This window comes from Epinephelus fuscoguttatus, linkage group LG9 (assembly GCF_011397635.1).
Source record: "Epinephelus fuscoguttatus linkage group LG9, E.fuscoguttatus.final_Chr_v1".
Taxonomy (NCBI): Eukaryota; Metazoa; Chordata; class Actinopteri; order Perciformes; family Serranidae; genus Epinephelus; species Epinephelus fuscoguttatus.
Genome location: NC_064760.1, coordinates 22,840,567 through 22,980,423, shown reverse-complemented (window position 1 = coordinate 22,980,423; position 139,857 = coordinate 22,840,567). Strand labels below are relative to the sequence as shown.

Genomic DNA, 139,857 nt, shown 5'->3' with positions numbered 1-139,857 from the left:
TCAGAAGGTCATCTGTGACACTTTGCCATTCTGTGTGTGTGTGTGTGTGTGTGTGTGTGTGTGTGTGTGTGTGTTTCATGCGCTGCATCAAGTTCTCCGGCTGATTGAATGTCTCGCCACCAGATTGATTGAAACTCTAAGCCTCTAATTCAAATTTAAAGCCTGGCTGTGCTCCAGTTTTCTGTAAATAGCCGTCTCTCTCACGCTCTCACACCATTTTGTTGATTCCACATGGCAAATGGACATAAAGCTGCACATGACTGGCCCTAGACTTTTAGGGGCCGCAGGTAGGTTGTGGATACATCCACATGAGGTGCAAGAAAGCAAAAATTTCTGACAACAACAAACATGCCGATGGTGGAGGAGTTTGTAATAATGTACCTTGTAACAGGCCATGTTGTAGACAGCAGTGGTCTGTGATGTCATTAAAAACATTGCATTCTTTCACTACATTACACATTTGTTCCATTCCGTCATTTTTAAAGTGTCTTCGTCAAATCCTACAGTCATATCTCGCTTGATCTTTGTTACACTGCCACAAAGTATATAAAATTAAAATAAAAATTAAAATTAAATTAAATTTCCAGGGGTGCTGCTCCATTTTGTCCGCATCCCTTAGCTTTCAAAAAATGTGCACAAATATGGACAAAAATGTATGCAGAGTACGCAGAGAGGGCTCCATCTTTGCCTGAATACAAATCTTACATTGAACTTTATTGGGCCATAAGTCTGAATGTATGAAGGATATGACACAATCAAAAAGATATGATGCACAGGGCAACCATATGGTGAAGAACAGACATTTATTACAAATAACTACTAATATTGTACAGTCTGGTACCAAGATCGAATGAGAAAGAAATACAAGGAAACACAGTTTAAATGAAATATTAACATTAAATTGCTCAAGATTTTCTAGTAACAGGTAAAAAAAGTACCATTAAGTAACATTTTTATTAAAACAAAATATCTAATTGCAATTATTTTGACGGATATTACCACTGAGATATGATTTGTGATATTGAGGGAATGATAATTTATAAATCTTTGTTCACATTTTCATTGAAAGACACATCAAAATGATTTGGGTGTTATTTAATTGAGCTGTACCAAAGAAAGATGTTTTCTTTAGTCTGTAGAATAATATTTATAAGGCAGAACATCTCTGCACCATGAGAATATTTAGTCTAAAATGATATTTTGACACATATAATGTGCCTCCTGTGACTTGAAGTTTGCAGTCGGCCATATTGCGATTTTGATCAAATCATAATTGTTTAGCATTAATTTTGATAACAACTAGAACAGTAAATCAACAGTTAGTTTTGCGAACTACAGGCAAGCAGTTATGTCTTATTGTAATCAAATGTTTTTTTGTCTTTAATTGATCATTATTAAAGTATTAAAGTGACCTTTCATGTGGGGTTTAAAGTACATTGCTGCTATTTCTTATAATTTATTTTAACTCGTGTTGGCAAACTGTTGAAGAATAGCTTGTGAAAGTACTTATCCCAGTTTGTGTTGACTTTCCTTCACCTTAAAATGTATGTGTTTTTAATCCACATAATCTTGGGTGTGCTTATCTTGTAGCAGACAGTAAATTACCTACTTAACCGACCTAAACTGTCCATTTCGCCCGTCTCTGAGCTTGTTTGTCACTATCTGCTGCCAAAAATGGCACAAAATGTTAGTTTTTTGTTTATAAAGTTTTTTAAAAGTTCCATTTTTTTTGGTTATTGTCTCATGTTCATTATAAAAAAAGATCTATTCTCGGGGGCCCTAAACAGTTGCTGGTATTACTTAATGCTGGCTCTGAAGCTGTAACACAAACATTAACCATTCAGCCTTCTCGTTTAACCTCAAATCCTTCTGGAAATGGCGGGGGCAGCAAAGCACAAGAGCTAAAGCTAAGGATGGAGATAGCGTGTGTTTGAGAGGATTTAAACTCCTTTCCTTTGGGAAACATTACGAAAGAGTAATCCGTAACAGATACGGCCATAGTCAACCAGAGATCTGATGAACACCCTATCTCGGTATCACATCCCGTCACTCACATGGTAAACAGTGACACAAGACACGGCACGGTAGGCTGCACCATTACAGCATCTGTCACCCCGCAGTCAGACATGTGGGATGGTGGTGTAAGAAAGTAGAGTGTTTGTGCGTGTGTGTGTGTGTGAAAATAAAATCAAAAGAGATTAAGTCAAAGCTCTGTTTGTTTCCTGTTTCTGACCGCAGCTTGTGAGTCACTCTGGTTTATTTTCCCCGATATGAAGAAAAAGTCCACCTGTGATCACGTCAGCAAACTCTGAAGGGGGGGTGATGAAGAGCGTGGATGAGGTTAGAAACAGGAAATGGATATAAGAATGAAAAAATGAGTGATGTCAGTGGTGATGCAAGACAGCCAAAATTAGAGAAACCTGCTGAGTGAGTGGGAGAGAGCAGAGTGTTGGCAAGTCTGAAGAGAAGAGAGGATTTATCTTTCACTGGAGGGTGCCTCGGGGTCCCTGAACCTCACTTTGACAGACAGAGCATCGCGGGATGAAACTTACCAGGCAGCAGGTCACAGACAGAGACACCCTCAGCCCACACACACTGGACTCGAATCAAACAGATGGAGCTTGAAGAGGCTCATCAGCTCCTTAAAGTGATATTTCATAAAAGACACTACACACACACATGCTACATCGTAACCAAACCAGGAGCACTCTGACAGGTCTGTGATTTTGGCTTCACCAAGACAACTGTTTTAAACCTGACTGCTTTAAAAGAAGTACAGTCACTGAGGCTGTTTGATTATTGGCTGGTAAACTTTTGGGTGATGTTGTCGTGAACATACTAGAATTTCAAACTGATAAATAGTACTGGTGTTAAAAAAATGACACTTGATACCTCACGGAAAAAGGAAAAAAGTATTTAATTTGACAATGAACAGATTTGCAGTAATGCTAATCAGAGGTGTGGGCTTGAGTCACATGACTTGGATTTGAGCCACATCTGAGTTATAAATTTGATGACTTTAGACTCGACTTGATATTATCAAAGAAGACTTGCACCTGTACTTGGACTCGAACACCAATGACTTGTGACCTCACTTGGACTTGAGCCTGCCGACCTGAAAATACTTGATGCCTTCCCCCGAGCGCAAAGATTCAAAAGAGAGTCATGAATCAAGTCATTTTCCTTCATGTCCTGAATCAACCAACGTTAACGCTGTTCATTCCCAGCCAGTCCACACTTGACTCTTCAGATCCACCTTGTTTGAACTGGTCTGATAGCATTCGATCAGGTTGCAGGCGAGAACCAATGAATTTTTTTCACATACAATCACTATGTGGTCAACAAAAAACAAATTGCAGTATATTTAAGATCAATATTTTCAATCCAAAATCCTCAACATATAAAACATGATTATTTCTAATGATTAAAATGCTCAATATTATATAAAGAAGTAAAGTGAACCCCACCCTGACCAACTACAACATTAAAATGCTTCTTACATACTCTCGCATCAGAACCAACATCTCTTCACATCTCTCTATTTCTACTTTTACTTGAGTAATAGATCTGAATACTTCTTTCATGCTCCGACTATTCTGTCTCTTCTAGTCTTTCTCTGATCGGCAGCTCTCGTTACTGGACACCAGCTGATGCACATCTGACACCAGATCAGTACATGATACTTGCTCACACACACACACACACACACACACACACATGCACGCACCCAAGTTCATGACAGAGGCAGGAGAGTACCCTGAGTCCCAAAGAAAGGACAGAGTCACATTACCTGAGTACTGCCCGTCACACTGCAACACACACCGACACACACAGTACACTAACACAATGCATGGTTTTAGTGTCACGTGTGTGTGTGATGCCAAAATTAACCTACAACTGCTACTGTGACGGTCATTCAATGCTGATACCTGGAGACAAGCGATTCAAAAGTAATCAAAACAGAAACCCAGTAACGTGAATAACACACACACACACACACACACACACACACACACACACACACACACACACACACGGACCAACAGCATCTCATTTGTGTGACTAACTGGAACCATCAGTAAGGGAGAATCAGCCTGGTAATTAATCGGGCTTAATGGTATTGGTTGTGTATTGGGTTATTCATGCAGCTGCTGGTGTCAGTTTGTTAAGTCATGAAGGAATTCACTGAAGGATGAAGTTAATTTGGTTGATAGCTGCATAGGAAGGTGAAGCTAATGTCATGGCATGTCAAATTTTTGGGACAGGGGTGCCATCTCATGACGTTTTGCCTGGACAAAGGAATCAGGATAAACAATATTGATCTATATGACCTGGCAGCTCGAGGCTGGATTACAGACCTAGACTGGGACTTGTTTTTTAACTGTGTGCTTGAGTTTAAAAGTTACCAAACCCTAGAAGCTCATGAACAGTTTGGAGTGGCTCAGTGCAAAATCTGCTCATTAACAAGCTGGCACTGCAGAAGCACTCCTATTTTTGGCCCAATTAGCTGATTAAACAAACAAAACACAAAAGGTAAGCAGGGAGCAACAGCTACAGCAGGCAGAGCACGTACCTCACAAGATGGTGCCCCCTTCCCACACAGCATGACGTAACTTCATATTCTCATTTGTGTTGTTCAGAGTTAGAATTTCACTAATTGGATTAATACTAATAGAAATGTTGTTGTTTATAGTTGGAGTATTCTGTGATCAGACAGACTGATTAATTGAGTGGAGTATTTTGTTTGTAGTTGGATTAAAAGTTTAACTTAAATGTAAAAGAGTCGCTGAGGTTGTGAAAAAAACCATGCACCAAGCAAATTCTAATTACAGATGTACATGCGGTAATGGTTCCACAAAGATGGCTTGCATCTTTAAAACTTGTCACCAGGTGCAGGTTTTCAAATATGTACTTTTTTTTAGTTTGGCCTCATGCGTTTCTTTAAATTTGAGATGTCAAATTTGAAATTTAGTTGTGCGGACCTGCATTATAGAACAGCATTTCTGTTTCACACAGTAAATGATAACATATGCTCATGCTGGCACAGCTCAAAGGTGAAAATGCGACTTATGTATAGAAAATATTCACATATATGAAATGGATTTTGCTGTGAATTTGCATGCAAGTTTTCAAAGTCACACTTTTCTGGAGGAGTTTAAAGGTTCACAATAGGATTTATTTGATGCTAAAATATGCGATCAGGGTTTGTTCACATTAGCCTTTCAAGTCACCCAAGGACACTTTACAAAACCAGATAAGACAGTCAAAACATAACAGAGGATGACAAAAACACTAATAAAAATACAGATAAAAGATAAACACAAGAAGCACAAGAAAAGGCTAATAAGAAAATATAGAATACGCTACACAGTAAATATAGAAAGGTTGTAGCTAGAAGAAGCAACAGAAGTGCTCTGGCGTCCATGTATTTCTTTTGTTTTCATATGAGACACTATATCCATTAAATCAAAATTTAAAAGACAGTTAAAGGACCTTGTTGATCTGCTTTATTGACAGAAAACCAGCTTAGTGGCTTGTCAGTGTCACTAGCGCCAAAACACACAATCAGACTGGAACCACATGTTATTTTTATCTTTTACTGAAAGATACTGTTATCTTATTTTAGCCCCTAACAGAACTCAGATCTGTCTCTGCGAGCCGAGCAGATCACCCTCAATTAGATTTTTTTTGGGCCAAACGGTCTGTTTCTACTTAAGAACATTTCCTGGTAAAGTTTTCATTTACAGTGGGCATTACTCTTAAGCTGCACAATCTGCCAGGAAGTTCTGCTAAAAACAGAAACAGAGGTTTGTATTATTACTGTCTCAAGTCTCCACTGCAGCAGCTGGCAAATAAGCTGACTGTCCTGAGGCGACCTCTAGTGGTGACTGCTGACTGTTGCAACAGAGTATCGACCAAACACAGAGATGTCTTGCTTCATGTCAGACAGAGTTCAAGACCCAGACAGAGGCATGGACCCAGGCAAAGAGATGTGACCATTATGTTTCATCTTAAAAAGGTTATTTGACATTATAATCCAAAAGGATTGATTAGCACATCACCATATTCTTTTTAAATATCCTGCATGCTCTTGCTACACCTGCCTGATTAGAGCTCTGTGTGGCCAGAGTGGCTGTGCAATCACACTCCTTTTGTTGCACCTGCAAGGAGCTGTAATCAGCCAGAGTGGAAACACCTGTGTGAGTGTGCAGGGCTTTTATTTGCAGCAATAAAAATGTTTCCCCTTTGAATTTACAAAGAAGAATAAATGCATTTTATTGTATTATTGATTGATTTTAAACAGAAATAATACATTTTTAGGGTCATCAAAAACTTAGTGACATTTAATGACACTGATTTTATACAGAGAAACTTTTATTTCGACTGACTGAAATTTTAATGCAGGCTGTGTAGTAAAGTAGCATTTTGTCAATCATTGAAGGCATTTTGGAAGACATTTAATAAATATCAGTGATACTTCCCAGCAAACATACATTTTACTTGTCATACTGCTTCTATATTGTGTACATTGTAATACTATTATAGGTCACGGGGGGCTGGAGCCTATCCCAGCTGACACTGGGGAAGAGGCAGGGTACACCCTGGACAGGTTGTCAGACTATCACAAGGCTGACACATACAGACAGACAACCATTCACACTCACATTCACATCTACGGACAATTCAGAGTCACCAGTTAACCTGCATGTCTTTGGACTGTGGGAAGAAGCCGGAGAACCTGGAGAATATGAACATGCAAACTCCGCACAGAGGGACTAACCCACCCTGGGTTCAAATTGTGCTGTGAGGTGACAATGCTAACCACTGTACCACTGTGCATACAAAGCTAAAATCTAATATCCAGTGGGGTAGAATTGTGTGCCACACACACACAAACACACACAAGCTGTGCTCTCCATACGGGAGCACTGGTAGTAAGCAGCATGCCAAATCTGCTTTTGGAGAGATTTGTTGACAGATGCTTTGTATGAGCTCAGCTGACCACTTAGCATTGCACTCATAACCTCATCTTGTGATATTATATCGCTGCCATCATTTTAGGCAACTTGGCCAAACTAGTTCTGGGACATAAGGAGGTCAGCGAGAGCTCAAAGCCCCCCTGAGCCAATACTTTCTGCCAAGTGTGACAGATACTGTGGGTCTCATCACCCGTCATCTGCTGAAGAGTCACAGCTCATTTGATGATTTGAACTTTTAATTCTTAATGTAGAATACAAAAAAAATCACGGCATCAGGAATCATGAAACTAAGACTTTTTCACTTTGACAAGCATTTGTTTGACTAGTTGATTTTAGGATTGCATTTCTCATTCAGTGGAGCAGGCGAGCTCCTAATTGATCCTAATAATTCACAAAGAAAATCAATCTCCTCTGTTCTAGTTTTTAAAAATATACATATTGTGATTGATTTTTCCTACTTTACTTCCATGGACGGCACGGAAAGTCTTTTGCATTATGGTAACTCTTGATGATTAGCATCTGCCACCATTTTTAAAAGGTTTGTGGTTTAAATGCACATTTTATATAGATTTTTGCTTTATACCATTATATTTTTGCTGTTAAATGTAATGGTATTTTTAAAAGATGAGATTTTTTTGTTTGTTCAATGAAAATTTGTCTTGCAAACAATCATCAGAATAACATAAAACAACACAAAGACATCTGTAAGGTCACTCTCCAGCAATCATCAAAAAGAAAAGAGATTATGTTCACTATTATAGTAGTATTTTAGAAATCTATCTTTGACAATGTGTTCATTTTTCCACTTAAAGGCTAAAACGGCTGAAAGTTATTGTAATCGTTTAAGAAGTATGGAGTTTTGGTTCAGATTTCAACCCAAATATACCCTCTTTTTTGCTTCTTTTCTCTTCACTCCTTCCTGTACTCTTTTCATCAACCCATCTTCCTCTTTAATCTCAAATGGAAGGGATTAATCTCCCTCTCTCTGTTTATGTCCTCTTAATTCTCCCTCTAAAACTCTTCATACTGTAGATGAAGTCATTTGAATGCTGGTGCAACATCTGAACGAGAGAGCGAGGGAGAGGGATAGAGGGAGAGGAGCTGAAAAGGAAAGAGTGAGAGAGAGAGAGAGGGGGGGGATTAAAAGCGTTGATCAGTGTGAAGAGAAAGAGACAGCGATGCTGCCGCCACTGCTGCTGCTGCGAGGAGACACATGAGTGAGCTGCTTCCAGTAGAGAGCTCAGTTTAGTTAGGTTTAGTTGGATTTTTTGTCTGGTGACATCGTCTGACTGTGGATCATATGGAGATGGATGGAGTTCTTCAGGATTGCAGATGCATGGATTAGTTTCTGTGTCAGATGTGACGATTGGTAACCAACATGGGACACCCAGAGAGGTCAGGGCTCGTCTCTGAGCTGGACCTCTGAGACGTCCAAGGAGAGAAGACATAAAAAACAGATAAATAAGATCAGAAATAACTGTCTGAGACAGAGACAGAGAGAGGGAAGGAAACATTTGGGCAGCTGTTGATCAGACGAGGTTGGGTCATGGGCAACTGCACCAAACCGAAAGACAAAATGAAGAAGGTAAGAGCACTTTGTCTCGTGCACTTGCCGGCTGACAGTTTTTATTCTGCAACTGTGTTAATTTATAGCTTATGTGATTGATTCTAAAACATCTCAGTTCCTTCTTGATATTTGAGAAAAAGGAGATGTAACAAAATAATAATAGCTTAAAGGAGCATTCTTTCTAATTGATTTCTAATCCTGGATCATTTAATAACTTTTAATTAATAATTTAATAATTTTTTTTTCCTACATGCAGGAAACAACAAAAAATATTTGCGGCACTGGCTGTTTTAAATCACCAAATATAAAATGTTTCCTCTGATGGTAGCTGCAAGAAACCTCCAATTTAACTTCTTACTGTATCAGTGTTGCATACTGACACAAGATGACTGTCATTGCAGCAGACAGTTAGCAGTATTACCTCAGTAAGTGTCATAGGGATGAATACAGAAGGAGAATATTGAGATCAAATGGGTTTTCACAATAAGGATAATAGCTGGTGTGAGTGGATTGCCTTTAAATAATAAGCAGCTTATGTAATCCAGGCTTACTGTGCGTGACTAGAAAACAGTGGGTCTTAACCTTGTTCCTTGAATGATTATGTTTTAAATGTGAAGAAGTCGGTCATGCAGACAGTGTGTGTGACAGTTGGAGTGCTGGAATAACAGCCTGGTCTGCCTCTAAAGGGGGTAAAGGAGGGTCCCCTCGGGGGTAAGGAAAGGGCAGTGGGCCAGGAGGGAGAGGAGGATGAGGACGCGGAGGATACGCCGTACAACGAGCCCTTCTCTACGCTGGTGAAGAACTGCAACATGCTGCACAACATCGTGGGCCCGGCCTGTATCTTCCTTAAACAGGGCTTTTCACAGACACTCGTATGTAACAGAGAGCACACTGTGGTCCTCACGCAAACCCCTCCCCACGGTGCAGCTTTTTCCGCTCGTGTCGATTCATTTTCATCCCTGTATCGTGGCTGTCTGAACCCTCCTGCTCTCCACCACACCAGCTGTGCTATCCCATCACAGGTCCAGGGTCAGATGATCAAATCCGCTGGAAGCACGTGCTCAGAGGGGTCGATCATTCGGTTCCATGGAAAATCATTGATGGGCTTTGTGGGGCTTACTCTTAAATGTGATGAGGCACATGGTGATGTGACAGTCAAGGCTGAGTTTTATAACCAGACACAGTGGGCGACTGCAGAAAAGGTCCCCTGAAGGCTCTATGTAACAGCACCAAAACAATGTCTTAATAAATGGGACAGCTGGCAGGACAGGATCAGGGGTGATATGAGTGAAGTGTTTTGACGATGTGTTATACGCGTGATCCACCACGGGAGATCTGGCTGTTAGCAGTTAGCACTTTACTGAGAGAAGAGGAATAGCAGTCGAAAATGTTGACAATATGGGAAAACAATAAGGTCTAGGAGCTCCTTACCCTCTGATCGAAGGACGAGATTGGCCATATTACAGATATTCATCCACCCATCCCTTTCATCGGCTTATCTGGGGCTGAGTCACTGGAGCAGCAGGCCAATAATAGTGTAACAGAGATGATAAATGAAATTGTTATTGCCATGTTTATGCTATTGTTATTATTGATAAAGCGCTGCAAACTCATATAAGTCACACTGGAGGGTGATACTATTGTGTTGATTCCACAGTGCTAGCATGTTGTTTGAAATCACACACTGGAGCGGCATGCCCTTGGCCTGCCCTTAATTATGCATAACTTTATAACTTTATAACATTTAAACAGGTTCAGTTGGTTGCAATCTGCAACCTCACCAGTAGATGCCACTAAATCCTACACACTGGACCTTTAATAACAATTTTTTAGTAACACTGTGTGCACCAATTATGAGGACCTTAAAGTTCCCGCGAAATGGAAGCTAGGCCGTATTTGGCTTCTGTACTAAAAAGTAGGTGGGCTTAGAGTTTTATGTGATACGGAGCTACAGAGGAGTGTTGACTCCACACACATCTCTCACGCCATTAGATCAGGAGGACAAGGGAGAGATGAATGAATTAGACCTTCACCATGATGTTTTGGAAATGAAAACAAGTTTTTGCCTTCAAATATCCACACACATCTCTGTCTATCACTCTCCATATTGCTCTGTTAGCGAGTAGCTACTACAACCCACAAGTGGTGAAGTGCGCTTTTACATGACCATTTTGGCTAGCTAGTCACCCAAAATCTCATTTGATTTTACTAACTTTTGCAAACAGCCCAGAGTGCAGGATGAGTCATCAAACATTTGAATCCACTTTACCAGGGCTGCGTTCAGCCCCGATGAAACATAGCAAGAAGTTATATTCAAATGATAATAGTGGTTTGCTAAACACTCTGTGGGTTAAATTAAAGTTCAACTCAAAGGGCTTTATCAGCACTGGACCCTCATGTTACATTGCCAAAAGAAGTTGGAAATATAAACAAATAACAATGTTACGTAAGTGAAGATCTAGTAGACATTTATTTATATACACAACTCTGCTGATAGTTTAACAACTCTGACACACCAAATGAACGAAAGAAAACATACCTCAAAGCCCTGTGCACACCATTTCACAATGTTTCAAGGAAACATGTCATGTAATCTGGAAACCGTAGCAAAACAGTGCACACCATTTTGAGACTGAATGTGCCCCTGGTTTTACAGAGAGAGAAAATACTCTGATACAGATTTTTTAACATATATTTAACCTTCATTTATCTGTGTAGCCACTTTAAGATTAAAATCTCTTTTACATGTGAGACCTAGCCAAGACTGAGTCATATAGCACTATTGAAACAAACAAGACAATACCATATCACAACAGTAACAACAGGTCCGTCAGAATACATACATACAATACATGATAGAGTGCATTAAAAAGGCAGCGTTATTTAATCTAAAATTTAAATACTAAATATAAAATTAACATATTTGGCATATAACAATACAGGGACACAGGGTTAAAACAGTTAAAATGTAATTTTCATTTAATTAAGGTGGCTCTTGCATGTTTTTTTTACCTTAAGACCCTGTGTCAGCATTTAGTTTAAATACTATATATTTACTATTTCTTTTTATATTAATTCTGTCTCATTTGCTGATAGGACTTGTCTGATACACTTGCGCTCCACTGTAAAGTCCCTTGTTGTCTGCTCATATTGTAATTTGGTTGAAATCAGAGGCATTGTGCATTTAGTTTGTTGTGTGATGAAATGAGGCCGAGGGCAACCAGAGTACATAAAATGATGCTGGAGGATTTGACCCATACTGTTCTCTCTCTAAAGCTCTTAGCCTAACATCCTCTACATTGAACCACAGCTTCCATTTTGTACTTTGCGTGCGAGCTTGAGTGCAGGGTACAAGACAGTAGATATATATATGTGTAGTTAAGAGAGTTTGAACAGTGGACATGTGTCCAAGGTAACTAAACCTCCCAAATCTCATAATCTCCAGATGTTTGCTGCCTGACGACAAATGAGCCGGTCACCTCATGTGGTTTGCGGTACATTGTTATATAGACTGTGTATCATAATGCAGTGTACAAGTTAATCCATATAGATTTAGACTCTGTTTTTCATTTGGAGATGCACTGGGTTTGTCTGTTTAATACAGCTTACTGAACAACTGAATCACTTTTACATTTGTAAATTATGTTTAAATATAAAATCCTGACTATAATACATACATGGGCTCAGATTTGACACAATGTGAATGGACATTACATTTCATATCATCCTCACAGTGGGACCGTATCAAGCCAAACTCCATTAATCATTGTTCTCATTTGTGTTTGTGTGTCATCTCTTCCCTGGTCAGTGGCTGTCTGGGTATTTCTGCAGAGATGTCACTTTTTTACATCTTGTTGTTTACATCTTTGTACTATGCCCAACAAGCTCTCTAAATATTCTCAGCATGAGAAGAAATAAGACGCTGATGTGTGTCTCTACTTCCTCCAACAGGACAGAGAGCTGAGACCAGAGGAGATAGACGGTGAGATGATTTGTCTACAGCAAACCTCAGTGTGGTTCTGCTCCACAGGTTATTAATATAACAGCTGACTGATAAATATCAACATGTTTTCTGATTTTTTCTTCTCTTTTAAATGATCAGAGCTCCGTGAGGCATTTGTGGAGTTTGATAGGAACAAAAAAGGCTACATCAGTCACAAAGACCTGGGGGAGTGTATGAGGACGATGGGATACATGCCGACAGAGATGGAGCTCATTGAACTGAGCCAGCAGATCTGTGAGTGCAACAGCAGCATGAAACATCTAGAACAGGGGTCAGCGACCTTTACCGTCGAAAGAGCCATTTTTGACTAAAAAAGGAAAGGAAAGATTAGATAAGAGAGTATGGACTGACGTGGCAGTTTTTATACAACTTGTGTGTTGCAGGTGGGGGTAAAGTGGACTTTGAGGACTTTGTGGAGCTGATGGGACCCAAGATGCTCGCAGAGACAGCGGACATGATCGGAGTCAAAGAACTACGGGATGCATTCAAAGAGGTCAGTATACATGTGCTGTTACTTAAAGCCGATTGTTTGGGTACAGAGCCACCTTCAACTTATCAAACAGACGAACACAGATGTAACCCATAACATCAGTAGTTGCTGCACTGCACAGGTTGCTGAGATGAAGCCACTGTTAGTGTGATCACGTCCACCTGTGCCTTCCCTGCTGTGACAAGCCAAAATGTCTGCTGTGAAAAAAGGTCTACTGACAGCATGTAGGAAATAATGGGTGCCATCTAGGTATTACTTTTCAAAAATTTTACAAACCAAAAGCACCAAAAAACGATAAATCACTCACATTTTGTGAATGTTTAAAGAAACTGGAGTTCTCTGATGCTCACAAATACGTTAAGTCTCTCTAGCAACATTCATTCAGAGAGCAAAACAACATGAGGAGCTGAAGATGCTTTTGATAATGTTAATTCAATAAACTGTAGTGCTGTAGTTTCCACATGTTGTCACTGGTTGATAAACCCCTTATGCATGGTGGTGTGGCCATTACATTTTTTCAGCTTTGAAAGAGAATCATGCCCATTGACTGAATTTAAGAAATTGACATACCCTCCAGGATCCATACTAAAAATGTTCGTAGCCAAAAATGGCCGACAAAAATGGCATGCGGCAAAAAATATTTGGCAATTTCTACAATCAGGCTTCCTCCTCACCATCTGTGTTGCCAGTGTCCCCTTTCCAAAATGTCCATAAGCATGGGTCAAAGTTTCTTCCATCAAGTCTGTTTTATAGATCCCAACTTCTGCACAGGAAGTGGCATATGCCTGTGTCAGGCCTCATTTTGTGTATACGCAGTGTTTATAAATGAGACCCCAGGTCTGAAGAGTGAAGCTGATGAAGTGCCCTAAACCAGCATTCTTTCTAATGGCCTGCAGGGGGCGACTCCACTGGTTGCAAAATGAAGATTATGGTCTCAGTCACTAGTTTGATGCCTTCTTCAGTACAGCATGATGTTCATTTTATGGTCCCATTTAGAGTGAAATAGACAGTAAAGCAGGACATGATCTAGGGTGTGGCTACCTCGTAATTAACAAGTTGCTATCACAGTGATGTCCTAAGGTTCTCAGTCAGACCCATCCGTCTTGTCCACATATGGTCACTTCTGGCTCAAAAAACACCGACACTCCGACAGATGGTGACTACCAAAATGCTGAACTTTAGGCTTCAGAATGATAGTCCACAAACCAGTGTCCACGTCCTTTATACAGTTTATAGTCATGTCAACAAAAAAAAAGTTTGGGAGCCATGGCACAATGTGAAGGATTTAAAAATGTCTTATTTTTTGTGCCAAGAAAGGACAGCAGATGAGATGCTTGCACACCAATGCAACTGGGCTGGACAGCCACAAAAAATGCAAAAAAAAAAGTCAATTTATTCAGAACATTCGTGCACAAAAAGAAAGGTGCTCAAAGTACAAATAATAATGACAATAATAAGTGATTAAAAACAGCAGCAAACATTTCAGTCCTTGACTATCATCAGTGCTACTGACATGAGTGTTTCACAGAACAAATGTAGACACAGACAGATTATTACCAGGTGTGATGAATCAGTCAGTCGGTACCACTAATTAGATGACATCAACTCTGAGGAGCAGAGGCCTGACTCCTAAACAAAATGACCTGTCCAATGAGTATTGTACAAAACACAAAATCCTCAAACACCAATGTATGATAGCAGAACATATACTAACACACACACAAACTATACTATACCGACGCGCCAAAGATAAACTTTTTTGTCCTTTTTGTATGATTACATTTAAATGTGATGGGACGTGACTCTTAGTGTGTTTCTCTCTGTGTGTCCAGTTTGACTCTAACGGTGACGGTCAGATCAGTTTAACTGAGCTGCGTGAAGCCATGAAGAAGCTGATGGGAGAACAAGTGACCAACAGAGAGATCAACGAGATCCTGCGAGATGTCGACCTCAACGGAGACGGCCTGGTGGACTTTGAGGGTGGGAGAAATTCTCTGCGCATGAATGGGATCGTTTAGACAACAATCTTCCTCCCTCTCACTCCTCTCTTGTCTTTTCAGAGTTTGTGCGAATGATGTCCCGCTGACCCAGCCCAGCTGCCCACATGTCAGATGGACAGACAGACATTATGCAACTGCTGGATTAGAGAACACACTACATTGTAGTGAACATGCTTCATCTGCTTGTAACAGCACACATCTAAAATTATATTTTTCTATTGAATGAAGAAAAAAGAATAAAAGGCTTTGAATTGAAAAATCAAGCCGACATTTAACACGACTATCCACATCTTAACTCCACAATGAAGCACTTTAACAGCTGTAAAAACATATCAAAAGCTTCATTGGAAACATTTATGACTTTGTGTTTTTAGATGTATTTTTATATATCAATGTTTGAGCTTTGAGTGTAAAATCTTGTTTGTAAAACTGTAAAAATCTTTTTTTAATTAAAGAAATGTACAAAAATCGGAGGGTTGAATTATTGTGATCCAGGTAAACTTCACCACACCACAGTCCATAAATAGGGAGTTAATAACATGAACTGCTTTTAGCACACTGGTGGTCTGATGGTTTGGTGTATTGTGACCAGACTTAGAGAGAGGCTTCCTGGATTAAAAGGGGATTCAGCAAGAACATGGACTGTTTGTGCCGACGTAAACACGGTGTGTAGGAAAATATGAAGAGGAGCAACTGATCCAAACAAGTCAGAAGGCATGCATAAACATCATATTTTCCTCATTAATATAAACAAAAGGTTTCATCACTTAAGTCAAATGTAAACTTGAAAGTTGTGATAGAAAATAGTTGAAAATGTTTACCTTATTTTTGCAAACAATGATTAATATTCAGCATCAGTATAAGGAGCTGTTTATCAAAATTCAGTTTGGGTGAAAGGAGTTTGCTGGTGATTTATAACTGCACTCTTATAACACTGTCATACGTACAATGGGTACTTAAAATCAAGGATTTAAATTGATAAGAGCAGAACCAGAAATATTACATACATAAACCTGAGTATCAATAATGCAACAGCCTTCCTCAGAGCAGTCTCACTAGAACTAACCAGAAAAGAGGAAGAGAACAATCAAACCTCAGTGACCAGCAACAAATTAAAAGAGCTGTGACACTGTGGCAGGTGCAACAACAAGCATTGTTCAGTTGAAAAACACTTGACAAACAATCTTGCCAGCTGGTATTTTTGTGCTGTTTTGATTGGAAGAAAAGGAGAAGATACAATTCTTAGCAGGTAATAAACTCTACATTTGCCAAACACAAAAACTGGCTGTCTACAAATAAAAAATGCAATGGACACCGAGGCAGGTGCATCATCAAAGCAGACGACGCCTACTTGTATGAACAATATAAACTCCACAGTGGCTGCAGCCACAAACATACATATTGAAGCAAAAAAAAAAAACAACATACACAAACACACACAAAGATAGGATGACATTTGTCCAACACATTCTCACTCCAACCTCGTCACATATCGACATTTGGTCAGGGACCTTCCATGTCTAGATACAATGTGAAAGGTACCCTGGGTGCATTGGTTGTTGACGTTCTGGGATGCCGTGTCAAGTTCTGCCTGTTACATGCATTGTCTTCTTTCAAAATACACTTCCGTTCTTACTGGAAATATACTGTTTACAAACTGTCTCTTTAAAAAAACCCACACCATGTCAGTACAACACCACAAATTGATGTTTGTTTTCCTCCAACAACGAATGCACAAGGTTGGGTTTAGGAAAAAAGAACAGGGTTTGGCTTGATAATCTTGTGGGACACAAACACAGCTCTCCCAGTTGAAAGTCGTGTTTGTTGGGCTCATCCACGACCCTTCCACCCAGCCTACTTGGACTTAAGCTGCCTTAACTTCGTTCTTGTCCTGCCATGTTTCGCCCTGACATTGCCAACCAGCTGCGTGTCACGCCAACGTTAAAGGACAGCTTTTTTTGTCAGGGTCTGATGCCACATTTCACTGCCCAAGCATCTGATTTTGCAGACTTCTGAGTGAGACCGGGTTGTCCACTCAGCCTCTCACTGAGCTCCTCAAGATTTTCAAACAGGTCGAGCAGAATGAGGCTCTGCAGAGATGAAAAGACACCAACAGCAGAAAGGAGTCAAACACACCTCACTGAAGGTAGAAGTCCCTACGCAAATGTAGAAGTCACGCTGGAGGATCCACCATGAGTATTTTTTGGCATGTTAGCCAGTGTGCACCTGTTCAAGCTGTCAGCATACTCTTAGGTGTGTTTGGATTTGAGCCATTTGAGCTAATTATCTATCATGTTACATATTTATATGGTTCACAAGCTGCTGGGCTGCTAAAGATGGGTCTATTTACCTGTATTATGACACCTGCCTATGGAGTGTCTCATTTTTAATGGAAAATACAAACAAGGTTGTGTATCAGCAGAACTGTAGGTGTGTCCTGTTATCTCACAAAGCCGATACACAATCCAGCAGGCTCCACAATGATGTCACATGATCAGCATCACAGGTCTAAAATGGCCCTGTTGGACAACTTTCTGTCTTTTTCCAGAAGCTGCATTTTTCAAAACATTGTATGAATAGGAGGGTTTTCGTAGCTGACTATGCAAAGCTTACCAAACACCATTCAGCATGAGCACAATGGAGTGTTTATTCGCAACCATATCTTCACAATGAAAACTATGAACATGGGCGTCACACAAAGAACACAATATTTTCCTTAAAAAGTTTAAAGTCAAGCACATGATATTTGGTGTGTAGCTAGCATCCAAAATACAGAGCCTTGATTAATGATAAATCAGAATGGATTCATTTCATGTTTGTATTCATCTTATTACTTTATTTGTCTGTTTTGTTCATTGACATTTTCATTTGGGGGATTTTTCAGTAATAAGTAACAACAACAACATCTTTGAAATCAAGATTTTCCTTTTTATTGAAAACTTGGCCAGGATTCTGTACAGCAGAGAGGGTGTGCAATGCACAGGGGCAAGAAGACGGGGGACAGGGGGCTCTAGGGACTCAGTTTCCCATGGTGCATCATACCCTGAGCCGAGAATCGAGTGTGTAAAACAGCAAGAGGCGTCGTGTTCCCTCTTCGGTGTCTCAGAGGACTGTGGAGGGGAATGAAGTGAGGGACTAAAAAAAGGGAGAAAAGGGGGGAAAGCAAAGCTCAGCCCATAGGGGAGAAAGAGAAAAGTAGAAACAGAGAGGAATGGAGGGTGGTCCTGCTGGTCCTTCCATTGAGGTGTCTTCTCTGATCAGGGACAGATCTAGATCCTCACCCTTCCCCTCACTGCTTTAGATCATAGACCGTTTAAGGTACTGAGGTAAGGCCTCAGACATCTCTCCCCCTTTCCCTCTTCCTCCGCCCCTCTCCCTCACTTCCGCTCTTTCTCTTTCTCTCCTTCCCTGAGCCTCACTTGCTGGCCATGGTGTAGCAGCCCTGTTGGTGCCACTGCATGTCACGGATACGCCTCACAGACTGGAACTGAGGATGACGGGCACCATACTCGTTGAAGTGCCTGAAATCGCCCTTCTCCAGCAGGTACTGGCTGCCACGGTATCCAGGGAACTGGTATCCCACCCAGCTGGAGGAAGAAGAGGAGACATGTCAGTACAGGACTGACTTTTGTTAAGTCTTTGAGCTCTGTCACCTGCGATCACTTATACTCACGTTCCACAGCTGACAATGATGCTGCCCACTCTGTCGGTGAAGCCGTAGGAGAACAGGCTGGGAACGTCATCATCCATGATCTCCATCTTACGGCCCTTGAACTCTCCGACCTCGTACAGGCAGATCTTGTGCTTCTCGGGATCCTGGAAGAGAGAAAACAGGGACAGACACAAGTTTAGGGGGCAGTCTAAAGAAAAAGAGAAAGGGAAAGTTTGAGAGTATCTAAACAAGTTTTTATACCATTCTGACGGGCCTGAAGGACAGCAGGTAGTCGTTCTTCTGGCAGTTGCTCCAGGAGTCCCAGCGAGGATACTCTCCCTTCTCCAGGATGTACATCTCACCACAGAAGTTCATCTGCTCAAAGCCCACGAAGCTGCACACGAGACAAAGTCATGAAGTATCCACGCAAAGACAAGCGCTTTAAATGTATATGTATATGTGTCCTTTTTTGAGACTTACGGTCCACACTCAACGCGCAGGGAGCGCACACGGTCCATGCCCATCTCACACACATTCATGCACTCGTTGCTGATCTCGATCATGCGACCCTGGAAGTTCTCCTGGTCGAACACGTACATCTGAAGGGGACAGATGAGTCAGTACAACAACAGTGATATGTAATATGATAGACTGAATATATCACAATGTGAGAGGCACCCACCTTGTAGGACATCATTCCCATCTCAGACTTCTTGCTCTGAGCAGCCTTCCCATCGGTCTGGGAAGAAGTCTTGGACTTATCTCCACTGGACATGATTGCTGCGAGAGCGAGAGGAAAAAAAGACACTAAGTGAGATGATGTGACAAATCTATGCTGTTTTCATTGGTGTAAATGTATCGAGATAGAAAGGAAAGATTATAAATGCTAAATCTGAAAAAGTACACCTCTCCCCCCTGATTTGTCTCTCCAAATACACCTGCAGCTGCACAGCATGTGCGTGTACCTTACCTGTCTGTGTGTGCGATGCCTACGACGAGACTCACTCAGAGTGTGTGCGGCTCGGAGTGCGCCCCTCCCTTTTATACGCTGGCGCCCATAGGAGAGGGATTATGGGCAGAGAAACAAACCTGCTGAGGTCAGAGGCGCGAGACAAAAGAAACCCAACATCATCAGAGAGGGACGGACAGAGGGGATGGGCGGAGGCAGAGGAGGACTGACAGAAGCTGGGGAACAGACTGAGGACCAGTTACTAACAGAAATACTGAAATAAGTTGATGAGCAACTTTAGAAGTAAATAATGTGCCCTGAATCATAATAATTCAGCCTTATATTGTCCTGTCAACACACCAGTCCACTAATTCAAAGTATAAATCAGTATACTCACGTTTTATTGCACACAGTGACATGAATTATTCGATTGTGGCTACATGAATGTGTGATTTCAAACCTCTGGCTTTCATATAAGGCAGCTAAAGCAGAACGTAATGTCACAGAAATATTCCAGGCTTCATATTTCCAGATGATAACAGTGAGTAACATTCATGTGTAATACATCAATCTGAATAAAATGTCTCTTCACTTGAAGTCAGAGTGTTTCCATCTGGAAGACCCCCACATATAGATGTAACACCACAGACCCACATTTCATAGGATCTATTTTGGCTGAGGTTTGACGTCATTTATAATTGGATAAACTGGGATGTGACGGCAGGGAAACTTTCATCAGAAGCTGTTGGATTCAGTGTTGTGGGAGTGCCTGAGGACTTTGGAAACCACTGAGCTACAGCTAAACCGCACATCTGTGTGTACACAGGTGGACCCAAGGGTGTAGGTTTCAACACTGGAGGGGGACATATATGAAATGGGGGTTTGGGGGTCCTTTGGCAGAACATTCGGAGCATTAATAAACACTTGATTTCCTGCATTTACATAATTTTTATGCACCTATTTGTGACATTTCTGCATCAATTTATGGTAAAATATATTTTTCAAAATGTTTATTTTCATCTTTTTATTGTGGGGGACAAATGCACATGTTTTAAATATTAAGGGGGGCATGTCCCCTGCGACCCCCCTTAACTTTACGCCTGTGGTTGTACCTGCACCCTCGAAGGTGCGCGTGCAATGAGATGCCATGTGTGCACAGCACTTAGATCAAACTTGTAGCTGTCTAACTTGTCTGTACACTCATGCAGACCCATCCCGCTATCTCCTTCTGTGTCCCCCCCGCGGTGCCTCTCTGCTCCGCCGTTAATCCCCACATTCTCCACCCCGATCCCGGCCCTTTGTGCCTGGGCACGCGCTGGACTGCTGACCGGGGTCCGAACATACCGGAGCGCCTTTGTTCCGGAGCACCAGCAGCACTATGGGATGTGCTGAGCTGGCCCCTGGAGCCGGACAACAGCCTTCCAGCGGCGGGAGCGCGCCTCGCTGCTGGGCGCTGAACCGCTGCGCCAAATGGACGCTGCGCATGGACCGAGTCAGAGGCGTGGACGCGCTCCGGCAGGCGCGCTCCCCGACCGTCGGTATAAAACTGAAGCGCCAGGTTCTCTCAAAGCTCTACGCGAGGCAGGCGGTAGGCGCGTACCACTTTCGAGCTCTTCCAATAAAGTGCCAAATAGGTAAGGATGCATATCTCTGCTCTCAACACAGCTCAGGGTCAGACAGACAGGTGCCTAACACAGACACTGAAAAGCAAAAGCACTTTCTGAAACACTTGATCAACACCTTAACTGTAATCAGTATTTCATATTTTATATTTTCAATTACTTTAAAAACATTTTAAAAGGTAAATGAACTGTTTCTGGTCTCCAGATGTTGTAGTTCAGATGTGTTGTAGCTGAATGATTCACAGTGGTGTGTCTGTAAATGGATATTGAGCACCATCATGTTTTACACTTAGAAAAAGTGGCCAAATACCCTAGAATATTGAATTACTGATGCTTGAAACCAGTCTTCAAAGGACATTTTTTCCTCCTACATCCATATCTTACCTTGCTTTTCTTTTCTCTGTCCTCATCTGAACCTCAGGAGTAAAGATGTACAGAACTACAAGGTCCCCAATGATGCAGCCGCTGGTCAACTCAGGAATGGGCATGGCTCCTTTCTTCAAGGTAAACACACTCATTTGTTCACACATTCTAAAATTCTTGGTAAAGATGGACAGGCAACCTTATTGCCAAACTCGTTACTTGTTGTTTGATGTTTCTCACTCTCCATGTCTCCCTCAGGTGACTGTGTTCGAGCAGGAGCATTTCCAGGGCAAGTGCCTGGAGTTCACCTCCGAGTGCTGCAACATCCAGGACTGCGGACTGGACAACATCCGCTCCATCAGGGTGGAGAGTGGAGCGTAAGTGTCTGAGTCTTTTCCTCTGGTTAAAAACAAGACACAGGTGAGAAGTTAATGAAATATACAGATGGGGTGAATCAAGAAATGTTATTATCATACACCCACCCTAAACAGCAACAGGAGATAAAGAGGAGTCATGTGGGAAGCTTTAAGCACTGAGACAATTGAGTTGTTGACTCTGCAAAGTGAGCTGTGTGGTTTTGTTTTGTTGCTTGAGCCTGGTAGAGAAAGAGATGTGTTAATTCTCCAAAATCCAGTTTGGAGCATCCGTTTATTGTCCTTATTATCACCTTTTTCTATCATTACAGTCACTATGTTATATTTCTTTTATGATTGTCTTTATGGTTTTTATATCTTAAAATATATATATGTAAAATCTATTTACTCACACTGTGAAATAGTCAGAATTTTCCCAACTAAGTTAGATTTCAGAAACACACATCTTCAGATGGACACACAGTAAAGTGATGTTGACATATCTCTCCTTCTCTCTCTGAAAAGCTGGGTGGGTTTTGAGCACCACGACTTCCAGGGCCAGCAGTTCATCCTGGAGAGAGGAGAGTACCCCCACTGGGACGCTTACAGTGGCTCCATCTCCTACCATGTGGAGCGCCTCATGTCTCTGCGCCCAATCTACTGCGCTGTGAGTACTTCCTATCTCTTAATGTTCAGGTGACAAGCGACGGATAACCTCAAGAGTCCGAAATTCAACTGTTTGTTTCTCTGTCCCGCTGCAGTCCCACCAGAGCAGTCGCATGGTCATCTTTGAGAGGGAGAACTTCATGGGCCGCAGCGTGGAGATCTGTGATGATTACCCCTCTCTGCAGGCCATGGGCTGGATGATGCCTGAAGTTGGCTCCATGCATGTGCAGTGCGGCGCGTAAGTTTCTGTGTGGACAGCAAGAATTAGATGCAATTTATCAGCAAATACTCCACTTTCCACATGATTTACTGGACATTCATTTCAAATCTGGCTTTCTGCTCTATCAAACTCGACAAACACACTGTCACCACAGGCCCTCATTATCTTGTATTATATGTAATAGACACACCAGCTGGAAGCTTCAAGCGTGTACTAAATTTGTTACTAAATTTGTCCCGCTAACCCTTGTTCCCTCTTCATGCAGCTTTGTGTGCTACCAGTACCCTGGCTACAGGGGCCAGCAGTACATCATGGAGTGTGAGAGACACAGTGGAGACTACCAGCACTGGAGGAACTGGGGCTCCCACTGTCAGACCCCTCAGATCCAGTCCATCAGGCGTATCCAGCACTGAGAGGAGGACAGGCTGAGACTGAGACAGCAGCTCCCCTCCACCCCCTCCCTTCATCCCCAAAACCCCCTTCCCCCTCTTTCTTTCTTTCTCTCTTCAATCCTTTCCTTCCTCTTGACTTGAGCCGCAACAGCCGCCCCAACACCACTACTGATTTACAGCCGCTGCCAGAGTGTGATAAGAGACAATATCGCACTGTTAAAGCACAGGGAAACACACGCTCCACCACACACACACATGCTGACATAACTGACACTCACACAGTGTCTTTTTATTTGGTTTAGAGGTCCCTACACACTCACACACAAACACACACCTGCGCTGCACTCCTCACCTGAGCTGGGCGATGAGCAGAGCGACTCCTCAGCAAGCTGGAACCAAACAGAGGGGGGAGATGAAGCTCCAACGTGGCGCTGTGAGCGGGAAACCTCCCCAGCAGTCTCCTCAGTGCAGCCGACTGTGCTGTGGTGCAGCTCAGATGTGTTTTGTTGTTGTGTGTAGGAGGTTGATCCACAGGTTGATAACTAATAAACTCATTTTCACTTCAGGTGGTTTTGTTTCATTAAGTTTGTATGTGATGAATAAAGTGTGCTTCATCTCGCGTTGCAGCATGAAACACACCACCTGCAGGTGTGATAGGTGCCTGTAAACTGTCTAGAACAGTGGTTGTGGCTGCAGTGGGCTTAAATAGAGAAACTAGAATTCAGAAGGTCTATGGACGCTTTTGAAACTTAGAAGTATGTAGCAGGAGTAACTGGTATTTGTACCATGTGTTCAAGCCTGAAAATGGAGCCACATGTTTATGTGTATTCAAAAGCATAATTGCCAAACTAATTAAAAGTGCTAAATTAGACAAACAGCATACTGTAAAGGAAGATGGGGACTAATGGAAAAAGGGGCAGGACAGGGGAGGAAACAGGACAAACATCCAGTATTTTAATGACACTGTTTAGTATGGCTGAGAGAGCTGAACGTAAAAACAAAACAAAACAAAAAAAAAAACATAAAAATAGCCAAAAAACAAAAAAATAAAATATTTAGTAAAATGCTGCAATTAAATAAAACACAAATAAAATATGATTTGCTATTCTGACAATGAGCAGCACAAAGAAATTCGATACACTGTAGAACAACATGGTGGACTCCACTGAGGAGGACCTGCTCCATACGTAGATATAAACAGCTCACTCTAAGGTGACGAAAACATCATTATTTCCCAGTGGGTTAGGCACTGCTGAAAACATAGTTAGGGATATCATAAAGCCTACCATTTCTGTGAATAGATGCCCCTAAAGCTGGCACACTGGACCTTTAAAGTAATAATCTCTCAGATTTTCATTTAAATCTTCTTTATTCACTATCACCAAATGAGGTCATACAATGGTGACTGAGCCTGAGCCTATGGCCCACTAATTAAAGTACGATAATATTCATATATTTGCAGTATACTGAACCGAGTGTCTAGAGCAACATTGACAGAAAAAATGCTGTTTGACGTTACTACTACAAACATAGAAGGTTCTGCACCTACACGTTAAAAGATTTAAACTGGCGAAACACGATCTGACTTTTGTTATGAAGTAGTTACTGGAAATGCAATGTGATTTTCACTAAGCTTAGCACATACTAGGGGTAGGGGAAAAATGGATACAGCGTAGTATCACAATATTTTTGCATGGCAATTGCGTATTGTCACACAGTGCTGAGTATCAGTTTTTTGTATTATATAATATCAATATTACTAATACAAAATAAACGTTACTTTCTTTTATTAAATAGTACAGATGTTGACAAAGTTTTCCTCCGGGGACGTAATTTACAGTATACAGTATACAATACTCAGCATTTCGCAACACGTTTAAAATCGCAATAATATTGTACCGTGACTTAAAGTATCGTGATAATATTGTATAGTGGAGCCTCTAGTGATTGCCAGCCCTAGCACTTATGGCTATCGTTCATCATAAATGCAGTAAGCGATGGAACAGTCAGGAGCCACAGTGTGGAAACTAACTCCTCTCACCGTGCCCTGCTGTCCAAACTCATACCACCTGCACGTTCTGCGCCTGCGTGAGAGGAAATAACTCTCCATACCAGCAGACAGTGATGCTCTGTGTTCATCATTGAAAAATGAAAACTGGAAGACTAGGACTCAAGACGCTAGATAGCAAGTGAGCACATTAACATAACCTGATGTTGGAAGAATAAAGGATATTAATTGTGAGGCAGTGAACAATAACACAATTACGAGCTGTTTCTGCTAAAGAGCTCAATGGCTAAAATTTTTTTAACAAGTTTGTTTTGATATCACAGCGTCTTGACTTTAGCCGTTTGTTTGCTTTCCTCACTCCCATTTTCTCTTCTCATGCACTGAGCTAAACGGCCAATCAGCTGGCATCCGATCACGGTTGATCACAGAATGACAGAAAAAGACCAGTAATTGCCTGACTTCATTAAAATGTTTGTTTCGCTGCCCACAGATCTCTGTGACCTGAACTATTACGCCAGGGCCACACTGCCAACGAAGTGCTGCGAAGCGCAGCGCACCGAAATTCTTGCGCAAGCCCGTTCACATCAGACGGGCATTTCTCCACGCCGGTCGACAATCGCTGCAGTGCCGGCCACGGAGCTGCGCAGCACGGCCGGTGTGGATGACACAATCGGTTAACATGGGCGCCGAAAGGAAACTGGCTTCACTTCGAGGCTATTCACAGAGCTTCCGCGTCTGGTGTGGCCCTGGCATTAAACTGCTGCTACCACCAGTACCTACAGGTCTTGCCAAATCAATTAGGACTGAAACCTTTGAGACTGCCACTTTAACTTCCTTGTACATCTTAAAATGAAATCCAGAGTGACAGAGCAGAGCTGCTGCAGGAACTAGAGAAGAATTTTTATTGTAGAAACCAGAGTCCTCGACACTGTTAAACATAACCTGAGAGTAAAACAAGGAAGACACAAGTTTTCCTGGAACATTTACTAACTGTGGCACAACAGAGGCTGACACGATCAATCATATTTACAACTTATACAGTCATAGTCACATTTACAACTAATAAAACACTCTTAATTGCTTTGACGGTACTTAAACCTGATTTTGTTTTTGCGTTTAATCTTTTTCTAAAGTGTTTGGTTAGTTTCGGTTAGTGTTGTTCTCAACACTTGACAGTTAAAACAAACTATGCTGAACATGTTTTAATCACATATTACTGGACTTAGTAGTAACAAATCTGTAACTCTCTCCATAAAATCAATGGCTAAATATCTTCAACATCCAAAAAAAGATCACAGTCAGCTTTGACGGTGTGACACTGGCTAGGTCTGAATACTGAACTCAAGAGCTGAAACTCAACAGCTGCATATAAACTGCACAGTCCCGTTATTTTGTTTATGCATTATGTTGCACATCTTTTCTTTCATTCCTTTCTATCTAATCAAAATTATGTTGCTCACAACTTTTCTTTTCCTAAACTTTGGTACAGTAGGAAGACAAAAATCCCTCACGTGATTGTCAGTGTGTTTGCACATTGAGGTGAACAAAATGAAAACAGAAGACGTTTACTACTGAACCATGTTTGTCTCGATCTCTGTCACTGTTACTTACAGCTGAATGAAATCAATTCAGAAATGTTTTCTGAGAAATGTCGGAAAAAACAAAAACTGAATACGAGTATAAAAGAAAACTGGAAATGTAGGAGCACCTAAGTCTGATACTTCCTGTCAACAAGCTCACCTTAATCAACAGTAATGAAGACCGACGATGACTCGTAGTCTGTCTCTTCACCAACAACATCAATGTCCTCATCTTCCTCACCTTCTGAAGACTGACTCCAGTTGATGATCACTGGATCAAGGGTGGGGCTGGAACCGCCAATCACATCAATGTCTTCGTCGTCCTCCTCTTCCCAGCTTCCTGTCGACCCCAGACGCACCTCCTTCTCTGAATGTAAAGAGGGTGGAGCAAAATGCTTCACTGTGACACCGCTGCTCTCCATCTCTTCATCCATCAAACTTTGCTCTGTGAGTTTGATTTTAGTCCACACTGGTTCTGCCTCTCCTTTTTCTCTTCGTAGACCATCTCTTGCACTGGAAACCTCCCCCAATTCTCTGGTTGCTACTTCACAGACAATGTCTGCGGAGAAGGAGCTCAGTGTGTGTGTTTCAGGCGTCGGCTGTGCCATTTGCTCAAAGCAAACCCTCTTGGTCACAGTAGAATTATCACTTGTCTCCTCTTCTGACTCTGCTCTCCTCTTCACTCCCCTCGGGCTCTCTGCCTCTTCCTGTGGCTGGACAGTCAATTCTTCTTCATGTCTCTCTTTATTTCTCTCTGGCTGTTGATCCATGCCACAGGGCTCTACAGGCTGTGGCTGAATTGGTGGTGCTGAGCTCACATCATTTGATAAACTGAGGAACTGTCCATTTTTCTTGGGCCGGCCTGTGTGGCTTGGTGGGCCTGCTGAGGACGGTTGTTTGTCTACAAGTGGCTCAAGAAAGGGCATACTGTCCTGTAAAGTAAATTAAACTTATGAAATTATACAGACAAATACAACAGAATAACTGGCAAATTCACAGAAGGACTGAGTGGCTTTTGCAGCTGCTAAACCTACACAAATAAGACAAAAAGAAACTGTGTGATTCTCAAAACATCCACAAAAAGAGAAATAGTAATTCTCCATTATCAGCGCTAAAAGCCACATGCAGGTAACGTGAAATTATTTACATCGTGAGTGAGCTGGCGTTAACTAAAGCAAAACAGGTATCTTTTCTTTTGTCTTCTAGTTCAAATAATGTGAGCTTCTTTTACACTATGAAGGTGTACGTTTTAAAACATTATGAGCACTGACAGACCGGGAAATTAAACTCCAGCTAACGTTTCTGTCTGAAGTTTAAATTCTTTGCGCTACGTTTTGAGAAATGCTTCTGTACCTCGTTGGTCAGGACCTGGAGCTCGTGTCCGCGATTGTTCTCCCTCCTGTGTTTTTGGCGCAAAGGCAACATTCATACTTTGCCACATAGTTAATGGCAATCACATGCAGACAAAAAAGGGCAAATTGCACTCAGCTGCAAAACTTTATGGGTGTGAAGGTGCTGTAATATAATTAGCGCATTATCTTTTGTGGCCCTGAGACGGGGCAGATAGTGGTTGAACGTGATGTGCAGTTTGTGGTGCTATCAGCAGCCGTTAATGCCTGAGTCCAGACCTTTGAATCTGCCCAATCCACAAGCTCAACTTGACTGATTCATTTGGCATTGTGACATGAAATGGTGGCTTCTAGGTTAAAATAAAAATGACCAAAAAGCGCAGAGGGACTGAAGCTGAAAACACACAGGCGCCACTGCATCACATCCTGTGACGTGTGTCAAGTGCCGCCTCTCACACACACTGAATGCGTCACACTGAATCTTGTTAACAGGCAACCGCAACAAAGTTATCACTACTTCTACTGAAAGATCTGTACCTCTACCACCTCTGAGTTAGCTTAAAATCACGTGTGGAGAGCCCCTAATTAAACGTGATTTCTCACCTAAGGAGTCGATCTCCAGAGCTATGACTCGCCAGGCAATATCTTTTTGGCCATGGTCTTTATAAGGACGGGATTGTGGGTCGTTTAGCTCGGGATATTTCTTGACCTCAACAACGAGTCTCTCCTCATCCATTCTTTGTCACACACGAGACAGCAACAGAAACAGAGTTCTCTTTATGCATGCATGGCCTTCAGGAGTGGTTAGTTAGTGGTTAGAGAAAATAGAATCTTCCCCCCTCGATGGAAATCAATTAATGTCAGACTGAAAACAGAGGACAATTCTGTCTGATGTCTGGCAGTGGCTGCAATCCTTTGTGAATTTGCCTCTAAGAGTCTAAAGTCTACAAGAAGGCTAGCATCTCTGCAAAGCTGTACTTCTGCCCAGCAGTGCTTTAAGTTTAAAGCTAATATCATCATGCTAACATGCTCACAATGACAATGCTAACATGCTGATGTTTAGCAGGTATACTGTTTCACATTTCACCATCTTAGTTTATCGTGTTAGCCGGCTACATATGTTCATTAGCACGAAGCTCAAGATACAGCAGTTGAACAGACAATGGCGTCACACGCTTCATTGTCTGGGAGCAATAAATGTCTGTGCAAAGTTTTTAGACAACACTTTGGCTTGCTGGAGGTGTTAGAGGAAAGGGGAATCACCAAAGCTGACAGGATACATTCTCTGGGGACCATGAATGTCTGTACAAAATTTCATGTCAATCCATGCAGCAGCTGTTGACATGTTTGAGCCATTGTTATCTCGAGTACCTCACTGCTAATGTGGCTAAAACCGTAGCATAGACAGACAGATGTAAGGAAGACACAGTCGTGTACACAAGGTCTGTGAACTTGTAAAAAAGGTCCATGCTCACCATGATACATGCTTCTCTAAATCTACTCCTGATTGGGTAAATCTTTGTGCTCCACGAGACTGGCTGATCCTTTTCAGACAAGTTTTCACATGGTGCTGATGATGACGTCGTCTTTAGTTTGGCAGGAATCTGTAAAATATATATGTACAGACAAACGATTTGACACATTTTCTGTCTCATTCTGTGACACAATCATATTTCGCCCTCATATTAATATCAGTTATCAGACTTTGACTCGACCGATGATGACAGCAGACATCATCAGGAGCATTAGTGGAGAGTACTTTGAAAAGTCTGTCACCTTGACTTCCAGACAGCTGCCATCCTGCAGTGCAACTTTGGCTGGCAGCGAGACACTCCTCTCCAGTTTCACCACAGGCATCTGCTGCAGCTGCTTGTCTACTTGGTCATGAACAGTTTTCGCTTTTGCTTTACTCCTTGGCTCTGACTTCCTCACCTTCACGTTAATCCCAAATGCATACTCATTTTTTCTTCTCCTCCGTCGTTTGGCCGGTGCTCTGACTTTCCCCGGTGATCCCTCAGTATGTTTGGATAGAGCGGCACTGGGAGCAGAAGCCTTGCGTGAATGTGAATGTCCCGGCCGTCTTCCGGCTGCATCACTCTTTTGCAGTTCAGTTATCTGAGAGTGTCTGACTGGACCAGGTGTGTGTTTATTCTGTAGATTATGGTTGTGAGGCGTCTTGGTTTTTCTGTCTTTGCTCAGGACGGTATGAGACTGACTAGACTCTGTGCAGCTCCGACTACCCATCTCCACCTCTTCCCTGGCAGCACAGCTGTCAATGTGCTGCTCAAAGGACTGGAGGAAGTCATCAAGTATCTCACTCAGCGCTCCTTCTCCCTGATGCTGCAGAACAGGCATCTCATAGTTTGCAGTGGAGTGGCCTTGTTGTTTGTTTTGGGCCAAAGTACTGCCACAGGAGGCGTAGGCATGACTGCTGCTACTGGATGGAAGAGGCTGAGCGTGTGGAGCACTGTTGTTGTTTGGTAAAATATCGAGGCCCATCATCATTTCCTCCAACAGACGTTCAAAGTGTTCCTCGGGAGAAGCAGGAACTGGAGGAGGGAGGGAGGTGATGTGGAGGAGGGACGAGGCTGGAGGCACGTAAGAGGCTTTAGGTGGCAGCAGGGTGGGTGATGGAAAAGGCTGTGAGGTTGTTGGTTTGGCCTTCGTTGTTGGTTTGGCCCTCGCCCTCTGAGCCCTGCCAACAGGAGGGCCTTCCTGCACCAGAGGAGAAAAGCACGTTAATTATGCTACAATACAGAGTGCAGATGTATAAGTATTTTGTTTGGATTATGTTAAATACAGGGCAGTGTTTTGTCAGCAGTCTCACCTGCTTCAACTGCTGCGTTGTGCTCCTTTTACGCTGCGTGTTACCTCCTCCTGTCCCACTGTACGGCGGCATGTCTCCACTCTGGCTGGACTCCCACACATTACTGCGCCCTCTTCTCCTCTTATTGGTCTTCAGAAGCTCTCTGGTCTTCAGGTACAACTTCCTGCCCGCAGCTCCTCCGCCTTGACCCGTCTTGGAAGCCCTCAGCCCCCACCTATGCAAGAACATCTTCTGCAGCCTGCTCACCCCCACCTCCTGCACATCCACCATCTGCGTTAACCTTCCCCTACCCCTCCCTCCCGTTCTTGGTCTCCCGGCTCTTCTCTCACCCGTCCCAGCTCTCCTTGCACCTCCCGCCCCTGCTCCCTGCCTCGTCCCTGCTCGCCCCCTGGGGGGACCCCCCTCCTCCTCAGGCGGGTTCAGGAAGTAGCTGATGTATCCAGGGATGTTGTCTTGAAACTGCTCGAACTGCTCGTCCTCCCATTCTTCAGCCACTCTGACAGTGCTGGCTGCTTCCTGGGGGCCCGCCCACCAGCTCTGAGGGTCAGCAGCACATGGGGCGACCTGGCTGGGTAAAGGAAGGGGTGGGGAGATGAAGTTGGGCGGTGGTGCCACAGCAGCAACAGATGTGTGTCCAGCTGCTGTGGATACTTGTATAGAGTCTACGAGAGCAGAGGAAGGTTGGTGCATTTGGTTTTCATCTGGCGGGTAGACGAGGGATATGGGGATGTAGGGAATGTTAGGGGGAACGAGCTGGGAGTTTGTTGTCCCTACACTCTGGAGAGCAGACATATCTATGGTTTCCAAGGCTGCTGGTTGAGAGGTGGGAGCTGTGTTTACTTCCAGCTCCTCTGTCTGAGTCCACATGTCTATTTCACCCTCTGACGGCGTCTCTTTCCACAGAAACGTGCTCCCCTCTCTCACTTCTCTCCTCCACCTGCCCCGTCTCCCTTCATTCACCTCAGGCATCAATGGCTCCGTCTGCACTCCTACCTCCGCATGCTGCCCGTCCTCTTTTCTGTCCTTAAGATCACCTTTTGCGACCTCCACCAGCCCGTGGATGCCCAGCTTGGCTGCAGCAGAAATAGCATCTTGCTTCTCCTTCTCCCCCTCCCCTGCCATCTCCCCACAGTATAACAGCCTGACCATGTGGAGCAGGGTGCAGGTGCTGAGAGCATTAAACTCCAAGAGGTGGCTCTGTCCTGCAGGGGGTGGCGGTGTGGAGGACAGAGCAGAGGAGATGTGAGGGCTGATGGCTGACAGAATACAGCTGTGTGCTGGGACTGATATACCTGGAGGAGACAAACAGCGTCAGTAATGATGATGGTTTCCATAACTACATGAAACTAGAGCTCCAAATTGTCTGTATACAAACCTCCTACACAGTGTACTGATAAAATGGACTCACACAGCAAAAGATGATGAATGAATGGCGACAGTGTGGTGTGTGTGTGTGTGTGTGTGTATTTGTAGCTGTTTTTATACCTTCTGTTTTAAGCAGAGTGTCACAGAACTGGCTGCACTGCTGCTGTCTCTGCAGCTCAGCGAGGACGAGGGCTTCAAACCCCGGTTTCTGGTAGCACCACATCTCCCCATCCACTTCAGAGGAGGAGCAGAGAGGAGAGTGAGGGTGGATTAATAAAGGTGATTTGCATTTGGTGCAAATATGTCTTTCTACACGACTGTGACTGCAATAAAACAGAGATGTTTGTGTTAGTGAGACACTTTGCTTCATGTTCATCAGGCTCATGAAAAGGCACAGCACACCAAGAGCTCACATAACAGATTTAAGAAGATTTCATACACACTTATACTGGTACCCACTGGGGAAAAGACTTGACTTCAAACAAACAAAGAGTAATCAATACAAACATAATCAGTGCCTCTTTGTAGGTAAAAAACATTTCACTCAGCACATTTCTGACTCCTCATCTGTGTTGTATTGATCACATCTATTATGACTCAATCAATTTGTTGAGCAGTCAGGCTAATATGAGTGGGATTTTTGTCTGTTTTGCACATGTTTCTCTCTCTGTAAAAGCAGAATTTGGACAAATCAGTGTATTATCACCACCACTTATCAGAGATGATGTATTTTTTGAGCAGGGGAGTTGAAGTACTGTAAAGCAGCGTAACAGTTGTTACAGTGAAGAGAGCTGTTACATTAAACTTACATCACACATTTAGATTGTGTACTTGTGTTACTTATTGAGTTAGTTCTAGCTATATTTTGACAGTCATTAATTATTTGTGTCCTAAATTTCTGTTTCAAAGAGAACAGTTTAACTGATAGTACTACATTTTGCATATTAAATCCAACAATGACTACGTATTAACAGCCTTGAATGTCAGTTTATTTCTAAACCCCATTGTAGAGAGCCTTTTGCTCACCACAAATTGCATTAAAACTCTCTTTAACAGATTTTTTGGTCTTAATAACTGTTAAAATCAGGAATGTGTGCATGAGAAGTTAGTGAGACACCTCATGTGAAAGCATAATTTTTTAATGCACTGGACAATTTAGAGGTTTTGGGCTAATTTACTTCCATAATATGTCTCCTTTCAGACTGGTGGAAAGGAAACGTCCAAAATACAGATTTAGGTGTTTATTTAAGTTCAGATTTCTGTATTGGAAATGTATGCAAAAGGGTACATTTAAAAAGATAATATCTGATTTGTATATCTAAACTTGTAATACACAAAATAATTATCTTAATGTAAGTAACCAGCTAAAGAAGTTCGGTGGTCATATCTGTTACTTAAAATTTCTACCCTTAAAATAAGTTCCTCATACTATAAGCCAAAAAAGCCATTTACATACACCAGACTATCCAGTTTTATTCCCATGTGTATTCTAAAGGGTTTGAACGGAAGATTTTTGTTCATCAGTCATAGTCTGATTTATGTGACAATTTATTCCTAAAACACACATACTCACACTTCCTGCTCATAAATTGATAGTACTGTTGCTGTTTTTTTTTCAATCAAACATATTTTGCAATTAGCAATTTATTACTTGTATTATTTAATGTATTGTTCTTTATATTTCTGTACTTCTGCGTTATTAATAACACCCCCCTGCAGTGTATTTCATTATTTATTTTTCTTGCCTTTTTGTGTTTTAATTGTACTAAATAAATAAATAAACTAAACTTAAAACATGATAAGGCTGTTGACAGTATTGTCTGGTTTGTGGAGTGATAATAAGAGATATCAAAAATCCCCTCAGTGACAGAAATTGACTCTAACATGTGAGCAAAACAGGAACTTTGCACCTGATCTAATCAAATATTCAGATCTTTGTGTGAATGTATGCAAATTAGTGCATACTTAATTAGATACTACATATTAACATCGAGAAAACTTATTATACAAAAAAATAATTGTGTTACTATAAGTCATCACCTGTTTCACTTGAATTTCGTGGTGGTAAGTTATGTATTAGTTACAGATAATGCGGTGTTTACCTGCAGTGTCTCCTCTAATGCTAATCTGCACACCTGCATGTTAGCATCACTGCAGACAGCTAGCAGCAAGCTAACGTTAGCCGCGCTCAACACAACCGGACCTCCCGGGTTAGAGTAAGGAGGAGTAAACTAGTCATAACACACTAACTGTTAGTTAACATGTCATGAACATTACATTACGGACTACAACTAAACTTCTGACGACAACCTGAGCAGTTTGCACAACTTTCTTCCAGCTGGCTGTGGTGGTGTTACACAAAAACGCGGGCGGGGGACAAACATCTGTTTCACTCACCGTCTCAGTGCTCCTGATAAATCCGGTTCCACGTCAAAGAAATATCATGAGTTGGTTTTAAAATATTTATATGCATAAATGAGATTATCACACAGTATATTGTTTGTTTTCTGTTGTTTTTCCCTGCCCGTTATTGGAGGTCATCCTCGGGTCAGCGTGGTCGTCAAAGGCGTAACGGTTGCTCACTGTCATGTATCACTCCGCCACCAGGGGGCAGGAGAGAGCGAGGTACAGTCAAAGAGTACAGACACAACTTGAAATACAAGATAGTTCACTTCTCGTACTTCCTCTTATCGCCTCAAAAAGATGAGTCTCGAAATGTTCCTTTTTGAAACCTGATTTGTACTTTTGTGTTTTATTTCTTTCTGTTTTATATTTGCCTCTATATGCACTATTTGTCTTAGCTCTTCACATTAAAAAAAAGTATTATTGTTGTTGTTTTATTTTCATGCAAGTGCTATAGGAAAAAAAACATTATTCTTCTTACTATTACTTTTGTATTCATATTACTATTATTATGTACTTTTTTGATGGTAACTAAATCCATTTACTCAAGTACTGTACTATGTACAATTCTTAAAAAGCTACTTGCTGTATTCTTAAAGGATTTCCATTTTATGCTAGTTAATACTTCTACTCCACTGCAATTCAGAGGCAAATATTGTAGGGTAACATAGAGAAGATGCCCTACTTTAAGAAAAAAGTAAATTTACTGTATATTAAAAAATATATATTTGGATATGATTTTACCATGTACATGATGATGATGCATAACCAACACACTGTTGGAAGAAATAAAATGATAAGGTTGCCAGTTTTGTTACTGCAAAACTACAATACAGTACTACTTCTATATGTACGTAGCTATGAATTAAATGAAGTCACACATGACTACATGAAGATAACTGAACTAAATGGACGCCCCTGGGGGTTTTCAACCCCTGTCTAAAGGAGTGTCTTGCCCCAAAGGGTCTAACTTTACATTTTATTTTAAGGGAGAAAAACATTTTGTTTTAAATCATTCAAAATTCAAAAAAATAATCTCTCAACACAAATCCCCCATCATCATATATCAAAGCTTTTTATGTACAGTACATGATACAACAAGATGATAATACATACATTATGATATATTGTTATAGGTTAAGCTACCCAGCAGTATATAAAGTCTTAAAGCCCCACATTTACCAGCTGCAACATTTCAGTGTGCACATTAATCGGGTCATTCTGGATAATGAAAATGTTTAGTTTTAGTCATTTCAGTATTAAGTAACACAGTTTATATCGCTGTTAAGTTGTATTGTATTATCCTCCTGAGCCCCGAGCTATTGTTTGGTATGCATTTTTAATTTCTCCAAGTTATTCAGTTATTCAGATCAGTAGGATCTGATAAATATAAAGATTAAGCTTTGTCTTTGAACAGTAAGTAGCTTTTGAAAAAACGATGTCCTTAAATGAGGACAATGGGTTTATTCTTAAAAGTCACAAGTGCCTAATAAAGTATAAAACAGTTTATTTCAATGCCTCAGCACTGTTGTACAAAAACAAAATATGAAACAATGCAACATATGCTCAATATTGTGTAACTCTGAGGGGGTCAGAGTAATAAAACTGTTCATTTTGATGCCTGAATATGGCCGTGCAAAAATAAAACTGCAAATAATGCAACATTTCTCTAACTCTATAAATTTTCGTTGCTCCATACTCCAAGCCAGAAATGTCTTTTTCTTGTGTAGGAACAGTCTGTCACATCTAATCGGCCTGTATGAAATGCCCAAGTCCCAGTGTCTCCAAATACTTCCTAAATAACAGCATCTTGGCTTGGTACTGTTGCTAAAATTGGTCATGTTTGTACATCATATCAACCTACAAACATTATCAAGCATGAATAGACAAGTTTTAACTAAAACAGTCAATCAGGTACCTTGTCTATTTTTGTAACAGTAAACTGAATTGACAGAGGTGGCTGAGATGGATTAGTGTATTGTGCTCTTGCTACCGCTAGATGGCACATACAAGTGTCCATGAATGAGGACAGCAGGTCTAAATTAAGCAGCATGAAGTGTAAGGTGCAGCAATCCCAAAATGTGATGTCCTCATATGAGGATGCAGAGTCGCAGGAGGTTAAACTCTGGAGATATTTCCACAAAATATTAGAAAATACTCAATTAAACAGCACCACTTTAAAGAGATTAAATGCAGTTTGAATAAAACAAGGCATAAACATGCAGGCAGGATTAATTGTAGGGCTTCACTATAGAAGTCTGGTGGACTTAAAGTGAAACATTACACATTTGAGGGAAGAAATAACACATCATTCTCTTGAAAAATGAAAATGTTTAATTCAAAAGCAATAAAACACATGCTTGCTTCACTCTACATACTCAGGCTTTGCTGCTACAACCTTATTTGGTCTGGGATGACTTACAGTGGCTAATGTTAGCAAAGTTTTGGTATATATTTCTGTGTAACAGTTCGGTGGTTTGGTGACTTCTCTCCTTGTGCTACTGTCACACCACCATTTACCAGCAGCTGTTCACCAAAAAGTTAAGAAAAATGTTAAAATTATAAAAATGTTTTTTTCTGTAATGACTTTTTAATTGTATATCCATTTCTATCTATGGTGCAGTGTGGTGAAACCCTATAAATGGCACATTACTGTGGCTGAGAACACTTCATACTCTGTCACACAATAAAACATCCTGTGTTAATTGTTCCCACCCATCTCTGCCACAGTCCAGCTGAGATCTTATTTGGGGAAACAATTTTAATGACCGACCTTGGATACACTGTCCCTGTGTAGCACGAATAAACAAATTAACAAGGTGTTATTTTTATCCAGCTATATGTTGTCCTGTACTCAGCTACCAGTCTGCCTGTCAACCCCTGCCTCACTGTTTGTGCATTAGTGTAAACATATAGGATGATACCGTGCTGCAGGCATCTTAATGAGTTTTATGATTTGTAGTCTGCATGTGTACATGTGAGAGATGACAGGTAGCTTCTGCAGTATAGTGCATCAAACTAAACATGTCTTTATGGTAGCTTATAGGGGACGAAGCCACAGGTTTTGCTTTGTGCAACCTCTGAAGTTCATCTGACGCAAAAATGAGTCTGAATTAGTCAAATTAAGTTGTAATCTTCCAAAGTTATGGTCTTTATTGTACCATATTCCTTCTTGGATTGCTTGCTGAGTGTTGGTTGAGGGATTGTAACACAATGTGGGAAGTTACAACTAAAAAGAAATTTGATTTGTCAAACTCAGACTGCTGAAACCTCATATTATCTTCAAAAAAATAGTGCTTGCTCAGGCGTTAACATCCACTGCTACAGACAGAAATCCAGCCCAAACATATGATGCAACTGGTGCTTTACTGTGTCAGGCAGCAACATATGCTAATAAAACCATAATTAATATGTCTTTTTACAACTTTTATGGCAGTTTAAGCACCCTCAATGTTCACAAAATCCCTGTCCAAAAAAGTTACTACAGAGACAAACTGCAGCTCTGTCGAATTGAAAAGGTTGTTACACAATCATGGCCCAGTGTTACATGTTTCACAAGGAGTATGAAGCAACACTTTGACCGTTTAAAGTTAGTTGTCCTTGATCTGAGAAGCACCTGACATAGCTGCAAATTGCTGGAAGATGATTTCACCCGGTAACCAGTGATGGGGAAGCTACATTAAAACTGAAGTTTACCAAACTAAAAGCTACTTCCCAATGAACTCTAGTTGAACTACATCTAACGACTCTCAAAACATGTTAGCTTGTCAAAGTAAAACTATTTTCAAAAAGTAGTCCAACTACATGATGGAAGATGATCACAATCTGAATTTGGAATCTCATGTTGTCACACAGAGCTACAACTGACGTGATGTAGATGTGTTTGATTTCCGAGGCAGCCTGAGGATGTTTTAAAGAGAGGAGCAATTGTTGGAGAGGAATCAGAAAAATGCTAAACTTCTAAGGAATTTCATAATATTTGATCACAGACATCTTGCTGCAAATCAGAAACAGGCGACTGTCAATAATCGTGGCCAATAAGCTGCAGCACTGTACGATACTGTACGGCAAAAAACATCATAAGAATACTATGAATATGTAGCTTGTTATTAACAACATGACCCAAACTAGTTAAATACTGAAAAAGCTATTGAGATTGAATGTACTTAATGACTCCCCAACATTCTCCATCACATAACTGTATATAAAAGGACTGTTAGCATATCAAATACAACCAATAATAAATTACTCATAAACATAGTCACAGTATCAGTCTGCGTGCTTTTAATAGTACTGAGAGCTGGTGAAATCCTTGGTGAGTCCTTGTTACTCATATCCACAGAGAAAAGAAACATTTCCTCCAGTTTCTGTAATCAAATAGTTTGCATTGTTGGAGCACATTGGGTAGGCGAGTGGTTACACCACATGCCACATTACTGCAACATCCTGGGATCGAATCCAGGCTTGGGGCCTTGGTGTCATACCTCACCCTCTCCCCATGTTCCCACTCTGTGTCTGCTCTGTCAGATAAAGGTGAAAATGCAGTTCACATTGTCTCATTTTCTCCGTGCAGTTCAACAAGGAATTGCTCAAAGGACGAGGACGGAACCGGACTGAAAAACTTGGTAGGTGCTGGAGAGTCCTGTTGGTCTGGAGGGGGCCGGGGCCAACGCTCATTGAACTTGACAAAGAAGTGCGGGTCTTTGAAGGGTCCCCCGAAGATGATGGCCTGCATCAGGTAGACGAGGGCCACGACCATGAAGCTGATGAGGAAGAAGGGGATGAAGGGCCTGAGGTGGTGCCAGGCCACAGTGACCCCGTAGCCCAAGCCGCTGAGCCCGCTCTGCTTACCAGTGTGGGACGTGTGTCGAGAGGAATCCGGGACCGGAGTGCGATCAGGGGACTCGTCATCTGAGTTCGAAGAGGACGGACTGGGGACAGTGTGTGAACCCATGAGTTACAAGTCAAGACCGAGCAGCTCCTTTGCTCTTAAACTGATCTGTTTGTGCTCACTTCCCTCCACAAATTAGCTCCAGGGATCATGAAGAAGGAAGCATTAGGCCTCACATAATCTCCCAGTGGTGTGGTTTCCCAACAGCGTCCCAAAAGTGGACCCTGGCTCGCTGTGATGAATCCAGTGCTAAATTCCTCCCAACAATCATTCTTCTTTGAACATGTGTTATGTTCCCTTGGTCGTATCGTCCCGGCAGATTTCCCCTCAGATCTCGGGTGCTGGAGTTAAATGTTGCTGCTTCTATTTGAGCTTGAGAGAGAAATCGAGAGGAAATGAGGAGCAGCGGGGGAGCCCTAAATAGATATGACACCGAATGACAGGACACAGGGAGGGAGGGAGAATCTGCTGCGTTTGGTGGTCTCAAATTTAAGGAAGGGTGTGTGTGTGTTACAAACATTACACACATTCACTGACTAACACAGACATACGCACACACTTGTCACTCAGATTCATGGGTGTAGCAGCTAGAGGACAAAACCATTTATGTTTCTTTGCAGCTCTAATAATACTCCACTGTGGCAGGTGTAGCTATAGAGTTTTTATTATCCTAGTATATATGGTATACACTATATATATGCCCCCCTACATGAAGGTCCAATTGCTGTTTCAGACCAGTCTGCACACTGCAAGGAAACTTTATAAGGAAACTTTATACTTTATAGAGCTAAGTATCAAACCTTAAAGGGACAGTTCACCCAAAATCAAAAATACATATTTTTCTTTATACCTGCAGTGCTACTTATCAGTCTAGATCAGTGGTTCCCAACTGATCCAGCCACGGGGTCCAGATTTCTCCTCAGTCATTAGTTCAAGGTCCACGTATTTTAATATATTCAGCATCTCTGTTAAGTAGCTGTCCATTATTAACTCGCTCTACAGCAGAAAACGTGCTTAAAAATAAAAGCTCTGTGCCGGCAATTTACTGTACTTCTAAATAAAGTGTGTTTTTTACAAACTTGACACATTTGCGAGTCATTTGCGGTCCATCCAGAATGGACCAGTAACCCACTTTTGGGCTGCGACCCACCAGTTGGGAACCACTGATCTAAATTGTTTTGGTGTGAGTTGCCGAATGTTGGAGAAATCGGCCAAAAACTCAACAGCAATGTCTCCTTCCAGAAATCACGACCAGCTTACCCAAGATAATAAAGGATGCCATTTATGATTACATCTCACGATCACACAAGCCTCTCGTCCATGAGTAGATGCACACTTCCTTCTGTGCAGCGATATAGTTGGTGGGTGTATTTTGGTAAACAGAAGATAGTTCCTTCATGAAACTGCTCACAACAAGGTCTGTGGGTTAGTTTCAGTAACCGGGTCATGATTTCTGTAAAGAGACATTGCTGTTGAGTTTTTCAAATATATTTTTTTCACACTTTGAGCACCACAAGCTGAGTGCCATCTAGCTCCATTATATTATAGAGAAGGCAGACATCTCTGTGGCTGTTACCTCCAACACTTGGCATTTCACACCAAAACAATCTAGACTGATAAAAAGCACTACAGATGAGAGAAAAAATATGTATTTTTGATTTTGGGGGTGAACTGTCACTTTAAAGGATAGGTTCACTTTATTTTTAACTTAAAGCAATACTCACATGCCCACATGTACATTTCAGGAGGTACTCGTCACTATAATTGTTTCTCCGTTTCATACTAGATGTGAAGAAAGTCCTTCTTAACATGATTCCAATATGAGTGAAAGGTTCTTTGATCCATCTGCCAGAGCTCAGCAAGGAAACATTATCTAAAGAAACAAAGACTGTATTTTTGATGAATTTTGTACTTAAAAAGATAAAATTGACACTAAAAAATTAAATACACCATATCATAATATCGTATAAATAACCCAGTGACTATTGAAGCATTTGTTTCTTTCTGTTTCCACTTTGTCTCCCTCCACCAACGCCATCTGGTTGCTTTTTCGGTATCCATTAAGTGTAAATGCTCCTTCTGTACAGTTATGATTAGAGACTGTCTCTACCTCCCTACACTCTAATGGATTTGCCAAAAAAGAGACAAAATGCACAATAAGCAAAGGTCAAGATAAAAAGCATTATTATTATTTTAAATTTTCTCTGTGGATATCATGGAATATTGTTATCATGGCCTTATCGTGACAGCCCGACATCAAATATTTTAAAGTGTCAAGTAATGAAAGCATTGAACACTTGGTTAGATTTTTGAGTTTGTTCACTAATTATTTGATCACATATTTAATTATTCAAGTCAGAAATGCAACAATTCATGACAGATTTGAAAACATAATCAGTAACATCCCTTTACGATGAATGTCCAAATTAAAGAGAAGGTTAAAATAGAGGAAATAAATATACATATATAGATGTGAAACCTCGCTGCAAGGCAAAAGCCATATTTTGTCACAATTTATTGACATTCCATAGACTACAATAATTATTAATTACTCGGGAAAATATCAGCAGAATAATTAGTAGTTTTGAGTTGTGTATCTACTGGATCGGCCCCTACAATACCTTCATGTGAACGTTCATAATGGTGTATAAAAGTATAAAATTAAACCCCCAGGACATAGTCTGAGAGAGACTGTGTATGGGTCATAGTCTGACACACACACACACACACACACACACACACCGTAAACCTGACTAATATCAAACTTTCACACTCTGACATGCACTTAGAGCACTCGTGATCCAGCAGCTGCTTCTCCATCTGTGTGGGATGAATTTCAGGCGTGTTGCATACTGGAAATGCTGAGACACTTTCGCGTCCTCGTACAACCTTCATGTGTTCCTTGGACATGTCAGGAGTCTAACAACACACGCACATACATACACGCAGCAGCTATTCCTTGTCAGCATGTGTAACTGGAGACGACAGCAAAGCTGAGAACGTCAACACTTAACAGTCTTTAAGTATGCTGAGCTGTACATCGTGTTTGAAAGTTAATCGGCTTTACGCAGGCATGGACACAAAACCCGACCACAGTTTGGAGTCTCAGACTGGGAGATGAACGTGTCTGTAGTGAGTTTAAAAAACAGGCCTGGTGACATGCATGACTTCACACATGATGAGCCTTGACAGTTAAGAGCATCCAAAACGGAGCACATTGATGTTAGAGAGTGAATATCTGACATAGTGTTGAGTTTGTGTGCTTGCCATTTGCCTTAACAAGAGTGCAGGGATGAAATTACTGCAGCGGACAGACTGCCTCTCTTTAATTAGACGTGTTTATCTACATGATACAGCAGTCCTTCCTCACCTCACCACACAGCCACATCAATCACACGTCGCCAAATCTTGTCTAAGAAAAGATCTTTATTTATAAAAACAACAGTATTACCAGTTACATACTTTACTGAAAAAAGCAACTTCTCAGAGCCAAGGCAGGTATGAATGGTACATCATAATTTTACATGGATAGGCAACATTACAAATATATTGTGTGTGGAGAGTAAAAAACAAAAAAAGAACAAAACAAAGATGATGGTCTCTTTTGCCTTAAAAACAACTCAGGAGTAAAACTGGGGACTAAAAAGTTGAACAAATTGCATAATGCTCTCACCCACCGCTCCCATACATACAAAACCCGAAATAAAATACAAACAAACCTGACACAAAGTGGAAAAAACACAACAAAAATGGTAGAAATAAATGGAACACAGACCAAAATGTGCTTTATGTCCACCTAGCGAATTAAATAAAGTCAGCGTCTCTCCCAAATCTGTCCGAGTCTCCTCTGAGTGAAGAAGCCTCACATATTAAAGTGTTTCTTTTTAGTAAATCGGCATGTCAAGACTGCCAACATGAGCATTTATATTGCAAAAACACACAGCAAGTAGTGATTTCTTAAAGAATAGAATAGAATAATTATGTCAAAGAGACCCTCTAAAGTGTTCTTTAATGTCTAAATGAAGCATAGACTCTTTCTATAGTGTGAATGTTTTACTGTAGAATGGTTTCAGAAGCAGGAAATGTTTTAGTGGTTTGGTAGTGTACGATGCTCCCAGCTTCTTAAATATAGTTCAGTGCCAAATTTGATTTGCTGCACTGATGTCGTTGGTGAAACCCACATCAAAATGTAAAAAACAGCAGCTCAGTTTCTTATTTTTCACTCAGGAGAAAGAAAAAAAAAAAAGTTAGCGAATAACGGTATGAAACACAAAAGGAGGCGGTTGGTCCATAAAAGCTAACGAAACAAAACAAAGCTTTGTCGCAGGAGTAGGAGCACACTATAAAAACAGCAACATGAACGGATAAAATAATCAACGTGTGGTATTAGGGGTCTGATCCGTGCACACACACACACACACACACACACACACACACACACACACACACACACACACACACACACACACAAAAACACACTCATTCCGAGGTCCACTTTTCCACACACTCACGGCCACAGGCTTTCTGTATGACAAATATACACACACCTGCCCTTTTCTTGTCTACACCTGTGCTCATCCCAACTGAGAGAAAATAACTCTAGACAGGAAAATAACTCCTATATAAACAACATTCTCAATCTACACGGTGGCTGTCGCTCTGTCGGCCCGTCCCGAACCTCCCAACGATCCCTGTAAAGGGACGATTTAAATTAATGAGCCAAAACTAATGCAGTCATCCCCATTTTCTTTTTATATACAGTATATACCCTACATAGAAGTCTACGTACAAATTTGTCATTAGGATGCGGGCATTGGCATGACAAAAATTTACCAAAATGTTGACAATAGCAAGAAGAGAGAGAGAGAGAGAAAAAAAGCAGGACGACAACACCAGAATTAAATGATTGTCAACAAAGGTGATTGCCTTTACAGGAAAGTTATAATTTAAAAACTGAATATATTTCTGCTGCTACAATTGAATGAAGTTGTAAAAAGTAGGTGTGTATGTATCTGTAAGTGTGTGTGTTGCATGAAACGTTTTGCCTGCAACATGGCCACTTTCTTTGGATGCCAACCCTCATCTTGTAATCCCATCTGTGTGGTGATAGAGAGGGAGAGGAGAGGAGGGGAGGGGAGGGGAGACGGGAGGGGGAGAGAGTCTGTGCATCTGGATCTTCTCTCCTCAGTAGCAGTGGTAGGGCAGGGACGGCCCAGTCTGGGTGATGCACACTATCAGTTTTTCTGGAGGAACAGAGCAAAATTACGTTGATTAAAACCGAGTCAAAACGTGAACACGACAACACAAAACGTGGGTAATCTGCGTGGTAAACATGGAGGCAACACAGAGACTCACTATGTGGTATAAGTATGGCACACTGCACAGTAGTGCCGTCACAATAACCAGACGTTTAAGGGGAACACCACCTAAAGTAAGAACTCCAATATATCATTTCCATGGCCTCAATCAATATCTGTAAGCAGGAGTTACTCTGTCAAAGCCAGAAACCACAGAAGTCTCAAACTTGTGATGTCACAGGGTATAAAGTCTAGAGCTGCTCCTCAGACAATGAAAGGGAGAATAATTTGGGGATCCACAGACTATATACTCAAATGAGCTTTATTCTGTTGTAGTGTTCTCAGTCCTGAAACAGAAATGTATCAATACACTCACAACATCCCTCTGGGTGCTCTCAGTGTCATCTATACCATCTTTCACAATTCATTGTCCATGGAGCAGCTCCAGACTTTATACTCTATTACATCACAAATTTGAGTTTTGGCACTCTAGTTTTTGGATTTGGGAGAGCGATGTTCATGTTAACTAATATTTTTGAACCATCTTAGACCATAGGAACAACATGTGTAATAATATCTAAAATTAAACTTAATATAGTTTGAATCGGGTCCCTAAGGGAAGACTGGAAAAAAGGAAGCTGTATCTATTGCATGTCCTACTATTAGTATCCAGGAAGATGATAACTCTATCATGGCTTAAACCACTTCCTCCTACTATACCTCAGTGGCATGAGAGAGTGGAGAAGGTATATGTAATGGAGAAGATAACAGCACACCATCTTAAGATGGACACTTTCAGAACAAGATGGGCTCCCGTAAGTGCATACTTAAATCTGCCAATGTGAAACACTGTTAAACTGTGCTGTCTTAGGAGAAGTGCCCGAGTATATTTGTGATTTGTGCAGAGGAATATTAGAAACAATACAACGACACTGAGTTGTTTGCTGAACTGTTATTGGTTCAACTGTTTAGTTTATACATTTCTTGTATAACTTTGGTTTCTTGTATGTAACAAAGAAGAATCAGATGTAAGCAAAAATATGTGTGTAAATACATACGAATGCCAATGAATTCTTGGTTTAAAAAAAAAAAAGTTCGAAACGGGTATTGAATTTTATTGTAACCTTTAAAATAAATAGTTCAGAAACTGACATAAATTTAATTAGATTTCCCTGTAAGACATTAGTAAATCACACTGGCATTAATGGACAGTAACTAAAATTACAGGCAGGCTACTGTTACAGCCTTGCTTGATAAACTGTGCCACATATTGAATTTAATCACAAGTATCCTTTGACACGCTGAATTAAAATATACACTAATATTAGGGGTGGGGGAAATAAAATCAATACAGCATAGTAGCGCGATATTTTGTCTGGTAATACTGTATCAGCACATGACAACAATTATTGATTTTTAATGTTGCAAATACAAATAAAATCTTTGGTAGTCTATTTGAATAATAAAACAAATTGCTTTTCAGTCCACTAGATACATTTTTGCTGCAATAAAAATCATTGAAATGAAAAACTTAACCCTTAAAACTTTATCTTATTAGATAGAACAGACGTTGACCAATTTTTGGCACATTATTTGCAGTTAAAAAAGGTAATATATCGCAATATACTGTATATATTATCAAAATACTCAGCGTATCGCAAATCCTTTAGAATCGCAATACAATTGTCACACTACATTATCGTTGTAATATTATATTGTGGAGCCTCTTGTGATTCCCTGCTCTAACTGTCCAAAAAAGATCTTGTGTCTTTCAGCATTATAGCGACTGTACTGGAGGTAATGCTGCTTGTGTCTACCATAGAATTAGGATCCCCATTAGCTACAGCACTGCATCAGCTATTCTTACTGGGGTCCACAAAACGGACTTTACATAGTGACAATGTAACCGTCCTAAGTTACATAACCATCATGTCACAGAATAAGCAGAACACACACACACAGGCAAGACAAGCTCCTGACAATTCAGTAACTGAAATATATGAAATAGTCCATTACACTTCAGTTTCCCCAACACACTGGAAATCATAATATGGTCCATAATACTGCAGCATTCAATACAATAATAAAAATACACGAAAACAGTCGGTTTCACTCCAGTACTCCCCTCCACAGCCACAAGAGACATCAAAAATAACCACACTCACAACTGTAATTTGTTTAAAACGTAGTCAACTAATTTCTACAGCTTTTCAACATTTCTTTTCAAAAGATGCAGTTTTTATATGATTTTAAATTTAATTTCACTGTTTTTTTCTTGTGTGAATCCTCGTGAATTAAGTCCATTCATACATACAGTAGCTCAGTATTGTCCTTGCTTTCAGTAATGTAAAATTTCCTTCTACAGCATGTCTGATAGAGCAGTCATGTCAGGGTCATTTTTCATGACAATTAACTTGAGTCTTTTTTGCTAACAAGTAAGACAATTTATGTGGGGGCAAATTTGAGGCAAGTAGATTTCTGATCCACCTTCCTGACCAAGTGACATTTTGTTGTTAATAAAATTAGTGCAAGTACCTATAATAGATTATTATTTCAGAGCTACTTCTCCAAATAAAAACATCTGCATTCACTAATTTCCCCAAAATCTCAATTAATCATTCTGCTGACAAGTTTATTTTATTGCATAACAATAATTCTCAGACTACTGTAAAGTAACTTGCTGGCAGGCAGGCCATAAAAAACAAAATCGAACATATGTGGCTGTAATACCCTGCAGGGCCACAAGAGTGCACTGAAACGCAAACGTTAGACTACTGGCAACAGGTGACAAAGGACAGAGCAGCTGAAACTTGGATCCAGGATGAGTCCAAAAGTTAGTCAAACATTTCACAACATGTCAACAGTATCAAACACTACAACACATTCCTAAAGTGAGTGTAAGTCCACTCTGGCTTTTGCCACTATAAAAAGACATGCACAACTATTTGAGAGGTCAAAGATCACACTAAGTGTCATGTTAAAATCTCTTTGGCAAAAGTTACAAAGCTGATTAAGAAAAGTTTTAAGGACTAGTTTTACAACACTACATCAAATGCATAGTGTAGTGTTACTTACAGACTACACTATGCATTCGATGTTGTGTTGAAGAAATTATGATCATTTTTATACTAAAATTAGCACAGGGATTATAGTCAAAGCTCTGGTATTGTGACGACACTGCTGCACATACAACAGTTATTATTCTGAGGATTTACATCTTGATTATCAGCTTTAGGTTCATCTCTACACTGACAGACTGCATGAACGACAATGTACGAGGAGCACCTTGCAGCATACTATACCAGCATGTACACATAACAGCAGGGTATTGTATAGTTAAATATCAGTACAGCAGAACTCAAGTGTTTTAGTACGCCACCAGGGTCTGAGGTTATATAAGGCAAAGGAACAGCGCTCATTGAGTCCATGCAGGACAAGAGGTGAGTTGGACATACCATGCTGTTACATGCAGAGGGGGGTAGAGGGGAGGGGGGGAGGGCTAACCATCGTAGGAGTCCAACAGGGGCAAGGAGCCCTTTCTGCCCCCATACACCCCTCGCTGAGAGACAACCAGAAAGAGAGAGAGAGAGAGAGAGAGAGAGAGAGAGAGAGAAAGACAGAAGAGGGAGAGGATGTGAGTGTGAGAAAAGAAAAATGTCAGTAATTGTGAAGTTTTAAAGGCTGCCAAAGGAAAAGGTTTAAGTCAGGAAATATTCACAGTGGTGCAGGAGATTAGGGGTTAGTGTCATTAAGTGAGCAGTCCAACATGACATTACAGGTATGAGCGTGAGAAAGATTTAAAATACCGGTAAAGTGTCTGTGGTTTCGTCCAGAGTGTGTCTTCTCTCCCTCTGGTCCAGTGTAGAGTAGGCCTCTGAGGAAATGAGACGACAGCAATGAGGATTAAATCAGACCACATCTCATTATGACTTTGATGAATTAGTATTGATATAAAGCAGTGATGGTAAATGTACTAACCCGGGCCAAGGTCATTTAGTGGAATCATGTCCCTCTTCTCCCCTGAGATGAAGCAAAACACAGTCACAAGTTAAATTAAACAGTCTAAGCTTTTTTTCTAAGTTTTTTAAATATCTCTCAACACTGTCGAAATGTTTTTAAAGCTGGAGTGCTTGACTTTTGTCTGGTTGTGACAGTAATTGCACAAACACTGTCAACAAGTGCTTATGACTTATGCCTGCAGGTGAGCTCGGCACATCTCCCCACCCCAAACAGCGCTCTGTTCAAGTCTAAGTCTAACGTCAAATCTACTTCTCTTTACTGCTCTACTGCTATCATCTCTCCCCTCTTCCTGTTTTACAAAAATATCTTTATGTCAAACTGTCAACATGCACAGTGTCAGAAGAAAACATTAGTATCACAAATATGCTGATGACGTACTGAGAAAACAAAACAAAAAGCAGTGTCAAACAGAAAAAGACAACACAAAAAGAAGCAAATAAATTAGTCTACTCTCCTTCTGCTCTGACTGGTTGATGTAAAATGATTTCTGGTGCGCCTTCACAGTTAAGTCGCCCCAGACACCCAACACCACATCTCTCTGCATGAACTCATTTGGCAAGGCATTTACACATAAAAGTCCCGCACTCCAGCTTTAATTATAAACTGTTTCTTGTTCACTGACCTCTGTCTAGCAGTGGTGTGGTGCTGTCTTCATAGGTGCCGTTGGCTCGGGTGCTCGGACCGTTGGTGGTGTTGAGGTTGACCATGAAGTCCGTCTTCTTCCAGCCATCTTTCTCAAGAGGCTTGCGCAGCTCTTTGTGGGCCCAGATGAGCTGCAGCACCTGGCCGGCCCCCCGAACCTCACGCTCTGAGCGCTTGCTGTAAGATACACACAGATACTGTATGTTCACACATTTACCAGAGGTGTAGTTTTTGCTTTATATTTTGGCACAGTTGTCTTTGAAAGTCAGTTTAGGCCCGTCACAAAGGGTCAGACACTTGACTTCTCAAAAACTTAGAGCTATTTAACATCAAAAATAGGCAATTAACTAATTATTTAAAGCAAATTAATCTTGCTTCTGAGTGAACAGGAGTTAGATAGTTGCAAAAACACATGTTCACATTTTAGCTTTGCTTTTTCACAAAGCCTCAATAATCTTCAATAGAATGTTTTCATAAATATTACATGCATGTATTTATAGATGGCTCCATAACAGAAGGAATATCTTCATTATAAACTGCCAAAGTATCTGTTTTATCTGTCTTACTAGAATAAAAAGCACTGTCGCATATGCAACACTGTTTGCTACAAGCTGCATTCATAGCTTCTAAATTATGAAAGCACACTGAAAGCACTTTCTTTAACTGTGTTCTTAGCTCACTTTACAGAACACACTTACCCGTCCTTGTTGATGAGCACCAGCCTCTCAATGCCCTGCGAGGCTCTGAGGGTCTTTGCTGCCTCCACACTGTTGCCTAGCACCTCAGCCAGCGTGCTCAGTACAGAAACCACTGTCTCCTCTGACAGAGTGCGCCCAGATTGACTCTGGCCTCCAGGCAGGTTGGCCACAAGGTGAGGCACTGCATGCAAACCTGCAGGAGACACACAGTGAGGTAAGAAAAATGATCTTGAGTGATACAAATGCAAACATTAAAAATCCAAGTCCAAATAATTGCACACACTTTCCAAGATGCATCAAATATTGCATTTAGAAGAAATGTAAATATACAGCAAGAGAGAAGGGTATGACAGAGTATTATGTGGCTCATCTCATTGCATAACACAACATCCTTACCGAGCAGTTGGCAGTTACGGTTGTCGATGGAGAGGTTCCTCAAGGCTCCGGACATCGCTCTAACAACACGGTCGTTGCCATGAGCCAGTAGCTCAGCCATCATGGGAAGACCCTTCTCGAGACGCACTGTAGCCCGGATATACCGACCATACTGAACAACAAGCGAAGAGAGAGAGAGCAATGAATATTATTTTACATTGACAACATTTTCATTAGAGTAACTTCACGAGACAGACAGTGTCATGGACTTTATCACAACTAACGAATCAGATTAAATTTACTTCAACAGACCCAAAACTCTCATTTAGACAACACCTGAAAAACTACTAAAAAATTCCCCTTTTTTCAACAGCAATATTCAACTTTGTTAAGAAATGGTACTTACAGTCCATCTGCCAGCACAGAGGTTCTGAATTGCACCAGCGGCAGCCTCCAGCACCGAGGGGTTCTTGCTCTCTTTGAGCAGTGATGTGTAAACACGGACCACCTCTGGTTGGAACAACAGCTCGTAACCTGAAGACGGCAGAGAGAGATGGGTGTTAGTTTAAGTTGTAGACTGTATATAAAGATGGACGAAGCCTCTCCGCTTGTTCCCACTGCATAGAAGTGCCAAAATATCCCAGAAATGGGTGCTGCCATCTTGCGCTGGTGATGTCATTTTGGGCCAGAGTCTGCGCAATAGTGATCAGGAAGTGGAGCTGTGGTATCAAGCTTCCACCCACAGCACTTTTGATTGTGAACACACTGGCTGACACACACAGCTGTCAATCATGACATCACACCCCCTTTTTAAAGCATCAAATAACAAACACATGAACACACAAATGCGTGACAAGAACTAGCTAAAAAGACAGCAACAATCTTTGGGAAAACTGATTTGACGTGTGCTTTGATCATTTAGTTTTGCCCACGTCTCATCTGCTGACGTGGAGGGGGCAGCGTTTATGACCTAAAATGCAGCCAGCCATCAGAGAGCCATCAAGATGTTTTGGCTTCACTTTTTAAAAGCTGTCATGTCGTCCATCTTTAGATTTACAGAGTCTGACAAACTTTAACATTTAAGCTGGACACAGATAAATCAGATACCAAAAGCTACTTCTACTAGCTGACCTCGTATTTTGATAATGTCCAAACTTAACCAGAACCATTTATCCCTGTAATTGGGACACATTTTACACACTGTAGCCTCAACACCTCAAAGCTTTTTAAGCTTAAAATTAATTAAAAAAAAAAACTTCTATTATCCACTAGTTTTGAACTTAGCTGATATTTTAGGCATGAAATTCAGGAAAAATCATTTAAGTAAACATTAACATTTTCAGCTGGCTTCCCAGAAAGCCATTTCCCAGACTAATACAAAAGTTAATGCAGATATCTGGTGACAAAGGTCCTTAGTCCAGAACTCTATTTTTATCTTATCTTGTTTGTGTTTAGCAGTAGCAAATAAAGTTACAAACTGTGCTAAATGGGGCATGAGGTGATTTGTACCTTAGCATTTAAGCTACTTTTGGGACTGATCAATTATTTATCTGATCAATTATAAATGATATGAAGGGAAAAGAGAGACGCATACCTTTAGCAGGTGTTGTCCTCTTTGGAATGTCGATCTGCTCTGCAGACCCGTCCTCTCCATCCTTCTTTCCTGCAGCAAGAGATGAAATAAAAAGGAGAGAGAACATGAAAGATTGAGCTGAACAAGTAACATGGATTATGTGAAGCTGGTTGAGATGAGCAGTCAGACATCCTCAGTCCTCTATTCTGGTACAGCGTTATGTGAAATGCGACCATGCAACCAGTGGAACAGGCACTGTGAACATGCAGTATCGTCTGCGTGACATTGGGTGATCATGCTCATGAGCTGGATGTAAATTCAGCATTATTCTTGTTTCTTTATCCAAGTACTGTTCTGCGTTAGTTAAATGAGAAATGACAGAGTGGTCAATACTTTCAAAAGTTCACCAACACTAATGAGGAGAATCTTACCTTTTGAAAACCACTCATCTAAACACAGCAGAGAGAGAGAGAGGATGAGAAGGAGGGTGGGAAGAAAGATGGAAGGGGAAAGGTAAGAGGAAGGAGAGGAGGAAAAGGAGGGAAACAGTGGTAGAGTGTGAAAAACAGCGACAGGTGCTTCCACCACCAACAAGCTCAAAGCCACCAGCAGATGCTCATCTTTCAACAGCAAATTGCACGGACACAGTGGAACTAAAAGCTGTAATAGCTGTCTGACACTCACCTTTGCCCTTTCGAGAGCCGAAGCAGCCACCTTTGTTGGCAGGGGGTGGTCCCTGGTTGAGGGGCGTGGCCTCTACATAGCGCTCGCAACCGGGGACTTCACGGTGAACGTGATAGGACAGATTCCTCAGGAGGCAGACACAGTTCTCCACCAACTGCAATAGGTGGAGAAAAAGGGTTGAGATGATCAAAGTTGGAGACTACGTAAGAGAGGTGCTTTGGTTTCATGAGGTTAAGTGTGACTTAAGTGAACAGGTACCTTGTTATCCACATCTTTGCGGTTGATCTGTGATTGAACAATGTACATGAGTGAATCCACCAGTCCTGTGCATTCTCTCAGCTTTCGCCTGGCCTCGCTGCGTTCTGAGCTCACATTCCTGTTAGACAGAGGGAGACGTATAAGCACATAATTGCATGTTTCCTTCTCAAAATAGTCTCTCTTTCTCCTTGTCCGACTTTCTCCGCTTTCAGTCCATCAGTCCCTTTGCATACCTAAGGCAGCCAGCAGTGTTGGTCAAGGCGGTCTCCCACTCCAGATGGCGTGGTTTGCAGCTCTCTTCTCCTCCGTTGCTTCCTCGCTCCCAGCCGGAGCGGGGAACGACCACCTCGTCAGCTAGGGCATGCAGGGCGTGGTCCACAATCTCCATCTTCACGGAGTCGTGGGATGAAAGGTTCCACAAGGTGCCTGGGACAATATGATAAATAATGTTACTATCACTGCAATAAAAACGACAGTTTGGCCCTTTAAATAACAAAATACATTCAGTGAGATCTTTTGTCTCATCTATTGAATTTGTGTTGGCTTTCTTCTCTTGTTTTGTCAATACTTGAACATATTAGCATGTGCTGTGACGGTTGTTATGACCAAAACACTTGTGTCTGTATTTGAATGCTTAAGTAATAAGTTAGAACAAAGGGCTGCAGCTTATGGCAACAGTACACTCATACAGACATCACAAAATGAAATTCAAGGACTTTCAAGTACTTTTTCCAAGCACTATTTTGTCATTTTCAATGACTTTACTCAAAGTAAACAATTCATGTCATTATATATATTTATAAAACATAAATACATGATGTGATCAGTGTCTCTCTTTTCATTCTTATCACGCTCTTTTTAGGCATAACTATAAAATCCTCACAAAACCTGAATGGCATGAGAGCTATTGTGCTTTCACTATAATTGACCACTTTCTGGCATTTCAAAAAGTTTCAATCCAGAGGAAGTTTCAGAGCGAGAGCATCCAAATAACCACAGAAAATCACAACAACTGAACTCCAACTGGGCAAGCAGTGTCCTCATGCCTGCCCTACACCTACTTACTGACTGCACACGGTGAGAGGAGAGGGAGAGACCCTGCTGCGCTTGCCTGATATCAGACAGAACTGTCAACTTGTTGCAAAAAGGAGTATACATTATTTTTCACAACTACTACACCGGCCAAAGGCTGAAGAGAAAGGAAAACAAATCGTAGTGAAGAGTCAGTTCATTAAGTTAAGTCATGTTAAGTTTAACCATGCCAACATAGCCCTACTGGTTTTGCTGGGGGTTTAAGAGTAAAGCAAAGTTAAAATGAACTACGACAACAGGCGGGACATCATCAAGGTGAAGAAGACAGAAAAGGCAGCCGGCGATGCATTAGAAGAGTGATGCATGATTCTGTACAACTAATTATAATGACTTGATGAACAAAAGTACAAGACAAAGTTACACAGTTCATTTGAACTTTTAAGGATTTTTTAAGCACTTAGTTAAAAAAAGGGGCTATTTTCGAGGCATTCAATACTTGATTTCCTCCATTAAAATTATATATGTGTATATATACACACAAACACATAAAACCCGCCCACAAATGATCTCTGTGATTATCACATGATGTTGATACCTGTGATAGTGTCAGTAAGGTCCTGGTCGTGGGTTTTTCTCAGTAACCTGATCAGAGCAGGCACTCCATCGCAGTTCTTGATGGCGATCTTGTTGTCTTGATCTCGCCCGTATGAAATGTTCTTTAGTGCTCCGCAGGCCGAGTGGTGCACCTCCTTGCTGGGGTGGTCCAGCATTGACACCAAGGCTGGGATGCCCTTTAGGCGACGCACCTCTGACTTCACCTAGACACAAATAATCAAGCTCACATGAAGGAAGTGCCAAATCGCCACAATACAAAAAGATAAATATCCGTTAAATACTGTAATTCTGCATTTTATTGTGACCAGTGTTTCACCTTATCGTTTTTGAATGTGAGATGCTGGAGGAAGGCGGCGGCGTTGGTCTTGACGGGGTCCAGACGGTAGTTCAACATGGCGATGACCTCTGGCAGCTCAGGCTGTCTCCATGAAGAGGGAGGAGGCTTCCTCAGTGTGCTGTCCAGTGAAGCCATGCTCCCCCTCTCCATCGTCATGGGAACACCCCAGGCATAAGGGTCAACTCCTCCGACATCACCATCCAAAGTGTCCTCACAGCTCCTGCATGTCGCAAAAGGAGATGAATACAGAAACATTTGTTAGGTGTTGTTCAAGAACCAAATTTAAATGTTTCAAATTAGCTCAGCAGGGAACGTTGTGACATATTGCTGATATACATTATCAATGTTGTTTTACCTGAGTCTTCGTCTGTCCATACCAGCAGGGCCAGGCCCTAGGCGTGGCATGGTACCGTAGCCCCCAGGGTGAATGGGTGGAGGCCCCATGCCATAGTCATCATATCCCACACTGCGCTGGTCATCCTCCAGAGCGTAGTGGCCTTGGCCATACCGCATCTCCAAAGCTGAGCCCAACGCCCTCATCCCCCGGCTCACCTGGGGCTGTGCTGCATACGGGTCAAGCTGCTGACGGCTTGGGGCCCGGTAGCCAGAGTCCAGGGTCCTGTAGCCGTCAACTGGCCTGGTGGAAAAGGGAACGAGGGAAGTGAACAGAATTGTTAAAGTGAGATGAGATCCCATTACATTAACTTTTTCCATAAAAAGAAAAAACAAAAGAAGGACATCAAAGTTAAACCACTTTGTCCACAATGTTTTATGGAGGAAATATTCTTGTGACCATGTTTAAAAGAACTGAAACACCAATAAATCTCTTTAGCAAATATACAGTGCTTTGAGTTTAGTGTTATTTTGTTTTGTGTATGAATTGCAATTGTAGTTACAGATCTTGTTTAAACAACAATGATTGGAGGTTTAACTGTAGCGGCTCAAACTCTGGTGTAAATGATCCAAACATGGTTGGAGCGTGTATTCATAAACTCATAAAACAGTTTGTGTGCAACAGATGTACAAATGTGATACATTACGCTTTTATGTCCACTCATGAAAACCCAAAAAACTACAGTGACAGTTTGGCTTATGGGGATTGGTACCAAGTTAAGCTCAAATGCTGAAAATCTGACAGTACTCGCCATTTTCCAGTATGATAGGGATTGTATTCTTCAGAGCCCGACAGGGCAGCATTAACGCCTACAAGTGTTCTAGTCTGCCGTTAAATGCCAAAGGAAGTAAAACAGCAATCCGTAGGAGACTGAGACAAGTGAGACTGCAGTGGAGGCTCTGCCTTTTTTTTGCCTGTCTTTTCAATGGGCACTGCATATTTACACAGTAATACAAACATGAGCAGTTTGACAAGACACTGAGCGTCAGCTCTGCACGTTTCTGTTTTTCTCACATAACCCACATAGACTAGCACTTCGCATTCGAGAAAGGTCATCAGTGATTAATAATAAAATTTAAATTAAATGTTTTCAATAAAGGAGTATCTGTTTAAGTACATGGGATATTGCCTTTTTTCCAATTGTGAAATTTCACTGGTATTGATATCTACTATGAAATTTCTGCTACCGTCATATGCCTAGTGGCATAAAGACAACATATTCAGATAGTTTTAACAACAATCACAGGAAAACATTCACAGCACTCCTTTGTGAAGGGGTCTTGTACCTGTAGCGTTCGTCCATGTGCGAGCCCCTGCTCAGGCTAGTGTATGCCTCCGATGGTGGGCCACCCCGGTAGTCATCATAGCCCACAGGACCATAGTGGTAGTTTCTGGGCACTGTGGCCGTGGGGTAGTCTGCTGGTACAGCCTGCCTGTAAGGACGGTCCAGTGTGGCGCTATAGCCACCCATACCAGGCACCGACAAGCCACCATCAATGGACATCGAGTCAGAAGGCAGGACTGTGCGCGAGATTGGTTTCTTCATCTGAGGCAGAGTGAGATGGGAATGATGTATTAAAATATATTATGGCAAAGAATAATGCAGTGTTTTAAGATCCTTGGATGTGTAGCTAAATGAATCCATCTGTACCACTAAAATTTTAACTGTCAACTTGATTCTTTAGACAAGCCTTAGCGGAAAAGTCTCATGACATCACGTGTCATAATCACTTACGCCATTGTCTGGCCGCCGTGCGGTTCCCTCGTCAGAGAAGACTGAGTGCACTTCCTGGGAGTCGTCCTCTGGTGTGTAGCTCTCATCGAGAGCGCCGTGTGCAGGGTCCACCATTCTGTACTGTAGCACAGACATATCACACATTAATATTCTTAAATCACTAACACTTACCGCTATAAATACAAGAAACAACATTTACTTAATAAACTACAACATACCTGTGTGCCGTTTATATATGAGTCAGTCAGTTTCAGCCGTTCTATGTCTGCATCCCCTAAACGCCCGTTCTGACATAAAAGAGAAAGACCCAACTGTGAAATTTATATTGTAGAAATTTTAAATGTCATACACTTTTGCTTTAACAGCACATAAAAGTGAGGCTGAAGGCATGATTCCCAGTAACCAGTGCTGTCTCCTTTCTTACAACCTCCCAGATGATATTACTGCTGCTGAAGCACATTCACTGCTGACCAAACTGTCCCTGCATGTTTATGGTCTGTGAATCACTGCCAGACATGAGGGAGGACATTTTGGAGTGCAGCCACTCATCCTCACACCCTACTTCCTCCTGCTGTATTCTGTTACATAACCAATGACTGTCACACTGTATAACTTGGACACTTTCTACCTAACCCTGAGTAACACTTGGTTTTAAGCAACATAACCACCTCAGTTATCAGCAATACTCTCAAGCTGAATCACTGTGTAATTGAGATACTGGAACTCTTTCCCAGGAGCTGTTTCAGCACACTGGGTTACTATCAGTTTCAGTATTTCTTTGACACTACTGACTAATACAAGAAAAAACAATGTCATGAACCTTATCAAACACACTCCCACTCAATTTCCAGTAGTATGTCGTACTGCACTTGATATAATGTCCACAAGGAGGCAGGGCTGTTATTAAAAAGCAATGGGGAAGTGCAAGTGTTGCTCTACAACAAGGAGGGCATGCTTCCTCTACAGCTGGCCCTTCCTATAATACCACCTCATTTACCAACAACCCTGTCACGGTCCTGGAAAAATGCTCATACTGTGAGGTTGGCAAAGCACAAGAATCTTCATCGGCATGATTATTTTTAGAAATAAAACATGCACAGTTCGCACAAGGCCAAAAGCATAGATTCTTGCCTTCTTAGCCTTCATCCTCCAGCTGCCACACACATTTTCAAGTAAGTCACCTCCAAGGATTCAAAGAGACAAAACACAATGTCTAATCTATGTCAGGGAGTCCTAATGGAAGAAAAATATTGAGCAATAGATTTCAAATGCGGTCAGTGTACAATGCCAAAGGCTTGAAGACATGCTTAAATGTCAACCTGTGATTACGACACAGAATACGACCTTTTGTCTGAATGATAATGGCTCTGTTGTTAATTACTGCTGCCTTCAGGCACCTAAGCAAAGTTTACCAGTCTCTGATTGTCAAGTCATTTGGTAGAGACAACAAAATGGGACAAGAAGGCAACAGTGGGACCATGTCCAAGAAAATAACTCAGCTGTAAACTAAAAAGCCAAGTGAGCCTCTCACCCTCAATCAAAGCCATGTTGTCCATTTATTTATTCAGATATTTACGAACAGTACTGTGAGCTCACTTCACAGCAAAATAGCAGTTCAGGACAGGTGATTCAGTTGTTGCCTAGCAACAATTAAATAAAAGACACAGCAACCTGCAAAACACGCTCTGTCTGATGGGAACCTGAGAGCATTAAAACCGCCAAGACAGGGAAGCTGACCTTTACCTGCAAAACAGATCTAAATCATAATACAGTAAATTTAATGGAGAATCAATTGAGAAACTGTGGATAAAATAATGAGTTATGAATGCCTGTCCTTAGTTCACTCAGCAAATTAAATACCTTAGACAGTAAAGTGACAGCTGATGTGGTAATAACTGGTGTTAGGATTGAAACCGTTTGTCTGTTGATAATAAGCCTATTGACAGGAAATCAATCTGCTACTTTTATTTTTATTTATTTATTTATTTTTTTTTATGACAATTGATTAATCATTTAAATTATTTTTGAAGCAAAAGTGCCAAAAATGTAACAGCTCTGACAGCTCAAATTTAAACATTTGTGTTTTTCTTATATCCTCTGTGACAAAAAATAAACTTACAAAATAATCAACACATTAATCAATAACTAAAGTGAACTGAATGCAACTTTGAAGGTATGCCAACACATCTGATGGTAGACACAACAACACAGCCTGCAGGTGTATATCATTTTATCGCCCAACCCTAACACAGGCTACAAGGCTGATATAATGTAGCACAGGACGTAACAGATACCAGTGATTTTAATACACATTTTCATCAAATAGCTTGCAATACCATGGATGTTCAACACACAAAAAGATAACTGCATGCAAAAAGGGGCTTGATAAATGATTTAAATAAGGAAAACACAAAGACAAAATTCTTCATGGTGAATAAGAAACCACAATGGATGCAGGAGTACGCGACATGCATGACAGATGACTGCACTCTGCACCATGACATGCTGGAACAGAGAGGGAAATAACTGAGATGCCACAGTGGGGGCTGACAAAAGGTGTATATGTGTGTGTCAGTGTGTATCCTGTAAGTGACAGTAAAGGCATGCAGAAAATGTGTGATGACCATCTCAGGCATGTTAAAAGTTGTGGATCTACATGCAGGCGCAAACTGATGTGTTTGCAGATGAAGGCCGAATGGCAGAAGGACTTCAGAGACACAGAGTCAGTGAAGAAAGACTTTCAATGATGATGCAAAGAAACGTAGAGGGACACAAACTGGCCGAGCGCTGGTGGAGAGGAGGCGGGCGGAGGCAGAGAAGGGATGAATGATGGATGGATGGAGAGAATCATGATCCATGGATTGGACGTCAAGTGAATGTCAACGAGAGACACTGGATGGGGAGTTTTTTGTTGGGGAGCTTTACCTGTGTGTGAGGGAGGGGGCGACCCAGGGCCGAGGGGCTCGTTGCGGGGAGGCCCACTCTCCTCCTCTCCTCCTCCAGCGCCCGGGTCAGCTGTTCAAACTGCACCTCCTGCTCCCTGACCGACTCCAGCAGAGCCGCTGCGCTCTCACACTGCTCCATACACACTACACGGCCCCAAGGGGAGAGAGGGGGGCGTTACACACCTCCATACAGCCTCGTTCACACTACAGCACAGGGGGAGGGTGTCTAACAAAAACACAGACACACCTCTCCATATAAAGTAAGCAAGTTCCGGTGGTCACAGATTTTTGTGGGCTAGGGGTTACCTTATCCTCTCTGAGTCACCTGCTTTGCTTTGGTGACTGACACTGAGATGCCCTCTTGAAACTGACACCGTTGGGATTGCACAACACTTCCTTTCAACTCAATAATGATTATACAGCAGTGGCAACTGTAAGGACATGTTTGTGTCTGAAACTCAGACAAAAAAAATTTCCCCAACTTACACAGGATTCTTGTGGAAAACATCTATTCCTTTGAAAACCTGTCATGGTATAATGACTCATTCATTCAAGTTTTTATTTTTTTCCCCGCAGAGAGACTTTAAAAGTGGCTGACTTGCTCCAATTTCATGCCTCCTTTAGGAATACCCGGAAAATGTCAGCACTGAAGAAACCTGCATCACAAGAAATGTGCTGAATGCATCACTTTTAACTGTAAGTGCAACTGTGAAATCATTCTAGGGTGGCGCTACGTAAAAAGAAAATGCAGCAGAATATATTAAACTACTTCATTAGTGTCATTAAAGGCGTAATTCACATAACACAATACTATAAATTTCAGGTCTGACAGTAGACACAATGTGAGCAAAACACTGCGTGAGGATTAGTAATAATTTACCATCAGGGTTTTTGCAGTGAGCATTAATACTGCAACATATTGATCCCGATGATGTGGAGATTATTGCAACATAACATCGTTCAAGACCACCATCCCCTCCATGCAGATCAATGAAGTTATTACCACTTAAGGCATGCATGGAGTAGCTTTCTGGGCTTTTTCACCCTCTCAGACACCACATCAGAAAAAACATTCTTACATACAGAAGGCAGACAAAGAGATTTTTGAAAATAAATCCTCTGCAGTGTGAAGTCTTTGCAAAGCAAACAGCACTGATGCATTGCCAGAACGCTACAAGCAAACTTCCTTTTAAAAGGAAACACTGCATTTGTTTCTCCACATTTGAGAAGAATATGGGTTGTCTTGCTTGCATAAACATGTTTATTTCATGGATATACAATTAATGTGGTTTACAAAGTCATGGGGGAAATGTTTAGTTGGATTTTCCATACTTATACATCACAAATTGAAACTTAAACCACCAATTTTAAATCCCAAAAGTCTGGTGTCATGACTGTTTCATCCGCACAGGCTGCATCTGCAGCATAATTTAGGGTGAGACAGAGATCTGCAGTGTACAACAAACTGTAAGAACAAAGAGGATGAGATAAGGCTGGGTCTTTTATTTTCGATTTCGATTTTTGCTTTGAAAGATCATGACAAGATAACTGAGATAAAATGATTATTGTGGCACATTCCGTTTCGAAATGATGCTTTTGTTTTGTCTTGTGTTATAAATCCAGCCCACGCTGCCAACCCCTGTCCATCACAGCAATGCATTAGTGTTGCCAACTCGGTGACTTTACCACTAGATTTTGTGACTTTTTAGACAATATAGACACTTTATTTCCAAAAAATAACCAACTGCGAGTTTTTTTTAAGTTCAATTAAAGCACGTTTTCAAAGTAAATGAATAAATAATTGTGAGCTAAATCGAGCAGCCCTAGGATGCGGCCAATCACCTGAAGAGAAGCACCTTTCATACTTTCTGGGGGGATCTTAACATCACAACACACCACATTCAATCCAAGGAGAGCCGCATACTTGTCTTTGTGAATAAAACACAAACACACTCTCAAAGAATCTCAATTTCAGAGAAAATCAGAGATACACACCTTCACCTGTGGGCGTGGTTTGGTAGTAGAGGTGAGAGATCACACCAAGGTCAGAGGTTGAGCTCTAGTTGCTCATGGGTAGAATGTCACCGAACCACCAAGCCCAGAAACAGGGAGGAATGGACTGCAGAAAGAGAAAGACAGAGAGGTGGAGGGAGGAAAATAATAAGCAGAAAGAGGGGGAAATATTTTAGTGAAGAATGAAGGCACCTCGGTTTGAAAAACAGCAACATAGTGAAAATACCATACGAGTGTGTTAACGGGGTTGTGTTTGCTTTGCGAGCAGAAAAAAAAAAACACAGTGAGAGACAGAGACATACAGTAGCTTCAGCCTTTCGACACACCCTGTATTTACACAACATTTGGCCTGCGCACGGCAGCAAGCTGTGGGAAGTTGACCAACCTGCAGCTCTTTGTGGGCCACAGAACACTGACTGTCAGCAAAAAGAGAAAGAGGGCTTTAGAGACAGTAACATCCTTCAAGAACCATATGTTCTCATATCAGCTCATTCTTTTCTTCTCCTTCTTAACCTGGCTTTTTTCAGTTTTTCTTCCAGCCGTTCCTCTCTAATCAGTCTTCATCTACCTCTGGCCTATCTCCGTCAGTCCGCTACTCATGTTCTTTCAACTTAACTGCCTCTTTAGCCCTCCCCCTACATCTCTTTGTTATCTTGGCTGTGCTCTGAGAGAAAGACATTGTTGTGGCAGAGCCAAACAAGTGGAGACTTGGATCCTCTTATCTGTTGATACACCCCTCCGCTACAGCTACCCGGCTCCTCTTCGGCCCTGGTTTGAAAGGTGAATAAACACAGGCATTACCACCCACACACACACACGCAGCACACCTGTGTAACTGGTTGGACAAGGTAGGGGAGGGGCGACCCGATTTCAGTTTCTCAAAGCCTCTCTGTGTCTCACCAACATGCACAGACATACTCCTCTGACAATCCGGAGTGTAAGTCCACAGCAATTTGGGCAACAAACATGGACCTGCATTTATATTTCAAGCAGCAGGTGTTTTTGTGCACGACAGGTAGGGTGTTAACAAGGATAGGATTTCAAGTTGAGAGAGGGTGACGAATGACGCAGAGTTTCACCTGCATCAGATTGTGTAAACAGAAAAAGAAAGACAGACATGGTGATATGACTGTGTGATAGACAGACTATTACAACACCCTTTAACTAGTAAAATGAAGCCTGCAACCGCTGCGTCGATTCCTGTATGTCTGCCAATGACTAACACACATTCACACACACGAATGTGACCTGTGGCTTATTTAAAAAAGCCCCAGTTCGGGGTGTGCCCAGTGTGGGAAAAAAGGGAGGAAAGTGGGATGTCCTGATGAGAAAACAAGGAGTGGCTGAGGCTCATTTCACAAGACAAAGGAATTTGTCATAACCAAAAGCAGGATTTGCATGCGGGATAAGGCTGGCTGACAGGAAGACATGATGTCACATAGACACACTCACACTATCCTTTGCTTAACGGCTGTGGCGCCCCAGAGCTATAACCTCCCACCTGAGCAAATCACACACTGCTGTCCTGTACCACTCATGCCTTTATATGGTCATAGCCAGGACAGGGCTGGTATTACCCACTACAGACAGACGGAGATGAACAGGACTGCAAACAAATAAAACGAGGAGAAAAACAGACAGTGAAAAACTCAGAGACAGAGTAAGGGGGTAAGCCAGAGCGTAAGATTGGGGGGGGGGGGTTGAGATAAGGAAAGAAGTGCTGAATAAAAGATAAAAGCCAATCTTGCATTCCTAGCATTGTCTCTTGCCAATTCAGCACAGCAGCCCACCCACTCATCCACTGTAGAACGACCTTAACAGGACACTGGCTAATAATCTTTTAGAGATGTGTGTTTACTGTACTGTTGCAGTATTTTAAGGCAAGTTCATAACTGCAATAACCCAAACACAAACTGTTTATCTTACCCTCTTTTCATCTGGCATCATTCCATAATTTTAAGCCACATGTAAACACTGCCTCGCTCCTCATGTTATCTCCAACGGAGCAAATTATCATCACTGACATGCTACATACTATCCTGTTTCACTAATGAGTGCAACTGTCATTCATACAAGATAAATTATAAACTGTGATTGATATTTCTTGGCAAGTGTACTTGGGAATGTGATTCTAAGTGTGTTTCTGTGTGTGTGTCTGTGTTTTAACCACAGTCAGAGGAGGGAATTTGCAGCTGTCAGTCCGGGAGGTTGGTGAAACAATAAGAAGTTTGTGAAACCGAGAGCATGAACACAAGTGTGAGAAAAGCTGGAGAGCAAGGAGGACATTATTGGACATATTTGAGTGTGAGTGCATCTGTGTTTGTCTGTGTCTAGAGGGGGCCAAATTAAAACTGCCCTTAACCCACTCGTGACTTCTGTTCTCCATCCGTCTTTCCCTTTCACAGCTGTTAGTTTTGGCCTTGAAAATCAGCGGTGAGTTTCGTTGAACAATGAAAACAATCGGTGCTGTCCAATTGCCTCTCCCCTCCCCTTTCCCCTCTTTCCCACTTCCTGAGAAACAGGATGTTGTGGATTCGACATCAGAGATGAGTTAAAAGGATGAAGCGGCTAGCTGAGCTCAACGAAAACCATTTTCCTCAACAGAACTGCTTGTACACAAAACCGTGAGAGCCTACAGAATGGACACTTTAATAAACCACCTGATGGTTGGAGGAAGTTTTTGTGGTGAAAATCCCCAATGGTCAATATGCTGATCACACGACCACTAACAACTTCCTGTTTTGCTAATATTGTTCTCCATCTGCTGTTTTTTGTTCTGCTTTCATGATGTATCAGAAGCAATAATTGTGAACCTACTTGGCCACATCATCACATTTTTTTAATGATAAATTAAAACATTTTGTTTCGTTCCTGTAGTTTAATCGCCGAATCCTCATTCTCTCTTAGTTTTTAAAGGAGCTAAAACAATGAAGTCGATTGACACGTCAAACCTAGTGGCACAAGTAATTGGTTCCAATTTTTTAAAATGTTAATATATGTTTTTCTTACTCCTATATTGATTATCTTTAGTTTAGACAAAACAAGACATTGCCTAAGGCTCTGGGAAGTTGTTTCACTATTTCCTGACATCTGATCAAGAATATAATCTGCACAATGATCGACAATGACAATAATCTTTAGCTGCTACCCTAGTTTTTTCCCTAAGATGACAAATTATGTCCAGGTAAACCACTTCAAGAAAAGATGAAGAAAAACGCATAATGCAAGCAAAAAATTATTAGAAATCACAAAGAAACTAAGACTGGGCTGAACCATTTTTGTCATACATGCTGATTCTAAGCCCTAATTCACTAAACATGTATATTAAGACATCTAAACACTACTGTAAGCAGCCAACCACAATGTTTTTAAAAAGCTTTAAAAAGGTGAAAGAACAAAAGTGCACAGATGGGGATTTATGTTTGGCTTTCCCAAACACAAGGCCAACAAATGGTCAAGAAGTCAAGCACAGTGCCTTAAAGTCAACAACATACACACACCCCTCAAACATCTGATGGAGCCCTGACACACCACGAGTCACATATCTCCATCTGATTCTGCAGCCATCAGTCAGCATGACTCACCCAACCCCGTCAGAAGACATCTGCAATCATACACACATGAAACCAACAATACAGCCTTTGTCGACTTAATGAAACTCTGGTTAATGCAAGAAGCGCCTACACCTGCCATCTGCGGCAAAAATTCCCACTGAAACAACACACTCACTGTCAAAAAGCACATGTGTTCACGCATCTCGAAGTAAGGGACACTGCAATTAACTGATAAGTTAGTGTGATGCTACCGGCGCTGGTTTAAGATGAGCGTGGCTTGTAATGGGATTGAAGCTTTAGCCTGCTAATCCACTTACTGCCTAACACATACACACATGATGTTAACATGCACGCAAGTACGTAGACAAACACACACAGGTTAGGCCCTTTGTGGATTAACCTGCACACCTTAAGAGGGCAGACACAATTGCAGTCGCCGTTGGAAGCATGCATCAACAATCAAACACTGTCTAGGAGACAAGTGGACAGGAAAGGCTGATACCTGGGTGTTGTTCACAGTCACACACGGTGTTATTAGAGGTGGCACTTGAGGCACATTAAACAAGCCCTGACCCCGTGATACCTACAGCCATACTGTGTAAACTTAAACCAAGGTAGTCTCAAGGCCCACAGGGAGGGCAATTACCTACACAGCAATTAATGTGCCTGTATAAAACCAATGTTTACAAGGGAAAAACTAACTAGTTTATCTGTTCACAGTCAAGCTGACAGTTATCCCCACCCAGGCATTTTCCTAATACAACAAGTTCACACAGGACCCACCCAACAGGTTCACAGGCGGACAAACTTTGACTCCCAGCCCATGTGACAGACTGCAACTGGAGGACCACCACCCTTTGGACGGATTCAAATACACAAAACTGGCTCAACGTATACATGCGTTGTCAAACAAGTTGCGGGGTTTGCATTACCATAACCTAAACTGTCCTCTCCGGGGCTCCTTACAAATGATAACCGTCGCAGTGTGAAAATCTACTTATCTGCTAAGCTGATAAAACTGTCTGCTACCGACTTTTTATACCCAAACATTTCCCTCTGGAGCCGCCACCAGCTAGCATTTCCCTTATCTAACAAAACCCCACAGACTGTCGTGAATTGATTTGCTAACGTCATACAGCAATCTAGGGCAGGAGCGACGAGCAGAGCTGGCAGCGTTAGCTAAAGCACAGAGGCAGTAACAATAAGACGCTGGTTTAAAATGACTCTCACGAACAAAGACTCGCGTATTTCAGCACTGAGTTACTCGGTGCTTGTGCTAACGCCACTGCCCAGATAAATGACAGTGCTGGAGATCAAATCAGCCCAGTTGGCCATAATGCTCGCTCAGTACCCGCATGACCTGGTTTGGCTGTCTTGCTACGTTAGCATCACAATAACCCACATAGCCGACCGAGAGCGGTGCCAACAGCCAGGCTAACGTTAGCATAGCAAACACAGATTAGCTGCAAGTTAGCTCGTGTTTAGCTTAGCGGCATTTTAAGTTAATTTAGACGGCGTTCTCGGTTTTAACCGTTGGTATCAACGGCTCTTTTTCACCTGTTATAACAGTGTGCACGGTAGACAACAGACCCGAGGGTCACAGTATGAACTTTTAACGTTAGCATCGTCAGCTAACGCTAGCCTTGGGGAGTCGTGTTGCTGATCTGTCGATGATGTGACCACTCCTTGCCAACGCTGCAGTGCACCCACTATCTGAGGGAAAAAAACCCCGCGGCCCCCGCTGTATGAGCCATATTGTAACATTTATGAATTAACTCACCTTGCTCGTGGAAAGCCTGTCCCGACCCCTTTCAGACTATTCCGTTTTTTAGTGTTTTCTCCCCTCTTTTCCCCTCCTTCCCTGGGTTCTGGGTCAAGCTCGTTAAAGACGAAGCGACATCACCGAGTTTTCTATCACAGAGAGGGCGGGATCAACAAGCGGCTTTACCGTAAAGACGGCGCACGCAGAATTCCTTCTCTCATACAGGTGTTTGTCAGAAGTTTCTAGACTGGCACAGATACTCAGCAGCCAGCAGCCGGATTAGGAATATAAATAAAACACACAGGGAGTGATGTGAGCGAGCCTATGATTATAAAACGAGTAGGGGATTTAAATTCTGCTGCAGAATAAATAGGCTACCACCCACCGCCTCCTCTCTCCTCCCATTTATTTCCGTCTGTCGCTCCCTCTCCCTCACATATACACACACTGATGTCATTTCATTGATTGCCCAAGAACAATGGCCTGAGAGGAAGCTGCATTTCTTGGGGAAGTACAACAACAGCATTCCTCACCAACACGACAAAACTATTGGCACATCAAACCACTACCAGTGACCATCACATCCTCCGCATGTAAATAGATTGATGGCAAACAGCCTCTGCAATCACTTGATTTATATGAATCATGCCTCACCACTGGACTATTTAAGGATGACTGCATCACTGCAACACAGCAGCACTTCTGAAGTGCCAAACTTTAAGTTCTCTCTTTGATATTACAGTAAATACTATACATTTACTCCTTCTGTATATTAGTATCTCTAACATATGTATGCCTTCACAGATCTTTGGGTGAAACCAAATCCAAACAAGTAGGATCTTGATAAAAAATACTTTAGTGTGGGCAGGGTGGAAAGAGGAACAATGCAAGGAATTTCCCCCAGTTTCCTTAAGAGTCCCCCCACGGTGCTACAGTATGAGTAAACCTGAGTCACAATAATCACTAGGAGCAAAAACAATGCTGCACCCTAGAGGTGTAAAGTGATAAGAGACTTGTCCGACATTGAAAACTGTTAAAAAAAAAACCCTCTGTATTTATTCATATTTGCAAATCCAGATTACAAATCCACAGACAGAATCCACACTACATTGATTATTGCCCAGTCTGAAACTATCAGGAAGTACAAAAGAGAGGAAAAGAGACAACAGAGGTAGTTTGCCTTGTAAATGAAACACGCACAGATGAAAATGTAAGACAGGTAAATGCCAGGTATGCCACTTATTTTTCTCATAATTGTTAATGTTTAGATTTATAAATCCACATTTAAAATTTAGCCAGTGTATCTGAGAATTTCTGTCAACGGTGTGATCTGAAAAACTTTCAAAACAGTTGAAAACACTTAAGATTAGCACTTATACAACATTTAATTGTACCAAGGGTTGGGCACTAAGGCAATACGTACCACCACATGGTTTCCTCCTGCTACAGTTTACAGTTCTTGCTGTCAGACAAGTCAAGATAACAACTGTGAGGATCTGTAATAATGAGCATAATGTATACACTGAATGATTACACTGAGCTACAGGTGATAACAGAGTTCGTCATGTCTGGGTAAAGAAGATTTAAGCATTTGTCAAATTTATCTTAAAGCAGGGGTAGGCAGATTAATTTTGGCATCATTAGGCAAAAACTTCATAATAAACTTTGAGCATATTGTAATTCAAGTGGTCTGTGAGAACACTAAACTTTAGCACAGTCCTGACTGGAGACTTTTGGCCAATCACAGATCATTTCAGAGAAAGAGGGCTTTCCTATTGGCTGTTCTACAAATGCGCATGCACGTCCCTTTGGTGAAGGCCTGACTCAATGGCAGAGAGTCCTATAGAGAAAGTTGCAACTCCAGCATTTGCAAAAACTGCATACACTGCAAAGCAACCCAAAAAAGGAAGACAGACTTTTCAAAAAGAAAATCTCAAAGAGAGATTGACTGTTAACTAAATAAAATGTGTCAATATAAGCAAAGGGTTTCAGAGATGGGGAGAAAATGTTGCTGAAGTTTAGCCTTCTGCTGACTGGAGCAAAATGCTTATGGCTGCAGCTTCAAGTTCATGTTTATGTAGTTACTGTTGTTTAGAGCAGTTGTTCCCAACACTCCAGAAATGGGTCCATTCTGAATGGACCAAAAGTGACTCGTGAATGTATCATGTTTGTACAAAACACACTTTATTTTAAAGTAGAGTGAATTTCTGTTTTTATTTTGAAGTGCTGTTTCCTGCTGTAGAGTGATTAACCGATACTACTTGACAGAGACAGCAAACTAGCTCGACGACATGGCCAAACGCAAGTATGACGCTGAATATATTAAAATGTGTGGACCTTGAACTCATGACTGAGGAGAAATCTGGACCCCATGGCTGGACCAGTTGGGGACCACTGAGCTAGAGCATGAAATCCCAGCGTGTACTTTGCCTCACTCCCCACAGCTACAACCCACCAAGAACCAAGAGGAGAGTGGGCAGCAGCTCTGTAGAAAGACCCCCAGTTAGCAGCCGCAGCAACCTTAATCCAGCCAGTGCTGACTGAATATGAGCCACAACAGCTGCCGACTGAAGGTTCATCTCCCAAGCTGCGGCCCACTCTCCTCCCAAGGAAGCAGTCTACAGTGGCGAGTTGCGTGGTGAAGGGACGCTGGGCTGGCTAATGTTAGCTAGCTAATTCTTGTCTCATTTGTCGTCTGATAAACAGAGAGGGAGTGGGGCAAGGAGGGGGTGTGAGAAAGCGCTGTGTTTAATGTTACAGTAAAATTAATAAATTAAATAAATCAATGTATGGGAAACACTGGGTTACTGAATAAAGTGTGTGCATATGGCCATCGTTGTCTGGTGGGAGGGGCTTAGGACAGAGAGGGGAGAGCTGCAAGCGGAGGGTGTATTTTCAAATTATGCTTCTTTCTTTTTTTGCCATTTCAAGATTTCTGCCTACCCCAGCTTTAAATTAAGGTACTGTATATTCTCCTCGAATGATGAATAAGGCATACGTTCATCTGCTTTTCAAACAGTAAAAAAATCCCATTAGCAAGAAAAAGATAAATAAAAAGGAATTTTAGTTTTGAAGCTTGTTTACCTATTGCTGGTTTTCCTAGAACTAAAAGAATGCAAGTCTTTTTATACTGAACAGAGGTGATGCTCGTTTGTGTCCTTATTTGAACCTCAACAGTCCATTTATTTTACTGAGAAGTTGTCAAAAAATATACATTGGTGTAGTTGTAGTTCATTAAGTACTTTTAACACCTGACAAGTTGCGCTGTGGCTAAACTATATAGACAAAAGGACCAGAAGATGAGATGCTGCCACAGGAAACACATATTCCCCAAATACACACAAGTGTCAGTAAAAGTAACATGCTGAAGAAATGTAAAATTCCATGTTAAGTTTTTAAATCTATGTATCGTTCATGGTCAGAGCACTCCGTTAGAGTTGTGTGTGATCATGTGCCTGCGCAGGTTGCTGGGGTTGTTGAAGCTGGCGGTGCACTGATTGCAGGTGTACGGCTTCTCCCCAGAGTGAGTCCTCAGGTGGATCTTCAGGCTGCCGTTCTGCGTGAAGCGCTTCCCACACTGCGTACAAGCATACGGCTTCTCCCCGGTGTGAATGCGCATGTGGATGCTCAGTGTGGTCTTGTTCACAAACGACTTGCCGCAAAAGGTGCAAAGAGCGGGCGACTCCCCGGTGTGACTTGCCCTGTGCACAATCAGGTCTTCACGGTTGAGGAAGCGCTCGCCGCAGAAGCTGCAGTCCAGAGATTTGTTGATGCCATGAGGGAAGACATTCTGTGGCTGGGTGAACTGGCTGACATGACTCGGGTGCCCCACTTGATTATCACCTCCTACTACTTGTGTTTTTAATGCAGGATTCAATGCTGCGGCTGAAGCCATCTGGGTGGAATGATTTCTTTCCAGCTGGCTGTTTCTGTTATCCTGCATCCCTCTCATCGGGGCTCTGTCACCGGCACCAGTGGTGAAATTCAAGAGACTGTCATGGGTGACGTTGTGGTCGGGAGACAAAGAGCTAAAAGCCTGGAGTTCAGAGGCAGTGAAGAGGGTGTCGCTCTCATCCTGCAGAGGCCCTTCCCCTCGTCCGTGAACACTCACGATTCTCAGGTCCTCATTATCACCTGTCAGGCAGGAGGACTCTAAATTCTGAGTCCGTGTAGAAACTCCACCCTGCGTACTGTGGTTTCCAAAGTCATCCTGACCTAAAAAGATAAATCACACAACGATATTATGAATCAGTGTTTGTGTATGAAACTTTTAGACTGGGACTTATGAGTCACAAAATTATTTGTGGGCATAATTTATATTAAGAAGCTAAAAGACAATCTACATGATGTGATTGTAAAGTGTTGACTCTAAGTTTTATTTCATTTATTAGGCATATCAAGCATCATACACTGCAAAAACAATAGCAAAACATATCACAGATGACAAAGGTACCCTTTACCATCACATAGGCTTGCGTTAAAAACAATACATCCTTCCATATACAACTATAGAGCAACGAAAAAATAACTTAACACAGCATCCCACCTTTTTTCGAATTGAAGTTGTACAGGCTATACTTATACCCAGTGCACACCTCATAAGGCACCCTTGCACCACCAACCAGGCAGCCTGACCCATCTTGGAGTGAGGCCACTTCATAAGCGCTCCCAACAACATGACCTCAGAGCACACACTACCTACAAGTTTAGGATGCATACCCAAAAACTAACACACATAGTTAAGATTAGAATAATGAGCACAGTGACGTCTACCCAAACTGCCTTTCCTCGACTGTGGAATCAGCCAGTGCTGGACTTTAAACAGTTATGTGTCATGGATGAATCATGCCACTCATCTAGTTTCACTGCACACTGTGATGTAATAAATCACCCTGAAAGCCTACTCATTTACCCAACCTGACATATGTTTCAATACACTGAAGTATGCATAAAAAGTTTGTTTAATAAGATATTTAACTATAAAAATAACAACACCAGGGATGTAATTTGGGATGTTAGTCATTTATACAAGTGTTGATGATCTGTCTTGTCAGTGTGCAGTGTTTAGACTTAAACAAATATTAAATTGTTTCTTGTTTTATAGTTGAGAGTGCAGGTTTTGACCTCAAAATGGAAGTGCTTTCCATTAAACTTCTGGTGCAGGATACATCTTCCTCCAGCTGTGACACACACATACAGTCTATTTTCTGCTATTATGTTTCCTCATTCGTTAATTATGTCAGCAAATCTCCCGAAAAGGCTAAACCAACAATTAATCTATGCAAATATCAACTCTAAGACCGATCTGTTTAGCTTCTGCCTGTGAGTCATGCTGTCGCATCTGTTGACTGCTCACCTACAACGGGCCCACATCCTCCGACTTCGTCCTCATCTTTGATCAGGATGACATCTGGGCTCTCTCCATCTGCACACTAACCAATAAAGAGACATATGCATGATGAGCAAACAAAATGTCAAACTATCAGTATCTAAAAGTACTTGTATTTTATTCACCTGCACTTGAGTGGCAGCGGAGGAAGTCTTGTTCTCCGGTTGTAGAGAAATCGAAGCAGCTTCCCCAACTGTCTTTTGAGCCACTTGTGGCTTAATGACAACTGGAGGAAAGAAAAAGACAAAATTTCAGGACCACTGATAGTGATATAAGGGTAGAAGGGGTGAAGAGTTGAAGAGGTGGGAGCTATCACTGTCAACAAAACAAGAATTGAGAATTAAATGCAAATAAACAACAAAATGACAAAGCTACATTTTCCAACAGCTCATTTACAGTCTGAATTTCGAATCTGTTGCAATGACTCAAATTGAAGGCACTGCATTGAAAACTGGGCCTGTAAACTTGTGTTGATCACTTTAGTTTGAAGAATTAGCAGCGGTAATGCTATGAATTGGACATGGTGAAGTCAAAGATGAGCTTTATTTGACTGACAGCTTATCAAGACATCTCCTGAAAGGTATCCAAAACAATTTGTTGTGGATCACTTAGGACTAAAGCATCTGCCAAATGTGACACAATGTGGTTCAGTCTCATCACACACTCTCTCCACAATATTCTGCATATAGTATGACACTATATTCTTTTACCTGTGTAACCTGAATGTCTATTTTCTGAAGAACATATGTGCGATTACTGCAGCTGCTGCACCTGCTTGCATCCGAGGAATTAAACGATTTTTTTTTCTTTTGTACATGTTCATGACATATTAGCCAAAACAGTATGTTCTTAATAACTGGTCAAAGGGTGATGCTATTGATGACATTTGATTGTATGCCCTTGCCTACAGACTGCCATTCAAATTCAATCTAAATATTTGTTTTTCTCTCAATCGCTTAATGAATTAATTAATCGACAGCTACTTCTTATAACGAGTTAAATTACAACCCTACTTCCAATAAACTTGGGATGCTGTGTCAAACATAAATAAAAATAGAATGCAATGATTTGCAAATCCATTTTGACCCATATTCAGTTGAATACAATCCAACAAGATTTTTGATGTTTTAACTAATAAGCTTCATTGGTTTTTGTAATAATACACTTATTCTGAATGTGATGCCTTCAACACGTCCCTAATACGTTGGGACAGGGGCAACAAAACACTGGGAATGCTACAAAAAAAGCACCTGTGTGGATCATTACACTGGTGAACAGGTTAATTATTAACAGAATTAAGTATCATTGCCTGGTATAGAGGGATATCCTCCAAAGGCTCAGTAGTTTACAAGCAAGGATGGCGCAAGGTTCAGCACTCTGCAAAAAACTTTGTGAGCCAACAGTCCATTTCTTAATCTACAATTGCAGGAATTTAGGGGATTTCATCATCTACACTCTATATCATCAAATGATTCAGAGAATCTAAAGAAATCTAAGGGGTAAAGCTGACAGCCAACACATCATGCCTGTGACCTTTGATCCCTCAGTTGCCCCTGCCTTAAAAACCGACATCATTATATAAAGTATATCACTACATGGGTTTGGGAACAGTTCGGCAAACCATTGTCTGTAAAAACAGTTTGTTGCTGCATATGCAAATGCAAGTCAAGACTCTACTGTGCAGAGTGAAAGCCATGTAACAACAACATCCAGAAACGCCACTGACTTCTCTGAGCCCGAGCTCATCTGTGTTACGCTGTGGTCTGACGACTCCACATTTCAAACTGTTTTTAGAAATAAATAATGAACGTCATGCCCTCTCGGATAGAGACGAAAAGGACAATTCAGATTGTTAGCAGTGCAAAGTTCAAAGCCAGCATCTGTGATGGAAGAGGGGTATGTTAGAGCCCATGGCATCATGGGTGACTTGCACATCTTTGAAGGCACCATGGATGTTGAAAGGTACATGTAGGCTCTGGAGCAACATGTTGCTACCCAACCAATGTCTTTATCAGATAGGTCCCTGCTTAGTAAAGCAAGACAATGCCAAGCCTCCATTCTGCACATCTTACAACAAGTGTGGCTTTGTAGTAAAAGAGTGCAGGTGCTAAACTGGCCTGACTCCAGTCCAGACCGGTCTCCCACTGAATATGTGTGGTGCGTTATGAAGCACAAAATACGACAAAGGAGACCGCAAACTGTTGAGCAGCAAGAATGGGAAAGAATTTCAGTTTTTAAAACTTCAGTAATTAGTGTTCTCAGTTCCTGAATGCTTCCTGAGTGTTGTTAAAAGAAATAGTGATGTAACCCAGAGGTAAACTGTCCCAACTTTTTTATAACGTGATGAAGATGAAAACAATTACATTAAATATTTTCTCTTTATACTGTATTTAACTGAATATACGTCAAAAAGCATTTGCAAATCATTCAATCCTGTTTTCATTGATGTTTTATACAGTGTCCCAACTTTTTCATGAATTAGGGTTGCAGTTTTAATTGTAATGGAAACATACACACAACTGTACACACACTTCATACACACTTGTAACTCTGATTATAATTTAAAATGTTTTGACAGTCAGTGTTTGATTAGATGTTGAATTACCCATATACTAACTAAATTTAGTACATTAGTCATAAACATGTCATGTGAAGTGACTCAGATCAAGCTCATGTCATGAACAGACACATCACCTTCAGGGCACGAGGGCAAGCCGTGGTGACGTAGGTGAGACGGGGTGAAGAGCAGCCGAGATTTATTAGCAGTTTATAGACATTTTGTTTTTGCAGGAGAACCATTGAAGAAACTTATACAGCACGTTGTTGTTACAATAAAAGCGACTGGTTGGACTCCGTGGGTCTTTAAAAAGTGGCTCTGCAGGAGGAGGGGGGGGGCGTTACTTGTTACTCGAGTATGAAGTATTTTTTAAAGTGAAAGTACTCCGTTACCTTGTGATCTAGCCCGTGGTTTGGGGATATTCCCTCTGATCGGGGAGAAGCGGCTTGCCGGCCGGTTGCTCCTGGTCTGCAGCCTGAGGGAGAAGAGCTCACTCCTCATCACCTTCATCCTCATCCTCAGGGCTTCGTTTTCCTTCAGGCTCTGGGTTAAATGCAGGCGGAGAGACGACGAGCTCTCCGAGAACAGCTGACTGATTTCTGTCACCGCCGCTTTCACCAGCACATCCATTATGGACAAAAGCTGCGACTCCAGGTTCAAATTGGCCGGCGGCATGTTTGTGGACATGTTTCTCTTTGCTGCCGCCGAGAAATATGCTGGAAAACAGCGCTACACAACCGCGGGGCTAGCTCACAAAAGGGACAACACAATGGCCTTTCCGGTAGCATGACGCTCGTTACCGTAATCCCTATAAATCAGGGGCAGCTTTAGTTCACGTTTTCCTGGTTCACGGCCTCTTATTCTGTAAGGTCAGTGTTCATATACAATAAAATCTGATCAATAACCTTGGCTGTAATATCGACTGGCAATAACAATTATTATTAAAAGCACAACTAATTATATTTGACCTATAGCCTAATGAATAGATATTAATAGTGGTGGAAAGTAATTAGGTACTCAAGTACTGTACCCAGGGGCGTAAATATAGACAGTGCAGACACTGAGTTCTTGGTGGGGGGGCCCACAGAGAGAGACGGCCCTCTGACCATGTATTGGGTGGAGGATGGGCCCTTATGGGTGATTGCCACCTTGAAAATATGCCTGTGTTCAAAGAAGAACTCTCATTAAATTAAAAACAGTGTCATTTGCTATGTGTCCAATCCATCCGTCCATCCATCCATCCATCCATCCATCCATCCATCCACTTTCATCTGCTTATCTGGGGCCAAATTGCAGGGGCAGCAGGCCAAGCAAAGCACCCCAGATGCCCTTCTTCCCAGCAACGCTTTCCAGCCCCTCCTGGGGGACCCCAAGGCATTCTCAGGCCAGATGGGATATATAGTCCCTCCAGTGTGTTCTGGGTCTGCGAAAAAGGCAAACTCATCTCTGTCATATTTATTTTTTCTTTTTTAAATTGTCAGCGGCATCTGTAACAAAACCATATCCTTAATCTATTACTATAAATCAACTGTTGTATAAATAAACTATCCTATAAATATAATAAACTTTAGAATTGTTAAACTAATAATTTCTGAATTTCTTACTTTCTTTGGTATTTTTTGTTGCACAGATATGCAATGATGATTGCTGGGTAATATGTATGTTGATGTCATCCATTGTCAAGTCTCTGATCATGTGAGGAGATGATATGTGCACGATAATGTGCAGTAGGGTCCATTGTCACTATCTTATGCCACTGACTATAGTACAATTGTGAGGTACTTGTACTTTACTTGAGTATTTCCTTTTTTTTGCTACTTTATACTTCTACTCCACTACATACAGGGGGCAAATACTGTACTTTTTACTCCACTACATTTATCTGATAGCTTTACTCAGTAACTTTGCAGATTTATGTTGTTAAACTAATACATTATGATATATGATTACAGGTTAAGGTGACCAGTAGTATATAAAGTAAGTAAAATGAGCTCCACCTTTACAAGGTGCAATGGAAAAGTGATGAATACTTCAATGCATTGATAATTATAATAGTATTATTACCATTATTGTGAAATGGGCCATTCTGCATAGACAGTACTTTGACTTTTGGTACTTTAAGTATATTTGATGGTAATACTAAAGTTTGAATACAGGAATTTTACTCATAAGAGAGTATTTCTACTGGGTGGTATGGCTACTTTTATTTCAGTAAAAGGCCTGAGTACTACTTCCACCTCGAGGTAAAGAGTCAGTAGCCTAACTATACAGAGATAACTACATTAAAAAGGCTTGTTTTACTTGTGTAGACTTTTTTATTTATTTATTTATTTATTTTTATCAGAAACTTTTCAAAATGATTTTCAGTGAGGTATTAATACCGTGTTCTGTCTGTATTTTTATTTATTTATTTTTTTTGTGGGTGTGTTAGTCTTTATTTTAAAAGACCTGTCAGCCAGTCTTTGTTATAGCTGGTTATCCATTACTATTTATTTTGATTGGGGGGCAATCCTGTTCTTAATAGACCTCTGATTCACCCTTGAACAACATAAAACAACAAAAGTTTTATTACTGGTAGGCTATACAACAAAGAGTAGAAACCTTAATTGGCTTAAAGTCTGTTCATAAAAATATTTTCAGGCAAAACGTCTCGTGTACACAGTAAATTATAACCTCATAACTTTGATTTCTTTTACTTTAATTGTAATGCTTTAGACTTCTCTTTAAAGTGTAATATAGGCTAATTTGTGTAGACCTACTACTAATATAAATGTACTTTATAGGGTTTGTGGCCTGATTTCACATTTATCTGTAAGTCACTTCTTAACTTTTATTTTATTGATACTTATATTCTATTTGGCTTTCTTTAACTTGTTTTATGTTTTCATATGTAGCATCTTTTGCGCTTGTCCAACATAGTATAACTTTTTAGTAAAGCGCTATAACTATGATTATTATTATTATCATTATTATTATTACAAAAACTGTCTCTTTGGCAAAAAGACAACCCATTGCCATTGTGAATGCACACCATCAACCATACTGCTGTCATAATAATCCTCAATCATCCTTCAACTTAAAGAGTTTCTTGTTGCACAAATTACTTTCCAATTCACAAGGTCATTGTTTAATTCATTTTTTCTATAAATACACAGCAAATGGTGGAACTGAATATTTCTGCTTTATGTGCTCAAAACAAACATATGCAACAACAAAAACACACAAACAGATAACTAACATCACATTGCCTGTAGTCAATCCAACACCAGACTAAGACTTCAGCTACTCAGTGAACCATCAGCAATACTTTTGGTCTTTTCAGTCTCTTTCCATCAGCATTTTTCTAGGACTCTGCCTTGACTAACATTCCTCCATCTCCCTCTGTCTCACAGCTGTCTGGTGCATTTTCTTCCTCGCCAGCTGCCTCTGCCTCTTCAACATCTTCCTGTTTCTCCTCTTGGCTCTCTGTCGTCTCGATCTCAGCAGACTCTCCCTCATCCTTCTCCGGTGACGCCTCTCCTGCTGCATCTTCTCCCTTCTCTTCTCCCTCATCACTAGCTTTTTTGTCTTTCTCTGCTGTTTCTTTGTCCTTCCTCTCTTTCTCTATTTTGGAGAGGCTTTGGCAGAGGGACTGGACGTATGTGAACACACACATAGGGTCAGGGTTGTTGCCCATCATGAGCATGTCCTTCACTTCCAGCAGAGGGTAGCAGTCGGCCAGGGACCTGAGAGTGGGAGAGAGTGGGAGGTGACGAGGGGACAGAGGAAAGGAGAGAACTGAGGTGAGACAAAGCAGTGACATAGAGGAACTACTTAGATGTTTAGAGAGAGTCCTGACCTTCTTACTGATTTACTGGTACAGTAATTTTAAATATGCAAAACAGGAATAAATGGGGAAACATTGTCAAGGTAGTGAGTAAAATAGTCAATTTAAACTATCCTCTCCAAGGAATTTGACATCCTTCCCTCCAGTCAGATACAGGTTTGAGAAAACTAGGTGCAAGAGGTTTGAGGTGTCACTTATGTGCAATAACCACTGTTAAATCTACATTTCTGGCAACATGGGGGAATTGGAAACAAGTTATGAACACTGAAATATCATCACCCTTTATATTGAAATGGCAAACATGGTAGCAAGCAGTTGCTTGTTTACACATACAACAGTTATGAGCAACATTATCATTCATTTGGAGTCATGTTTCTGGCCATCTAATGAATGTAAGTCCAATATGCACTCTCTTTTCGCTGTCTTTGGTCTCTACCAACTCCTGAAAGAAATATTTGTCTCTTTAGCTCCTAAATTCTCCACTATGTTCACCAGCCAGTTGCTCATTGTGTCTGTCTGCTGTTCGGTGCTGAGCAGTTTTTTTCTGATTTCTATTTGTAGTCCAAGTGGTATTGACCAATCATATGCAGATAACTTTTTATATAGATTAGCTGGAATGAGATGCACACAGAAGATGAAGTCTTGGCACATATATATGCTTGCTTCACTGGATCTCCTGAATATGCTTGATGTCATCAGACTGATAACTGATGGGTTTCGAGATTGCTGAACAATTAATGTACAACCTATACTTTCCCCCTGACTGCTCCGTGACAGCAGTGACAGTGAACTTAAGTAGTAAAGCTTTGGCCTGGACAGCTCCAACCTACAGCAACAATGAGGTGAAACTCAGGATAAAGCCCTGTAAAGCTTTGTACGTATCCCATGTAATCGTGAGCCATTAATTTGTGCATAACAAAGGAGGAGGCAGGTTGGGGTGGCGGATAGGTCACAAAACACAGGACTTTCCCCCTGGAGACCTAACCTCCATAACTATGTCAATTATGTAAATTTACATTAAGGACATAACGTCATTCATGGGGCACTAATTCATAGGACATCATAAGAACTGTTGTATAAGGATATGTTGTGTTATGTTTAAAAAAAACCCACTTGTTATAGCTGCTTTAATTCTAATACACTAAAAACTGCTGTTGGTTCTCTGCAGAGCATAGTGCTTCCCTCATTCTTAATGTTGTTATTGTATTATATATTTTGTGTATAGTACCAGAACTTTAATCGTCTGAATGTGTTGCTATAGTGTTAATGTTTTATGCTGTTATGCTGCAAGACAAACTTCTTCTTGCGGGACAATAATGATCAGAACTGAACTGAGAAAAGAAACATAGAGGAGAAAATGAAATACTCCATACTCTGCAGTTTGGAAGGCCAGAGTGAAGTTTTTCTCCCTCTCCTTCGAATTCAGGGAGCTGAAGTCAAAAGCATCAGGAAAGTAACGATGGATCAGAGCACAGAACGCCATCCCGTCACTCCAGGATGATGAGAAGTTTTCTATCTCGACACCCTAAAAGGTCAAAGGTCACATACGTACATGACAGTGAAAAGATGGACAGAGCAAAGCACATCTACACCGAGGCTCAGTTATATTGTTTTGTAAGTTCTCCTTTCCCAAATCCAGACAACAAATTTGGTGATGAAGACTGTTGTGTTGGACTCACCTCATAACGGCGAGTCTTGTTTTGACACCAGTGAAGAATCTTCTGTTTGATAGTAGCTCCTGTAGCTCCAGCTGATGCTGACTTCTGAATTTTGAAGTTGCGGGCTATTGGTGTCCTAAAACATCACAACATTGTACAATTTTTAATGAAACCTTTATCAGACTATATTTACTTTAACTTATTTGCGGTACTGGGTGACATACAATGACTTACTCTGGTGCACCTTTTTGGAATTTGGCAATGATGTCATTTCTAGCGGCTGCCCTTATAGAGCGTGCAGATTGTCTCGGTCGTGAGAGAGCAGAGGAGGGAGGACCACACTTTCTTTTGGGCTTTGCTTGCTTTTCCACCTCTGCCGGCTTCCCTTTGTCTTTTGTTTCTACATTCACTTCCTCGACTTGTTTTTTCTTCTCTGTCCCTTTTGCTGCTTTTTCACTCACATCTTTTTCTGCTTCTTCTGCCTTTTCCTCTGTTTTACTCTTCTTTTTCTCTTTGTTTTTGTCCGTCACATCCTCTCCTTCTCCCCCAGACTCGCAGCTCTTGACCTCTTCCACCTGCTCACCTTTCTTGTCTTCATTTTTCTCTCCCTCTCCATCTTTTTCTTTGCTTGTTGGTTCAGTATCTTTCACGTTGACATCAGTAGAGGCTTTGTCTTTATCTTGTTCAGCTTCTGTGGCGTCACCTTCAACATGCTTTGATGGAGTTGTCTGGGCCTTGTCTGTGCCTCCAGCGCTGGCCTCCTCTTCTCCTCCCTGCTCTGGTACTGAATCCTCCTTCACCTTCTCCTCCTTCTCCCCCTCCTTTGTTGCTCCCTGACCTTCCGGTGTCTCCTCTGCTGGAGGCTCTCTCCCTGGGTCTTTACTCTCTTCCAGCTCTGGCTCTTCTGTCTGGAGGACACACAGTGTAAAACAGAGTTTAGTGATGTGACAAACCCATTTGCAAATGCTGTCTGATAAACAGGTTGATGCATGTTTGTGCATTCACAGCCCTGTCACCATGATAAAATGTTGGCATCATCCATTTCTGCAAACAGAGACACCACATTTGTACATTTCACACGTATCATATTAACATTTCTAGAGTGACTTAGTTCATATTACATGTGTATGAGCCTAGTTTCTCATTAAGGAGGATGATGGTATGGTGGATGGTGTGATGCCTAAGTCAGACAGCTAAGCGTATCTAAGGGTATTTTTAATGACTCATAAAGACATTTGCAGCCATGTTTGTGGTGTCAAAACTGGGTATTTTAAGCCTAAACATGAGGTATCCTAACCTTGACCAATGGTTTTTGTGCCTAAACCTGACCACTCAGTAGCCACAGCACTGTCACAAAATGAAATTGAAACATCAGCTACATATAAACTGTAAAATTTAACACATCTGTGGTTGTTAAAAATCAGTTTGGCCTCTTTGACTCTCACTTCTTAACACATGCCCAATTATTTTCTATTCTAAATAAGAAATGTGAAGAGAGAACAGTTCCTGTTTCATGTCAAGAGCAGGATCAGCTTCTAAAGAAGGCAACCCTGGCAAGAGGTGTGGTCATAGATATCTATAACTTAATGTCTGTAGCTGCCCCTAATGCATATTCTGTCCAGCTGGCTATGAGGCATGACCTAAATACATTTCTGACTGCTTCCCAGTGGAACATAATTTGGGGTTCGGCTTTGAGATCTTCTAAAATGTGAGATTTAGGATTATTCCATATAAAATTCTGTGCAGAGCATATATTACCAAGATTATCCAGATTATCCAAGATGGATGGCAAACATCAAAATTTATGCAGGCATTACTGTGGCAACTGAGGTTCTTTATTCCACTTGCTCTGCGACTGTCCATCTGTTAAAACACTCTGATTAGAAGTGATACATCTTATGTTAGAGTTTTTCGATGGACAATAATGTTGGAGACTAATTCTTCTAAACTGTAAAGAGTGTGAAGCAGCCTACTTCACAAGGGACTCCTGGCTGAGGGAATACCTGGACTTACTAAACATGGAACGGACAGCCTGCCTGTTGAAAGACTTCGATAAGGGGCTAGAGGACCACTGGGACACTGTCAATGTACGTTACATATGCTACATGAATGTCACCCTTGCATCCTCACCAGTGTTGTGCGTAACGCGTTACAGTAACGTAACTACTTTTATTGGGTAAAAAGTAGTGTAACGCGTTACTACTGAAAATATGGTAACGGAACGTAGTTACTTTGTCAGTTGGGCACAACGTTACTTTTCCCGGGGACAGATTTGACGGTGACACTGCCTGTCTGCCTCAGCTGCGCACTAGGCAGGAACTGTGACAGTTGCCATGTCAACAGTACAGACAGGAGCGCCAAAATCAAGAATCGTATGAGGAATATGGAAGATACACACGCCTCCTCGGATTATTTTAACGGTTTGTCAACCGAAGACAGGTTAGCTTATTGTAATAAGCTAACAATTAGCAACGGAGTGAGGTTTCCGACCCAACGAAATGGCATAAGCTACAGTGGCCGGACATTTTTTTATATCTTGTGGAGAAACCCAGCGTTTATACGCATGAAAAACTCAAGGCATATAAATCCCTTGATGTGTATAATTTTGTACTTTGCGGTCATGTCCAAGATATTGAATACCGGGATTTATCTGATGGTTTTTGTGCTCTACGGACCGAAGTACTGCCGAGCCAGCGACACGGACACAAAACAGTAACGTTAACTAATGTACAAGACCTGGGCAACTCTGAACAAGTCGACCAACTATATACTGACAGCAACTGCACTTGTATGGCTGGGTAAGTGTTGTTTAATGTAACGTTAACCTCGCTAGTCAGACCTCAGACATGGGCAACATACGACCCCGGAACCTCAAAGGAAATCAAAACGACCCCAAAACATCAATAAAATGCAGCAATGTATTAACAGAAAACAGAACAATCATAACCTGCCTACCTTCCTGGCGCTGTGTGAACGGCAGCCTGTTGCAGCAGCTCCTATTTTGTGTATTTTAAATTGCTGCTGTGACATTGAAATTTCCCCCCGAGGGGTTAATAAAGTATCTACCATACCATACCAGAAGAGAAAATGAATTAATTTATTCGTGCAGGTCTGTAGCTTACTGCAAAGTATGAGTCTGTTACACAAACACAGTCTTACAGTTACACACGTAATAACAGAACAGAAAATGATTTATTCATGAATATGACACTATTTGTTCAAAGATAGTGTCTGTGAATATTAATATTTTCCTCATTCAGTGATGCAGCAGGTCTGGCAAATAGGCTATTAGTAGTAGTAATCTGTCATGTAACAAATTCATGTAGCCTAGTTAACACAAATTAACTCTCACTCTTTAATCTTTATTTTATCACAAAGTGGTAAATACCAGTGGAATACCAATTTTTTCACATTTAGGAAATGAGATGGGGTTCTACCCAAAGTCAAGCACCATAAAAGTAACGTAAAAGTAACGAGTAACGTAAAACGTTACTTTTCACAGAGGGTAACTAAGTAAAGTGAGGGATTACTTTTTTTAAGACGTAATGAGTAACGAGCAAACACTACTTTTTAAAAGTAACTTCCCCAACGCTGATCCTCACCCATCCCTTTTTTTATTACTGTAAAATTTCCTTAAATTTAGCTTGTACCACATGACTGAAATTCCACATTCATCATAACGCATCACAACAAATCAAACCATATCTGTGATAAATGAGCAGCATCATCTGTTGAGGAAAGACATGATATGTGGTTTAAAGGTTTAAAGTTGTTTTTTCCAAGCTACTTGTGAATTCTCATGGATTATCTCCAGTACCTATGTATTAATGGGATTGGGCCAAAATATCTAGAAAATATATCAAGATTTTTACTTGGAAGGTGTGTGGATATAATTGAAGGACATACACAACTAGAAGCCTGACCCTGCTTCTGTTTCACTATGGTTATAAATAAAACATTGAAAACAAACAAACAAACAAACAAACAAACACAGACTAGTTTTAATCAATCTGGTGACAGTCTTGTTCGAACTACTAAGAGCATGATTTATGATTGTGAGTTAACATTATGTAAGATGTACTAAAATTAGTGTCCACACTTCACTCTAGGGATAACGTGGTCCTCGAACCAAAGAGCATAATGTAATGTGAGACCTGAAGCTCTACGCTGGGATTTGATGAGCATCTCAGTTATCTGAATACAACTAAGAGGTTGAACTTTCAGATAGTAAATATGCCTTTTATAGTTTTTAAATTGAACCTGACAGATCAGCTTTATCCCAAAAGGAAAGTTTTTAGCCAGAACTAATCAATGAGCAAACCTCCTCTGGCTCTCGACATTTAGATAGTTTCTTGAGTGTGATCTTAAGTGTCTTCATGAGTGTCATTGATAAATTTTAGAATGAAAAGGTGTCATCACTTCATCAGTCGGTGAAAGTTTTGGTTTTAAAGATGAATGTAATCATGTTTGACATACTGTATATCTGGTAAAATGTCACTGCAGCAAAAGTCACACCAGGTCAGGCCTCGCACCAGTGACTCATCAGAGGGAATAGGAAACTCCACAGTGTGTGTGCATGCGCATTACTTTGCATAACTTGTGTGTCTCTGTGTGTGCTCTACAGGAGTATGAACAGGTGTAGCACAGAGAATTCAACCCAAACCACTTCAACTGTCCTGCTGTCTGAACACAACACCTGCCACAGCCACAAATACACTCACTGTTCCTGGAACACATAGTCACACCGGTCATTGAGGATTTTACAAATGTAAAACGTGTTTATGCTGCAATTTAATGTATCAAGCAAAAAAAAAACAAAAAACACAGACCTGATTGTTGTTGTTGTTGGTGTCAGTCTGAGCGGTCGTCTCTGCGGACCCAGATGCCTCTTTATTGGATGATTCTCCATCCATGATGTCCAGAAATGTCTGTTTATCCACTGGATCAAAGGTCAAATCAGACTTTCCTTAAAAACTAACACCCTGGGACTCTCAAATGATCACTTCTACCTTCCCTAGAAAGTTTTCATTCAGTCAGAGGTGAATCCTCCTCACAGGCAGCCTGCTCAGTGTCTCACTCTCTGCTTCTCACCACTCTACTTTGCTTCCCTGTCTCCCATGTCTCCCCCTCTCTGTCAGCACTGCCCCCCCTCGTTTGTGATGTGTGTGTTGGTTTGTGGATATCCGCCTTCACCCTTCTTCACCCGACACCTCCACCCTCTGCTTTGTGAGGATGCCTATGCTTCTTTATCTGACCTTTGGAACAACACAGGGTCCCGAAATAGAGTCACAGTGACATAGGCACAGCCCAACAGGCCAGACAGCTGCGTCTGCTGTGGAAACCGCGGCTGTACACACACGCATCTTAAACACGTGGGTGCATGCATACAGTGCTTTAAACATGCTCACAGACCCACTTCCTTTTTGTTCTTAATATAAAATGTTCTTTTAGATATATTTGCACCTCTTCGTTTTATTGCCAAGAGTTAGAAAAGAAGCTCGATACCACTCTCATGTTGTTGGTAAATATGAGGCTACAACCAGGAAATGGTTAGCTTAGCTTAGCATGAACAAAATCTGCCTATCAGCACCTTTAAAGCTCGCTAACTGATCAGTTATATCTAGCTTGTTGAATCTGTGCCAGGATAGTTCTTGCTCAGCACATAACTCCCCAAAGTCACCAAAGAAAATGAACTTTTTCATTAAAGGTAAGTAAGAGTAGTAGCCTACATGATATCCAATGAATACCTTTCCCCTCTGTCCGCCTTATTTTCAGTGCAGCATCAACTGAGACCTTCACCTTCTTCTCCCATTTGACTACCCCTGTCTACCATTATCTAGCTTCTCCACAAATGGTTTTCTCCTCTCTCTTTTTTTGTCCTCCCTCTTTACAGTCCTGTAGCTCATATCATGAAACATTCAAGTGGCACATACATATAAAGTTGATAGGTGACATGGTTAACTAAGACTAGTCCAGTTTCTCAACTAGGCATCCTGGCCAAACAGTGTATCTCCTCATTCAACACAAAACAGATGGATTTAAAAATAAATGTCTATCTTTATTCCCACTCTGTCTGTCATTATCTTCTCTTACCCCCCACATCCTTCTCCTCCACCTCCCTTAAGTCCTGGGGGGCTATAAATATGTCAACGCCTTCTTGTGTATCTGTCCCACTCCCTCCTGCTCAAGCACGACCATGCATCTGTTGCTCTTTGTATGTTTGATACTGTTAAAGGGAACAGGGAAAACAAAGGAGATATTGAGAGAGTTACGTGTAGGTGCTTATGAGGACAATTGTAATGGATGGCAATACAGTGTGTGTGTGTGTGTGTGTCCATGAGTGGAGTAAAATGATGGTGTGATTGCCCTTGTCGTTATTTTTCGCCATCTTTCAGGTATCATCTCAAATTATTGTCTTTACTTTAAGTGAAGTGCCTCATACCAGTCACTCTATGCACTTATCTCAGTGTGTGTGTGTGTGTGTGTGTATGTGTGTGTGTCCACGTGTCCACATCAGAGGCTGCCTTGCATGCCTTGGTTTATAATGTGCTGTGGTGAACCACTCTTCCTGTTGTGCTCTACTTCTTGGACTAGATGCATCAAAGTGGCAGCTTCCTGGTATGAGGTCATTGTTTTTCACTGTCTCATATTGCAGAACACACAGTTTAAAACTTTTAGACAGTTCAATCAAAGGTGAAAGACATCGGCTTAATTTGTTGTCAGTGTACTTTATGAAGTATTAATGATTATGACCTCATCATGTGTGCTGAAACGCAAACAACTGTTTGACCTTGACGTGATTTGAATCACTTTAAGGTGGTGATTGTATTTTAGAGGGATGATTCATGATCCAAACTCTGTCTGCCACAGAACATAGAAAGGATGGTTTTTCATTTAATTTGTCACATAAATCAATCCATCATTCATTCATCACATGGAATTATTCAAGGTACAACTCCAGTAAAATGTGAACCCATCAGCTCGTTTAACTTGTGTACTGTAGTTTAGTCTGTCTTTGCGTCTTCTTACATTGATGGCTGCTGCTTTGTAATTGTCCATGTCTGCGGATGGTTCTGGTAATGGTTTTTGGTTGTGTAATGATTTAACTGTACACACATCCTGACCTCAACAAGACAGCTAGATGGTTGCTTCTCCCGAGCATTCCCACTGTCACACCAGTCCTTAATCATTATTGAAAAGCACCAGCCTGTACAATGGCCTGTACAATGGTGAGCAGGATGCTCGTTCAGCTGGTGCCCATCTTCTCCATCTTTTTCTCGATGCTCACTGATGTTTACATTTGAAAACATCGACCAGGCTAGCTAGCAGGAGAGTTAATGTCCATATCCTGATGAGTGACTCATAGTCACACACCACCACCGTCCAACGCCAAAAACCACCACCAACACACATAGACATAAGAGCCTACCTGTGAACACAAAGGGGGGATTCAGAGCTTAACAGCTGTTTGACCTTGATGTAATTTGAACACGCAGCCTTCTGATCTGGAGTCAGATGCGCTACCATTGCGCCACAAGGGCTGTTTTAAGAAGCAGAAGTGGTGCTTTATAAAGGTCAACTGGGCAGCAAAATCAGCCTGAAAGAATAATTTCTACTGATTATTAATCTTAATAAGAAGTGTCTTAACTATCTGTTAATTGAAAAAGGTAGCCACAAAGGTGAGCAACCCTGACGTGATTTGAACACACAGCCTTCTGATCTGGAGTCAGACACACTACCATTGCACCACAGGGTCTCAGACTACAAGCTGTGGAAGCACTTCAGATGGATGGCATACAGGTCTGAAGGCTATCACTGCAGCAGGATTCAAGACTGACCCACGATATTTTTTACACAGAAGATATTTCCGAATATGGTATTTTGGTGATGGTGGTGGAGAGTGCTATTTAATATTTTGGGTGTGCTGGTATGCCTAAACTTACAAAGACACGCTACATTAACAAGGATTTAAGATGGTTAAAAAAAAAAAGACATTAGACATAAGGCTATATCACACACCTAAGTCAGCAGTGATTTCTTTGATTATTTGGAAACCTCAGCTAGGATCAAGTAAAGATGCTATAATCAATGACAGAAGGAGAAATATTTATATTTTCATTCAGGAATTTTGTATTTATTTACATATTTATTTGATCATGTATTTATTATTTTTTTTTTTATTTCTAATGTATTTAAGTATTTATTGATATGTTTTTTTATTTATTGATACATAACATTCTGATCTGTAATCAGATTTTTTTTTATCAAACAGAACCTGTTGTAAATCTAATTCAAAGGTTGGTTGGAGCACTTCCTTGTTTTGACCTTGATGTGATTTGAACACACAACCTTCTGATCTGGAGTCAGACACGCTACCGTTGCGCCACAAGGTCTATTTCCTGAAGCAGAAGCAGCATTTTATAGAGGTCAACTGGGTCTGCTAAGCACTTTTATATACACCACAGAGTATGGAGAGGATGTTTTTTTTAAATATATTTGTCACATAAATACACAGCAAGGCACGCAGAGAACCTGAAAACTTATTAAGACTTGAAGTTATGCATATATCAGGGTGGGGTCGCTTGGGTGACAGGCTGTCTGTGAGGCATAGCCACGGTCTATGTGTCATATCCACCCATCGCTCCCCCACACTTCCAGCGTCTTGTCAAGATATGGTCACTACTGACTCAAAAGAGTTTTGTAGGTGTTTAACCCTGATGTCATTTGAACACAACACTGATATGGAGTCAGATGCTCTTCAACTGTGCGACAAGGTCAGTTTTATAAGCTGTAATGGCACTGTATAGGGATGGCATTTTAATTGGAAAGCCAAGTCTGCCAAGCAATTTTTAGAGCATGAAGGATATTAAAAGGATATTAATCTATGATCAATGCTGTGCTGTCCAAAAATACCCCTTTTCTACCAAATTAGCTCTGGTTTTTGAACTGGTTCTGCTCAGGGCCCTTGGAACCCTAGTGCTATCTAGCAAAACAGCCCGTGTTTCCCACAGTTTTGAGCAGTAATCAAGGACGTGTTATCAATGGAGGGTGCGTTGCACAATTCACAACAAAAGTAAACAGTCATAGAAAGACAGTGGATCACACTGATTACTTGCAAACTTTTGTTCTGTCATTACAGATATTAGTTTTTATCCAGCAGCAAGCCTTGACCAGCTGTTAATGAGACCACTTCAGGCTTTTTTTCCCCTGATGAATTCTTACTGTACATCTCTATTGTTGCATCTCCATCCTGTCTTTCCAGCCTGTAGAATGTTAAACACCCTCTGATGAATTCACAGTTTACACTTAAGGTTGAGTAAAACCTTCTGTTTTGTGGTTTGAGCTTGGTTCAAACTTTTCTGGACCAGAAGCAATTTATTTTTGGTCGAAATGTTCAGAGTGGTTCAAAATTAGGTGCAGAAACTGGATGGGAACATGAGGGGAATAGTTTATTGGCAGAGCACTTGCCCTTCGGAATAATATTTACCATATACTTTGGCATTTGTAGTCTTCAGATTTCAACTTAATTTTGGGGCGACAGTGTTAAACAACACTCTTCACCACCAAAATCAAAGTAACAAAGCAGGAAATATCTTGTCTGCAAAAAACACATTGGCTCGGTCTTGGATCCTGCTGCGGTGATAGCCTTTGCATTTACATTCCATCCCTTTAAAAGTGCTATCACAGCTTATAATAGCTGACCTTCCACTGCAACGGTAGCGCATCTGACTCCAGATAAGAAGGCTGCATGTTCAAATCATGTCAGCGTCAAACATTTTTGAGTCTAACAATCAGAACAGCTGATTGTTTCACCTCTCAGTTTGATTATACACTTTGCTGTATTTTTGTGTGACAAACTGAATGAAAACATCCTCTCCATCTCTCTGTGACATTTAAAAAGTGCTGAGCAGGCCCAATTGACCTCTATAAAGTGGCTCTTCAATTTGCACACAGCCCTCTCCCACCTGGACCAGAGGAACATATGTGAGACCACTGTTCATTAACTATAGTTCAGCATTCAGTACAAGTGCGCCCTCCAAGCTCGTCATCACACTCAGAGGCTCAGTGCTGCCCTCTGTGATGGGCTTCGGGGCTTCCTGACGGGCATACCCCAGGCTGTGTACTCTCTGTTCATGCATGACCACCAACAGTTCCAACATTGTCATTAAGTTTGCCAATAACACAAAGGAGGCGAGAGCCCTGACATCTTAGTGCCTGGACAACAACCTCTATCTCAATGTCAGCATAATTAAGGAGTGACTGTGGACTACAGGAAGCAACAGGGAGAGGGACACACTGCCATCTCCACCACAAGGACTGTGGTGACGAGTATCAGCAGCTTCAGGCTCCTCAGAGTTCACATCAGTGATCATCTGAGCTAGATTTAACACAAAGACAACATCACCAAGACTGCAAGACAACAGCTTGTCTTCCTCTGCAGGCTGACAAGGCTCAACATGTTTAGATTTTTTTAGTTGCATGATCTTCTTTTAATATGTAATTAAATGAGCATTTAAGGAGCTTGAGATCTAAGATTTTCTTTCACAACTGCTCCTCTGTAATTGTTGTGCATATGAAAACAAATAACTTGAACCTGGATGGATTAAAGGCTGAATCAAACTGCAGTACATTTCTACAAAGTGACATAAATTCCTCTGAATTATAAGAAAATAAGCAAACAAACAACAAATGACTAATTGCTGCATTCAGCATCAACTATGGGAAGCCAACAGCTTTTTGTCCCTGGCTCCTGTTGGACTAATTGCTTAGGTTGGATCCACCTGCTGAGAGTCATTCACCAGCAGCTGTCCATGGTTAACTCGTTAAGCTGTGATTGGTCAGTGCTGATCTCTGGCAACACTTAAGCCTGCACATCTGAAGAGATCTCCAGTGTCAGCCTCCACCATGATGACTGCACGGTTCTTCTCAGCGTAAGTTGCTGGTTTGGTGTAAGTTGACTGCTTACTGGGAAACAGTTGTTGATGCTTTTGTGTTTTGAAATTGTTTCAGGGCTTCCCTCTTTGCTCTGCTGATTGTGGACATATGCTGCCTTCCTGTCAAGAAAGGTGAAGTAACCACTCCAGTTAAACTTTGTTTCAGTTGAGTTCTCTTCTAACTTTACTCGTATTCTCTTGTACCCAGGCTCTGGTTCCGGTGCTTCCTATGGCGGCGGTTACTCAAACGCTGCTCCTGATTATGACTCCTACCGAGGAGCGTCCTCTGGCCAGTATTCACCTGGAGCTGTTGGGCATAGCTATGCTCCTCTGCAGCTGTCTCCACATCTTATGAAGCTGCTCCAGAGTACAATATCCCTCAGCCTGCTGTTGAAAGAGGACCAGCATCATCTGCTGGCTCTAGTTCTTCCTCAGGACCTGCTTTCCCATTGTACAGGGGCAATCCAATGAGGTTAAGCCCTGCTAACTCTGGACATCCAGGGGCTGCTTTTCAGCTTGGCCCACGAGGTAAGAATCTACTGCTTAATGTTCTAATTGCTATCAGTTTATTGGGCACTCTAAAGCTTTGTTTGCTGACAAAACTTGTGTTGACCCATGTCTTAACAAGTGTGTAATGTGAGACTTAATACTTCTCAACATTCCTGTTCTCAGACATCAACTGGGCTGTTGCACCTCCCAGTCTCCTCTCTGGAGATGAGGAAATGTCCACTGGCGCACGTGCTGTTGCCTCGAGTCAACCTGAGAATGTGAGTCCACCTGAATCCATGTACCAGGCAGGAGAGTTGTCCCATTTTGAGGAAAGCTTTGAGCACGGTAATTCTGAGAGGGAGACTGAGGAACAAGGCTGGATGCCCCCTCCTCCACCACCTTTTGCAGCATCTGAAGAGTCTGCTGGAGCTGGCTTCATCAGCCAGCCTCAACCAGACTCGGGCTTCATCAGCCAGCCTCAGCCAGAGCCTAACATGGGGAGAAGCTGGTTCCCTTATCCTTACTACGACTACATGTTCCTGACCGGCCAGTATCCCCCGGGCACAGTCACTCACAGCAGCAGCAGCTTCGAGCAGGGGAGAGACCACTGGCAAGACACCCACTATGAGAGATACTACGCGCCCCAAAACCCTGCTCCTGCAGAACAGACAGAGAGCTTCACTGACTTTGCAGCCCCCCTGACCATTGAGAAGAGGCCTGTGAAGACTCCTGTGAGGGCTGGTTACAGACAAGGTGGTGCACGGACTGCTCCTTCCCATGGAAGCTTCAGGCAGCCAGCTCACAGCCAAGCTGGTGGCAACAACATGGTCAAGGTATGTTAATGTATTTGCACAAATGGCTGATTCAGTCTTTTTGTAACTTGTGCTAATGTTGCTCTTTTCCTTCAGGGTGGATACTAAGTGGCTGAGCCCTACAGTGAACAAAGCTTTCTTAATTCAATAAAGAATTTAAATTCATCTGAGGTTGTCTTGTTTCATGGTATCTGTCAATACTTGCAAGTTTTTGCAATGTAAGGTGATTTGTCTAAACTTGAATTAATTTGGGGATAATGTCAGTGCAAGATTTGTCAAGCTTGTTTCAGGAACATGTGAGTTGGGATCCTATACTGAAACAATGAGTAGCTCTTTGTCCCCTGAGCCTAGAACATGTACAGTTTCAAGTGTTGGCACTTTCTTACCAGAGGACATTTCCCTGCTTTGGCAGTCACTAGCAAGAGCTTTTAATTCAGTATTACAAACAGGATTTGCAGTTTACCTGACGCTTGAATCCTCTGCTAAACAAGCTTTAACCTCCAGTTACTGGGGTTGACCAGCTTTTGGACAGTGCTATCAAATCTAGAGCATAGCTGTCTTTGGTAGGGCCTTCAGGATCCTAAATGTCAGATGCCAAACTACACAGGTGGCAACAGTAAGACCTGTAAGGGCAAACAGGACGGGTCCATTGTAGGTTTACTGTTCTGTAGCTTCCCAGCAGTGGTCCTTACATGCTCTCACCCAAGCTTTCAAACTTATTTTCACAAGCCCTTCTAATGTTTTTCCTGGTGACTTGATGTGGGTCTCTGCATGATACTGCATATATAAACCACCTAGCCTGCCTATGCTTCTTGAATTATCAAAATGCACTATATTCCTCTAACCGCCTAACTAGCGCAGAAGCTGAGCAATGGACTGCTGTGGACGCCACAGTAGTTTAATCTAAAAGTCAAATGAAACAAACTGAGCAAGAGTTTACTCATGTATTCTGCCAGGCAAAATTACTGTTTGTTTTCCTCCTGTCACCAGGAGTCTGGTGGCTTTTGAAAAGAAGGATATAACGGCTTGAGTTCCCAGTACCCTTCTACAACCCTACTTCAAAAAAATCAGAACTAACCCTTTCAGGTAAATCCTTATCAGCACTTGCCACTTTAACCTACATCACTGCTTTTTGCTAACGCCTGAGCGGGAGTTTCCATTTGAAAAAAGAATGCAGTGGACCCACCCTTCTGAATGGGTTTTAAAAAATCAACGTGTAAATGGGAAGTACAAAGAGAAAAAAATAACATCATTGTATAGGCCTATGCGATACCTTAGTTGCATCAATAGACTAAAGTCTTATCTAAGCTTGTTGCATAATGGCAGCTCATCTGACTCTTGATCAGAAAATTGCATGTTTAAATCATGTTAGGATCCAGAGACCAGGTTGTTAAACTGACTCATGAGTTGTTTTTTTAAAAGATATTTTTTGGGGCATTTTAGCCTTTAATTGATAGGACAGACAAGCGTGAAGGGGGAGAGAGAGAGAGAGAGAGTGAGTGACATACGGCAAGGTCGAACCCGGCCCACTGCGGCAACAGCCTTGTACATGGGGCGCCTGCTCTATCCACTAAGCCACTGATGCCCTGACTCGTGAGTTTCTATTGTAACTGTCAAAGATTCATACAGAACATTGTCAACAGATGGGATGATTAAGAAGGCATGTGTATCTGGTGCCATCAGATTGTCTAACATATTGTATGTTTTAATCACAGAGTAGATGTTTATGTTTAAGAGAAGAAAATAATTTGATTGTTTGTATTCATAGCAACAAATGATATACTGTGTATTAGACTCTATAGTACACAGTGAGTGACCAGTGTTCTTTCATGGGGGTATAGCTCAGTGGTAGAGCATTTGACTGCAGATCAAGAGGTCCCCAGTTCAAATCTGGGTGCCCCCTACATCAAGGCCAAAAAGACCACGTTATCTTATCCTGATCCCTGTCACCCAACCATACGCTGCCAACCTGCCCATGGATGACATCCACAGTAACCTACCTACATTAATTCAGGTTGACCACAGCAGGTGTGCCCCATCAAAGATGAAAATTCACAAGCAGTAAGTTCTTAATATCAAAGAAAAGGCCAGAAACTTTTTTTTATCAAGCACCAACCTGGATTTTAACCATGGAGTTAAGGCCTAATCAGTGCTTTGCTGATAACAAGTCATATTTTTGACTTCACGTGTGGGGGTATAGCTCAGTGGTAGAGCATTTGACTGCAGATCAAGAGGTCCCCAGTTCAAATCTGGGTGCCCCCTATCAATGCCAAATACACCACATGATCTTATCCTGATCCCTGTCACCCAAGCATAGGCCCCAAGCCAAGCTGTCCCAGGCCCAGAGCAACACAGGGCAGCTTCCTCCATCCTCAGCTCACCCACAGCCTCAGAGAGTGGATCCTTACTACTGAAGAAAAGTCCAGATTTTTTTTTTTTATCAAGCACCAACCTGGATTTTATGACTTGCTGATAACAAGTCATATTTTTAAGCTCATGGGTGGGGTTATAGCTCAGTGGTAGAGCATTTGACTGCAAATCAAGAGGTTCCCAATTCAAGTCTGGGTGCCCCCTACACACATGGACAGCATTGTCATATCCTTGCTCCCAAACATGGGCCCCCAGTCACACCACTCCAATCCCATACAAAGCAAAACTGGCCATGGTTGACATGCACCAGTGACCAAAGCACAACTATCAAAGATGGAAATTCAAGCCTGCTGGCAGCACTTTTTTGCTAGGATGGCAAAGGTATGAGCTGCCCTACTCTCCCTCGGATTGGCTGTCTTTGTTGGTTGGAGGAGTGATATTGGGTTTGGGTTCGGGTAAGAATGTCAGGCTAAACCAGTCAGTGGCAGAGTAAGGCAGAGTAACGCTGACTAGCTTCCGCTATCCTCAGCTCACCTACAGCTTTACGGGCAGTGAATTTTGATACTGAAGAGAAGGCCAGAAACTTTCCTCATCAGGCACCAAACTTGATTTTACTCATGTAGTTAAGGCCTAATCAGTGCTTTGCTGATAACAAGTCATATTTTTGACTTCATGTGTGGGGGTATAGCTCAGTGGTAGAGCATTTGACTGCAGATCAAGAGGTCCCCAGTTCAAATCTGGGTGCCCCCTATCAATGCCAAATACACCACATGATCTTATCCTGATCCCTGTCACCCAAGCATAGGCCCCAAGCCAAGCTGTCCCAGGCCCAGAGCAACACAGGGCAGCTTCCTCCATCCTCAGCTCACCCACAGCCTCAGAGAGTGGATCCTTACTACTGAAGAAAAGTCCAGAAATTTTTTTTTATCAAGCACCAACCTGGATTTTAACCATGGAGTTAAGGCCTAATCAGTGCTTTGCTGATAACAAGTCATATTTTTGACTTCATGTGTGGGGGTATAGCTCAGTGGTAGAGCATTTGACTGCAGATCAAGAGGTTCCCAGTTCAAGTCTGGATGCCCCCTACTCAATGTCAAATGGACAGCATTGTCATATCCTTGCTCCCAAACATGGGCCCCCAGCCATGCCACTCCCATCCCATGCAAAGCAAACAAGCCATGGTTGGCATGCACCAGTGACGGAAGCAGAAGCACTTTTTTGCTAGGATGGCAAAGGCATGAGCTGCCCTACTCTCCCTCGGATTGGCTACAATTTGACGCCTTTGTTGGTTGGAGGAGTGACATTGGTTTGGGTCCGGGTAAGAATGTCAGGCTAAACCAATCAGTGGCAGAGTAAGGCAGAGTAACGCTGACTAGCTTCCGTTATCCTCAGCTCACCTACAGCTTTACGGGCAGTGAATTTCTGATACCGAAGAAAAGGCCAGAAACTCTCTTCATCAGGCACCAACCTGGATTTTACTCATGTGAAGGCCTAATCAGTGCTTTGCTGATAGCGAGTTATATTTGTATTTGTGTTTATGTGTGGGGTATAGCTCAGTGGTAGAGCATTTGACTGCAGATCAAGAGGTCCCCATTGGCAAAGTGTATTGACATTTAATCCAAGCACATTTCTTCCTCTTCCATGTAAGTATTCCCCAGGTGAGCATATAAACGGACAGCAATAAGCCTATACGCAAGGCTGTAAGTGGCTAGTGAGTGCCTAAGTGTCCATCACTGAGGGGACCCTACCTTCAAAATCAAAAACTCATCGCCTGTAAAGCTGTTGAGCTGAGGATAGTATCAAATAGTAGCCAATCCGAGGGAGAGTAGGGCAGCTCATGCCTTTGCCATCCTAGCAAAAAAATTGCTTCCAGCAGGCTTGACTTTCCATCTTTGATAGCTATGCTTTGGTCACTGGAGCAAGGACAGGACAATGCCCTCCATTAGGCATTTGTGTCAGGGGCACCCAGACTTGAACTGGGAACCTCTTGATCTGCAGTCAAATGCTCTACCACTGAGCTATACCCCCACACATGAAGTCAAAAATATGACTTGTTATCAGCAAAGCACTGATTAGGCCTTAACTCCATGGTTAAAATCCAGGTTGGTGCTTGATAAAAAAAAAAAATCTGGACTTTTCTTCAGTAGTAAGGATCCACTCTCTGAGGCTGTGGGTGAGCTGAGGATGGAGGAAGCTGCCCTGTGTTGCTCTGGGCCTGGGACAGCTTGGCTTGGGGCCTATGCTTGGGTGACAGGGATCAGGATAAGATCATGTGGTGTATTTGGCATTGATAGGGGGCACCCAGATTTGAACTGGGGACCTCTTGATCTGCAGTCAAATGCTCTACCACTGAGCTATACCCCCACACGTGAAGTCAAAAATATGACTTGTTATCAGCAAAGCACTGATTAGGCCTTAACTCCATGGTTAAAATCCAGGTTGGTGCTTGATAAAAAAAAGTTTCTGGCCTTTTCTTTGATATTAAGAACTTACTGCTTGTGAATTTTCATCTTTGATGGGGCACACCTGCTGTGGTCAACCTGAATTAATGTAGGTAGGTTACTGTGGATGTCATCCATGGGCAGGTTGGCAGCGTATGGTTGGGTGACAGGGATCAGGATAAGATAACGTGGTCTTTTGGCCTTGATGTAGGGCACCCAGATTTGAACTGGGGACCTCTTGATCTGCAGTCAAATGCTCTACCACTGAGCTATACCCCCATGAAAGAACACTGGTCACTCACTGTGTACTATAGAGTCTAATACACAGTATATCATTTGTTGCTATGAATACAAACAATCAAATTATTTTCTTCTCTTAAACATAAACATCTACTCTGTGATTAAAACATACAATATGTTAGACAATCTGATGGCACCAGATACACATGCCTTCTTAATCATCCCATCTGTTGACAATGTTCTGTATGAATCTTTGACAGTTACAATAGAAACTCACGAGTCAGGGCATCAGTGGCTTAGTGGATAGAGCAGGCGCCCCATGTACAAGGCTGTTGCCGCAGTGGGCCGGGTTCGACCTTGCCGTATGTCACTCACTCTCTCTCTCTCTCTCTCTCTCTCTCTCCCCCTTCACGCTTGTCTGTCCTATCAATTAAAGGCTAAAATGCCCCAAAAAATATCTTTTAAAAAAACAACTCATGAGTCAGTTTAACAACCTGGTCTCTGGATCCTAACATGATTTAAACATGCAATTTTCTGATCAAGAGTCAGATGAGCTGCCATTATGCAACAAGCTTAGATAAGACTTTAGTCTATTGATGCAACTAAGGTATCGCATAGGCCTATACAATGATGTTATTTTTTTCTCTTTGTACTTCCCATTTACACGTTGATTTTTTAAAACCCATTCAGAAGGGTGGGTCCACTGCATTCTTTTTTCAAATGGAAACTCCCGCTCAGGCGTTAGCAAAAAGCAGTGATGTAGGTTAAAGTGGCAAGTGCTGATAAGGATTTACCTGAAAGGGTTAGTTCTGATTTTTTTGAAGTAGGGTTGTAGAAGGGTACTGGGGAACTCAAGCCGTTATATCCTTCTTTTCAAAAGCCACCAGACTCCTGGTGACAGGAGGAAAACAAACAGTAATTTTGCCTGGCAGAATACATGAGTAAACTCTTGCTCAGTTTGTTTCATTTGACTTTTAGATTAAACTACTGTGGCGTCCACAGCAGTCCATTGCTCAGCTTCTGCGCTAGTTAGGCGGTTAGAGGAATATAGTGCATTTTGATAATTCAAGAAGCATAGGCAGGCTAGGTGGTTTATATATGCAGTATCATGCAGAGACCCACATCAAGTCACCAGGAAAAACATTAGAAGGGCTTGTGAAAATAAGTTTGAAAGCTTGGGTGAGAGCATGTAAGGACCACTGCTGGGAAGCTACAGAACAGTAAACCTACAATGGACCCGTCCTGTTTGCCCTTACAGGTCTTACTGTTGCCACCTGTGTAGTTTGGCATCTGACATTTAGGATCCTGAAGGCCCTACCAAAGACAGCTATGCTCTAGATTTGATAGCACTGTCCAAAGCTGGTCAACCCCAGTAACTGGAGGTTAAAGCTTGTTTAGCAGAGGATTCAAGCGTCAGGTAAACTGCAAATCCTGTTTGTAATACTGAATTAAAAGCTCTTGCTAGTGACTGCCAAAGCAGGAAATGTCCTCTGGTAAGAAAGTGCCAACACTTGAAACTGTACATGTTCTAGGCTCAGGGGACAAAGAGCTACTCATTGTTTCAGTATAGGATCCCAACTCACATGTTCCTGAAACAAGCTTGACAAATCTTGCACTGACATTATCCCCAAATTAATTCAAGTTTAGACAAATCACCTTACATTGCAAAACTTGCAAGTATTGACAGATACCATGAAACAAGACAACCTCAGATGAATTTAAATTCTTTATTGAATTAAGAAAGCTTTGTTCACTGTAGGGCTCAGCCACTTAGTATCCACCCTGAAGGAAAAGAGCAACATTAGCACAAGTTACAAAAAGACTGAATCAGCCATTTGTGCAAATACATTAACATACCTTGACCATGTTGTTGCCACCAGCTTGGCTGTGAGCTGGCTGCCTGAAGCTTCCATGGGAAGGAGCAGTCCGTGCACCACCTTGTCTGTAACCAGCCCTCACAGGAGTCTTCACAGGCCTCTTCTCAATGGTCAGGGGGGCTGCAAAGTCAGTGAAGCTCTCTGTCTGTTCTGCAGGAGCAGGGTTTTGGGGCGCGTAGTATCTCTCATAGTGGGTGTCTTGCCAGTGGTCTCTCCCCTGCTCGAAGCTGCTGCTGCTGTGAGTGACTGTGCCCGGGGGATACTGGCCGGTCAGGAACATGTAGTCGTAGTAAGGATAAGGGAACCAGCTTCTCCCATGTTAGGCTCTGGCTGAGGCTGGCTGATGAAGCCCGAGTCTGGTTGAGGCTGGCTGATGAAGCCAGCTCCAGCAGACTCTTCAGATGCTGCAAAAGGTGGTGGAGGAGGAGGGCATCCAGCCTTGTTCCTCAGTCTCCCTCTCAGAATTACCGTGCTCAAAGCTTTCCTCAAAATGGGACAACTCTCCTGCCTGGTACATGGATTCAGGTGGACTCACATTCTCAGGTTGACTCGAGGCAACAGCACGTGCGCCAGTGGACATTTCCTCATCTCCAGAGAGGAGACTGGGAGGTGCAACAGCCCAGTTGATGTCTGAGAACAGGAATGTTGAGAAGTATTAAGTCTCACATTACACACTTGTTAAGACATGGGTCAACACAAGTTTTGTCAGCAAACAAAGCTTTAGAGTGCCCAATAAACTGATAGCAATTAGAACATTAAGCAGTAGATTCTTACCTCGTGGGCCAAGCTGAAAGCAGCCCTGGATGTCCAGAGTTAGCAGGGCTTAACCTCATTGGATTGCCCCTGTACAATGGGAAAGCAGGTCCTGAGGAAGAACTAGAGCCAGCAGATGATGCTGGTCCTCTTTCAACAGCAGGCTGAGGGATATTGTACTCTGGAGCAGCTTCATAAGATGTGGAGACAGCTGCAGAGGGAGCATAGCTATGCCCAACAGCTCCAGGTGAATACTGGCCAGAGGACGCTCCTCGGTAGGAGTCATAATCAGGAGCAGCGTTTGAGTAACCGCCGCCATAGGAAGCACCGGAACCAGAGCCTGGGTACAAGAGAATACGAGTAAAGTTAGAAGAGAACTCAACTGAAACAAAGTTTAACTGGAGTGGTTACTTCACCTTTCTTGACAGGAAGGCAGCATATGTCCACAATCAGCAGAGCAAAGAGGGAAGCCCTGAAACAATTTCAAAACACAAAAGCATCAACAACTGTTTCCCAGTAAGCAGTCAACTTACACCAAACCAGCAACTTACGCTGAGAAGAACCGTGCAGTCATCATGGTGGAGGCTGACACTGGAGATCTCTTCAGATGTGCAGGCTTAAGTGTTGCCAGAGATCAGCACTGACCAATCACAGCTTAACGAGTTAACCATGGACAGCTGCTGGTGAATGACTCTCAGCAGGTGGATCCAACCTAAGCAATTAGTCCAACAGGAGCCAGGGACAAAAAGCTGTTGGCTTCCCATAGTTGATGCTGAATGCAGAAGTTAGTCATGTTTTATTTTGTTTGCTTATTTTCTTATAATTCAGAAGGATTTATGTCACTTTGTAGAAATGTATTGCAGTTGAATCCAGCCATGATGAATATATTAAAGATTAAACTCTGTATTTATATCAAGGCACAACAATTACAGCAATAAAAACCTTAGATCTCAAGCTCCTTAAATGCTCATTGAATAGTGATCATGTGAGCATGCAACAACAAAAACTAGAATACTGCAGTTTTTCCCTGCACAGCAACTTGGTGAAGACAACTGTTTGTTTTTTGAGAATGTAGCTCAGCAGTAAAGTATCTGACTGCAAATAAAGAGGTCCCCAGCTCAAGTCTACGTGCCCCTTTACGGTGGAATAGAATTTAAATGAACTATTTGCTTATATAAAGCACCACATTTGATCCCCACATTCAAGATTTGGTCCTTAACTAGGGTGACTGGATTGTATATATGATGAGATCAGTATATGAACATACTGAACATGCAAAGAAGGGACTTGTGCTTTTGAGAGGGTCATTGACCTCAATCATGTAGTGGAAGCTTTTGCTCAGCTGGAAGAGAGAAAAGCTGTTTTAAGTCACATTTATTAGCATAACCACTTGTCCTATCCAGGGTCGAGGGTGAGCTGGAGCCTATCCCAGCTGACACTGGACGAGAAGTGAGGTACACTCTGGACAGGTCACCAGACTATCACAGAGCTGATCCATACATACAGACAAATATGTCTGTATGTATGGCAAACATACATGACATGGCAAGAACATGCAAACAAAGAAGGAACCCAGCCAACAGGTGGTCCGGTTCAAACTTGCTGACGTCTTTGGCTGTTCGTTAGGCTCTAGGACTTATGCTAGCTGATGAATAAGAATGACTTGTTTTATGCAGTAAGAGGGTATAGTTCAGTGGTAGAGCATTTGACTGCAGATCAAGAGGTCCTCAGTTCAAATCTGGGTGCCCCCTACATCAATGCCAAACAGGCAGCGTTATCTTATCCTGTCACCCAACCACAGGCTGCCAACCTGCCCATGGATGACATCCACCTACATTAATTCAGGTTGACCACAGCACAAGCAAAATTCACAAGCAGTGAGTTCTAACCCTGCGTTCGGAAAGCCTTTTTTGCTTAGGAAGGTTCCTAGCTGAGTGAAATGACCCAGAAGTATTTTAGCGGCTGCCATGATAAGAGCTGTTTGAATTCTCTAAACACTAAGGAAAGGCGGTTCAGTGCTTCCTTTCAGATCTCCTTTAGCATAGGATACATCTTCCTAAGCGATAGGAAAGGAGATAATTCCATCCCACAAGTCACTGCGGCGGCAGTATTTATGCACCATTCACAAACTCAAATGATTAGGAAAGAAAAAGATCAACATGACCGAGAAAGTAAGGAGATCACCATCTAAGTTACCGCTGTTTATGAAGCATTATACATCTCATGCCATAACTTGTTCATATATATTTTTTCAACATTATGTTAAACTTAGATGTGAACTATGAACGTCTCGCTACTATTGGTGTACCCTCCGTCCACAGCTTTGATTAACTTGTTTTATAACAGGATAAACAAATACACAATGCATCATTTTAATTTTCCGATTTTCGCGTGAATGAGAAAAAACGGAAATCCACATGCTTTTCCCATTTTTGTCTTCCAATGGCTAATTGATAGTCTATAGAAATTAAACCAAAACCAGAAACCTACTTGTTTTTCGCCTTTATTGTTATATCCATATTATCTGCCCCTACTGCATCTCAAAACATTGGCATCGGCTATGCTTATGGCCTAGATAGATAGATAGATAGATAGATAGATAGGCTATTGTGTATTGTTTTTCGGCACTACCTTGTTCTCTATAGCTGATGTAATTTGAATTACTCCTGTGTGGGATCAATAAAGTTCTTATCTTAGCCATCTGAGAAGATCAAATACATTGTTTTTGGTGCCTAACTGTTTCCCAAGTATATTAGTGTGTGTGTGAATGAATAAACGAGAGGCATTTACGTAAATTTCTTTGTAGAAAGGCGTTTTATGAAATTAAGTCCATTCACTTGTATTAGTTTACAGCGCAGCCTTGCCACATCCAATATGGCGGCGATGTTGACGTACGGCTCAGCGCTCGATGCGGCGTCTATGGATATATGTCTATGCCGTTAGTGGCCGTTTTGGTAAGGAAATGGAACCAGGGCGAGTGAGACAGGATCCGGAATTCGATGGATGTGCCTTTCCGTAAAAATAAAAGCACCAAGCTAATAAGAATGCGGTGAAACTTTTAATTTAAAGAATATAAGGTAGCACTTTATAATACAGCCCGTGTTTTACGACGTAACTCCCCGTGTCTGACGGCGTAACTCCCCGTGTCTGACGACGTAACTCCCCGTGTCTTATGGCATAACTTCCCGTGTCTTACGGCATAACTTCCCGTGTCTTACCATATACTTATTGGGACTTTCATGGTAACTCTCTGACATCTACATGGCATTTTAGAGGAACCTGTTGTGTAGTTTCGCTTGTCTTACAGTAGACCTGCCGGGGTCTTACAGTGGAACTGCTACTGTCTTATGCTGTCACTCCCAGTGTCTTATAATGGAACTTCATGTGTCTTACCTTGCACTTACTGGGACTTCCCGGGTGACTCTCTGACATCTACCATGACATTTTGGGGGAGCCTATATGGTTTAGTTTCACTTATGACTTACAGTGTAACTCGCTATGTCTTACAGTAAAACGTCTTACAGTCCAACTCCTGATGTCTTACCATGTAGGCCTACTTATTAAAACTTATAACTATAAAATCAGATATGATTTACAGTTTTAAAATACACGAAAATCATACTGCAATATGTAACCTGTTTAATCACACAATGACAACTTCAGAGTTATAAAATATCTTTATTCTTTACCACGCAGACACCTGGTACTTACATACTAAGTGCCCAAGACTTCCCCTGTAAGTACCAGGACCGGGCTGTATTGTAAAGTGCACACTGTTCACCCTTCCTTACCATGCAGGTACCTAGTACTTACACTCTAAGCACCCGAGACTTCTGCTGTACCTACCAGGACTTTCCTGTAATTACCAGAGACCTACACTGTACTTATCAGGACCGGGCTGTATTGTAAAGTGCACACTGTTCGCCCTTCCTTACCATGCAGGTACCTAGTACTTACACTCTAAGCACCCGAGACTTCTGCTGTACCTACCAGGGACTTTCCTGTATTTACCCGAGACCTAAACTGTACTTATCAGGACCGGGCTGTATTGTAAAGTGCACACTGTTCGCCCTTCCTTACCATGCAGGTACCTGGTACTTACACTCTAAGCACCCGAGACTTCTGCTGTACCTACCAGGGACTTTCCCTGTAATTACCAGAGACCTACACTGTACTTATCAGGGACCGGGCTGTATTGTAAAGTGCACACTGTTCGCCCTTCCTTACCATGCAGGTACCTGGTACTTACACTCTAAGCACCCGAGACTTCTGCTGTACCTACCAGGGACTTCCCTGTAATTACCAGAGACCTACACTGTACTTATCAGGGACCGGGCTGTATTATAAATTGCACACTGTTCACCCTTCCTTACCATGCAGGTACCTGGTACTTACACTCTAAGCACCGAGACTTCTGCTGTACCTACCAGGGACTTTCCTGTAATTACCAGAGACCTACACTGTACTTATCAGGAGCAGGCTGTATTATAAATTGCACACTGTTCACCCTTCCTTACCATGCAGGTACCTGGTACTTACACTCATTGTGTGATTAAACAGGTTACATATTGCAGTATGATTTTCGTGTATTTTAAAACTGTAAATCATATCTGATTTAATAGTTATAAGTTTTAATAAGTAGGCCTACATGGTAAGACAAAAGGAGTTGGACTGTAAGACGTTTTACTGTAAGACATAGCGAGTTACACTGTAAGTCATAAGTGAAACTAAACCATATAGGCTCCCCCAAAATGTCATGGTAGATGTCAGAGAGTCACCCGGGAAGTCCCAGTAAGTGCAAGGTAAGACGCATGAAGTTCCATTATAAGACACTGGGAGTGACAGCATAAGACAGTAGCAGTTCCACTGTAAGACCCCGGCAGGTCTTAGAGGAGTGACGCCGTAAGACACGGGAAGTTACGCCGTAAGACACGGGGAGTTACGTCGTAAAACACGGGCTGTATTATAAAGTGCTACCGAATATAATTTACAAGAAAAGCCCCAAGCCATTAAGTTAATCGATTTTCTTACACCCCTCATCACCCCAAATCAATGGTGCGCCAGAATTTAAAGTTTTACTATGGTGAACACTTTTAGTTTGGTGAATTTGGTGAATACCGTATCCGCTCCCCAGACCGGAACCAGAGTCCAGACAAAATTCAGAGTGAATAGCGAAGAGCCTGGTGACACGAGGCTAGGAACCTCTCGTGTTACCTTACTCATCGCACCTAACTGATCCCTCCTAACGCCTAACGCTAACTCCTTACTGGCAGGAATAAGAGACATGAGACGGCCTTAAAGATGACGGAGCTCGAACAACTTCCGGTTCAAGTAAGGAGTTAGGAGTTAGCAGTATGGGCCCAATTCCAATCCGGCCCCTAAAGACTCAAGCCCTGAACGCTCACTGACTTAACTGACGTCAGCTGTAAGTGATTGAGTGTGAGAGTCTGAAAGGGCTCCGGATGCTACAAATAGGAATGGGACAGCACTAATCCCCCTCTCTACAAAAAGTTGTTGACACTGGCGGCTCTGGGCATGATCATTTATCGGTTATTGTCAGCATATATTCCACACACAAAGAATATAGGCTATGTAAATATATATATATATATATATATATATACATAGATAGATATAGATAGATATAGCCATAGGCTATTGTGTGGAATATAACCACTGGTATTCCTCTGACTCTTATGTGTTTATGTACCATCTTAAAGCCTTGTTAATGTTATGTTTCATTGTTTATCTATCAGTTTTTTTCGCTCTCCTTCCATAACGTTACCGTTTGCATATCTGCCAACCGTGTTTTCGTTTTTTTTTTTATAACACTTCTGGTGTTCCGAGGGCAACCCCGGTAAGGGGGCATAAAGGGCTCACTCACTGACTCACTGACTTGACGATTTGACAATGGGACAGCCCTCACACACTCATGCACTTAACATGAACGCGCCTCTAAGTCAGTGAGTCTGTAAGGGATCGGATTGGAATTGGGCCATAAAATAAGAGACTTGGGACGTACCCTTGATCCCGACTTGCTCTGACGTATTACAAAAGTGGATGTCGATAAAGCCGCGAGAGCGAGGCGGCCGCAGTTTTTAGAGCCAGGCGCTGCAGTTGCTCTCCACCGACTGCACCGCCTGGCTCTCACCTGATCTAACAGCTGATTGGTTTAGACGTCGACTCAACAAGATGACGTTTTAGATAAACTACTCATTTTTGTTGAATTCTAGAGATTAAGATTGTATTTGTCTGATCTGAAGGTTTATTCTGTGAACAGAAAACATGTTGTGTGACTGATGGTGAAAACAAACTGATATATGGGTCTGATCACTTTTTTAATGAACTGACATCATTCCAGACAGGATGTAAGTGTGTCTGTGACTTCCTGCTCAGACTGAAGGCTGCTGGAAACTGTCGCGAAACTGTCCCACTTCACCGCAGCTTTTTGTCACCGCCCCCCACTGCGGCCGCCTGCTCTCGTCTACTTTTCAGGCGAGGCGCAGTTCATCTCGAACGAACCTACCCTGCGTTCCAATACCCATACTACCATACTATTTAGTACGCCAGAAAAAGAATTAGTGTGTCCCAATACATAGTATGTCAGATGCAGTATGCCAAAAGTACCAGGATGTTCTACTACATCCGGTCACATTTCGCAGTATGCATGTCAGCATGCTTCTTTGGCCATTCTGACCCACAATCCTTTGCGCAGCGGAAGTTACGTCACACTTACTGAGCTGCGTGTACAACCAACGCCCACACTTCCTTTCATACACGGTTTATTTAATTTGAGATACTAAGACACTAGATATTAGGACTGCAATGATCTGATTATATACTGTCACATATCATACAGTTTTGCAAGAACACGGTTACAACATTCAACTTTATTGTGATTATAGTATAATCAATGTTAGGGTTCAACTATGACTACAATATAGAAGATTCTACCAGTACAGGCAGTGGTGTAAGTGTGGTATAAATAATGAATGAATATGACTAAATATGAATACACTATGGGCCAGGTATGAGCAGAATAGACTAGTAAATATATAAATAGTAAAAGTCAAACACATATTAAGTAATGTAGTAAGAATGTGCAGGTATGTTACACTACAAATAAAAGTAATGTGAATGTAAGGCTGCTTCACGTGCAGACAGAATATAGTGCCAGCAGCTGCATAGCTGTAAATATATTTAACATCAAACATCTGCCAGCAACAGAGAGCTGTGTGTGAAGGGGGTTAATATGGCTACTGGTGACTAGTTCAATAGACAGGTCACTAATAATAGGCTTGGGACTATGGCAAGCCGTTTTAACATTTAATCACTAAGTCCGACTATCCGGAATTACCATTATAGATATCTATAACGTCATTTTTGACTAGTAGTAATGCCATTGTGACTAGTATGAATTTTAATTTAAGATATCTGTAACATCATTTTGACTAGTCAAAACTGAATTACAGATATCTGTAATGTCATTCTGACTAGTCAAAACTGAATTACAGATATCTATAACGTCTTTCTGACTAGTCAAAACTGAATTACAGATATCTGTAACGTCATTTTGACTAGTCAAAACTGAATTACAGATATCTATGACGTCATTCTGACTAGTCAAAACTGAATTACAGATATCTATGACGTCATTCTGACTAGTCAAAACTGAATTACAGATATCTATAATGTCATTCTGACTAGTCAAAACTACAGTTACAGATATCTGTAATTCAGTTTTGACTAGTAAGATTCAAACTATTTTTGCCATTCATGTGTATGGGGTTTGTCATTATAGATATCTACAATTACATTATGACTATCTATAATTCCAGTTTGAGATATCTACAACGTCATTTTGACTAGTCATAATTCAGTTGTAGATATCTACAACGTCATTTTGACTAGTCATAATTCAGTTACAGATATCTACAACGTCATTTTGACTAGTCATAATTCAAATTCAAGATATCTACAACGTCATTCTGACTATCTGAAACTCAATTCAAGATATCTAGAAAGGACCATGTAGATATCTTCAACTGATGATAATTAAAGATATCTTGAACTTGAATTATGACTAGTCAAAATTAAATTGTAGATATCTCAAACTGGAATTACAGATATCCACAATTCAGTTGCAGATATCCGCAATAACAATTGCAGATATCTGCAACTACATTGGAGATATCTATAATGACAAACCCCATACACATGAATGGCAAAAATAGTTTGAATCTTACTAGTCAAAACTGAATTACAGATATCTGTAATTAGAGTTTTGACTAGGCAAAATCTAATTACAGATACCTTGAATCAGAATTTTGACTAGGCAAAATTATGTTGCAGATATCAGTAATGAATATCCAGTCTAGCGATTAAATGTCAAAACGGCTTGCTATATTGGGACTGTTTATTAGAAACAACAACATACATGACAACATAACAGCAACACAGCTCTCTGGCACCTCCGACGGTATGCACGACTCTGGCGAGCTCGACGAGAGAAGATTTGCTGCATCTCTGAAGTACAACAACACAAAATATTCAAATGTGGCGCTACGGACGGCGGCGGAAGTGAGCAAGAGGGTCGGAGTTCAGGGAGCAGATGTAGTGTGTCCCAATAGTATGCATACTGCATGCATACTGCATACTACACTACATACTTTTTAAGGGCAGCTGCAGTACATACTAAAAGTATATAGCAGAAGTATGCGATTTGGAACGCAGGGCTAGTAACATCCGCCGTCGCATAATGACGTAGCCCAGCATAAGTGCGGTCGGATTTTCTCAGCTCCGCGGTTCTCTTTTCCTAAGTCCTTATGAATTCTCCTACTCATCTTTCCTTGACCTCGTGACGTTTCCCACCGAGGTCAAGGAATAGTGATTAGGAATAGATGATAGGAAGGACTTTCCGACCGCAGCTTTAATGTCGAAGAAAAGGCCAAAAAAATTTTTTATCAAGCACCAACCTGGATTTTATGACTTGCTGATAACAAGTCATATTTTTAAGCTCATGGGTGGGGTTATAGCTCAGTGGTAGAGCATTTGACTGCAAATCAAGAGGTTCCCAATTCAAGTCTGGGTGCCCCCTACACACATGGACAGCATTGTCATATCCTTGCTCCCAAACATGGGCCCCCAGTCACACCACTCCAATCCCATACAAAGCAAAACTGGCCATGGTTGACATGCACCAGTGACCAAAGCACAACTATCAAAGATGGAAATTCAAGCCTGCTGGCAGCACTTTTTTGCTAGGATGGCAAAGGTATGAGCTGCCCTACTCTCCCTCGGATTGGCTGTCTTTGTTGGTTGGAGGAGTGATATTGGGTTTGGGTTCGGGTAAGAATGTCAGGCTAAACCAGTCAGTGGCAGAGTAAGGCAGAGTAACGCTGACTAGCTTCCGCTATCCTCAGCTCACCTACAGCTTTACGGGCAGTGAATTTTTGATACTGAAGAGAAGGCCAGAAACTTTCCTCATCAGGCACCAAACTTGATTTTACTCATGTAGTTAAGGCCTAATCAGTGCTTTGCTGATAACAAGTCATATTTTTGACTTCATGTGTGGGGGTATAGCTCAGTGGTAGAGCATTTGACTGCAGATCAAGAGGTCCCCAGTTCAAATCTGGGTGCCCCCTATCAATGCCAAATACACCACATGATCTTATCCTGATCCCTGTCACCCAAGCATAGGCCCCAAGCCAAGCTGTCCCAGGCCCAGAGCAACACAGGGCAGCTTCCTCCATCCTCAGCTCACCCACAGCCTCAGAGAGTGGATCCTTACTACTGAAGAAAAGTCCAGAAATTTTTTTTTATCAAGCACCAACCTGGATTTTAACCATGGAGTTAAGGCCTAATCAGTGCTTTGCTGATAACAAGTCATATTTTTGACTTCATGTGTGGGGGTATAGCTCAGTGGTAGAGCATTTGACTGCAGATCAAGAGGTTCCCAGTTCAAGTCTGGATGCCCCCTACTCAATGTCAAATGGACAGCATTGTCATATCCTTGCTCCCAAACATGGGCCCCCAGCCATGCCACTCCCATCCCATGCAAAGCAAACAAGCCATGGTTGGCATGCACCAGTGACGGAAGCAGAAGCACTTTTTTGCTAGGATGGCAAAGGCATGAGCTGCCCTACTCTCCCTCGGATTGGCTACAATTTGACGCCTTTGTTGGTTGGAGGAGTGACATTGGTTTGGGTCCGGGTAAGAATGTCAGGCTAAACCAATCAGTGGCAGAGTAAGGCAGAGTAACGCTGACTAGCTTCCGTTATCCTCAGCTCACCTACAGCTTTACGGGCAGTGAATTTCTGATACCGAAGAAAAGGCCAGAAACTCTCTTCATCAGGCACCAACCTGGATTTTACTCATGTGAAGGCCTAATCAGTGCTTTGCTGATAGCGAGTTATATTTGTATTTGTGTTTATGTGTGGGGTATAGCTCAGTGGTAGAGCATTTGACTGCAGATCAAGAGGTCCCCATTGGCAAAGTGTATTGACATTTAATCCAAGCACATTTCTTCCTCTTCCATGTAAGTATTCCCCAGGTGAGCATATAAACGGACAGCAATAAATTTAATTGTAACAGATGTGAAGATGTGAATGGGTTCCATTTTCCTTATTTGATTTTTGTTTGATATGATTTGATATTTGTTGTTGAGGAAGCAGCAGCAAATGAATACACACACAGTGCTTCTCAAAGTCAAGGATGCTTCCTTGGCGGGACAGGCTCCTCCAAATCAGGTTCTAGAGAGCCTATAGGCAAGGCTGTAAGTGGCTAGTGAGTGCCTAAGTGTCCATCACTGAGGGGACCCTACCTTCAAAATCAAAAACTCATCGCCTGTAAAGCTGTTGAGCTGAGGATAGTATCAAATAGTAGCCAATCCGAGGGAGAGTAGGGCAGCTCATGCCTTTGCCATCCTAGCAAAAAAATTGCTTCCAGCAGGCTTGACTTTCCATCTTTGATAGCTATGCTTTGGTCACTGGAGCAAGGACAGGACAATGCCCTCCATTAGGCATTTGTGTCAGGGGCACCCAGACTTGAACTGGGAACCTCTTGATCTGCAGTCAAATGCTCTACCACTGAGCTATACCCCAACACATGAAGTTGAAAATATGACTTGTTATCAGCAAAGCACTGATTAGGCCTTAACTCCATGGTTAAAATCCAGGTTGGTGCTTGATAAAAAAAAGTTTCTGGCCTTTTCTTTGATATTAAGAACTTACTGCTTGTGAATTTTCATCTTTGATGGGGCACACCTGCTGTGGTCAACCTGAATTAATGTAGGTAGGTTACTGTGGATGTCATCCATGGGCAGGTTGGCAGCGTATGGTTGGGTGACAGGGATCAGGATAAGATAATGTGGTCTTTTTGGCCTTGATGTAGGGGGCACCCAGATTTGAACTGGGGACCTCTTGATCTGCAGTCAAATGCTCTACCACTGAGCTATACCCCCATGAAAGAACACTGGTCACTCACTGTACTATAGAGTCTAATACACAGTATATCATTTGTTGCTATGAATACAAACAATCAAATTATTTTCTTCTCTTAACCATAAACATAAACATCTACTCTGTGATTAAAACATGCAGTATGTTAGACAGTCTGATGGCACCAGATACACATGCCTTCTTAATCATCCCAGTTGAAGCTCTATGCTTAATCTATGATCAATGCTGTGCTGTCCAAAAATACCCCTTTTCTACCAAATTAGCTCTGGTTTTTGAACTGGTTCTGCTCAGGGCCCTTGGAACCCTAGTGCTATCTAACAAAACAGCCCGTGTTTCCCACAGTTTTGAGCAGTAATCAAGGACGTGTTATCAATGGAGGGTGCGTTGCACAATTCACAACAAAAGTAAACAGTCATAGAAAGACGGCGCATCACACTGATTACTTGCAAACTTTTGTTCTGTCATTACAGATATTAGTTTTTATCCAGCAGCAAGCCTTGACCAGCTGTTAATGAGACCACTTCAGGCTTTTTTCACCCCGATGAATTCTTACTGTACATCTCTATTGTTGAGATTTGCACACAGCCCTCTCCCACCTGGACCAGAGGAACATATGTGAGACTACTGTTCATTAACTATAGTTCAGCATTCAATACAAGTGTGCCCTCCAAGCTCGTCATCACACTCAGAGACTCAGTGCTGCCCTCTGTGATGGGCTTCGGGGCTTCCTGACGGGCATACCCCAGGCTGTGTACTCCCTGTTCATGCATGACCACCAACAGTTCCAACATTGTCATTAAGTTTGCCAATAACACAAAGGAGGTGAGAGCCCTGACATCTTAGTGCCTGGACAACAACCTCTATCTCAATGTCAGCATAATTAAGGAGTGATTGTGGACTACAGGAAGCAACAGGGAGAGGGACACACTGCCATCTCCACCACAAGGACTGTGGTGGCGAGTATCAGCAACTTCAGGCTCCTCAGAGTTCACATCAGTGATCATCTGAGCTAGATTTAACACAAAGACAACATCACCAAGACTGCAAGACAACAGCTTGTCTTCCTCCGCAGGCTGACAAGGCTCAACATGTTTAGATTTTTTTAGTTGCATGATATTCTTTTAATATGTAGCCTGATTAAATGAGCATGAAAGGAGCCTGAAATCTAAGGTTTTCTTTCACAACTGCTCCTCTGTAATTGTTGTGCATATGAAAACAAATAACTTGAACCTGGATGGATTAAAGGCTGAATCAAACTGCAATACATTTCTACAAAGTGACATAAATTCCTCTGAATTATAAGAAAATAAGCAAACAAACAACAAATGACTAATTGCTGCATTCAGCATCAATTATGGGAAGCCAACAGCTTTTTGTCCCTGGCTCCTGTTGGACTAATTGCTTAGGTTGGATCCACCTGCTGAGAGTCATTCACCAGCAGCTGTCCATGGTTAACTCGTTAAGCTGTGATTGGTCAGTGCTGATCTCTGGCAACACTTATAAGCCTGCACATCTGAAGAGATCTCCAGTGTCAGCCTCCACCATGATGACTGCACGGTTCTTCTCAGGGTAAGTTGCTGACTTGGTGTAAGTTGACTGCTTACTGGGAAACAGTTGTTGATGCTTTTGTGTTTTGAAATTGTTTCAGGGCTTCCCTCTTTGCTCTGCTGATTGTGGACATATGCTGCCTTCCTGTCAAGAAAGGTGAAGTAACCACTCCAGTTAAACTTTGTTTCAGTTGAGTTCTCTTCTAACTTTACTTGTATTCTCTTGTACCCAGGCTCTGGTTCCGGTGCTTCCTATGGCGGCGGTGACTCAAACGCTGCTCCTAATTATGACTCCTACCGAGGAGCGTCCTCTGGCCAGTATTCACCTGGAGCTGTTGGGCATAGCTATGCTCCCTCTGCAGGTGTCTCCACATCTTATGAAGCTGCTCCAGAGCCCAGTGTCCCTCAGCCTGCTGTTGAAAGAGGACCAGCATCATCTGCTGGCTCTAGTTCTTCCTCAAGACCTGCTTTCCCATTGTACAGGGGCAATCCAATGAGGCTAAGCCCTGTTAACTCTGGACATCCAGGGGCTGCTTTTCAGCTTGGCCCACGAGGTAAGAATCTACTGCTTAATGTTCTAATTGCTATCAGTTTATTGGGCACTCTAAAGCTTTGTTTGCTGACAAAACTTGTGTTGACCCATGTCTTAACAAGTGTGTAATGTGAGACTTAATACTTCTCAACATTCCTGTTCTCAGACATCAACTGGGCTGTTGCACCTCCCAGTCTCCTCTCTGGAGATGAGGAAATGTCCACTGGCGCACGTGCTGTTGCCTCGAGTCAACCTGAGAATGTGAGTCCACCTGAATCCATGTACCAGGCAGGAGAGTTGTCCCATTTTGAGGAAAGCTTTGAGCACGGTAATTCTGAGAGGGAGACTGAGGAACAAGGCTGGATGCCCCCTCCTCCTCCACCACCTTTTGCAGCATCTGAAGAGTCTGCTGGAGCTGGCTTCATCAGCCAGCCTCAACCAGACTCGGGCTTCATCAGCCAGCCTCAGCCAGAGCCTAACATGGGGAGAAGCTGGTTCCCTTATCCTTACTACGACTACATGTTCCTGACCGGCCAGTATCCCCCGGGCACAGTCACTCACAGCAGCAGCAGCTTCGAGCAGGGGAGAGACCACTGGCAAGACACCCACTATGAGAGATACTACGCGCCCCAAAACCCTGCTCCTGCAGAACAGACAGAGAGCTTCACTAACTTTGCAGCCCCCCTGACCATTGAGAAGAGGCCTGTGAAGACTCCTGTGATGGCTGGTTACAGACAAGGTGGTGCACGGACTGCTCCTTCCCATGGAAGCTTCAGGCAGCCAGCTCACAGCCAAGCTGGTGGCAACAACATGGTCAAGGTATGTTGAAATGTATTTGCACAAATGGCTGATTCAGTCTTTTTGTAACTTGTGCTAATGTTGCTCTCCCTGTGTTTCAGGGTGGATACTAAGTGGCCGATCCCTACAGTGAACAAGGTTTTCTGAATTAAAGAATATCAAATTTATCTGAAGTTGTCTTGTATTGCATTATCAGTCTTGATGCCTTAATTTGTAATTAAATGGTTCATGTATGTAATCCTAACCTCACACTTAATTTGGGGAAAAATGTGGGTTACACTTGACAGCCATTCACAGGTAACTTAAATCTGGAATCTGACAATTGGTGCAACAGGTTTAACTACTGATTCAACCAATGCTGAATCTGGTCTAGAGGTCAACTAAACTGAGTAGTGAATTGCTCCATGTAGCTTGACATACAGGGTCAAGGAAATGGTTGCCTTTCTCAAGCTGAAATTAACATGTGGTTCAGACAGTACAACTGGAAGTGTCTCAACATCTTGGCTCTTCCTAGTTTCAAAATAAAGGGTATGGTCACATGAGCAAATGTGGACAAAAGATCATTGCCTGCCAGTGCCGGTATGACACAAGAAAGCTAGCTTGCTGATTTTTAAATGTCCATTCCAGGCAGCATCTCATGTGGGGCAGTTTGTCATTCATGGCCAGTATAATACAATATTGGATCAAACAAAGCAGCAATAAATTGATTTCCACAAGTTTATGCCACTAGTAGTGTTCATCAAATGGGAGGTGAATTTTCACTGTTAATTTCACTTGTGACCATACTTTAAACTGGTCAGTCTTTGCATCCAATGGTGTGGGTGAACTACAAGGTACATGGTCAGCCACAGAAGTGGGTTGACTCCTCCATATATTCCAATGGGTGAGTATACTGTTAACAGCCAGAAAGACCTGGGTATACCTGTGTCCTCCACTACACTGGTGTTTGTATCCTACAGGCCAAATCCTGTATTTGTCTTCAAAATGGGGAAAACTAATGTACATGACTGAATAAAGGGAGTCTGTAGGCACTATTTGAAAGCCAAGTTACCCAACAACTGTACTTTCTTACAAAATGTGGCAGTGTTACAAAAAATTGCATGACAAATGGAACTCAAAATTTTACTTGTTCAGAACTATTCTATTGATCTGAAATGTTTGGAAAATCATTCTGCAAAGTAACCTGTAACTAATATCTGTAAAATAAAGGCAGTGCAGTAAAAAAGTACCTCAAATCTGTACTTAAGTACTGCAATTGAGTAACTGCACTCATTTACTTTCGTAATTACATTTCACTATCAATCATGTTTTAATGTCTTAGAAACAATACTGTCACCTTACAAGGCCATGCAATGTTATTAATTGGTCACAGGGTGGCGCCAACACATTGAACAGATCCAGTGTCGTCGTCTTACATACTGAATTTTTTTTATGCTTTCATTGTATGAATTAGCTGCATTGTTTTTACATTTACATTGTTTATCAGACTTGAGAAATGATGAGGTGGCACAGCTGTAACCTTGAAATTAATTTAGACCTCAAGACAATTAGTTTTGACACTGTCGCTGATTGATGGGTCCAACACAGCATGAATATATATTTGTAACTTTAATTTATTGTAAGACCATTCAGAATTTACACAAATCGATCGGTCCATTATAAAATATATTTTATGTAAATATTTCCAGCAGCAGAAGGGAATATAGGGGCATTTGGACCTGGAGGAAGTATTCAGAGCGCAGAGATGGGAGCAGCAGCAGGCTCAGTGTACCCCACCCACCCCTGTCAGCAGCGGCCGCAGCATGTAGATCCTCCCCGTTGGGTCCTCACATCTTATGGAGCGAACAATATGTGGATGGTATGGACAATGCGATCACTGTAGGAGGGCATAACATCACGTAAGTGCACATCCTGCCATGAAACACATCAGACAGCTATAGACTGAAAATAGATCAGAAGCTCTCTTCTGTGTGAGCTCATGCACGACTGTTAAGTTACTTACAGCGGATTACAGTAAGCTACTGTAAGATAGAGCCCACAGCAGGACTACAATGACACTGCATCACATAGAAATGACATTATTATCTGCTGCATGAAGTCAGAAAGGAGGGGTGAAAGCTGTGAGTTTGGGTGCATTGCTTTTTACCCACCCAGGTTCAATTTAATGCTTAGTGGTTGTATTGCTCACCCTTACACAACATGCAAAAAGAGCCTGGTAACATAAAATGAACTACAGCTGAACTGTGTGTAGTTCTTTTGTCAGTGGCCCTTCAGTAAGGACAGTAGTTCCCACCTTTTTTTAACATCTGAACTCAAAACTATCTGCTTGTGAACTCTGTTCACAAGTTGCGTGTCTGTAGCTCAGTAAGAGAGATCATTTCATTTGAATAATATTTAGAGGCCCGAGGGGCTAAAACTGGAAAGTATTTAGCATATTACTGAAAAAAGAATACAAAGAACACTTTCCTGTTGCTTTGCAACTCTTTAACTGCTGTCATAAATAACAAGATCACAGGCCATAAATGTTTATGAAGGCATTTTTTGAAGCATTACAGTTCCAGTGTGCAGGATTTAGGATCATTTATTGGCAGAAATCGTAAATAGTCTTCATAACTGCGTTTTCATTAGTTTATAATCACCTGAATATAAGCACTGTTGTGTTTTCATGTCTTCAGAATGAGCCATTTATAGCTACATACAGAGTAGGTCCTTTTTCTTTTCTGCAGTAGCACAGAACAGACAAAGTTAACACTGGCACAAGGTTGGGCTTCAGTGTTTTTGCGTCTACAGACTTTGCATGTGGGAAGGGCTTTGGTTCTGCAACCTCACCGTTAGATGCCACCAGATCCTACATACTGGATCTTTGCAATGAAGGATTTTAATAAAAAAACATAAACAGACTCACATAGAAGTAAGTCCTGTCAATCATCACTTATGACCCAATAGCAGTGTGTGGTGGTGTCTGTATCTGCAGTATCTGGGTAGTGGTGTGTAGCCCCCCCAACTAATAGCAGTGCAAGTTCAGGACTCAATAAGGACATAACAACCAGGTTAAGCCTCATTTATACTTCCTTTACTTACGAAAACAGATACGCTCCTTTTGAACGCTGTAACCATCATTGCCCTCATACATCTATGCGTCCTTTATGTTGACATACATCGATACATTTACTAGATTCACTAGAGCAAAGAGTTTCTGACAACAAGTCAAGTCAAATTTATTTATAAAGCACATGGCGCAAATAAACACAAAGGCAACATCAGGAGGACTCAAAAGCTTTTGTAAAAAGGAACCTTTTACGCCTGGCTTTAAAAGAGTCGATGGAGGGGGCAAGTCTGACAGAGGGGGAACGCTGTTCCAGAGTCTAAAGGCTGCGACCGCAAAGGCACAGTCACCCCTGAGATTAAAATTAGTGTGTGGAACAGTTACAAGCCCTAGGTCAGCCGACCTGAGTCTTTATGATTAGGGTCTTCGGCATTGTCATTGGGAATGTGTTTAAAGTGGTTTTGTCTATATACTTTATGGCTCACCAAGTATAGATGTGAACAATCTCAAACAGGAGTTAGGCTGAAACTAAGACTTCTATTTTACAGTCATTGTTTCAGGTAAAACCCAACACACTGGAGTATAGAAAGTGTGTCACTGCCTGACTATGCTATGAATGGTTCACAGACTCTACTGTCTGTAAGGAACGGCAGTGAACTGACTGTCACTGACAGACGTTCAGTATTTTTCTGAGGCTGTCATCCATCATCAGATTGATTTCAGATTGATTTCTTATTATTTTGCTGGTGTGAGTGTGGATTCAGCAGATAAATTCAATTAAACTCAAACTTGAGTCAGACATACATTTTGTCAACTTCAGAAGAATTAGTACAAAGTGCAAATATGCATATCAAAACAGTGAACTAGGAAAATCATAGTGTTAAAGAAAGTGTTTAATTTTGTCACCAGACGATCTTCACTCAGTTCACTTCAGTTCACTCATGTCATTTCATCCCCCCCCCCTTTTTTTTCAAAGAAGAAGTAGTGAGTGAGATGGAGAAAGAGAATCTCGTGGTTTGTTTCTATATTTGCATCATTTTCTAAAGAAATAAGATCATAGATGATGACATCTGACCATTAGCTGTCCATGAAGTTGCTGATGTTTGCAGTTTTCCTGATTGCACGTGTGTGTGTGTGTGTGTGTGTGTGTGTGTGTGTGTGTGTGTGTGTGTGACTGCTGGTTATGCAAACAAGGGCACACACTCTACATTATATGTAGCCATTACAGCTACATGGCTAACCAATACCTGTACACTAACCTTGACCTCAACCCAAAGCTGTATTACCAACAGGCAAATTGTGCAACTTCCCAAGTCCCCAGACCCATCGGGGCAATAAAAGCCCTGTTGATATGTGGTAATATCATCAACTGTAGCTTTGCCTCAGCACTAACGTGCAATATCAACTGTCAGAAATGATGGCCCTGTCTTGCAGCACATCCTTTTGTCAAAATTTTGTTTAAAAGGAAAACTCACATAATGGAAATTACTCTTATTAGCTTTATTGCCTCGAGTTAGGACTCAAAAGCGCTGAAAGTGTATGATGCACTTGTTTTGAAGTGCACCTATTGTTTTAAATGGCTGAACATGCACCAAAAGCGTTGTAAGGCACGTCAAACTGCTTTGACAGCCCTACTTTGACCTTGTTTTGATTTTGGAGCATCCAATTGGCGCCAAACCCCAAAGCTGTTTTCTGCAGCTGCAGTTGTGCTGAGGTGTGCCTGCCTGCCGAGATCTACATGCACCTCATGGTAGCCTGCACAGTGTAAAGCGAAAACTACCGCACTTTTTAATGATCCCTAAAGCAAAGAACTGTTTAAAAACTAAAAAATCTTCATTGTGGGGTTCATCAATGGTGATAAATGTTCTGAAGTTGCATTTAGAGTCACCAATGTTTTATTAGACTCAGTAGAAGTAGCATTTCCCTCATACGATTGGTCTGAACTTTGCAAGGCTTCCTTGATTAATCTCTCAATATTTCTAAATAGTGGGGTGGTATAGCTCACAACATCAAGACAATTGTTCAGCTGAGGTTAAAAGCACCAAATTTGGTACATACATAGCTTAATATATGTAGAAGACATCTGGATATCAGGGCGTCGCAGACTGGCATTCTGATGACCATGGTCGCAGAATCCAATACGGCCCCCACCCGAAAACAGTTTTGGCTCTAACTCTTGAACCAGATGAGCTACAAATGCAAACTCTGTGTCTATTTTGTGTTTTTTTATTTTTATTATTTATTTATTTTTTTTTACCATATTTATGATTATTTTTATGATTGGATGTATCAGGATCCATAATTTTCCAAGATGGTATCTACATAAAATAAAGTTGTTGTTTTTTAACTCTTTTGGAAAACTTGGTGTCTATTTCATATTTTTTTGCATTAGGAACACAATGGAATACTCAGATTCATTGTTTATTTTTAAATCATACTGTATTTTATGTCCAATATTTTCCCACAGATTGAGTTGTCGCGATAAGTTCATGTGAAGAATAAATCCTGGGTAATACTCATCTAACCACGAGCACACATTCACATACTGAAAAAAACATAAACATTGCCAGCCAATCAGGACATGCCTATCGGAATATGCGCAGACCACACAGTATATAGGGAGGCGGATTCCCGCATCCGACATCCTACACCATCTTTAGTGAGTGGTATAGGAGCAACAGGGTCCCTAGGTAGAGGGCTTTGTTCTATCTCACTCAGGCTCTGCCCTCTATTGGACTCTGTGGGTGCAGGGAGTGGAGCTCAATGACTGAACTCCCTGTCTCAACATAACATTGGGCCTAGCCTCACTGAATCCAACTATGAACGGACAGGGCATAGACCACAACGCTGCTGTACATATGTGCTCATAACTCACCCTGCTAAACAAGGCTGTCGACGCTGTCACACCTTGTGTGGAGTGTACATCCACCATACTGGGAGTATCCCTGCCTGTAGGCTTGGGAGAGGCATTTTTGCCTCCTTATCCCCCTCGTGGGGTGGAGGACAAAAAGCATCCTAAACAAACTTCTTATGTTCTTGGGAACAAAGACGTTTTTTGGTGCACCGATAGGGCAGTTAGTTCACACACTCTCTTAGCTGAGGTCAACACAAGCAGCAAAGCTGCCTCGGCCTTCAGAGAGGGGGTCTAGCCTCATTTCCTCGCACCAACATTGGAATCCTAACCATTGTGCCTTGTAACAGGCAGTGGTGAACCCCACTCTCAATGCCTGGATGGTCTGCACACCCTTCACAGACAATTCAGCCCTCCTCAGTCTTGACTTTCTCCAACAGGGCAGGGATGAGACAAAGGGGCACAGAGGTGTAAAGTAGCTTTCTTGGCCATGGCACATGTGCAAACATGTTCACCCCAGGGGCAAGTTGTGGCGCCAGGGAGAACCATAGTTGACTGTAAGTGTTGCGTTGGTTGGCACACACATCCACTTCCACCTTCGAGCTCAGTCCAGATCTGCCTCACCACCTCAGGGTGAAGCATCCACTCATTTAGTAGCCAGAAGGCAAAGCTTTTGATTTTCCGGTCCATCTACGTCCCAACCCTCACCTATGGTCATGAGCTATGGATAATAACAGAAAGACTGAGGTTGCAGATACAAACAGCCGAAATGAGTTTTCTCAGAAGGGTGGCTGGGCTCAGCCTTAGAGATAGGGTAAGGAGCTTGGACATCTGGAGGGAGCTCGGAGTAGAGCTGCGGCCCTTCGCGTTGAAAGGGGTCAGTTGAGGTAATTTGGGCATCTGATCAGGATGCCTCCTGGGCGCTTTCCGTTAGAGGTATTCCAGGCACGTCCAACTGGTAGGAAGCCCTGGGGGCAGACCCAGAACACACTGGAGGGATTACATACCTCATCTGGCCTGGGAACGCCTTGGCATCTCCCAGGAGGAGCTGGAAAACGTTGCTGGGGAGAGGGACGTCTGGAATACTTAGCTCAGCCAGCTGCCTCTGTGACCTGGCTTCGAATAATGGATGTGGGGACTAGCTTTCAGGCAGAGATTCCAGTTAAGCTACATTCAAAACATAACAGGTGTTGTAGCAAAAACACCAGTCCTCCCATTCACTTGAATGTGGGTGGTGTGTTTGTGCTGGTGTGATGGGGCTGCAGGGGATGCCCGCAGCATTAAGTTGAAACTTGAAATGCAACCTCATGTCACACTGCAGTGGCCAATTATGTAACCAGCAATCAGACCAAAAGACACCAGCAGTCCACGGGAATATGTAATACAATCTCTTTCTGTCGTTAAATATTATAGTGAGTAAAAGAAATAATGAGGTACTTATTAACGGCTGGGGTTTACTATCATACAAAGGAGAGTACTTGCTCTTTTTTGAGTGTGTTTGTGCACTTGTGTCAGTTGAGACAGTAAAGATACTACAGTAATGATAATCAAATGGAGTCGCTAAGATGTGGTGATTGGCTTTTTTTTTTTTGTTGGTCTCCAACCTCCACTCCCTGACAAGTGGGCCATTTAAGTGACACTCCCACATGGCTGCACAACCCTGCAGCTAATCACCGCTATGTCTGATTTGGTGTGAATGCAGCCTTATTTTTCACGGCCCTGAAATAGTCTGGCAGTGTGCAGTGTCTGTGCCAGACTCTGATCAATATGACAAGTTCTAATACAGCTGCACCATATGAGCTGGTTTATTCTTTTAAGTGTCCTTAAGATTACAAGGTTTTAAATGTCATATTTTTCTGGTCATTTTTAATGTGCTATATAAATAAACTTGATTTGATATTCTGCAGCTTCAAACCATGCCACACTGCTCAGTGATCAACTGGCTAAACTTTCCATCAGTCGGAACACTTAAAGGACACATAAAAGCCATCTATATTGGTTTGAAAGTTGAGCCTGACGGGCTTGTGTGGTTTAATGTAAGAATATGTAAGGCAGTGTAAGAGCACTGCTTTTATGTGTTTTTGTGTATTTTTGGGGCAGTAATGGAGGTCTGTGGCACATAAACTGAATCAAGGCAGTGACCCAACAGATATGTTAAAACTTCAATGTTGGTTTGGGTCTTCTCATGAAATTTGATTACAACAGTGAACCAGCATTATCCTTTAAGTTAAAGTGAGTCTGCATTGTGATTAGAAAGAAGTCATGTGGCTCAAGACCTATGAGAATTAGTATCTCCACACTTCATCTATACTTATACACAAATGCACGGGGTTGATGCCTTTGATAACGTGGGGTCAGTGGTTTTAGGAAGTGTGTACTACCATGTTTGCGTGTCACAGTGTGTGAGTGTGCACACTCAATAAAAATATCTGTGTCTTGTGATCAGGGGATGATACTGGTAAAACATACATTGTGAGGTCTCATGAGTGGTGTTGTAGCTTTCGTTCAGACTTCCAGCAGTGATTTACATCTCTTCCCCTTTAGCTACCAGCAACCTTTCCTTTGACCTGCTGGATCCCACTGAAGGAAAAACAGCATTGAAGTGAACGAGGCTTAAACACTGTGCAAAGTATCTGGGCCTAACACACCAAATCACAATGTTTGTTCACAATACCTTCCAAGTAGAAAACCCCTGTGACATGAAATGCTACCTTATATGGTCAGTTTTTAGCCACCTGAAAAAGGACCTCCTAAAAAAAAAATCAATATCAGGTTACGTGAGTGCTATATTTAGATTTTTTTCTCAGCTTTACCTTGCCATCAGACAGCCCTTTCAGACCCACAGAGAAGTGAAGCTGTTATCTCAAAGCCACCAGACTCCATTGACAAAAACAGTAATGTTTCTTTGCACAACATAGGAGTTGCTGGCCTCATCCTGTTATTAAAATGATCCAGATAATTAATTCAGTACCAGTTTATATAGCCTAATTCCAACCCCTGCTAAAACTGCATTATCACTTGGCAAAACTCAATACCCACACAGTGAAGCTGGCATCAACCACACACTGCCAGGAGTTTGTGACACATCGGCTGTTAGAGTCTGTTAAGCAGTGATAAGACCAATCAAAGATGCTTTGTACATATAGACCCAGTTATGACACAGACAGCCAGTTTCCACGCTGCACTCACTGAGTTATTTTCCTCCAAAAGTCACATGACCTTTTGGGTAAACTGGTCTAGCCCGCACTGTCAGCAAACAGCATCCAACATCTGGAGTACGTCTCACAGCTTCAGCGGCAGCTTCACTGCTGTTTGGCTTGCAGGGAATGCAGGGAGTGTTTATTTTCTGTGGCCGGTAGCACCACACGGAGAGGGATTTTCTCTGCTGCCCAGCAGAGAGATTGATTGAAAAAAAGAGAAAACATTGGGGAGGGAGGAGAGGGAGGGAACTGGTGAGGAAGAGGAAGGAAGCGCTGGCCTATATAAAGAAAGAGAGTGGAGCAAGAGCAGAGAGGAGTGGTTTGTGAGAACATTTAGGTGACCAACAGAGCCTGAACTGTGAGTATGACAGAGCAGTAAACTGGAAACTACAACAGCTGAGGTGACTTTGTTAAATAGAAATGTTTACACATTTTAATTTGTTTTTTTATGAATAGTATCTCAAGAAAGGTAAGTTATCCAGCGACTGAATGTATGCAGAAGTCCGTCTTTTTTGGGAAGAGGACTGAACTAACGTCTGGGAAACAAGCAGCATATTTTGTGCAGATGTTTCCCGCTCATGTCTAGCTTGTGCATCTGTAAGATTTTCCATTCAAGTGCTTTTAATGAGTCATGCAGGTCAGGATCTTTTTATACGAAAATGTCATTGCTTTAAAGATGCAGAGCAGTCAACACATAGCCATCTTAAATTCTATCACAATTACTAGATATTCTTTCCTTTTCTTTGCAGGTGCAGTGACAGGAGCCGCTTGTGTGTGTGTATGTGTGTGTGTGCATTTGTATTCCCATGCAGGTGAAAATATAGTGTTTGTAAATCATCTGCTTGTGTGTGAGTGTGTGTTGGAACATGCCAGGGTTTGTGAACAGCTCGAAGGTGCAACGCAGCCTCACCTTTGCTACGGGTCTGGTGGAGTGTCTGTGTTTTGCTGGAGCTGTGTTCGGATGGGCCTCGCTTGTTTTTGTCCTGAAGAAGGAGGACTACTTCAGCTCTCTGTGTGTCAACACCACAGTCAATGCAACGCAGGTCTTAGGTCAGTTTGATATCCTCAGCTACACTTTGAATTCACCTGGATTGCTAAAGTTAGTCACAACTCTTTTTGCAGGCATCCACCTGCATGTTTCACAACCTTACTTCTCTCTTCCTTTGTGTTTTATGTGTCTACAGATTGCAGCGGACAGGATGAGCAGTTCTCCCTTGTTTTCACCATCGCCTCGTTTATGAACAACTTCCTGACGCTGCCCAATGGTTTCCTCTTTGACCAGTTTGGTACCACAGTGGCTCGTCTCTTTGGAATGTGAGTCCAACAACACCTTAATTACTCCTAAGTTAAAGAGGATTTCCTTTCTTATTTATAAGAAAGGAAGGACTAAAAAGCCCACTGAGGATTGTCATGACAAGCACTGAATAGAAGAGAACAACAACAAGAGGTTGTTGATCAGTGTGTTTTTTTCCCAAATGATGTACAGATTTTTAGGCATTGTTATCTCAAATGGGTCAGACAATAGAGCTGCAGTAAATGGGGAAATAAATCTCCCTTGGAGAGCATGTCCCCAGATACCCTTAGGTTTGGTCTGAGCCCTGAATGTTTGCAACGTCTGGCTCCACCTCTGTTTTTATCTAATCTCAACACTCATGTTTCCCAACATGTGGCTTGTAACGTAGCAGTTAACAACCCACCTCTTCTGCTTGTAGCTGGACACAGGTGGACATACTGTAGCTGTGTGTTCATGCATGCACATATGTACACAAACACATGCCTGTGGTTTGTGGAGTATCTTCTTTTGTGGTACGCCACTATGCATAGTACAATGAGTGCTGCCTCCACATGTAAAATTAAACACATGAGCTTGAACATGTATCATATTTGGGGGGTCTAATTTTAGTCCTTTGTAGATTGGGATGACATGTCCCCTGTTACCCCGTGGCAATTATGCACATGGTGAAAGTAAGGAGGAGCTGCTGGAAGTGTTTGTGACCAGAGCTCCACTGCAGATAATGAGAGGGTGTTGTGGAGGGAGTACAGGAAGGAGCTTAGTGTTGAGATTTCCGACTGGGCTGAAGTGTGGCAGTCCCCAGACTTTTATTTTTTTAAATTCTTCGAGCATGTTTAAGTAGCACTGCAGAGCAGAAGAAATCTAAGTCTTTGTGTCTCTAAGCTGTGCAGACGAGACAGAATTTAGCATTTGGATGAACAAAAAGCACAATGTTACATTTATTTATTCTAAATCAGTTCTTCTCAGACTTTTGTATGTTTTCACACTTCTTGCTCTGACGTATGACACTGATTTTGAAAAGGTTACCACATAATAACTCATGTATCTGTAAAATGAAAACTAAATTAACATAAAAAGCAAGAGAGTTTTTTTTAGTAGATCGACTTTGCTTTGAGTTTTCATACCAAAAACAACAAAAGTGCAATAAAAAATTTTTAAATAATGACTGTTTCTTTGCCAAACTATCCAGTTTTTGATGCAGCCATAAACTAAACATAACAGTATCTTTGCATCTTGCTACTTTCACTACACCTAACATTTGAACTATAGACAGAGGGGCCTCTATCCTCTTCATCACCCTGCATGACTCTAACTCCCTCTGCCTGTGGTAGCAAAGCTAACGCTACAGTGCATAGAGGCAGTTTGATATAATTTCAGTCTGTCTCTGGTATTTCCCTCCCCTCCTGTGTGGTAAAAGGGACAGGTAGGACAGCTCGAAGCAAGAGCGCAGACAGAGTTCAGAGTAGCTCCCTTAAGGAATTTTACGTAAAGTATTTGAGGTCTCCAGACAGCAGCAGACACATGAATGGAGATGCTGTGCACACACCAAGGCTGGACACTTAGCAATGCAGAATGTGGGGAAAATGTTTTATGAGAAAGGGAGCAGTAAAGCAAACAAAGCATTAAATTGCACTGGAACTGAAAGGAAATCAAGTGAGAGAATGATTAAGAAATAGAGAGGTCAGGATCATAAATCAGCAGAGGATGGAGGAATGTCTGAAGCCCTCCCTACTGCCTATCTAAATCCACAGCAACAAACTGGTACAAAGGACATATGTTTCCACTAAAAGAGGGTGGAGGGAAAATAAAAGGCCAAGGAATGCAAATAGTTGGACAAGACACAGCAAGTGGAGTTGAGGGTAGATGTGTTTTGCTTTTCAAGTGCCAGGAAAAGGAAGTTGGTGTTCGCCAAGCAGCAGCAGTCGTACCTGGTTACTGCAAAGCCCACTGAGCCAGTAAAATGACATGAAATCACTGCCATTTCTTTTTCCCACCAGATGTCTTTACACCCTGGGTTCTTTGCTGGTGGCCTTCTCGAGTGCAGGTGAAAAACATTTCTCATGTCTCATTGTTTTGTGCTCTTGTAGTCCAAAAATAAGACAAAAAAATGTTACGGCAGACTCTCACTGCTGTGGGTGCTCATTTTCCCTGTTTTTTTCTTTTCCCTTCAGCTTTGTCAAACATGCTCTTCCCTGCTCTCTCCTTCCTGGCAGTGGGCGGCATCCTGTTTCTAATGACCAACATGCAGGTACCGAAGCAGTCGTTCAGATTATTATAAATTTTGATGCATCTCAATTAAAGGTCCAGTGTGTAGGACTAAGAGGCATCAGTTGGCAGAAATGGTTTATAATATTCACACCTACTCTTTCATGATTTTATATAATCACCTGAATCGTTTCGTATTTGTTACCTTACAATGAGATGTTTACTACATATCTTCATATCTACATATGGAGCGGGTCCTCTTCGACAGAGTCTTCCATGTTGTTCTACAGTAGCCCAGAATTATAATAATAATAATTAATGTCTTATTTTCTATTTAATTCATTACTTTATAAAAATTGTGAAAACTGACCATCACAGTTTCTCAGCCTTTAACTTGACATATTCAAATAGTAAATATTTTTTTTATTGTTTTAATAATTGTTTGAAGAAGAGATGGAATAGGGCAGCACAGTGGTGCAAGTCTTGCACACTGTCGCCTCAGGGTTTGAATCCGCACGCCAGCTAGGGCCCCTCTGTATGGAGTTTGCATGTTCTCCCCGTGTCAGCATGGGTTTTCTCTGGGTTCTCTGGCTTCCTCCCACAGTCCAAAGACATGTAGGTTAGGTTAATTGGGGATTCTTAATTGGTTGTCTGTCTCTTGTCCAGTGTCAGCTTGGATCAGCTCCAGTCCTCCTGTGACCCTGAGTAGGATGAGCGGTTACGGATAATGAATGAATGAGACTGAAGAATTCTGACAGTGTTTGGGAAAGGGAGGGTTGAGGCGTGTTGTGTTCCAACTATGCTGACACAGTGATAAAAGAGTTGATTTGTAGTCTGAAAGGTTAGAGGAAGCATTCATGACTTCAGTAACTTAATTGAGTGATTTATTTGTATTTTGCAAGAATAATAATATATCATCTGTGAAAAAACTGATTTGTTTGTTGTGATGCCGATGATGCTGTTATTTTGACGTAGTGTTGCAGTTATGAAATAACTGGTTTAATTTGAATTGTTTAAGAGTAACTACACCCCCAAACCACTTTTTTTTAAAACTGAAAACCAATAGACCAATGTATTTGGGTATTTAGTACTGTTACTGAGCGAGTCAGGTCCAAATCTTGACATTTGTGCAAAGTATTTGGATTCTGCATATGGTATTATAAATATGCATAGTGCCTTCTCAATAATGGTTGAAACTAGGTTATTGCAATTGAATTCTCCTACTGGCTGATCTGTAGCAGGTGTCGTACAGTATTTGATGGCAGTTTAAGTCACCATCCAACCTTATCTTAAGATTCAAATAATGAGATAAACATATGTAAAAAATAATCCCTGTGAGCAAAATCCTCTGGCTTCGGACTGGTCTGAATACTCTGTGTCCAATGTTTGTTCTTCCTTGGCTATGAGCTGACGTCAGCATGTGACAGATTCCTTTACATGGTCGTCTGCTCCAAGTGCAAGTGTTGACAGTATGTAGCCTACTCTGCTACATGAAGCTTCATGTAAACATTGGGATACATGCAGTGTTGGTTGCTGGTGTTTATTTCTCCCTGATTTTGGTTTGGATTCCTGCTGGAGCATGTCCAGTTGTGAAGATTTTAGTTAAGAAGCATTTATTGAGTTTTCACAGCGGAAAGTGCTACAAAACTCCATTAAAATCATTCTACTGGATGTAATGATGGTGTAAAGAAGCCGAGAGAGCAGATATCGAAGACCCTGAGACGCTGATTGATGAGAGCACACTGGGCTTTTTTCAGAGGGGGGCTTAAAGAAACAGGCGTGAAGCAGGAAGAAACAGGGTGAATGAGGGTGTTTAAGCACAGACAGTATAAGGAAAGGTATTTCATGAACATTAACATATGTAAACGTGTTCCAGTAGAACCCCAAACTAGTAGTACAAGTATGGACCTGAAAATTAATATAATAGGTTCCCTTTAAATTCGGTGTTACATCTTTGTTGGCTGCAGGGCTTTTCTCAGACTGACTTCATAATCTTGTTTGTGAGAGGGGGGGGGGCAAAGCCCTCTCAGGGAATGTTTCAAAACCACATCCTCATGTTCAAATGTTCAAACAGGCATTTCAACTCAGCAAGAACAAATTGTACATTAAATGACAGAAAAATAAAAGGCAAACAAAGGAAAGAAAGCCCCACAGACATATCAACAAATGCAATATCTGTTTTAATAAATTCAAATTTCTCCCCTGAAGGTCGGAAACCTGTTCGGCTCACGTCGCTCCACCATCATCACTCTCTACAATGGCGCCTTCGACTCCTCATCAGCACTCTTCCTTGTCATCAAGGTGAGAAACATTCATACATTGTTCTTATAAATAAAATATATTTATACCAGCTCATGTTGTTTTGATGTCTACTCCTGCAGCTGCTACATGAGGCTGGCGTCGCTCTCCGCTCTTCCTTCCTCTTCCTGTCTGTCTGTAGCTTCATTCACCTGCTCAGGACTTTCTTCCTGCTGCCCAGAGACCACATTCCCTACCCGCTGCCTGATGACTACACATACGGGTACATATCCACAACAAACCACACACATCATCAACAACTTACACAAGTTTAAGGGATACATCAAGTGACAAAAAAAAAACGAGAACATTGAATTAAAAAAAGTAAAAAAAAAAAAACAATAGTGCAAAATACAAGTAAAAAATAGGTTTTGCCATGCCATTTTAATGCAGCTGCAGACTTGGCATACTTGAGCTTTTTACAAGAAATGTTTGCAGTTTACAGAGCTCATTGTACTCTTACAGCAAGAAAAACTGGCCTGTTCTCATTCCCAGAGCCTCAAATAACAGGGCTTTGTCATGCCCCCCACGCACCGCACTTTCAACAAAATCCAATGTAAACCCATCCACGGCAGTAGCTGGCACTGAGACCAACTGACACAGTAAAAAGAGTGAGAAAGTTTGTGTAGGACAGGAGGGAGGGGAGGTAGAGAGGTCAAACAAAACCTGACCTTTGTCCAGGAGTCCACAGTTTGTCATGTGTGAAATGACGTCAGTGTTGTTTTAACATAACGTTACGCAATGTATGTGTGGTCATTACACACTGACATCTCTCACATAATGTATTTGTGAGGTGGGTTTAACTGTTTGGTGGTGTGTATGTGGATTTGATTGTACGGTTGAAAGATTATTGCCAGATTTGTTTGATATATCAGGGTGAGAGCAACACTGACGAGTGACCAAGGAGACTGATATAAAACACCAAATTGGCCCACAGACAACAGTCTAAAACAATGGGCTAAAAATAATGTTAAAAATATAATAAAAGACAAGGGAGGTTAAAAGTCCGATTAAAAATCAAGGGGCTAAGAATAATAAAAATGGTGGGCTTCTTTTCCAGACGCAGGACCTCCACCTGCTTGGTACAGGTTCAGCTGTCGTTGGAGGTTACCCACAGGCTCTAGGCCGGAAGTCAAAGTAAAAGTCCTTCACAATAAAAACATGCAATAAAAACCTATAAAAACACAGCAAACAAGGTAGAATAAAAGCATAACTTAAATAAAACTCAAGTAAAAAAGATAAAACATACAATATAAAAACCCTACAGCAGACTTCCGCCTTGTGACATATTTACGTCACATTGCGTTGTGTAACAAAAGTCTGTTTTTACATCCAAAGTGTGATCCTTTTTTAAAACCGAACAGTGACTGTTGCACTATATTAACCAGGTGTTAGAATGTGTTTTAGCTGGGCGTCACATAGAAATGCTAAAGGGCTATGAAATGCAGTTTTGGGTGTGGATGTAAAGTCTGAGTCAAAAAATAACAGTTCAAAGGGCAGGTCCATCTGTGGCCACTGCTGAAACTCCTACACAGCTGTCAGCAAAAAGCAGTGATGCAGATTACAGTGCTGATGCTCTCCCCTCCCTTTTGTTGCTGTGGACGCCACACTCATTTGCTTCCAAAAGTCACCCAATAACACCCAAAGTGACCAATCAGAGGCAGTGGCAAACCTTATATTTTACGAGGTAGAATTACTGCTTCTGTCAAATGAGTCTGGTGCCTGTAGATTGGGGCAGCTGCAGCAAAATGCATTTTAGCCACATAAAATAGGACTACTTAAAATCTAAACTGTGATTTTACCACACAGCGCACAAGAGATGCTGCACTACCGCTGCCTACATTGTTTATTTTGTTCAGCCCAAATGCAGGGACTTGGACACGGTGCACGCCCACAGCAGAGCGTGTCCATTATTCAGTCAGGAGAGACTCATTCTTAGAGAAAAGAATATTTATTTACATGTGCACATAAGATGAGAAATGTGAAAAGTCTTTGGAGATTACACCCCAGGAGGATGGTAAAGACGTAGTAGATTAGGGAACCCCTCCTTTGGAGTCTAGACGCTAGTGGTGGTAATGGTGGTTATGAGATGGGATGAAGACGGAGCTGAGGATCTGGATGTGAAGAGTAGTGTTTTTTTTATGAGCTTGTCCTGGGCTCTAGATAAGGTGACTAGAGATGAATGAGGTGGATGATTCCGCCTGAAATGGCAGCTGACAGGAGCAGAGAGCAGAACAGATTTAAAGTTTGGCTGAAGGAGATCATGGCAAAGTTTGACAGGCTAACTGGGAGAGGTAATCAGCTAATTGGGGGAAGCGGTGGGAGTGGGATAGAGAGACAGTTGTGAAAGGATATAGCGTAAAGAAAGTCTCCCTGACTGAACGTAGGTTGAGCTTCATCTGTGTGACTTTTTTAATCAAAAGGTAAAGGTTTTAGAAGTGCCTGTGAAATAGCATTTTAACCTAAAACATATATATTTAAACCACTGAAATTTTGGATTTAAATACATAAGGAACACTACAATACAAAAACCTAAAAAATAATAAATAATTCATCATACTTTGTACATTTGCTTATCTATCTATTGAATACAAGGCAACCACATGGAAACTCTCACCTGCACATGTACATCTCCTGTCCTCCTCAACTGCCTGTTTACACATACTCCCATGAAAAAAAAAAAATCAAGTTTCAATCATAAGAAAGTGTTTGCTCAACCAAAAAACCTTCAAATATTAATTGTGTATTAACATACACCGTGAAATCGTTACATTTTCTAATACGGTTATTGTACCGTAAAAATCTCATACCACTGCAACCCTTTAAACAAATCTGCTCCTTTCACAAAAATCTGCATATTTTTCTGTGAAAATTGGTAAAAGGAAGAAAAAGAAGATGAAAACACTGAGCTCTCCTCATTCAGTAATGATAAATACATCCAGCTGCAAATTTTGAAAGACAAACAACCAGTTGATGAATTGAAGTTTCTTGTGTAAACAGGATTTTATGAGTCTTACCTGCACAGTTTATGTTCTCATCATTCACCCACATTCCTCAGAAATTCCCTTCATATCCTGTTGTGTTATTATAGGAAGTTAAGTAAATAGTTATCAAAGAACTCCCACAATGCCCTCAGTCTGTCGCTAACCCACTGTGACTTTTGACCTTTGTCAGGATAACCTGCGGTAAATCAAAGAGTCTGAGCTTAGAGCAGACAGCAGCCAATAGTAACACACTGAAGATAACGGAGGAAACGCCCCTCAGGGATGTCACTGTGAAACAAGGTTTGGGAACTTTACTGTGCCATAGATTAATACATAGACGAAACAAAAGAGTTATCGTACATTGTGTTTGTTCACTCATTTATGTCTGTGGTGTCCCCTCGTCTCTCAGAGAAGAGTTTCCGTGAGTGTTTGATGTCCAGGTTCTTTGCGTGGCACCTGCTCTGGTTGTCTGTGATGCAGCTCAGACATTACCTCTTCATCGGCACCCTCAACCCGATGCTGCAGCGGCTGACGGAGGGAGAGCCCTCACTGGGTAAACACACACATACATCATGTTACTGTCTATGCAAAGGTGGGAGTATTATAAGTGCAAGAAGCTCCTGAATAGAGAGTACTTTTATATCATAATTTGGCTGACTAGTTAAAGTGTTTAGTCTGTGACCATCTTTGCTTGTGTGTCCCTGCAGTGAGCCAGTACACCAATGCCTTTGCTATAACGCAGCTGTGTGGCGTGCTGTGTGCTCCCTGGAACGGCCTCATCATGGACAGACACAAGGGCAAACCTCGTGCTGAAGGTAACAAACAGTACTAATGAGGGCAAGTAATGAACCCAACAGGCTGCAGCCATGGAGGACCTACTATCAGTGTGTCTCTGTGTTCTCGGGGCCTAGCATGTCAGCGGGCTCATGCATATCTAAAGAGACAATAAATATTAACTAAAAAAGTCCAATCACTAACTGTACAAAAGCACTGAACACCAACTACATGTTCCTTTAAATATTTAGTTAATTGAAACATAATTGTTTAAAAGAAACATAATACTTAAAACTACTTATTTCCAGATGTGCTTTTTGCCATCATTTTCTCTTTTCATTTGTGTGTGTGTGTGTGTGTGTGTGTGTGTGTGTGTTTGTAGGAGTGAGCGAAAAGGAAGCAGACCTGCGGGCCTCGGTGCTTTCTCTCTTCCTGACGGCACTGCAGTGCGTGTTGTTCTCAGTGTGTGCCTCCACCCCGTACCTGCCGCTTCAGTACCTCACCTTCATCCTGCAGGTTATCAACCGCTCCTTCCTCTACGGCGGCAATGCAGCCTTCATCAGTGTGGCGTGAGTATCAAACACACACACACACACACAAATACACACATGTACACATCTCTTTGTTGACTACACTTAAGTATTCTCATATCTGCTCATAGCAACATTACAGTGTGTTATGAATTATATGTTTACACACTGTGGGGTTAAAGTGAAGTGTTACTTTTAGTTATGAGCAATGTTTTAAAGGCTTAAAAATGCTGATTTCCTGTTTTCTACCTTCTATGTCTTCCTTCTCTTTGCCATGTCATCACTTTGTGTGTGTGTGTGTGTGTGTGTGTGTGTAGCTTCCCGTCGTGCCACTTTGGGAAACTGTATGGTCTGGTCATGGCTCTGTCTGCAGTGTTTTCTCTGCTGCAGTATCCCTGCTTTGCCCTGGTGAAAGGCCCTCTGGAGGGAGACCCTTTATATGTGAGTGCAGAGTTGTCATTTACACTTTTTGAGATGGCCCATTTTGTCCCCATCCCTTTAATAAAAGCACAATTTGTTAAAAACCTTCTGAAAAATAGTTGCACCAAGAAATGTTTAGTAACAAATGATAATGCTTTGAGAATATTCGTACAGTAAGAAAACATACAATGCAATGTAAATATAGAAGAAACAGATAGGCATTGTCCAAAAAAATCCCAACAAAAACCCCTAGCATACTGATTCTAAAACAGATTCGTCATGAGTTTTTATTCTCTCTCTTAAATCATGACAACACATACGAGCTAATAAAGTCCACCAGATTGTAAATTAAAATGAGCACCTATTCTCATAGGTGCCACATGCACATTTAAATAGACTGCACAGAGACATGTATATCACTTTTCTAGTCTTCCGACCACTCACAGCGCTTTTACATTATATGGCTCATTCACTTATTCATACACACAGTCACACACCAGTGGCCGAGGCAACCAATCATGGTGCCACCTGCTACTCAGTACCCATTACATGCACTCCCTCGCACACTGATAGAACAGCAATGGGAGCAATTTGGGGTTCAGTATCTTGCCCAAGGATACTTTGACATGCGGACTAGAGGAGCTAGTGATTGGTGGACGACTAGCTCTACCTCTGAATCAGTAAATGAAAAGTAAATCATGCTGACATGTGAGCAGCAGAGATAACAGTAAATAAGAAATGCTGATCTACTTGAGAATAAATATTTGCATTCTGTATTAAAGCAATACAGAATGCGTAAGAGACTTATAGCATTATAATTTACTATTGTTTTATATTTGGAATCGTCACATGGCACATGAATTTTGTGTTTTCCTTTACATAAATAAAGTCATTTCCACATTAAAATGATGCATAAAACTTAACCCCCCGCTATACATGTGTCCCCCCTCAATGTGATAATGAAACCTACACCCTTGATGATGGCCTAGGCTGTTACCTTTTATGCACCATTATGCATTTTTTCCCCCTGATCTGCTGTCATTATCTACGGCTATCTATCTCTCACTGTTTCCTCCTCTCTCCTTTCTGCAGGTGAACATTGGTCTGACGCTGCTCAGCCTGCTCGCCTTCATCCATCCCATTTCTGTCTACCTGCACTGTCGAAGACTTGCATCCCAGCGAGCCATCAATGCCTCCTCTTAAAGTCTCATGTCATGTGAGACTCACTTAAAAATGCCCTTAATATTACTTAATGACACTATTACCTCTTTGGCTTGTTTGATTTATTAATTGTGCTTGTGTGGCTGTGTTGTGTTGTCGTATGTATCATCACATGCTTGTAAAGGCATTTCAGGTTGCAGTGAAGTGTGGTTTTGGGTACAATCTCGGTGCATTTGCCACATTCTCACATATCATGTTCACAGCCAAACTGAATGTATTCATAATTATTAAGAGCTTCTGGTTTACCTCTTGTAAGATTTCCAGGATATATCATTTTATTTTCACTTTTAGATTAATTTTTTTACACTCTTTTACAGTTTGAGTGTGTCACCTGATGCTGCTGATGAGCTTTTTGGAAACAAATCCTCAACAGCTGCCAGCTTTGTCTGTTTTTACAGTTAAAATTCCTCGTGCTTGCTGCTTCTGATGACTGAGACATGTTTTATGTTTCTTTTTTCATGTAAGCTCATATTTTAATTTTAATTCTGGACATTTTTTTTTGAATATATTCTGTGTCATACTAGCCATCTATTACATCATGTTTACGGTGGTTTCACAGTACCAAAAGATAACAAACTGTATTGTCAAAGCTGAAAAATTTACAGGTAATGTTCATGTCAGTATTCAGTAGTATTTTTCTCTAACTGTATGTTTTTGTCTACCTTGAAAATAGAGCATGGGATCAAGGATGTGTGGAAGGAAAAAGCTGAATGTAGTCATAGTGTAAGGGACGATTGGGGCTCAGAATCACAAATGTCAGTTTGTGTTGTTTTAATGGATCGATCAGTGAGTGATAACCCAGGCAGCCTCTCTGTCGGGACAAAGGTCCTGTTTGCTTGCTAACATGGCACTGATGTCTCTGCACTGACTGCATGTGAGTTCACTCAGATACATCAAATAGAGCAGGCGACACAGCTCTGCCATCTGCTGGCCTCTCAGTGTAGCTCTGAGCTACTGATGTCACTGTTGAGCCAAACATAAACAAACAGGAGACTGAGCTCCTTTTATGTTTTCATTGTTTCTGACATATGAAGTCTCAGATGTTCAGTGTGTCTGTGTAGTTCAGTAGGATTCTGTTTTCCATTAAAAAAAGGAAATATGTTTCTGTTGACCAGTAAGTTTATGTTTTCAGGTCGACTATACATTTTGCTGAAGTGCCAAGCCTGAAGTGGTGGTAATGTTGTTCAAATGTAATTTTAAATATGCAAATTTGTCATCGTGTTGCAATTAAATGTATCTTTTGATATGAACTTTAGTATTGTAGTGAAGGGAACTATTATTTTTTACTCTTTATTCTTGAACAAATAAATATTTTATTTTTTTTTAACTATTGTGGGAAACATGGTGCACTTGCAGGGAACTGCCCACTTCAGATAGTGTCGGAAATTATTAATAATGACATGCAAATATCAACCTAATAAATTTTGAAGGCTAAACCATGAATTCCTTTTTTGTTCCGAGTGTTCACAGACTCGGTGTGGTGGTTAGCACTCTCGCCTCACAGCAAGAGGGTTGCCGGTTCGATCCTGGGCGTGGGAGCCCTTCTGTGCGGAGTTTGCATGTTCTCCCCGTGTCAGCGTGGGTTCTCTCCGGGCACTCCGGCTTCCTCCCACAGTCCAAAGACATGCAGATTGGGGACTAGGTTAATTGGTGACTCTAAATTGTCCGTAGGTGTGAATGTGAGCGTGAATGGTTGTTTGTCTCTATGTGTCAGCCCTGCGATAGTCTGGCGACCTGTCCAGGGTGTACCCTGCCTCTCGCCCGATGTCAGCTGGGATAGGCAGATTTTGACAGATTGGTGTATTTAATTCAGCGTGAGCTGCACAAGGTCTAATTTCCATTAATGCAAAATTTATTGTAAGTTATGTTTGTGGTCATTAAAGGATCTGAAAGTCATTTTCATCAAGTTATTATTTCTTAAATTTTATGTCCACTACATTTTAAAGCAGAAACATTTTTGCGTTCACTCGCAGAAGATCCAAAATCAAGTTACAAACCCAAAAAATATATATAGATTGAGGTCTTTCATCACCAAAAGTGACATTTAAAGGGACACTCAGATTTTTACAAACCAAGATCAGTGAACTCCCCATTAGCAGGAGAACTGTGAATCAGCTCAATGTCTTTTGTGGCTCTGAAAGTAGCTCTCTGAAGTTGGAAAAATTAACTAATAACCAATATCACAAACTGTTCTTGTGGCATATTAAATTTACAGGCATGTACCAGACAGAGAGGCTCCATCAGAAGATGTTATTGAGTTGTATTATGGGAAATTTTGGAACTAAAATCAGGATATCTCTGCCTCTGCTGCACAGATTCTTAGCTGTCTGTCTCTAGGACGTCCCCCAGTGCTGTGGAAGTTCAGTGCAAAAACAATCCTTCGAAAACACATTTTAGAAGTTTCTGTTCTTACTGCTTTAAAAATCGTCCTGTGAATGAGGAGTTATCGTGAATGATGCAGTTTGATTAAAAAAAAAGAGACTGTTTTTGTGATGACAGCAGCTTACTGGAGCTCTACATCCCTAAACTAAATGAAACGACATGCATTAGCCCAAACATCGTCAAGGGATTTAACATGGGCTGACCTCAAAGTCTGTCTAGAGGTCACTGATACTGCATAAGTTGCCTCACTTGATGTCAACCTGCAGGACTCACAGCAGCCTCAGGGGGACAGTCTGTTATCTCCTGTTCATACTACTCAGTCTGGGTAGGAGTTGCCATGTTGTTCCTGATAGTGGTGCAGAGGTTTCACACAAGGCAGATTCATCTCTGGGAGGGTTTAACCTGAAATAGCAGGAATACAACAACCTGCACAACAGCCTGTGTGATGCATGCATGTGCCACAGCGGTTAATGAAAAGAACTTAATGGTCTAGTATGTAGGATTTAGTGACATCTAGTGGTGAGGTTGCAAATTGCCTCATCATATAATCGAGCAACAATCTTAGTTTCCACAGACAGTGATGCGTTTCTTTTTTAGGGAACTGTGAAGACAGCAACAAAACCCGTCGTATCACTGCCTCACAGCTCTCACTCCCCCACCCAGGCTGTAGTAGAGAGGATCCTCCACCGCTGGGGGTGAAGAACCGCTCACAAGTAGCCTTTAAACATATAAGCCCCAGCCTGGCGCAGATGGGTCTGTGAATAACAGCTAGTGATAAACCACTGATCCTAGAGCAATCCCCTTTGTTGCACTGGCCGAATTCATTCACCAGTAAAGGACTCTGTGAAGCCTCCACAAACCACCATATTGGTCTGTTGGGAGCCCTGTGGACAAAACCTCAAGCTCAGCAGGCACCTTTAACACATTACAGTAACATATCACATTTTAGCAGTAACAAAGTAATATAACGCATTGCCAATAGAATACGGGGTAACATTATTACATTTACAGTGTCATAACATTCATCACACATAGAGCACAGTAGTCACATCTCATGTACAGATATAGGAGGAGGAGAAATAGTTTTTAAGCTTCTGCAGACCAGCTGAGAGGCTTAGGTCAAGAACTGTGCTGGCTGTTAAGGAGTTTAATAGCCTGAGGCACAAAGGAGAATTTTGCTGTTTTTTTGTAAACAGAGGGAGGCAGTATCGTTGCCCTGAAGGAAACAAATCAAACATGTGGGCCAGGGGGTGCCTTAGGTCGCCAGTAATGTTCCTTGCCTAGTTTTTTTATTCACTCACATAGCTCCACTTCTGCCAGTGTGCTACCAGAAAAAAAACATCCTTCCGTTATAGT

General features: G+C 41.8%; 10 protein-coding genes and 15 non-coding genes across 33 annotated transcripts in view; 14 read left to right on the top strand and 11 right to left on the bottom strand.

Moving 5' to 3' along the window:
* The window catches only part of LOC125894466 (calcium-binding protein 2-like), a 16,818-nt gene extending 1,503 nt beyond the window's left edge, over positions 1-15,315 (top strand). For both annotated transcript variants that reach the window (XM_049585866.1, XM_049585865.1), the window contains exons 3-7: positions 12,499-12,529; positions 12,650-12,784; positions 12,934-13,043; positions 14,873-15,020; positions 15,101-15,315. In XM_049585866.1, coding sequence (XP_049441823.1) covers positions 12,499-12,529; positions 12,650-12,784; positions 12,934-13,043; positions 14,873-15,020; positions 15,101-15,126 — 450 coding nt within the window. In that variant the 3' untranslated portion in view covers positions 15,127-15,315. The remainder of the gene's footprint in view (positions 1-12,498; positions 12,530-12,649; positions 12,785-12,933; positions 13,044-14,872; positions 15,021-15,100) is intronic.
* A 2,632-nt stretch (positions 15,316-17,947) lies between these two features.
* LOC125894422 (beta-crystallin B1-like) lies at positions 17,948-19,719 on the bottom strand. Its single transcript, XM_049585782.1, has 6 exons — positions 19,663-19,719; positions 19,375-19,472; positions 19,173-19,291; positions 18,954-19,086; positions 18,714-18,856; positions 17,948-18,627 (listed from the first exon to the last, which is right to left on the bottom strand). Exons 2-6 carry the CDS (start codon positions 19,465-19,467, stop codon positions 18,456-18,458), a joined length of 660 nt encoding a protein of 219 aa, XP_049441739.1. The 5' UTR covers positions 19,468-19,472; positions 19,663-19,719; the 3' UTR covers positions 17,948-18,455.
* A 1,395-nt stretch (positions 19,720-21,114) lies between these two features.
* LOC125894421 (beta-crystallin A1-like) lies at positions 21,115-23,822 on the top strand. Its single transcript, XM_049585781.1, has 6 exons — positions 21,115-21,275; positions 21,685-21,767; positions 21,885-22,003; positions 22,505-22,646; positions 22,741-22,883; positions 23,131-23,822. The coding sequence occupies exons 1-6, from the start codon at positions 21,125-21,127 to the stop codon at positions 23,276-23,278; spliced, it is 786 nt and encodes a 261-aa protein (XP_049441738.1). The 5' UTR covers positions 21,115-21,124; the 3' UTR covers positions 23,279-23,822.
* A 2,329-nt stretch (positions 23,823-26,151) lies between these two features.
* On the bottom strand, positions 26,152-31,301 carry LOC125894420 (uncharacterized). Its single transcript, XM_049585780.1, has 4 exons — positions 31,022-31,301; positions 29,971-30,909; positions 29,670-29,798; positions 26,152-27,777 (listed from the first exon to the last, which is right to left on the bottom strand). Exons 1-4 carry the CDS (start codon positions 31,289-31,291, stop codon positions 27,007-27,009), a joined length of 2,109 nt encoding a protein of 702 aa, XP_049441737.1. The 5' UTR covers positions 31,292-31,301; the 3' UTR covers positions 26,152-27,006.
* An 11,785-nt stretch (positions 31,302-43,086) lies between these two features.
* LOC125894402 (catenin delta-1-like) lies at positions 43,087-67,953 on the bottom strand. Of its 6 annotated transcripts, XM_049585751.1 has the most exons (22): positions 67,633-67,953; positions 62,281-62,404; positions 60,266-60,429; positions 57,559-57,627; positions 57,341-57,460; positions 56,892-57,151; positions 55,567-55,848; positions 55,191-55,431; positions 54,855-55,077; positions 53,461-53,653; positions 53,228-53,345; positions 52,970-53,123; positions 52,717-52,734; positions 52,307-52,375; positions 51,119-51,246; positions 50,734-50,884; positions 50,338-50,530; positions 49,620-49,816; positions 48,956-48,997; positions 48,784-48,851; positions 48,433-48,536; positions 43,087-44,923 (listed from the first exon to the last, which is right to left on the bottom strand). In XM_049585751.1, the coding sequence occupies exons 3-21, from the start codon at positions 60,422-60,424 to the stop codon at positions 48,477-48,479; spliced, it is 2,745 nt and encodes a 914-aa protein (XP_049441708.1). In that variant the 5' UTR covers positions 60,425-60,429; positions 62,281-62,404; positions 67,633-67,953; the 3' UTR covers positions 43,087-44,923; positions 48,433-48,476. The 6 variants fall into 6 exon arrangements, with proteins under 6 accessions (XP_049441708.1, XP_049441709.1, XP_049441711.1 ...); XM_049585752.1 differs by lacking the exon at positions 62,281-62,404; XM_049585754.1 differs by lacking the exon at positions 48,433-48,536 and having other exon boundaries at positions 67,633-67,952.
* Positions 67,954-68,642: 689 nt separating this feature from the next.
* Positions 68,643-77,027, bottom strand: LOC125894412 (gastrula zinc finger protein XlCGF53.1-like). Its single transcript, XM_049585772.1, has 4 exons — positions 75,953-77,027; positions 73,129-73,229; positions 72,971-73,046; positions 68,643-71,829 (listed from the first exon to the last, which is right to left on the bottom strand). The coding sequence occupies exons 1-4, from the start codon at positions 76,245-76,247 to the stop codon at positions 71,033-71,035; spliced, it is 1,269 nt and encodes a 422-aa protein (XP_049441729.1). The 5' UTR covers positions 76,248-77,027; the 3' UTR covers positions 68,643-71,032.
* Positions 77,028-78,078: 1,051 nt separating this feature from the next.
* On the bottom strand, positions 78,079-86,251 carry smtnl1 (smoothelin-like 1). The gene is made up of 5 exons (XM_049585769.1): positions 85,874-86,251; positions 81,279-81,952; positions 81,066-81,180; positions 80,760-80,911; positions 78,079-79,285 (listed from the first exon to the last, which is right to left on the bottom strand). The coding sequence occupies exons 1-5, from the start codon at positions 85,955-85,957 to the stop codon at positions 78,904-78,906; spliced, it is 1,407 nt and encodes a 468-aa protein (XP_049441726.1). The 5' UTR covers positions 85,958-86,251; the 3' UTR covers positions 78,079-78,903.
* Positions 86,252-89,365: 3,114 nt separating this feature from the next.
* On the bottom strand, positions 89,366-89,437 carry trnaw-cca (transfer RNA tryptophan (anticodon CCA)). The gene has a single exon. It is a non-coding gene; the product is annotated as a tRNA-Trp (tRNA).
* Positions 89,438-91,874: 2,437 nt separating this feature from the next.
* On the top strand, positions 91,875-93,446 carry LOC125894417 (uncharacterized). The gene is made up of 5 exons (XM_049585776.1): positions 91,875-91,975; positions 92,055-92,110; positions 92,187-92,506; positions 92,651-93,300; positions 93,376-93,446. Exons 3-5 carry the CDS (start codon positions 92,446-92,448, stop codon positions 93,385-93,387), a joined length of 723 nt encoding a protein of 240 aa, XP_049441733.1. The 5' UTR covers positions 91,875-91,975; positions 92,055-92,110; positions 92,187-92,445; the 3' UTR covers positions 93,388-93,446.
* A 1,664-nt stretch (positions 93,447-95,110) lies between these two features.
* trnac-gca (transfer RNA cysteine (anticodon GCA)) lies at positions 95,111-95,182 on the top strand. Its single transcript has one exon. It is a non-coding gene; the product is annotated as a tRNA-Cys (tRNA).
* Positions 95,183-95,469: 287 nt separating this feature from the next.
* Positions 95,470-95,541, top strand: trnac-gca (transfer RNA cysteine (anticodon GCA)). The gene has a single exon. It is a non-coding gene; the product is annotated as a tRNA-Cys (tRNA).
* Positions 95,542-95,781: 240 nt separating this feature from the next.
* Positions 95,782-95,853, top strand: trnac-gca (transfer RNA cysteine (anticodon GCA)). Its single transcript has one exon. It is a non-coding gene; the product is annotated as a tRNA-Cys (tRNA).
* A 474-nt stretch (positions 95,854-96,327) lies between these two features.
* On the top strand, positions 96,328-96,399 carry trnac-gca (transfer RNA cysteine (anticodon GCA)). Its single transcript has one exon. It is a non-coding gene; the product is annotated as a tRNA-Cys (tRNA).
* Positions 96,400-96,662: 263 nt separating this feature from the next.
* Positions 96,663-96,734, top strand: trnac-gca (transfer RNA cysteine (anticodon GCA)). Its single transcript has one exon. It is a non-coding gene; the product is annotated as a tRNA-Cys (tRNA).
* An 871-nt stretch (positions 96,735-97,605) lies between these two features.
* trnac-gca (transfer RNA cysteine (anticodon GCA)) lies at positions 97,606-97,677 on the bottom strand. Its single transcript has one exon. It is a non-coding gene; the product is annotated as a tRNA-Cys (tRNA).
* A 264-nt stretch (positions 97,678-97,941) lies between these two features.
* trnac-gca (transfer RNA cysteine (anticodon GCA)) lies at positions 97,942-98,013 on the bottom strand. The gene has a single exon. It is a non-coding gene; the product is annotated as a tRNA-Cys (tRNA).
* Positions 98,014-98,296: 283 nt separating this feature from the next.
* On the bottom strand, positions 98,297-98,369 carry trnac-gca (transfer RNA cysteine (anticodon GCA)). The gene has a single exon. It is a non-coding gene; the product is annotated as a tRNA-Cys (tRNA).
* A 4,270-nt stretch (positions 98,370-102,639) lies between these two features.
* trnac-gca (transfer RNA cysteine (anticodon GCA)) lies at positions 102,640-102,711 on the top strand. The gene has a single exon. It is a non-coding gene; the product is annotated as a tRNA-Cys (tRNA).
* Positions 102,712-109,985: 7,274 nt separating this feature from the next.
* On the top strand, positions 109,986-110,057 carry trnac-gca (transfer RNA cysteine (anticodon GCA)). Its single transcript has one exon. It is a non-coding gene; the product is annotated as a tRNA-Cys (tRNA).
* Positions 110,058-110,532: 475 nt separating this feature from the next.
* Positions 110,533-110,604, top strand: trnac-gca (transfer RNA cysteine (anticodon GCA)). The gene has a single exon. It is a non-coding gene; the product is annotated as a tRNA-Cys (tRNA).
* A 263-nt stretch (positions 110,605-110,867) lies between these two features.
* Positions 110,868-110,939, top strand: trnac-gca (transfer RNA cysteine (anticodon GCA)). The gene has a single exon. It is a non-coding gene; the product is annotated as a tRNA-Cys (tRNA).
* Positions 110,940-111,990: 1,051 nt separating this feature from the next.
* trnac-gca (transfer RNA cysteine (anticodon GCA)) lies at positions 111,991-112,062 on the bottom strand. The gene has a single exon. It is a non-coding gene; the product is annotated as a tRNA-Cys (tRNA).
* A 287-nt stretch (positions 112,063-112,349) lies between these two features.
* On the bottom strand, positions 112,350-112,421 carry trnac-gca (transfer RNA cysteine (anticodon GCA)). Its single transcript has one exon. It is a non-coding gene; the product is annotated as a tRNA-Cys (tRNA).
* A 1,501-nt stretch (positions 112,422-113,922) lies between these two features.
* Positions 113,923-115,547, top strand: LOC125894413 (uncharacterized). Its single transcript, XM_049585773.1, has 5 exons — positions 113,923-113,988; positions 114,068-114,123; positions 114,200-114,520; positions 114,665-115,317; positions 115,398-115,547. The coding sequence occupies exons 1-5, from the start codon at positions 113,963-113,965 to the stop codon at positions 115,407-115,409; spliced, it is 1,068 nt and encodes a 355-aa protein (XP_049441730.1). The 5' UTR covers positions 113,923-113,962; the 3' UTR covers positions 115,410-115,547.
* A 1,509-nt stretch (positions 115,548-117,056) lies between these two features.
* LOC125894407 (equilibrative nucleobase transporter 1-like) lies at positions 117,057-137,220 on the top strand. 3 transcript variants are annotated; one of them, XM_049585767.1, is made up of 13 exons: positions 117,057-117,194; positions 125,143-125,443; positions 125,578-125,707; positions 127,685-127,731; positions 127,859-127,935; positions 130,101-130,193; positions 130,274-130,413; positions 133,365-133,474; positions 133,584-133,727; positions 133,882-133,989; positions 134,331-134,517; positions 134,796-134,919; positions 135,991-137,220. In XM_049585767.1, exons 2-13 carry the CDS (start codon positions 125,260-125,262, stop codon positions 136,099-136,101), a joined length of 1,455 nt encoding a protein of 484 aa, XP_049441724.1. In that variant the 5' UTR covers positions 117,057-117,194; positions 125,143-125,259; the 3' UTR covers positions 136,102-137,220. The 3 variants fall into 3 exon arrangements, with proteins under 3 accessions (XP_049441724.1, XP_049441721.1, XP_049441722.1); XM_049585764.1 differs by lacking the exon at positions 117,057-117,194 and adding an exon at positions 124,604-124,751; XM_049585765.1 differs by lacking the exon at positions 117,057-117,194 and adding an exon at positions 124,697-124,794.
* The last annotated feature ends 2,637 nt before the right edge of the window (positions 137,221-139,857 follow it).

Excerpts from the sequence above, each read along its gene's own strand:
- LOC125894422 (XM_049585782.1), bottom strand. The coding sequence starts at position 19,467 with ATGTCCAGTGGAGATAAGTCCAAGACTTCTTCCCAGACCGATGGGAAG. Across the intron at positions 19,292-19,374 it reads TGGGAATGATGTCCTACAAG|ATGTACGTGTTCGACCAGGA; the intron begins GTGGGTGCCTCT and ends TGTCCCCTTCAG. Across the intron at positions 19,087-19,172 it reads CTGCGCGTTGAGTGTGGACC|CTTCGTGGGCTTTGAGCAGA; the intron begins GTAAGTCTCAAA and ends TCTCGTGTGCAG.
- LOC125894421 (XM_049585781.1), top strand. The coding sequence starts at position 21,125 with ATGGACCGAGTCAGAGGCGTGGACGCGCTCCGGCAGGCGCGCTCCCCG. Across the intron at positions 21,768-21,884 it reads GCATGGCTCCTTTCTTCAAG|GTGACTGTGTTCGAGCAGGA; the intron begins GTAAACACACTC and ends TGTCTCCCTCAG. Across the intron at positions 22,647-22,740 it reads TGCGCCCAATCTACTGCGCT|TCCCACCAGAGCAGTCGCAT; the intron begins GTGAGTACTTCC and ends GTCCCGCTGCAG.
- LOC125894420 (XM_049585780.1), bottom strand. The coding sequence starts at position 31,291 with ATGGTGGATGTGCAGGAGGTGGGGGTGAGCAGGCTGCAGAAGATGTTC. Across the intron at positions 29,799-29,970 it reads GCAGCTGTCTGGAAGTCAAG|ATTCCTGCCAAACTAAAGAC; the intron begins GTGACAGACTTT and ends TATATTTTACAG. Across the intron at positions 27,778-29,669 it reads TTAGAGAAGCATGTATCATG|GACAGTATGCCCTTTCTTGA; the intron begins GTGAGCATGGAC and ends TTTACTTTACAG.
- LOC125894402 (XM_049585751.1), bottom strand. The coding sequence starts at position 60,424 with ATGGAGCAGTGTGAGAGCGCAGCGGCTCTGCTGGAGTCGGTCAGGGAG. Across the intron at positions 50,885-51,118 it reads TCTGTGCTGGCAGATGGACT|TATGGTCGGTATATCCGGGC; the intron begins GTAAGTACCATT and ends CTTGTTGTTCAG. Across the intron at positions 48,998-49,619 it reads CACACCACTGCTAGACAGAG|GGGAGAAGAGGGACATGATT; the intron begins GTCAGTGAACAA and ends GCTTCATCTCAG.
- LOC125894412 (XM_049585772.1), bottom strand. The coding sequence starts at position 76,247 with ATGTCCACAAACATGCCGCCGGCCAATTTGAACCTGGAGTCGCAGCTT. Across the intron at positions 73,047-73,128 it reads CCGCTGCCACTCAAGTGCAG|TGTGCAGATGGAGAGAGCCC; the intron begins GTGAATAAAATA and ends TTTATTGGTTAG. Across the intron at positions 71,830-72,970 it reads AGGATGTGGGCCCGTTGTAG|GTCAGGATGACTTTGGAAAC; the intron begins GTGAGCAGTCAA and ends TTATCTTTTTAG.
- smtnl1 (XM_049585769.1), bottom strand. The coding sequence starts at position 85,957 with ATGGATGGAGAATCATCCAATAAAGAGGCATCTGGGTCCGCAGAGACG. Across the intron at positions 81,953-85,873 it reads CCAACAACAACAACAATCAG|ACAGAAGAGCCAGAGCTGGA; the intron begins GTCTGTGTTTTT and ends TGTGTCCTCCAG. Across the intron at positions 80,912-81,065 it reads ACAAGACTCGCCGTTATGAG|GGTGTCGAGATAGAAAACTT; the intron begins GTGAGTCCAACA and ends TTGACCTTTTAG.
- LOC125894417 (XM_049585776.1), top strand. The coding sequence starts at position 92,446 with ATGAGGTTAAGCCCTGCTAACTCTGGACATCCAGGGGCTGCTTTTCAG. Across the intron at positions 92,507-92,650 it reads TTTTCAGCTTGGCCCACGAG|ACATCAACTGGGCTGTTGCA; the intron begins GTAAGAATCTAC and ends TCCTGTTCTCAG.
- LOC125894413 (XM_049585773.1), top strand. The coding sequence starts at position 113,963 with ATGATGACTGCACGGTTCTTCTCAGG. Across the intron at positions 113,989-114,067 it reads ACTGCACGGTTCTTCTCAGG|GGCTTCCCTCTTTGCTCTGC; the intron begins GTAAGTTGCTGA and ends AAATTGTTTCAG. Across the intron at positions 114,124-114,199 it reads CTGCCTTCCTGTCAAGAAAG|GCTCTGGTTCCGGTGCTTCC; the intron begins GTGAAGTAACCA and ends TCTTGTACCCAG.
- LOC125894407 (XM_049585767.1), top strand. The coding sequence starts at position 125,260 with ATGCCAGGGTTTGTGAACAGCTCGAAGGTGCAACGCAGCCTCACCTTT. Across the intron at positions 133,728-133,881 it reads GGAGGGAGAGCCCTCACTGG|TGAGCCAGTACACCAATGCC; the intron begins GTAAACACACAC and ends GTGTCCCTGCAG. Across the intron at positions 134,920-135,990 it reads TGGAGGGAGACCCTTTATAT|GTGAACATTGGTCTGACGCT; the intron begins GTGAGTGCAGAG and ends TCCTTTCTGCAG.